Source organism: Salmo salar, chromosome ssa28, assembly GCF_905237065.1.
Source record: "Salmo salar chromosome ssa28, Ssal_v3.1, whole genome shotgun sequence".
Lineage (NCBI taxonomy): Eukaryota > Metazoa > Chordata > Actinopteri > Salmoniformes > Salmonidae > Salmo > Salmo salar.
Window position 1 is genome coordinate 13,679,288 of NC_059469.1, and position 130,878 is coordinate 13,810,165.

The 130,878-nt window shown below is 43.6% G+C and overlaps 2 protein-coding genes, 1 long non-coding RNA gene and 1 other non-coding gene across 9 annotated transcripts; 2 read left to right on the top strand and 2 right to left on the bottom strand.

Moving 5' to 3' along the window:
* The first annotated feature begins 6,214 nt into the window (after positions 1–6,214).
* Positions 6,215–8,326, top strand: LOC106589241 (uncharacterized). 2 transcript variants are annotated; one of them, XR_001324807.2, is made up of 3 exons: positions 6,215–6,682; positions 6,894–7,008; positions 7,150–8,326. It is a non-coding gene; the product is annotated as an uncharacterized lncRNA (long non-coding RNA). The 2 variants fall into 2 exon arrangements; XR_001324808.2 differs by having other exon boundaries at positions 6,215–6,675.
* An 8,761-nt stretch (positions 8,327–17,087) lies between these two features.
* trnal-uag (transfer RNA leucine (anticodon UAG)) lies at positions 17,088–17,169 on the bottom strand. The gene has a single exon. It is a non-coding gene; the product is annotated as a tRNA-Leu (tRNA).
* Positions 17,170–21,501: 4,332 nt separating this feature from the next.
* Positions 21,502–22,351, bottom strand: LOC106589242 (L-allo-threonine aldolase-like). The gene is made up of 3 exons (XM_045710015.1): positions 22,341–22,351; positions 21,891–22,042; positions 21,502–21,841 (listed from the first exon to the last, which is right to left on the bottom strand). The coding sequence occupies exons 2-3, from the start codon at positions 21,997–21,999 to the stop codon at positions 21,573–21,575; spliced, it is 378 nt and encodes a 125-aa protein (XP_045565971.1). The 5' UTR covers positions 22,000–22,042; positions 22,341–22,351; the 3' UTR covers positions 21,502–21,572.
* Positions 22,352–32,083: 9,732 nt separating this feature from the next.
* On the top strand, positions 32,084–84,011 carry mrtfab (myocardin related transcription factor Ab). Of its 5 annotated transcripts, none has more exons than XM_045710328.1 (18): positions 32,084–32,220; positions 33,906–33,973; positions 43,698–43,883; positions 71,428–71,493; positions 73,299–73,354; positions 73,539–73,614; positions 73,848–74,015; positions 74,353–74,510; positions 74,670–74,798; positions 75,040–75,296; positions 76,181–76,349; positions 76,967–78,217; positions 78,489–78,701; positions 80,928–81,044; positions 81,196–81,351; positions 81,520–81,609; positions 81,846–81,906; positions 82,604–84,011. In XM_045710328.1, the coding sequence occupies exons 3-18, from the start codon at positions 43,760–43,762 to the stop codon at positions 83,125–83,127; spliced, it is 3,615 nt and encodes a 1,204-aa protein (XP_045566284.1). In that variant the 5' UTR covers positions 32,084–32,220; positions 33,906–33,973; positions 43,698–43,759; the 3' UTR covers positions 83,128–84,011. The 5 variants fall into 5 exon arrangements, with proteins under 5 accessions (XP_045566284.1, XP_045566283.1, XP_014035093.1 ...); XM_045710327.1 differs by lacking the exon at positions 32,084–32,220 and adding an exon at positions 32,298–32,669; XM_014179618.2 differs by lacking the exons at positions 32,084–32,220; positions 33,906–33,973; positions 43,698–43,883 and adding an exon at positions 49,878–50,440.
* Positions 84,012–130,878: the final 46,867 nt, after the last annotated feature.

A 130,878-nucleotide genomic window follows, 5' to 3' on the forward strand; every position in this document is an offset into this window, starting at 1 on the left:
CTACAGGGAGAGCTAGAAAATTCAAGCCCCTTGGGTGCTACCATAGAGTTACATTAGAAGTGCCCATCCAAGAAGGCTCAAGGTCATTGGAAAACAGACAAAATGACGTCAATATCTACAGTAGCTTTGATTGGACTGATCATGTCAACATCAGACTTTCAAAATCTTAGCTAGCAAGCTAGCAGTCATCATGAATCAATCTACTGGCAAATCCTTTTTAATCCTTGTCATTTTAAGAGAAATTAAAAAGAGAAATTATAGATAAAATGTATCGGTGCTCGTCGGCCATTGGATATAAACATTACACAACAAGTTGGAAATTGCAAATTCAACAATGAGCAGTTTGGAAGGAATCAGTGGCTAACTGCAAGCATTGCAAAGCAATCACTAGCCTGCTATTCAGTGGAGTGGTTGTGTGGTCCAAGTCTGGGTTTAAGGGTCTCTTTTCCAAACTTAAAAGGACAAACATTCAACATTGGCCATGCTGTCAATCCAGCATGACCTCTGCCGCGTTCAAAACAACTGGAAACATGGAACTGGGAAATCTCAGACTTCAATGAGTTCAAGACAACTGGGAACTCTGAAAAAAACGAGCTCCAACTGGGAAAATATGGTTTGAATGGTCATCCAACTCAGAATTCCAAGTTGGGAACTCAGGTCTCTTTCTAGAGCTCCAACCTGAAGATCACTAACGTCATGAGTTTCCAGTTGTATTGAAAGCACCATAAATCCCAAGAATGTCAAAGTTTGATGACAAAAGTTGCCCACGAAGGACCGCCGTGGCACCTTCCTTGTCACGACTTCTGCCGAAGTCGAGGCCCCTCCTTGTTCGGGTGGTGCTCGGCGGTCGACGTCACCGGACTTCTAGCCATCACTGATCCATTTTTCATTTTCCATTGGTTTTGTCTTGTTTTCCTACACACCTGGTTCCAATCCCATTCATTACATGTTGTGTATTTAACCCTCTGTTTTCCTTCATGTCCTTGTCCGAGATTGTTTTGTTTGTTAATGGTTTCGTGTATTTTGTATTGGTGAGCTACGGGTATTTTTTTACCCATGTTATTTTTATGTACGTTGGTTTTGGAGTTCGTGTTTGTTTATTATTTATTAAACAACTCCAGTTATACCAAGTTGGTTTCTCCTGTGCCTGACTTCCTTGCAACCTACACACACGACGATGACAGAATCTCAGACCAAAAATATGAAGTCAGCAGGAGAAGGTACCCCGGACATGGAGGTGGAGGAGCGCGTCCTGGAGAATGCGGAGAAGCTTCACCATCTATGCGCCGCCATGGATCGCGTTGTCCAGAATATGGACTGCTGGGAGAGACAGTTTTTCCAGCGCCTCCACCAGCCCAACCGGGGTCTATCCTGAGCACCCCTTCTCAACCTGAACCCGGTTGCATCCGTCTATCCATGCCTCAGGGGTACGACGGAAGTGCTGCCACCTGCCGGGGTTTCCTACTCCAATTAGACCTTTTCCTGGCCACGGTCCACCCAGTTCTATCTGACCGTGAGAAGAGTTTCGCCCTCGTCTCGTGCCTCACCGGGAGAGCCCTGGAGTGGGTCAGCGCTGTGTGTGGAGAAGGAGTTGCGGCGTTGGACCATTATGAGGAGTTCACCCGCCGTTTTCGGGCAGTCTTTGACCATCCACCTGAGGCAGAGCGGTGGATAAGCGCCTCTACCATCTGAGGCAGGAGACAAGGAGCGTCCAGGATTTTGCCCTAGAGTTCAGGACCCTGGCAGCCGGTGCGGGATGGAATCACAGGGCCCTGATCGACCATTACCGCTGCAGTCTGCGTTAGGACGTCCGTCGGGAGCTGGCCTGCAGAGACACCACCCTCACCTTCGACCAGCTGTTGGATCTGTCCATCCGGCTGGACAACCTGCTAGCTGCTCGCGGACATCCAGATTGGGGTCTGGTGGTTCCATCCTCCTGCACCCCCTCTCCTATACCCAGGGAACTGGGTGAGGGGGTGCACAGGGAGACCGGAGGGGGTTCCCGCTCGCGCACCATCTGTGGCCGCAGAGGTCACACTGCTGGTCGGTGCCGGGTAGGTTCCTCTGGGAATCGAGGTAACAGGCAGGGCGCTCTGGCGCCACCCCAGGTGAGTAGGCACCATTCTCATCCAGAGCCCTCTGTTGCACTTATGTTTGTGTCAGTTACTTTTCCTGATTCCCCCCCCCCGCGTTCCCAGCATTATGGCGCTAGTAGATTCAGGCGCGGCTGGGAATTTCATTGATCAAGCTTTTGCTCATACTTTAAGGATCCCCATTGTACCCGTGGATGTGCCTTTCCCCATTCACACCTTAGATAGTCGACCATTAGGGTCAGGGTTAATCAGGGAAGCCACAGCTCCTTTGAGTATGGTGACGCAGGGGGGTCACAAGGAAAAAAATGTGTCTTTTCCTTATGGACACTCCTGCGTATCCGGTGGTGCTGGGCCTACCTTGGTTAACTAGTCATAACCCCACTTTTTCTTGGCCACAAGAGAGCTCTCACGGGGTGGTCGCAAGAGTGCTCAGGTAGGTGTGTAGGGGTTTCCGTTGGTGCTACTACAGTGGAAAGTCCAGACCAGGTCTCCACCGTGCGCATTCCCCCCGAATATACCGATTTGGCCCTCGCCTTCTGTAAAAAGAAGGTGACTCAATTACCACCCCATCGACAGGGGGATTGTGCGATAAATCTCATGGTAGACGCTGCACTTCCCAGGAGTCACGTGTATCCCCTATCGCAAGCGGAGACGGTGGCTATGGAGACATATGTCTCCGAATCCCTGCGTCAGGGGTACATTCGGCCCTCCATTTCACCCGTCTCCTCGAGTTTCTTTTTTGTGAAGAAGAAGGATGGAGGTCTGCACCCGTGCATTGATTATCGAGGTCTCAATAAAATCACGGTGGGGTACAGTTACCCGCTACCTCTGATCACCACAGCGATTGAGTTAATGCACGGGGCGCGCTTCTTCACTAAACTGGATCTCAGGAGTGCGTACAACCTGGTGCGTATCCGAGATGGAGACGAGTGGAAGACAGCATTTAGTACCACCTCAAGGCATTATGAGTACCTCGTCATGCCGTACGGGTTGAAGAATGCTTCGTCAGTCTTCCAATCTTTTGTAGACGAGATTTTTAGGGACCTACACGGGCAGGGTGTAGTGGTGTATATCGATGACATTTTGATTTACTCCGCTACACGCGCCGAGCATGTGTCCCTGGTGCGCAGAGTGCTTGGTCGCCTGTTGGAGCATGACCTGTATGTCAAGGCTGAGAAATGCCTGTTTTTTCAACAGTCCGTCTTCTTCTCAGGGTAACGCCTATTCACGTCAGGAGTGGAGATGGAAAGTGACCGCATTACAGCCGTGCGTAATTGGCCGACTCCCACCACGATGAAGGAGGTGCAGCGATTGTTAGGGTTTGCCAATTACTACCGGAGGTTTATCCGGGGTTTTGGTCAGGTAGCTGCTCCCATTACCTCACTGCTGAAGGGAGGCCCGGTGCGCTTGCAGTGGTCGACTGGGGCGGACAGGGCTTTTAGGAAACTGAAGGCTCTGTTTACTTCGGTTCCTGTGTTGGCTCATCCGGATCCGTCTTTGCAATTCATAGTGGAGGTGGACGCATCTGAGGCTGGGATAGGAGCTGTGCTCTCTCAGCGCTCGGGTACGCCACCTAAGCTCCGCCCTTGTGCTTTCTTCTCTAAGATGCTCAGCCCGGCGGAGCGAAACTATGATGTGGGGGACCGGGAGCTGTTGGCTATCATCAAGGCTTTGAAGGCATGGAGACATTGGCTTGAGGGGGCTAAACACCCTTTTCTCATCTGGACTGACCACAGCAATCTGGAGTACATCCGGGAGGCAAGGAGACTGAATCCTCGCCAGGCAAGGTGGGCCATGTTTTTCACCCGTTTTGTGTTTACCGTCTCTTACAGATCAGGTTCCCAGAACGTTAAGGCAGACGCACTGTCCCGGCTGTATGACACAGAGGAGCGGTCCATGGATCCCACTCCCATAATCCCAGCCTCTTGTTTGGTGGCACCGGTAGTGTGGGAGCTGGACGCGGACATTGAGCGGGCGTCACGTGCAGAGCCCGTTTCCCCTCAGTGTCCAGCTGGGCATCTGTATGTTCCGTCTGCTGTCCGCAACCGATTGATCTACTGGGCTCACACGTTACCCTCCTCTGGTCATCCTGGGATTGGTCGGACGATGCGCTGTCTTAGCGGGAGGTACTGGTGGCCCACCTTAGCTAAGGATGTGAGGGTTTATGTTTCCTCCTGCTCGGTGTGCGCCCAGTGCAAGGCTCCTAGACACCTACCCAGAGGTAAGTTACAACCCTTACCCGTTCCACAACGGCCGTGGTCGCACTTGTCGGTGGATTTCATAACTGATCTTCCATCTTCACAAGGTAACACCACGATCCTGGTCGTTGTGGATCGTTTTTCTAAGTCCTGTCGTCTCCTCCCTTTGCCCGGTCTCCCTACGGCCTTACAAACTGCAGAGGCTCTGTTTACACACGTCTTTCGGCACTACGGGGTGCCTGACGATATAGTGTTTGATCGGGGTCCCCAGTTCACGTCAAGGGTCTGGAAGGCATTCATGGAGCGTCTGGGGGTCTCGGGCAGCCTTACCTCATGTTTTCACCCTGAGAGTAACGGGCAGGTGGAAAGAGTTAACCAGGATGTGGGTAGGTTTCTGAGGTCTTATTGCCAGAACCGGCCGGTGGAGTGGGCGGCGTTCGTGCCCTGGGCAGAGATGGCTCAGAACTCGCTCCGCCACTCCTCCACTAACCTCTCTCCCTTTCAGTGTTGGGGTATCAGCCGGTTCTGGCCCCTTGGCATCAGAGTCAGACCGAGGCTCCTGCGGTGGACCACTGGTTCCGGCTTGCGGAGGAGACCTGGGACGCCGCTCACGTCCACCTTCAGCGTGCCATACTACGCCAGAAAGTTGGCGCAGACCGTCACCGCAGTGAGGCCCCAGTCAGGGTCTGGCTCTCGACCAGAAACCTGCCCCTCTGCCTGCCCTGCCGGAAGCTGAGTCCGTGGTTTGTGGGGCCGTTTTAAGTCCTGAGGAGAGTAAACGAGGTATGTTATAGGTTAAATCTTCCCCCCCATTACCGCATTAACCCCTCGTTCCATGTGTCTCTCCTCAGGCCGGTGGTGGCTGGCCCGCTCCAGGAGGCTGAGGTGTGGGAGGTTCCTCCACCCCCTCTGGACATTGAGGGAGCCCCTCGGGTGAGGGGCCTTCAGTACCTCGTGGACTAGGAGGGGTACGGTCCGGAGGAGAGATGCTGGGTTCCGGTGGAGGATGTTAGATCCTTCCCTGCTGCGAGAGTTCCATCGTCTCCATCCGGTACGCCCTGAACCTCGTCGTCCCCGAGGCCGGTGTCGACGCGCGGCTCGTCAGTGGGGGGGTACTGTTACGACTTCTGCCGAAGTCGAGGCCCCTCCTTGTTCGGATGGTGCTCGGCGGTCGACGTCACCGGTCTTCTAGCCATCACTTTTTCATTTTCCATTGGTTTTGTCTTGTTTTCCTACACACCTGGTTCCAATCCCATTCATTACATGTTGTGTATTTAACCCTCTGTTTTCCTCCATGTCCTTGTCCGAGATTGTTTTGTTTGTTATTGGTTTTGTGTATTTTGTATTGGTGAGCTACGGTTATTTTTTACCCATGTTATTTTTATGTACATTGGTTTTGGAGTTTGTGTTTGTTTATTATTTATTAAACAACTCCAGTTATACCAAGTTGGTTTCTCCTGCGCCTGACTTCCTTGCCACCTACACACACGACGATGACATTCCTGTCACAAGGTGAGTCCAAACAAGGTGAGTACAAAAATGGTATACTGCTGCATAAATTAGGTAATATGCCAGGGAGATATGTATACTGTAGCTAAGACATTAATACTACGTGTATGTTGTGTAGTAAGCTGTTAGTAGCCCATGTGCCTCACCCTATTAATTTGGTCCCTTTTCCCTTCATAATTTAGCCTACTGTTCTGACTTGCTGGTGCACCTGTAGCCTATAGCCTGTTTTAGAGAAATGTCATCATCGAATATTGTAAGAGCTTTCATTGTCTGCTTATATGCCCCCTTTATTTATCCTACGGTTCTGACTTGGTGTACAGGGAGAATACTGTAAGAACGGCCCATGTTCTGAATTCTGTCGCTGTACATTTCAAAAGTCCTGAACAAATAGTTATATTGACTACGTCCGTCCGAGCTCGCTCATTGTCTTAATCGAAATTACGGATTGCCTCTTATCCGCTCGTCGTCCCCCTATGCCATAGTTTGTACATCTCAATTTTCAGTAGAAACCAAAACATTTATAAGCAAGTCAGCCATATCAGCTATGTTTTTTTTAAAGGCAGTAAATGAGGCTGAGTTAACTGTTTTGCTGCCAGACAAGGCTCCGCTGACAGCCATGTGTAGTGGTTGTAAGGTTTTGGGACTCCTGTTAGGACAGCTTTATGTAGGCCACCACAGTTTGTGGGTACTGTTTGTCACCGTTATAGTCCAATTAATGCATTGTTTAGTGTTGTGTAATGGCTTTGCAGGCATGCATATAAAAAAAAGACCTACCACTGACCAAATGTCTCTTTGTTTTCCAGTCTAACATTGTCCATGCACCGGATGGTCTGAAGGATGCACTCTTGTTAGACTGGAAAACAAAGAGACATTTGGTCAGTGGTAGGTCTTTTTCAATGCTGTATCACCATCTTTATCTTGACAGAAAACGCATTGTTTATCATAACACAAACACAGCTTGGACAATGTGACAAGTGGTCCCTCAACACCCAATCTTAAATCATGGGAACCATACACAAACCTACTCTGCAGATAAATATACAAATGAAATGTTGTATCACATTTTATGAGTTACTGACCTGTCTGTCCACAGGCTCGATCTGCTGTAGTCTCTACAATTGGACGCTTGCACTCAGATCACACTGGCACAGGATGTCATCACACTGGCACAGGATATCCATGCACCGGATGGTCTGAGGGCTGCACTGGTAGGTATTTTTCAATGCTGTATCATCATCTTTATCTGGACAGAAAATGCATTGTTTATCATAACACAAACCCACCTTGGACAACGTGGCAAGTGGTCCCTCAACATGCCTCAAAGTTTGTTCTTGTTTCCCAATCAACAGTCTGGATCTTCCTCTTCTGCCATGGTGGATGAGCTGCCTTTTCTGGTAAAAATAGGGCCATTTCTCTTTCCCAATGGAAAATGGCAGCTGCAGACCCGACTGTTGTCATTGGGCTTCCGGTTCGCCCATCTGAAAGACCCCCCAACATTTTTTTACCGGCTAGCTAGGTTGATTACTAAAATGATAACATCTGTATTTAAATACTATAATCAACAGACTTGACTATAGTCATTTTAAAATAGACTGGGCTTTGGTCTTATATCAGTATCTGCAGATCTAAAATACTACTATGTGGATGGGACATTTCTGCTGGGATGGAGGAATTATCTGAAATGCTCAACTAGATGATCAGGACAGTCTAGAGTACCTTTTGCCGGAAGAGGTGAAGTATTGCAATGAGCTATACGGCTGTACTTATGATTCTAATTCTCAAGAGGAAAGTTAAACCCTCAGCCGTAAGGTCACTGAGGAGGACCAACAGTGGTAAGGGGATATTCTGAAAGGGACTGACATGCAGAGATAGAACATAAGGATTTTGGGCAATGCCCAGCAGACCACAATTTCTATTAGCCTGGGTAACATTCTGATCCTACATCTGTGGAATGTGATGTTTGTAAAGGCAAAATTTCCCTGCTGTGTCAGGCTAGTTTGGCACATTTTCTACTAGCCCAGTCTGAAAAGTATTAGCCTCGGGCTAGCTTAATTTACATCCCTGCTGATATTTCTAACTGACTTCACAGGTCATTTGATTAGAAATGTACAACAGATGCACTCGTGGAAGAAAACAGTTTTCTGTGTTTTGTATGGAGAAAACATTGAGCCCACAAATCCTTTGTGAGCTAGCTAGCCAACTTTAGCTAATGTAGCTAACTAGCCAATCAAAGTGCCTTACAAGCTAGCCCACCAGGTGATATTTAGCTAGCTAGTTAACATTAGCTCACTGTTTGTGTAGTCAGATTTTTCAAAGTGGTGACATGCTAGCTAACCAACTATCCTTGCCATTGAGCAGGTGTTGTGCCGTAAAGCTCCCACCTCCCAGAATTCTCCCCCCTTCGCGTGAATGCGCACGCACTCAATTATTCATTGCTGCGACTTGCTTGCTAGTTGAGATTTCTGACCACGTTAGCCTGCGTTTCATTTTATTTTTTATGTCGGTTTGATCGTGGGGAGTTTACAATCTAACCAGACACCTAGGTATTTGTAGTTGTCCACATATTCTAAGTCAGAGCCGTCCAGAGTAGTGATGCTGGACGGGCGGACAAGTGCGGGCAGCGATCGATTGAAGAGCATGCATTTAGTTTTACTTGTATTTAAGAGCAGTTGGAGGCCACGGAAGGAGAGTTGTATGGCATTGAAGCTCGTCTGGAGGTTAGTTAACACAGTGTCCAAAGAAGGGTCAGAAGTATACAGAATGGTGTCGTCTGTGTAGAGGTGGATCAGAGAATCACCGGACAACAGGCCCTCTGATTTGACACACTGAACTCTGTCTGAGAAGTAGTTGGTGAACCAGGCGAGGCAAACATTTGAGAAACCAAGGCTGTTGAGTCTGCTGATAAGAATGTGGTGATTGACAGAGTCGAAAGCCTTGGCCAGGTTGATGAATACAGCTGCACAGTATTGTCTCTTATCGATGGCGGTTATAATATCATTTAGGACCTTGAGTGTGGCTGAGGTGCACCCATGACCAGCTCGGAAACCAGATTGCATAGCGGAGAAGGTACGGTGGGATTCGAAATGGTCGGTAATCTGTTTTGTTAACTTGGCTTTCGAAGACCTTAGAAAGGCAGGATAAGATAGATATAGGTCTGCAACAGTTTGGGTCTAGAGTGTCTCCCCCTTTGAAGAGGGTCATGACCGCGGCAGCTTTCCAATCTTTGAGGATCTCAGACGATACGAAAGAGAGGTTGAACAGGCTAGTAATAGGGGTTGCAACAATTGCGGCAGATAATTTTAGAAAGAGAGGGTCCAGATTGTCTAGCCCGGCTGATTTGTAGGGGTCCAGATTTTGCAGCTCTTTTAGAACATCGGCTATCTGGATTTGGGTGAAGGAGAAACGGGAGAGGGTTGGGCAAGATGCTGTGGGTGGTGCAGGTCTGTTGACCGGGGTAGGGGTATCCAGGTGGAAAGTATGGCCAGCCGTAGAAAAATACTTATTGAAATTCTCAAGGCCATCAGACTGCTAAACAGCAATCACTAACTCAGAGGCTGCTGCCTACATAGAGACTCACTAGTCACTTTAAACAATGCCATTTTAATAATGTTTACATATCTTACATTACTAATCTCATATGTATATACTGCATCTTATACCATCTATTGCATCTTGCCTATGCCGCTCGGCCATCGCTCATCCATATATTTATATGTACATATTCTTATTCCATCCCTTTAGATTTGTGTGCATTAGGTAGTTGTTGGGGAATTGTTAGATTACTTGTTAGATATTACTGCACTGTCGGAACTAGAAGCACAAGCATTTCGCTACACTTGCATTAACATCTGCCAACCAAGTGTATGTGACCAATAAAATTTGATATGATTTGAGATATTGCATTCATTGTCTGTGTGTCAAGTTTACAAACTATCATTTCAAGTTCAAGAAGCTTCTGGTGGTTTCTGAAGCTAATGTGGCATGTTGAATTTATTTTCTTCCTATGAATTTGGCTCTAGCGTTCAAACCGTTTCAGCTATCAACTCCATTCCTGATAGCTAAGACTCTGGAATATGAATGTACCTTCTGTTCCCCTCTATGATGATCACAGTTCGCGTTAAACAGGACAAATTGGCCCCCATAAGAATACAGTTGAAAAGCCCTGTCATAGTCCTTCTAAGGATAGCCTGTCCACTCCCTATTTAATCTTGAGACGAACTGGGTTCGAACCAGGTCTCCTACATGTCACAAGACTGTGTTAGCCCACTTAGCTAAAGCCCATATGGATGAGTTCTGGAAGCTAACACAAGTCATCAAGTCTCCAGCAAGGTTACTCATCAAAAGTTACATTTCAACCCCCTTTCACCTCTTACTCAGAGATCACGGCACCAATATAACTGACTGGGATGGAAATCAGGCCTACTACACAACAACACTTTCTGTGACAAACAGAAGCAGAAGGATCTGTGCACCCCATTTAATGAGAGTGCACCAGAGGTGGTTTGGTGATCAATGTATGTGATGAACAACCTTGCCTGAGACCTGAAGACACGTGACAGTTTGACTGATGGGGTTCTAACCCAGGTCTCCTGTGCGCCAGACAATGTAACTTTTCAGGTCTCAGACAAGTTACTCATCACAAGAGCGAGGTCACCGAACCACCTGTTTTACACTTCACCCCCCTTTGACCTCCTCCTTGAAGAGACGGATCCAAGTCACAGGGCCAATTCCTAGGCTTTAGCTCAACAGGCTAACACAGTCTTAACCCAGTCAGTCACATGTTAACCTTATGACTACCCTTGCCAGAAACTTGAATCTAACACAAACTAACACATGTCAAACTAACAGGTCTTCAGGTCTCAGGCAAGGTTCTTATCACATAAGCATAGATCACCAAACCATGCTCTTTTGATGAGTAACCTTGCTGGATCTTAGTTATTGATGCAGCAGATGGGGATCTGTGAAATTCACTTATCAGCCTGAAGTGTCAAGTTTTTAATAGCACGGTGTGTTGGAATGCTTCAGGACAGCCACGTGTTTTCGCAGAAGTCCTGAGTTCAAATCTCCATATGAGCTGAATCAAGGGGAAGCAGTACTCGCTAAGCAGGCAGCGTGATGTCCTTTACAGTGGTTCCACTGGACTTGGATCTACAGTTGCGCTGGTTCAACCCCTGGGAGTGAGTTTAGGGGGAGAATGTAGCAGATGGGAATCTGTGGAACTCACTCATCAACCTGAAGTGCCCTTGCGTAATTGAAGAGGCCTTGCACAATTGAAGAAGGCCTTCTTCAATAGCATGGTAGGTTGGAGCACTTCACGAGGGTGGTCATGTGTGTGCGAGGCAGAGGTCTTGAGTTCAAGTCTCAGTATGAGCTGAATCAGGGGGAAGCGGTACTCGCTAAGCAAATCAATCACCGGCTTCATTAATAAGTGCATCAATGATGTCTTCCCCACATTGACCGTACGTAGATATACCAACCAGAAGCCATGGATTACCGGCAACATACACACTGAGCTAAAGGTTACAGCTGCCGCTTTCAAGCAGTGGAACAAAAATCTGGACACTTATAAGAAATCCCGACAACTGTGTGACTACGCACTCCACAGCCGATGTGAGTAAGACCTTTAACATTCACAAGGCCGGTCTATCAGATAATTGGCATACACATTATTCTTACAGAATATCCATGTGGGCAAGGATATTGGACATTTTATCAAAGTCTACTGGATGAGAACTTGTTTTTAACGAAGACAGAAGTACACTATACAGAGCATTCGGAAAGTATTCAGATCCCTTCCCTTTTTCCACATTTTGTTCTGTTACAGCCTTATTTTAAAATGGATTAAATAAAAAAATTATCTCATTAATCTACACACAATACCTCATATTGACAAAGTAAAAACAGAAATACCTTATTTGCATAAGTATTCAAACCCTTTGTTATGAGACTCAACATTGAGCTCAGGTGCATCCTGTTTCCATTGATCATCCTTTAGATGTTTCTACAACTTGATTGGAGTCCACCTGTGGCCAATTCAATTGATTGGACATGATTTGGAAAGGCACACACCTGTTATATAAGGTCCCACAGTTGACAGTGCATGTCAGAGCAAAAACCAAGCCATGAGGTCAAAGGAATTGTCTGTAGAGCTCCGAGACAGGATTGTGTCGAGGCACAGATCTGGGGAAGGGTACCAAAATATTTCTGCTTCATTGAAGGTCCCCAAGAACACAGTGGCCTCCATCATTCTTAAATGGAAGAAGTTTGGAACCACCAAGACTCTTCCTAGAACTGTCCTTCCGACCAAACTGAGCAATCGAGGGAGAAGGACCTTGGTCAGAGAAGTGACCAAGAACCCGATAATCTCTGCAGCAATACACCAATCAAGCCTTTATGGTAGAGTGGCCAGACGGAAGCTACTTCTCAGTAAAAGGCACATGACAGGCCACTTGGAGTTTGCCAAAAGGCACCTAAAGACTCTCAGACCATGAGAAAAAAGATTCTCTGGTCTGATGAAACCAAGATTGAACTCTTTGGCCTGAATGCCAAGCGTCACATCTGGAGGAAACCTGGCACCATCCCAACTGTGAAGAATGGTGGTGGCAACATCATGCTGTGGGGATGTTTTTCAGCGGCAGGGACTTGAAGACTAGTCAGGATAGAGGGAAAAGGTTCACCTTCCAACAGGACAATGACCCTAAGCACACAGCCAAGACAATACAGGAGTGGCTTTGGGACAAGTCTCTGAATGTCCTTAAGTGGCCAAGCCAGAGCCCGGACTTGAAACCGATTGAACATCTTTGTAGAGACCTGAAAATAGCTGTGCAGCGACGCTCCCCATCAAACCTGACAGAGCTTGAAAGGACCTGCAAAGAAGAATGGGAGAAACTCCCCAAATACAGGTTTGCCAGGCTTGTAGTGTCATACCCATGAAGACTCGAGGCTGTAATCGCTGCCAAAGGTGCTTCAACAAAGTACTGAGTAAAGGGTCTGAATACTTATGTAAATGTCATATTTCAGTTTTAAATGTTTTATCAATTTGCAAAAAATAAAAAATAAACTGTTTTTTTTGTCATTATGGGGTATTGTATGTAGATTGATAAGAAAGAAAAAAACATTTTATTCATTTTAGAATAAGGCTGCAATGTAACAAAATGTGGAAAAGTCACGGGGTCTGAATACTTGTCTTGTCCTTTTATTCTGTTTATTGTGGCAGCACCATTTTACTGAGTCAAATGTCTTTACATGCATATGTATTTAGTGAATAAAGGTGATTCTGATTTAACTGCCGAAAATTCTGTTATCAAAGTAATTTCCTTAATATGTGAAATGTCACAAAGTTTTAAAACTTTGTGTCCTGCTAAACACGCCTGTGGTCCACCCGTCCACCATGGCAACATACACTCCCTGCACGTATTGCTTACCGTCATTGACAAACACAAAGTATTTCTGGCCAATAGCCAGACCAAATAGAGTTTGGCCACACCCCTTCTTGTGCAGCTGGCAGCTAGCCAATAGAAACCGTAAGTACTGTACACAAGTATATTTATCACCACTCTGTTACCATCTGGCAAACGGTTTTGGAGTATCGGGTCTCGGACCAACAGTCCAGAGACAGCTTCTACCACAAGGCGATCCGACATCAGACTGTTGAACACCTAACCCTAGCTGTCTATCAGCTCAGACCTGCACCTTAGAGACTATTTGCACTGACTCTCCACACATCCATCTCTCTTAAACACACACACACACACACACACACACACACACACACACACACACACACACACACACACACACACACACACACACACACACACACACACACACACACACACACACACCACACACACACACAGACAGCCACATAAACACACACACACACACACACACACACACACACACACACACACACACACACACACACACACACACACACACACACACACACAGAGACAGACACATAAACACACACACACACACGCTTACATAAACACACAATCGACGCTGCTGTTCTATTTACATACTCATTCAACTGCACGAGGGTCATTCAGTGAAGAGTGCTTTTTGCCTCTTTGATATTTGAAGTAGAAATTGTCTACCAATATTGAATTTTAAAAGCCTGTTTTATGAAATGAAGTGTCCTTTAATATAGAACACATGGAGAATTCAATATGAATTATACTTGCTAAAGTGCCAAGATTCAGAATTTTGACATCCCTCAATGTACCCTCTGTGACTTCTAGGAAGATTTTAACTCACTTAATTCCAACATTTGTCCAAGTTTTCACCAGCATTGTAAAGCAATACTTCTTACAAAAACAAGTAGTGCTGAAGTCAATCTCTCGTCTACTTTGAGCCATGAGAGATTTCCATGCATATTATTAATGTTAGCGCTCTGTGTACATTTAAGGGCCAGCCGTGCTGCCCTGTTCTGAGCCAATTGCAATTTTCCTAAACCCTCTTTGTGGCACCTGACTACACGTCTGGACAGTAGTCCAGGTAGGACAAAACTAGGGCCTGTCGGACCTGACTACACGTCTGGACAGTAGTCCAGGTGGGACAAAACTAGGGCCTGTCGGACCTGACTACACGTCTGGACAGTAGTCCAGGTGGGACAAAACTAGGGCCTGTCGGACCTGACTACACGTCTGGACAGTAGTCCAGGTGGGACAAAACTAGGGCCTGTCGGACCTGACTACACGTCTGGACAGTAGTCCAGGTGGGACAAAACTAGGGCCTGTCGGACCTGACTACACGTCTGGACAGTAGTCCAGGTGGGACAAAACTAGGGCCTGTCGGACCTGACTACACGTCTGGACAGTAGTCACGGTGCGACAAAACTAGGGCCTGTCGGACCTGACTACACGTCTGGACAGTAGTCACGGTGCGACAAAACTAGGGCCTGTCGGACCTGACTTGTTGATAGTGTTTTTAATAAGGCAGAGCTGCGCTTTATTATGGACAGACTTCTCCCCATCTTAGCTACTGTTGTATCAACATGTTTTGACCATGACAGTTTACAATCCAGGGTTACTCCAAGCAGTTTAATCACCTCAACTTCCTCAATTTCCACATCATTAATTTCAAGAGTTAGTTGAGGTTTAGGGTTTAGTGAATGATTAGTCCCAAATACAATGCTTTTAGTTTATGAAATATTTAGGACTAACTTATTTCTTGCCACCCATTCTGAAACTAACTGCAGCTCTTTGTTAAGTGTTGCAGTAATTTAACTCGCTGTAGTAGCTGATCTGTAAAGTGTTGAGTCATCCGCATACTGTACATAGACACACTGGCTTTACTGAAAGCCAGTGGCATGTCATTAGTAAAGATTGAATAAAATAAGGGGTCTAGACAGCCGCCCTGGGAAATTCCTGATTTTACCTGGATTATGTTGGAGATGCACCCTCTGTGTTCTGTTAGACAGGTAACTCTTTATCCACAATATAGCAGGGTGTGTAAAACCCTAAAACATACATTTGTTCTAGTAGCAGACTATGATCGATAATGTCAAAAGCTGCACTGAAGTCTAACAAAACAGCTCCCACAATCTTTTTATCATACATTTCTCTCAGCCAATCATCAGTCTTTTGTGTAAGTGCCGTGCATGTTTAATGTCCATCCCTATAAGAGTGCTGAAAGTCTGATGTCAATTTGTTTACTGTAAAAAAGCATTGTATCTGGTCAAACACATTTTCTTTCAAAAGTTTACTAAGTTGGTAACAGGCTGATTAGTCGGCTATTTGAGCCAGTAAAGGGGGCTTTACCATTCTTGAGTAGGGGAATTACTTTTTCTTCCCTCCAGGCCTGAGGGCACACACTTTCTTGTAGGCTTAGATTGAAGATATGGAAAATAGGAGTGGCAACATCGTCCACTATTATCCTCAGTATTTTTCCATCCAAGTTGTCAGACCCTGGTGGCTTGTCATTGTTGATAGACAGCTAACAGCTAACACGTACTGGATCAATCATTTGGTCACCTCTTCCACACACACTTTTCGGAATCCAAAATTACAATGCTTGTCTTTCATAATTTGGTCAGTTATACTTTTTTTATTTTAATTTAACCTTTATTTAACTAGGCAAGTCTTGGATGGGTAATGTCAGCGTTTGTTGCTGGCATGTCATGCCTAAATTTGCTAATCTTGCCAATGAAAAAATCCTTAAAGTAGTTGTCAATATCAGTGGGTTTTGTGATGAATGAGCCATCTGATTCAATGAATGATGGAGCTGAGTTTGCCTTTTTGCCCAAAATTTTATTTAAGGTACTCAAAAGCTTTTTACTATCATTCTTTATATCAGGTCAGCTGGTTCTACTCTATTTGGCCATTTTCTGGTGTTTTGTGGTGGGAAACTGAGAGGGTCAAGCATAACAAGTCGACCCTCTTATCCATAGACAGGCTAGAAATGATATAACATGTATTTATTTTTTGTGAAGCTTGCATTCAATTGCCCCTCCCTGTTGGACACAACAAGCTTCCATTCCCACGTCACCAGCGGATTCATGGCCGATTTAAGATGATATCGTCAACCCTGTTACATTCAACCCTGTGACTTTATTTCTCACTTAACAGGCACTTACTATAGTATTTAAAAAAAAAAAAGTAATCTCTTGAGACGGGTAAACATGTTTTTTTATGAAGTGGAACGTGCTCTTTATGACAGAATGTTAAAATTAGGGGAAATCAAACGTTTTTTGGGACCAAGTTACACTTCTAAAAAGGCACCCATCTCTTACACACAAGGTCACACAAAGTCACACACACACGCGGATTATTGAAATTTCAAATCAAATCAAAGTTTATTTGTCACGTGCGCTGAATACAACAGGTGTAGTAGACCTTACAGTGAAATGCTTACTTACAGGCTCTAACCAATAGTGCCAAAAAGGTATTAGGTGAACAATTTGCACATCATCCTGTACATTTCTTTATTAGTACATCTATACATGCCCAATTCATATTGTAGTTTATAGTGTAGTCTGTAGTTTTTTGCTTGGTGTTCATTGTGTACATACTGTTTGTGGATTGTGTAAATTCTGCGTCTATATATCCTGTCTCTATATTCTGTATATTGTGTGCATGTTCTTTTTTATTGTGGCAGCACCATTTCACAGTCACATTTCTTTACATGCAAATGTATCTGGCGAATAAAGGTGATTCTGATTTAACTTCCGTAAATTATGTTATCCAGGTAAATTACCACCTTCCATCTTCAGCCCTACTCCTAATACATTGTTCTGTGTAGTGTAGAGATAATTAAGACCTAACGTTTAATCAAAATAATTTGGCAGCGGTGGGATTCGAACCCACGCCATCGAAATGACTGGAGCCTAAATCCAGCGCCTTAGACCACTCGGCCACGCTACCTTCCGAAGACTTCTAGAGTCAAGAAACGGATTTGAACACATACAAAATTTCGTATGGTGTTCCAAAAGTAATAACATTTTAATTGTGACCTTACCTTACCAACACAACAGACGGAGACGTCCATAACACCAGTGGTGGTAGGTTTGCTTCGCTGGAAGATTGCTAACTAGTTGCCGCCAGGGACTCACCCTTTCATGGGGCTAACTACTGTAGCTAGACTTGGGCTAGAAAGTTCTAGCTGCAGAATCATGCATTGCAGGCTTTTGAAATGTAGATAACCTTAGAGAAGAGAACTTCAGGTAAATATTGTGATAACAACCCCTTTCATCTGTGGCTACTTACTTGAGATCCATTTTTAACACTAACAGTTGTTTTTAATTTTGACTTTCACCACGTGGCTCACTAATGCTGCGTTCATAACCAAGCTGTCAAACAATAGACAAAAAATTAAGAGTTAGTTGCAGGGTTTGTTGTGATTAATCATTTTTTCATTTTCTCAAATTGAACTGTACATTTGTTTTAAATTTTTTATACAAAAAGCATTAGAAGAATATTGACGTCTAAATTGATAAAGCACACCTTGATAAAGCACACACATCCAAATATCAACTTGTTTTGACATCGCATTGTTGTTTTCATCACTTATGTATTTTGGATGCTTTCAGTGTATTTTGAACGCTTTCAGACAATACGATTAAAACAAATGAGTGCACTAAAATTGACTACAGATCAGCGTCCCACACCATAATGCCCTCAAAGCTCATCACTAAGCTAAGGACCCTGGAACTAAACACTTCCCTCTGCAACTGAATCCTGGACTTCCTGATGGGGCGCCCCAAGGTGGTAAGGGTAGGCAACAACCCATATGCCACGCTAATGCTCAACACTGTGGCCCTTCAGGGGTGTGTACTTAGTCCCCTCCTGTACTCCCTGTTCACCCATGACTGCGTAGCCAAGCACGACTCCAACATCATCATTAAGTTTCCTGACGACACAACAGCGGTAGGCCTTATCACCGACAACGACGAGACTGACCTCGTCCCTATAGGCTGAGACCGGGCAGTGTGGTGCCAGGAAAAACAACCTTTCCCTCAATGTGTGCAAGACAAAGGAGCCGATCGTGGACTACAGGAAAAGGAGGGCTGAACAGGCCCCATTACCATCGACGGGGCTGTAGTGGAGCAGGTTGAGAGTTTCAAGTTCCTTGGTGTCCACATCACCAACAAACTAACATGGTCCAAACACATCAAGACAGTTGTGAAGAGGGCACGACAACACCTTTTCCCCCTCAGGAGACTTTAAAGATTCGGCATGGGTCCCCAGATCCTCAAAAAGTTTGGTTGCATCACCACCTGGTATTGCAACTGCTCGGCATCCGACCATAAGGCGCTACAGATGGTAGTGCGTACGGTCCAGTACATCACTGGGGTCAAGCTTCCTGCCATCCAGGACCTATATACTAGGCGGGGTCGGAGTAAGACCCAAAAGATTGTCAAAGACTCCAGTCACCCAAGTCATAGCCTGCCCCTGTCCATTTGTTTTTACACTGCTGCTACTCTCTGTTTATTATCTAAGCATAGTCACTTTACCCCTACCGACATGTAGAAATGACCTCAAATAACCTGTACCCCTGCACATTTTTTTTAATTGAACCTTTATTTAACTAGGCAAGTCAGTTAAGAACAAATTCTTATTTACAATGACGGCCAACCAAAAGGCCTCCTGCGGGGACGGGGATTAAAAATCTATATTTTTTATAGGACAAAACGCATCACGACAAGAGAGACAACACTACATAAAGAGAGACCTAAGACAACACAGCATGGTAACAACACAACATGGTAGCAGCACAAAACATGGTACAAACATTTATTGGGCACAGACAGCAGAAAGAAGGTAGAGACAACAATACATCACGGAAAGCAGCCACAACTGTCAGTAAAGGTGTTCATGATTGAGTCTTTGAATGAAGAGATTGAGATAAAAACTGTCCAGTTTGAGTGTTTGTTGCAACTCGTTCCAGTCACTAGCTGCAGCGAACTGAAAAGACGAGCGACCCAGGGATGTGTGTGCTCTGGGGAGAATGTGACTGGCAGAACGGGTGTTGTATGTGGAGGATGAGGACTGCAGTAAATATCTCAGATAGTGAGGCCAAAGCGGGTTTTATAAATAAGCATCAACCAGTGGGTCTTGCGACGGGTATACAGAGATGACTCGGTACCGGTACCCCCTGTAAATAGCCTCGTTATTGTATACAGTCTCGTTACTTTTTGATACGTTTTTTTAAAACTTTAGTTTATTTAGTAAATATTGTCTTAATTATTTCTTGAATTGCATTGTTGGTTAAGGTCTTGTAAGTAAGCACTTCATGGTAAGGTCTACCACCTGTTGTATTCGGCCCATGTGACAAATACAATTTGATTTGAACTTTGACAGCCCTAATTACGAGTTAGAAAACCTTGGTAATTCAGGTGAACTATAAAACATGTCTGTTGCATAGACTGGTGACTAGTGGTAAACTACAATAGCCATGACAGACCTTTACTGCCATCTTGTGGTGTTGCATAGTCATTACAAAGAAGAGTCCACTTAAGGGCATTGTTGACAATTCCATCATTTATTAGTTAGAATGCTTAGAAATAAGTCTCTATCTGGAACATTATTTTGTGGTATTTAAATTTGTCTCAAAGGGCTTCCAGTGAATCCCTCTAAACAAGAGATCCATGATCATGGGTGCCCAACCTGCAGCTTGCCATGGCTGGGTCACATCTACAGTTGAAGTCAGAAGTTTACATACACCTTAGTCAAATACATTTAAACACAGTTTTTCACAATTCCTGAAATTTTAATCCTAGTAAAAATTCCCTGTCTTAGGTCAGTTAGGATCACCACTTTATTTTAAGAATGTGAAATGTCAGAATAATAGCAGAGAGAATGATTTATTTCAGATGTAATGTTTTTCATCACATTCCCAGTGGGTCAGAAGTTTACATACACTTAATTAGTATTTGGTAGCATTGCCTTTAAATTGTTTAACTTGGGTCAAACGTTTCAGGTAGCCTTCCACAAGCTTCCCACAATAAGTTGGGTGAATTTTGGCCCATTCCTCCTGACAGAGCTGATGGAACTGAATCAGGTTTGTAGGCATCCTTGCTCAAACACGCTTTTTCAGTTCTGCCCACACATTTTCTATAGGATTGAGGTCAGGGCTTTGTGATGGCCACTCCAATACCTTGACTTTGTTGTCCTTAAGCCATTTTGCCACAACTTTGGAAGTATGCTTGGGGTCATTGTCCATTTGGAAGACCCATTTGCAACCAAGCTTTAACTTCCTGACTGATGTCTTGAGATGTTGCTTCAATATATCCACATCATTTTCATGATGCCATCTATTTTGTGAAGTGCACCAGTCCCTCCTGCAGCAAAGCACCCCACAACATGCTGCTGCCACCCCCGTGCTTCACGGTTGGGATGGTGTTCTTCAGCTTGCAAGCCTCCCCCTTTTTCCTCCAAACATAACGATGGTCATTATGGCCAAACAGTTCTATTTTTGTTTCATCAGACCAGAGGACATTTCTCCAAAAAGTACGATCTTTGTCCCAATGTGCAGTTGCAAACCGTAGTCTGGCTTTTTTATGGCGGTTTTAGAGCAGTGGCTTCTTCCTTGCTGTGCGGCCTTTCAGGTTATGTCGATGTAGGACTCGTTTTACTGTTGATATAGATAGTTTTGTGCCTGTTTCCTCCAGCATCTTCACAAAGTCCTTTGCTGTTGTTCTGGGATGATTTGCACTTTTCGCACCAAAGTACATTCATCTCTAGGAGACAGAACGCGTCTCCTTCCTGAGCGGTATGACGGCTGCGTGGTCCCATGGTGTTTATACGTGTGTACTATTGTTTGTACAGATGAACGTTTGGAAATTGCTCCCAAGGATGAACCAGACTTGTGGAGGTCAACAATTTTGTTTTCTGAGGTCTTGGCTGATTTCTTTTGATTTTCCCATGATGTCAAGCAAAGAGACACTGAGTTTGAATGTATGCCTTAAAATACATCCACAATACATCCTCCAATTGACTCAAATTATGTCAAATAGCTTATCAGAAGCTTCCAAAGCCATGACATAATTTTCTGTAATTTTCCAAGCTGTTTAAAGGCAGTCACCTTAGTGTATGTAAACTTCTGACCCAATGGAATTGTGATATTGTGAATTATAAGTGAAATAATCTGTCTGTAAACAATTGTTGGAAAAATGACTTGTGTCATGCACAAAGATGTCCTAACCAACTTGCCAAAACTATAGTTTGTTAACCAGAAATTTGTGGAGCGGTTGAAAAACAAGTTTTAATGACTCCAACCAAAGTGTATGTAAACTTCCGACTTCAACTGTATATGTGAGCCCCAGGTTTTATTGGGCCCTGAGCCTCTTATGAGAGTGCTGCAGCTTTTGGAGTGTCAGCTGTGTGTCCTCCAGGGAGATGCCCAGGTGCCACACGGTCTCCAGCATGTTGACCATGTCCTCCAATGCCAGCTTGCCAGCAGCTGACAGTATGCCCACATGGCGCAGCCCTCTGCCTATGGATTTACAACAACGCACCGCCCTGGAGATATAGTCTTGAGGGGCAGCCAGCATGGTGCCCACTGGAGCACCCAGTCCCTGCAACACACACACAGTATCTATCACAAACACATGAGTCCAGCTGATGGTGTGTTTGTGTGTTCTCACCTTGGACAGACAGATGCTGACGGTGTGTGTGTTTTGTAGATGGGGCGACTTTCTGGGCAATGGCTGCATTTGTAACAGTACTCTTCTTGCGTTGTGTACAATCAATCATCGACACGAACTCCAACTTGTAACACCAGTCATGGAGCTTTATTCTGATAAAAACAGCACAAAATTGCACGTCCTGCACGGCTCACCATCCAACTCTGCACTCACGCACTGTGCAAAATATACACCCCCCCCCCCCACCAGACACAGTAAGTTGCTAGCTAGCATTAGCTGGAATTCTCTACAACAAAATGCACAACAAATATTCACCAAAAACCGCTGCATCTTATGTGTGATGTTCGAATAACATTTACAAATAAATTGATATAAATTGTACATTTAAATCATCACTTGGGAGTATAAAAATCACTTTTGACGTACAGTGCTTTGCAACCAACAACTTACCGCTGGTTTGGTGCTTGTTCACTGGGACGATTCTAACTGCAAAATCCTCCCTCGTAAGCAAGCCACGCAAACCAGCCAATAAGATGCCATGTTGAGTAGGTGAAGGCAAGACAAAAATAAAACCAAAACCCCATTGGCTTAACAATAAAGTGGCAAGGGGAATCACCAATGTTACACATTCATCATCATTCTTGCTCCGTCTGTGTACAGCCAGACCATACCTGTCTGCTAACACCTTTACCTGAGGGAGAAACACACAAAAACAAAAGTTACATATCCATACTGGTCTGCAAGACTCTCAAGCATTTACATGAGGGATACTCACACAAACACACTCACCTCCTGGAAGAAGGGTAGAGGCAGCACGCGGCCTCCTCCCTGTACAGTATGTTGTGTGTTAACACACACACACACCAGACTTGAGTGGGCGTAGGGGTAACCATGGCGAATCTTAGACCAGCTGATCCAGGTCAAAGGTCCCGTCAGGTAGGTTAGTCACTGTGGTGGAGTGGGCACCAGCCAGCTGACACACACATTACAACCATGTGTTTTCTGTGTGCACTTTAAAGACATGCGCCATAAAAAATCAAAAAAAGTTTAAAGCTCCCGCTTGGGGATGGATGTGTCACTAGACAGTTATCCATTGACCCAGGTTTATTTGACAAAAGCAATGTCGCAAAAAAATCTTTGGACGTGTGTAATAGAAACGGCAGAGATACATTTTTATCCATTCGACAGGTGGATTTCTATTTGGTCAAACTTTCTTTATTGCGACAAATTATGCTGGAGACTGTTTTTCAAATAAATGATGACTGCCGAATAAGGTGTGCGGGGAACGTGATGTCATCACGTAACTATGAAACTCAACATTTAATTCTAAATTCCTACTGCCTGATAAATTGTTTTTCAACTATAAAAATAATGTTTCTTGGCAGGATCCTTGTTCTGACTTTCAAGAATGGTTGAATTGCTTCGATCTGCTTTTATGGATTGCTAGATGCAAGTTACACAATCCAATTATCGCAGGCAATTGTTGCATGTGTATATATATATATATATGTATATATATATATATTTAAAATTGCCTTTCGTGAACTAACACTCGCACTAACCCCCCCTTCAGACTTTGCCGATTGCACTTTATTGAGGAAAAATGTACTAACTGTGACTGAGATATGTGGTTGGCCCACCTGTAAATCGCTCTGGATAAGAGCGTCTGCTAAATGACTAAAATGTAAATGTTACCTCAATTTGCCATGAAATCCCTAATAACTGAGACGTCTCATTCAACAGATCACAACCCAATCGAACAGTTATGGGAGATTCTCGAGCGGCGCATGAGACAGACTTTTCCATCACCATCAACAAAACACAAAATTATGGATTTTGTCGTGGAAGAATGGTGGTGAAGAATATCCACATCTCAGGAAATCGTTCACGAGCTATAGATTTTTGATGGCCCGAATGTCTAGCGAATATCGAAACTCAAGTCAACTTTACAGCTGTTTTTCAACAAGTTTTTCGCTTCGGACTATTTTATCTGTCTGGTAAGGTTGAACGCCTCCTCTCGTACTCAGCCTCGCGAAAAATGCTTCTCCCAAGTGGGTGTGACACCTACTCCCGTTCAGTGGCGACCCGTCATTCAGGGCAGGTGGGTCAGAATGTTTTTGCTAAATGGCTGTTTTTCATGTTATTTTGGCATTAATACGTGTCACATATCAGTTTGCAAACAATACATTTAAAAAAAATTATTGAGTTAATAAAGCCACATACAAACTTGGTCTCTTTTTTGCTTTCTTGAGTTAGGCAGCTGCAAAATGCAAGTGTTTCAGCCTAGCTCAGTGCTTTATGTTGTGGTGGGGCAGCCAGCGGAAAATACTGAGCGTAGGGGTTTGTAATGTTCTCTTGTTGCGCCGTGATTGGCTTAGTGTTTTGTCACTTGTGGGGACAATAGGTCACCACAAAATCTATGGGGAGATTAGATGTTCAGGAGTCTTATGACTTGGGGGTAGAAGCTGTTTAGAAGCCTCTTGGATCTAGACTTACCGCTAGCCGTGCGGTAGCCGAGGGAACAGTCTATGACTAGGGTGGCTGGAGTCTTTGATTATTTTTAGGGCCTTCCTCTGACATCGCCTGGTATAGAGGGGCTGGATGGCAGGAAGCTTGGCCCCGGTGATGTACTGGGCCGTGCGCACTACCCTCTGTAGTGCCTTGTGGTCGGAGGCCGAGCAGTTGCCATACCAGGCAGTGATGCAACCCATCAGGATGCTCTCGATGGTGCAGCTGTAGAACCTTTTGACGATCTGAGGACCCATGCCAAAGCTTTTCAGTCTGCTTTGGGGGAGTAGGTTTTGTCGTGCCCTCTTCTACTGTCTTGATGTGCTTGGGCCATGATAGTTTGTTGGTGATGTGGACGCCAAGGAACTTGAAGCTTTCAACCTGCTCAGTCCTCCTTCTCCTGTAGTCCACAATCATCTCCTTTGTCTTGATCACGTTGAGGGAGAGGTTGTTGTCCTTGCACCACACGTTCAGGTCTCTGACCTCCTCCCTATAGGCTGTCTTGTCGGTGATCAGGCCTACCACTGTTGTGTCATCGGCAAATTTAATGATGGTGTTGGAGTCGTGCCTGGCTGTGCAGTCACGAGTGAACAGGGAGCACAGGAGCACGCACACCTGAGGGGCCCCCGTGTTGAGGATCAGCATGGCGGATGTGTTGTTACCTACCCTTACGACCTGGGGGCAGCCCGTCAGGAAGTCCAGGATCCAGTTGCAGAGGGAGGTGTTTAGTCCCCGGGTCCTTAGCTTAGTGATGAGCTTTGAGGGCACTATGGTGTTGAACGCTGAGCTGTAGTCAATGAATAGCATTCTCACATAGGTGTTCCTTTTGTCCAGGTGTGAAAGGGCAGTGTGGAGTGCAAATGAGATTGCATCATCTGTGGATCTGTTTGGGCGGTATGCAAATTGGAGTGGATCTAGGGTTTCTGGGATAATGGTGTTGATGTCAGCCATGACCAACCTTTCAAAGCATTTCATGGCTACAGACGTGAGTACTACGGGTCGGTAGTCATTTAGGCAGGTTACCTTCTTGTTCTTGGGCACAGGGACTATGGTGGTCTGCTTGAAACATGTTGGTATTACAGACTCAGACAGGGAGAGGTTGAAAATGTCAGTGAAGACATGTACTGCTCGCAGTACACGTCCTGGTAATCCATCTGGCCCTGCAGCCTTGTGAATGTTGACCTGTTTAAAGATCTTACTCACATCAGCTGCGGAGAGCGTGATCGCACATTCGTCCGGAACAGCTGATGCTCTCATGCATGTTTCAGTGTTAGTTGCCTCGAAGCGAGCATATAAGTTATTTAGCTCGTCTGGTAGGCTTGTGTCACTGGGCCGCTCTCAGCTGTGCTTCTCTTTGTAGTCTGTAATAGTTTGCAAGCCCTGTCACATCCGACGAGCTTCGGAGCCGGTGTAGTACGATTCGATCTTAGTCCTGTATTGAAGCTTTGCCTGTTTGTTGGTTCGTTGGAGGGCATAGCAGGATTTGTTATAAGTTTCCGGGTTAGAGTCCCACTCCTTGAAAGCGGCAGCTCTACCCTTTAGCTCAGTGTGGATTTTGCCTGTAATCCATGGCTTCTGGTTGGGTTATGTACGTACAGTCACTGTGGGGATGACGTCATCGATGAACTTATTGATAAAGCCAGCGACTGATGTGGTGTACTCCTCAATGCCATCGGAAGAATCCCGGAACATATTCCAGTCTGTGCTAGCAAAACAGTCCTGTAGTTTAGCATCTCCTTCATCTGACCAATTTTATTGACCAAGTTTTTGCTTATAAGCAGGAATCAGGAGGATAGTATTATGGTCAGATTGCCAAATGGAGGGCGGGGGAGAGCTTTGTACGAGTCTGTGTGTGTGGAGTAGAGGTGGTCTAGAATTGTTTTTCCCCTCTGGTTGCACATTTAACATGCTGATAGAAATTAGGTTTCCCTGCATTAAAGTCCCTGGCCACTAGGAGCGCCGCCTCTGGATGAGCGTTTTCCTGTTTGCTTATGTTTACAGCTCATTGAGTGCGGTCTTAATGCCAGTATCGGTCTGTGGTGGTATGTAGACAGCTACGAAAAATACAGATAAACTCTCTAGGTAGAAAGAGTATCTCATGATAAGCTGTAGACCACACTACCTCAGGCGAGAAAAACCTTGAGACTTCCTTAGATATCGTGCACCAGCTGTTGTTTACAAATATACATAGACCGCCACCCCTTGTCTTATCAGAGGCTGCTGTTCTATTCTGCCGATACAGTGCATAACCTGCCAGCTGTATGTTATTAATGTCGTTGTTCAGCTATGACTCGGTGAAACATAAGATATTACAGTTTTTAATGTCCTGTTGGTAGGATATACGTGCTTTTAGTTCGGCCCATTTATTTTCCAATGATTGTACATTGTCTAACAGTACGGATGTCAAAGGCAGATTAGCCACTCGTCTCCTGATCCTCCCAAGGCACCCCAATCTCCTTCCGTGAAATCTCAAGTCTCTTTCTCCTGTGAATGACGGGGATGAGGGCCTGTTCGGGTGTCTGGAATTAATCCCTCCTGTCCGACTCATTAATGAAAAATTATTCAAGGTGAGTAATCGTTGTTCTGATGTCCAGAAGCTCTTTTCGGTTATAAGAGATGGTAGCAGCAACATTATGTACAAAATAAGTTACAAACAATGTGAGAAAACAAACAAAATAGCACGGTTGGTTAAAACTTCTTCGGATCGGTGTCCCGTCCACGGGACGGTTGAGCTAACGTAGGCTAATGCGATTAGCATTAGGTTGTAAGTAACAAGAACATTTCCCAGGACATAGACATGTCTGATATTGGCAGAAAGCTTAAACTCTTGTTAATCTAACTGCACTGTCCAATTTACAGTAGCTATTACAGTGTAAGAATACCATGCTATTGTTTTGAGGAGAGGGCACAATTTTGAACATGAAAAGTTATTAATAAACAAATTAGACACATTTGGGCAGTCTTGATACAACATTTTTAACAGAAATGCAATGGTTCATTGGATCAGCCTAAACCTTTGCACATACACTGCTGCCATCTGGTGGCCAAAATCTAAATTGCAGCTGGGCTGGAATAATACATTATGGCCTTTCTCTTGCATTTTAAAGATGATGGTACAAATAAAATAAAAAGAACGGGTGTTTTTTTTCTTTGTATTATCTTTTACCAGATCTATTGTGTTATATTCTCCTACATTCCTTTCACATTTCCACAAACTTCAAAGTGATTCCTTTCAAATGGTACCAAGAATATGCTTGCTTCAGGGACTGAACTACAGGCAGTTAGATTTGGGTAATGAATTTTAGGTGAAAATTGAAAAAAAGTGGCGGCTCCTTTTTAAGAGCCAATAAAATGTCAGCCATCCTCTCCGGCACCATTGCGATTGACTGGTCGATCTCCAAGGCATTCCTAGTCGATCACCAAACATTTATTTAAAAAAAAAACACCAATAAAGCTTTATTACCATTTTTCATTTCATTTGTTTCGTACTGTTGGTGGTATGTGCACTTGATTCAGCAGCCATAGCGCCGGGAAGGCAAAGTGTTCTCATTTTGAACAACTACATGTGTCTGAACGTAGAACTCCTACCTGGCAGGCCCAGAGGGTAAATCAAGTGCACCTATAGGCATACCGCTGGCCAAACAGATAGCTCAGATCATTGCAGTTTCCTCGAGCCATAGGCTGTAAAATAAGAGCACAGCAAAGTTTATACTGTTAGATTTCAAAACGTTTAAAACGATGACTAGAGAGACTCAACGAATACAGCAAAGAGCTGCTGTTTTTATGAGTAAGTTCATTTTTAAGTTGTTATTCAGCACTATCAACACTTTGTTCAACACTTTTATAAGCCATAAAATGTGTGTTCTCCCTACTTCCATTGACACTACAAGCAGCACTGCAGCTGCAATGAATGACTAGCAAAGTGTTTCGATAAGCTTGTGATGTTGTTAGCTTTTTTAATATTGAGGAATATTTTACTTTTTATGGTCATAGGAATAACATGAATTCATGCATGAGGCAGAAATAATATAGTGCGACTTAAGTTTCACCATCAGCTGGAAGACTGAGGGAGGGAGGGAGAGAGGAGGGACGGTGAGTCGGTTGAGAGGCAGCCTCACCGCTGCTCCCTCCCTCCCCCTCAGACTGACCATTAGATGCAGGCCATCAGTCCAGTAAAATGATCATGCTCACTCTGCTGTGCAAATGATCTATTACCAGTTTGATCATGTACATCAAATTTGGAAATATAATTTCAAAATGGTCTGAGAAGAACAACATTGGCAGGGCAATTCAAGCAATGCCAATATGCAGTGATAATGTATTGGGACTATAGCCTACTGCACAAACGTCATTGCTACAGCTGTTTTTAATAGGTTCATGTTGCATAGGCTGAAGTTTAAGTCAAGTGTTTTTTAAATTTATCCGAGTGGTAGATCTTGGCTTGCGTTTTGACTCAGGAAGTGAACTTGACCCAGGAAAGGTTGGTGACCATTGTGCTAGAGAGTCGGTCCCATCAGGACCAAGGCTCTGCATGCTGTGGGGACCCGGCCTGCATATGATACACCTCTGTCTCTTGGGCGATGCTGCGCTCCACCTCTTCGGTAGGGCTGAGTGTCTGTTCCTCCACTCCTGAGCAGGTACAGCGTGAGTCTGGGCCTGATTTCTTGGCTTCCCAGTTGGGGCCCTGGGACAGGAGTAATGGTTTGCTGGCTGATGCATTCTATGCTTTGCAATGAGGCGTTGAAGCTCCATCTGTGCTTCTCTGTCCTCATTAGACACTTGGAGGAGGTGGGCCGCTGCTGGGCCAAATGTCTGGCCAGGTGATATGACATGGGTACATCTAGGAGTAGAACTTTCTCTTTGTCAGGGAGTTTGGACTGCGCTAACCGTTGGTGGTGCCGTGATGTCCTTGTCCCATCGCTCTCTAGCGACTCCTTGCACACTGACTTCGGTTGCCAGCTGTATGGTGTTTCCTCTGACACATTGGTGCAGCTGGCTTCCGGGTTAAGCGAGCAGTGTGACAAGAAGCAGTGCGGCTTGGTGGGGTCATGTTTCGGAAGAGTCCGTACGGGAGTTGCAGCGATGGGACAAGACTGTAACTACCAATTGGATATCACGAAAAGGGGTAAAAAGTACAAAAAAAAAGAATAACCACTGTTGCACATGCTGCCACTGTTTTGAACAGATTACATTATACTATTTAGAACGAGCTGCCAGCTCAAGTCACAAACACACCAGAGAGAACGCAACAAGCATGCAGATGCAATAAGTGAAAACACATGATCTAGCTGGGGATAGCTAGCTAACCTAATGTCACAAAGCATGATGCACTAGCCAGTTAACTTTCATTCTGAAATATAATTACTTCATATTTCTGAGTTAGTCAGATATTAGTTTAGAAAGACCTGAAATTGGCATGGGAGCTAACTAGCTAATTTTGAGAAACATACCCCAAAAAATCTACCAAACTATTTCTTAATGTTTCTCAAAATGTAGCTGGCTAATTTAATTTGATCATGCTTTGTGATAGACCTGGTTTTATGCTTTTAGTCCACACAACATGTCGCCCTGTCACCTACAGTAGAACCTGATGAACAACATGGGGGAAACAATCAAATTGGCCATGCTTTTTTGTCCTACCAGATCCGCAATGAGCAGGTTCTAGCTAGTGTATCCCTCTGTCTTTCCACTCTTGTTGGATGTAGTTGTCTGGTTTATCAGGTCCCAGGCTCCCATGCCTGTTATGAAAATTTATTTACAAGTTCATTACAATTTGCTTTTTGCTTTAGCGCCATCTGTACCTGATAGAGCTAGTCTCACGTGCAGAAGTAAGTCGTCTGGTGCGAGAGTCTTGGGTGGGAGACTAGAGCAGACCCAGAAGTTCTGACTGAACGGATGCACATTTGAGCGCCCCAGGATGGTCCATTTACTTTGTGCCGTTATATTTTATGCTATGAAATCCTGTGATTTCATTGGGGCAGTTCCCCTTCATAGCAAAGAGCTAGAAATACAATCCAAGCAATGTTCGCACGGCCTATGCGCCCACGGTGGCATTCCGTGGACCATTCTTGATACACACAGGAAACTATTGAGCGTGAAAAACCCAGCACAGTTGCAGTTCTTGACACAAACCGGTGTGCCTGGCACCTACTACCATACCCCGTTCAAAGGCACTTACATTGTATGTCTTGCCCATTCACTCTCTGAATAGCACACGTACACAATCCATGTCTCAATTGTCTCAAGGCTTAAAAATCCGTCTTTAACCTGTCTCCTCCACTTCATATACACTGATTGAAGTGGATTTAACAAGAGCCTGGTTAAATAAAAAACAAGTGACATCAATAAGGGATCATAGCTTTCACCTGGATTCACCTGGTCAGTCTGTCATGGAAAGAGCCAGTGTTCTTAATGTTTTGTATGTATGTATGTATGTATATATATATATATATATATATATATTTGGGCGGGCTGTCGCTGGTTATGAGGTTTACCATGGTTCCAGAGGGGATGTTTATTTTTTTTATTTAACCTTTATTTAACTAGGCAGTTAAGAACAAATTCTTATTCACAATGACGGCCTACCCCGGCCAGACCCAGACGACGCTGGGCCAATTGTGCGCCACCCTATGGGACTCCCAATCACATCCAGAGGTGATGCAGCCTGGATTCAAACCAGGGATTGCAGTGATACCTCTTGCACTGAGATACAGTGCCTTAGACCACTGCACCACTCAGAAGCCCTGAGAGCTGCCTCCATCCCAAACACCTCTGCAGCCATCTTCTGGAGCTCTGTATATATACACACACACACAATTTACCAAATAAAATCAGGTTCATAAAAATGGAAAGGATGCATCTTAAAAGAATTCATCAGATCACAGTTTCACAATGTATTATGTAGTGTGTGCGTCTCATGCACTTCACTGCAGAATGTTTATTAGACAGTTTTACATACTTGTATTATTGTTCGGGCCCAAAAATTATTTCACCTTTATTTAACCAGGTAGGCAAGTTGAGAACAAGTTCTCATTTACAATTGCGACCTGGCCAAGATAAAGCAAAGCAGTTCGACACATACAACAACACAGAGTTACACATGGAGTAAAACAAACATACAGTCAATAATACAGTAGAAAAATAAGTCTATATACAATGTGAGCAAATGAGGTGAAATAAGGGAGGTAAAGGCAAAAAAAAGGCCATGGTGGCGAAGTAAATACAATATAGCAAGTAAAACACTGGAATGGTAGATTTGCAGTGGAAGAAAGTGCAAAGTAGAAATAGAAATAATGGGGTGCAAAGGAGCAAAATAAATAAATAAATACAGTAGGGGAAGAGGTAGTTGTTTGGGCTAAATTATAGATGGGCTATGTACAGGTGCAGTAATCTGTGAGCTGCTCTGTCAACTGGTGCTTAAAGCTAGTGAGGGAGATGTGTTTCCAGTTTCACTTTAATCAGTGAAAGATCATATAAGACATGTACAATAATCTGATCATAATGATGAGCACTTTCTTAAAAGTCAGATATTCTTAAGTGATGGTTATGCAACTCCATATGCTTGCTAAAACTCACCCATCATCTAATCTATTCGATGTCGAACTTCCGATGACTGTCAGGCCTGAGTTTTGGAAAGGGATCAGAAATAACCCGTAGGTGGCGCCACAGACCATGCATTTCACTCCACAAGCCCACAACACAGAAAGAGTTTATTGCCATGATTCAACTTCTCTTCAATTCAAGGCAAGACTGGAAAAACATCTATGCCATAGCTACATTATTCCCAAAGCAGTTGACATCTCATTCAGTCGTGTGGTTAGATGTGAGTATATATTTGATACTGGTCATCAAGTTGTTGCTATATGGCAGTAACGATTTGCCTTTCTGGCTGAGAGGAGGGTTTTCCGGTCAAAGTTTCCGTTGTGAGTCGGAAGTGGTGCACCACTAAAGCCGAAGGCTTTTAACCTCGTTAACAACAATAATAGCGACAGTGATAAGTAACTAATGAATTAATGCGTTTTCTCAATCTTTAACATCACGATATAGAGCAAGATACTTCGATATTACCACCGCGTGACTAGACTGACAGGTAGCTGCTAGCATCAGATGCTAAGCTAGCTATTTCTTGTAGCTAACGTTAGCTGTTTGTAGCCGGGGAGGTGGACTTGTCTAGTTTTACTGTTGATAGATTCGCTTAAACCCCTTTTCTCTTCGCTGTTGTGGAGGTATTGGATTTCGTTATTCAATAGTTCTGCGTTGGACAATTTTCAGGTGAGCTCCCACTGCGTAGTTAACTAGCCTAGATACCGAGCCAATTTGTCCACATTGGCACAATGACAATATGGGCCCAATGCGGGCAAAAATATTGGCCACATGTAGGCTTCCCACATTGGGCCGATGTGCCTTCTGATCATCGGCTCCACATTTGCCCCAAAGACATTGGCTCAGTGTGGGGGTGAGGGTAGCCCTCACTTTGCCTAGAAAATGTGCCCACATTGGCAGGATGTGGTCCCAATGCGGGTTAAACCCATGTAGGATGCGCCTTTGCTCAAAGGCTCCACATTGGCCCCAAGGGCAGCCCTCACTTTTCCTGAAATAAGCCCACCCTTTTGGATCGGCTGCCTGTTACATTGTATCAGAAAGACAACAATGTTGTCGTTATCATATATATATATATATATGACAACTAAGTTTCTCTGGTAATGATATATATATATATATCATTACCAGAGAAACTTAGTTGTCATGTCTCATGCACTTATAAATATATATTGTTTTACAGTATTCGTCATTGACAATGTACAAGGTATTTTTTTCTTTTTAAATTCACTAGTAAGATTGCACAAAAATAACCATAGAACTATAAGGTTCTATCTGAAAAAATATGATTCCTAGATAATTGTCTTTAAAGTTCCAAACACTCATTTTTTTCACTTTAACATATTTGCAAACCACGCCACTAACTATTCTAATGAGCCCCCACCTTTACATTTATGAAGAAGCTGGGCTTGGTGTGGGCTAACCTTTGTTGGACTAGTGTGGGAAAGCCATGTTGGGCTTGTTGTGGGCTAGCCCGTGTTGGGCTTGTTGTGGGTTAGCCCGTGCCCACCAAATACTCACATGGGGTCATGTTTGCTGGGTAGATACTGTATTGTTGTCAAAGGGTATTGTGTAACGTAAGCTATCAGCCATATGAGCCAATGACAGCTGTCGTGACATCTGTGGTTAGCTATTACGCTAACTGTGGATTTGGCTATCTAATCATACACATTGCCCTTGATATCGACATGTTAACAGCTATTGGGCCAAACGAGATTATCTCTTCATCATGTTGCACCATAGAGCTACATGCATAGCTACCTAAATAGTTCGCTAGTTTGTATTCATGTCATGAATGATCTGCATCATGCCATGGTGAGTTTGCATACAATGATTGATGAATAGTTGCTAGGCCAATTTGTAGCAATGTGCTTGGACTAATGACAATCTCTTTCCCTTCTCTTTCAGCACTCTTCCTAGCTGTGTGCTGAAATGGAAAAACCATCCCATTTGTTTTCAAGGATTTAGCGGAACGGGTAAATTCACATTTCCCGTTCAACATCCAGTCCATCACTCATCTCTTGTTGTTGTCACAATATAGCTTAGCTAGATCTCCATTACCTTCCATTGATGACTGTAACTTATAGATTTATCATGTCATACATCATCACTGAGCATTTGTCCTCTGTGACAAGCTGATGACAGATGAGTGGGGTTACTAACAATGAAGTGTAGCTGTTTTTCACTTCTAAGATGCAAAACCCACATTACAGCCAGGTGGGAGGTTGCCTGCTGTGTTGCTTTGCGAACGTGTTCAGAGCACATCTGCATAGACTAGTGTAGGCGTGCAGTGGGAGGAATGCCAGAGAACTCACTGTCCCTCCCCATGCTATTATGTCAGCACAATGCACTACATGTTTCAACACCCTCATACAGGAGAGGTGCTAGGAAGGAGTAAAAAACAACCATCAGGTAGATGTTGGCATGCCTGCAATCTGCAGATTATCCAGGTCACTATTATTTTTGTGGTAATGTATAATATGAAAACCTGATATTGTTGTTTGGGTGGTATCAAATATAAGATATTTTTGCTCCTGTGACAACTTGGTTGCTCAAGGATTGTATCAACTACATTGTGACATTGCCTTCACCTCCAAAATGTGACTTATGTTCTAATAATGCATTGTTATTATGACAACTCCATATTCATTGTTATAAATTAAATGATTTATCCTCTGTAGGAAACGTATTGAAATATATAGGTCATATTTACATTTGAGTCATTTAGCAGATGCTCTTATCCAGTGCATACATTTTCTTATTTTCTTGTACTGGTCCCCCGTGGGGATCGAACCCACAACCCTGCCGTTACAACTGCCGTGCTCTACCAACTGAGCCACACGGGAACAGAATATACATTCCCATTCAAGTTGACATTTGACAGTGGGTGGACAAGTGGCCATCTTTCTGGAAGTATTTGGAAGTTAAAGTTAATAAAAAGTATGTTTAATTGGTTTAGCAGCTTAATTGCAGTGTTCTGAAGGGATAGGTCCATTCTATAAATTCTATTTCTATGACTTGAAATGACGCCTACCCTGTATTCAAGAGTATGCGACATCTCAACCGATGACTGGCACAAATCAAATCAAGCTTTATTTATACAGCACATTTCAGACATGGAATGCAACACAGTGTGCTTCACAGGAAAAAAAATTATAAAAAAACCCCAATGCAAATAAAAACTGAAATATTTACTACACAACAAACATAAGAGGATAAATAACAAAAACTGAACGACTAGAAAGAACCCTAAGGAAAAGCAAAGCTAAAAAGGTGTTTTTCTTTTAAAGATTTATTTTAATATGTCCACAGTTTTGGCCCTCGGGTTCTCTGGAAGGCTATTCCAGAGGCTGGGGGCATAATAACTAAAGGCTGCCTCTCCATGCCTCTTTGTCCTAGGCTTTGGGATTGTTACAAGGCCAGTGCCAGAGGACCTGAGGGACCTACTGGGTACATAACTTTATGTCTGACATGTATTGAGGTGCACAATTGTGGATTGATTTAAAAACCAATAGAAGAATCTTAAAATGAATTCTAAAACTCATAGGCAGCCAGTGCAGAGACCTTAAAACCGGTGTCGTGTGCTCTCCGTCTGGTCTTGGTCAGTACCTGTGCTGCTGCATTCTGTATGTTTTGCAGTTGACCAATGGCGTTCCTGGGTAGACCAGACAGGAAAGCATTACAGTAGTCAAGCCTGCTTGTAATAAAAGCATGGATGAGTCTCTCTGTATCTGCCTGAGAGAAAAACGGCCGCACCTTGGCAATATTCCTCAGGTAGTAAAAAGCTATGTTGGTCACATTCCTAATGTGTGATTCGAGTTCAGAATCCAAACTAACACCTAGGTATTATTCTTGTTTTTAGTTGTAATTTTTTAAATTTATTATCATTGGTGCGGCTGGCGGGTGGGTGTTAAGGAGTGCGGTTTGGCGGGTCATGTTTCGGAGGACGCATGAATCGACCTTCGCCTCTACCCAATTTAAACCCAACATGTAAAGTGTTGGTCCTATGTTTCATGAGCTGAAATAAAGAATCCCAGAAATGTTCCATATGCACAAAAAGCTTATTTCTCTCAAATTTTGTGCTCACATTTGTTTACATCCCTGTTAGTGAGCATTTCTCCTTTGCCAAGATAATCCATCCACCTGACAGGTGTGGCATATCAAGAAGCTGATTAAACAGCATGATCATTACACAGGTGCACCTTGTGCTGGGGACAATAAAAGGCCACTAAAATGTGCAGTTTTGTCACAACACAATGCCACAGATGTTTTAAGGGAGCATGCAATTGGCATGCTGACTGCAGGAATATCCAACATAACTTAATGTTAATTTCTCTGCATATGCTGCCTTCGTCATTTTAGAGAATTTGACAGTACGTCCGGGGGGTTATAAGGAGTATTTCTGTCTAATAAAGCCCTTTTGTGGGGAAAAAAACTCATTCTGATTGGCTGGGCCTTGCTCCAGTCATGTGAAATCCATAGATTAGGGCCCAATGAATTTATTGATTTCCTTTTATGAACTGTAACTGAGTAAAGTCTTTATTGGTGCATGTTGCGTTTTATATTTTTGTTCAGTATAGTTCTCAAGGACAATAGTTCAGAGAAATCATTAAATGAAGTGCGGCAGTGCTTTGGTGGCCTATACAGGGTTATGATGCTCAAGACCTAAAGTCGCCAAACAAAATCTCCTTACAGCTGAGAGCGCTAGTAAAAACACAAACACCTCAGATGATTTAAAATAGGTTCTAAAGCTATAACATTTGTGAATATTTTTAAATAAATTAATAAATCAGAATACTTTCACAACCATGTTTGTAAGCTTTGAAATAATAACATTCAACAGTTTCTCTTTCAGTGATGAATATGGGTCAAATAGGAGCACGGCTATCTCGTTTCTGACCTTTCTGACTACTAGTACCTGAACGTTTAGTGCTTTTGGATGTCGTTTCGAATATTTAAAAAAATGCTAACGGTTTTCCATTTTCCATATTCTTTTACATTTAAATGCACAATCCATTATGTGGGTTGAATGCTGTAACAATACAGAATAAGAAAAGTCCCACGATGGTAGTGACTGCCCATTCACTGCTTATCACTTATTAACCATCATTTATTCTAGGGCTGTCCCCGACTAAAAAAAAAAATCTTGGTTGACCGAAAGTCGTCTGTTCATTGATTGGTCAAAATGTTTTATCTTATTTTTCCATATACAGTACCAGTCAAAAGTTTGTATGTACACAGGCGTGCACAATTATTAGGCAAGTGAGTATTCTGATCATATCATTATTTCTATTCACATTTTCGAACTCCAAACCATATAAACTTGAATGCTTATTGGATTTAATCATTTTCAGGTGATATGTATTAGTGTAACGAGGGAGGGTGTGGCGAAAGTGAATAACACCTTATATCAAGGTGTGCATAATTATTAGGCAGCCTCATTACCTCAGGTAAAATGGGCCAAAAAATGTATTTAACTGACTCTGAAAAGCCAAAAATGTAAAAGGCCTTTCAGACGGATGTGACACTCTTTAAATAGCTAAACTATTGAGGCGTGACCACCGGACAATCAAACGTTTTGTTGCGAATAGTCAACTGGGGCGCAAAAAACGCATGGGGAAGAAAAGGCGCAAATTAACTGCGAAAGACTTGAGAAGAATTAAACGTCAAACTACCAGCAACCCATTATCCTCCAGTGCCACCGTATTCCAGAACTGCAACCTACCTGGAGTGTTCAAAAGTACAAAGGTGTCAAGTGCTCAGAGACATGGCCAAGGTCAAGAAGACTGAAACAAGACCACCACTGAATAAGATTCACAAGTTGAAGCGTCAAGATTGGGCAAAGAAATACCTGAAGACAGATTTTTCAAAGGTTTTATGGACAGATGAAATGAAAGTGACTCTTGATGGACCAAATGGATGGGCCCGTGGCCGGCTCAGTAATGGACACAGGGCACCACTTTGAGTCAGGTGCCAGCAAGGTGAAGGAGGGGTACTGGTATGGGCTGCTATCATTGAGGATGAGGTAGTTGGACCTTTTCGGGTTGAAGATGGACTGAAACTCAACTCCCAAACCTACTGCCAGTTTCTGGAAGATTCTTTCGTCAAACAGTGGTACAGGAAGAAGTCCTCAGCATTCTAGAAGTCCATGATCTTTATGCAGGACAATGCTCCATCACATGCACCCAAGTATTCCACTGCTTGGCTAGCCAGCAAGGGCCTCAAAGATGCCTGAATAATGACCTGGCCCCCTTCCTCACCTGACTTAAATCCTATTGAGAACTTGTGGGCCCTTCTCAAACGTGAGATTTACAGTGAGGGAAGACAATACACCTCTTTGAACAGCATTTGGGAGGCTGTGGTTGCTGCTTCAGCGAAAATTGATCGTGAAGAGATCAAGAAACTGACAGACTCCATGGATGGAAGACTCATAGCACTTCTTGAAAATAAGGGTGGCTATATTGGTCACTGAATATTTTTGAAAGGCTAAAAATGTTATATAATTGTCATTTTGTGTTACTTATCTGTTACACTTCCTATAAAAATTGAGAATCAACAAGTGAGTTGAGAGAAATTATTTTTTAAATTTAGTTGCCTAATAATTCTGCACACTAATAGTTGCCTAATAATTGTGCACACATTTCCCTGAGAAAGACAAAACTCACTTTTCCTTTTGTTAAACGTTCAGGTTTGAGGTTCAATAACATTTTGGATTGACTGAGAGCGTTGTGTTTGTTCAACAATAAAATTAATCCCGAGGAATACAATTTGCCTAACAATTGTGCACGCTGTATGTGTGTGTGTGTGTATATATATATATATATATATATATTTATTTATTTATTTATTTATTTATTAGCCTGTTGGAAACTACAACTCCCTACTACATCGCACAGTTCGGGCGTGATTTGATTTATCTCTAGAGAAACTGCAGTGAGAAAATGCGCATTGAACTCACAGAAAATGTTTGGTTAATTGCTCAGCACTACAGAACACTTCTACCACAGGCAAACATGTATGCAAGGTTTCGTTCAAATCTAAAGGAATGCATTCAGGAAGTGATTGAATTCAAATAGAACGACCCTGAGTTCTACTGCTGCATTATGACATCATCCACACTCGAGTATTTAGTTCTTTACTTGCATTGAATTGTAGGGCAAGGATAATACCAGTATCGCAATATTTTTTTTCCTTTGCAAAACAGAAAACACGAAGCTTGATGTATGTAAAATATTGTGTGCTATGGCTTGGACATTTTTTAAATATGACTTTGGATGACAACATGAATAATATTTTATAACATTTCTATAGCTCTTTTTATAACAGTCTCAAAGCGCTTCAAAAGCAAAAAACAAACAAACAATACACCATCATGTGCAGCCTAGCTATAGTTAGGTCAACCAATAGAGGCCAAGTCTGAGTGCATGCATCCTCCAAAGATGGAGAGGGACAGTTCATGGCTTGATCAGAGGAAGGTTGATCAGGGAGATGGTTGATGAAGAGTCTGGTGACGATCATGAAGAGGGCTACTCTGGGAACCAGCGTGAGTCATGTAGCTACTGGACTTCTTCTTCACAATGTATGGCACCCACTTGGGTGATGCCTCAGCAGCTCTGGGCGCCAGAAAGCTCACCACTTCAAGGCCTCTGCCTCAACACTGCATTCCTTTACACCATTCCTCTCAAGCTTCAGGTGACTCTTCAATAGATGTTTTCAAAAGATCAGGCAGCAGCAGTCAGGTGAAACAAAAAAGCTAGTGTCTAACGATACTAACGATTAGTATCGACCCGGCCCTATTGCATTGTGATCTAACAAAGTGGATATTTGTCAAATCGGTCATGATTTCTGTATTGTAACAGGCCAACAATGTGGTTACTTAAGTCCGATTTGAATATATTTGTCTATTTTCGCTGCATAACATGTAGATGTTTTCCCTTTTCAGGTTTAGAAGAAGTGACTGCTAAATGCTAACTCCTGTTTGTATAAGCTGGTTAGCGTAGCTAGCATACAGAATTCGGTAGTGGTAGTCAGTCATTTTTTACTGTAATACATTTGATTGGTAACGATGACATGAACATGTTGGGGTTGACAACCTACCAATATTATACTCAGATTTTTTACATCAACAGTGTGAAATACACATATAAACAATAGCCTAAATGTAGGCAAATTTTGCTGGGGGCAAATAAGGAGACTCGGGATCTTTCCCCCATGTGTTTCCATGGCAATTCCATTGTTTTGGACGAGTTTGATTGACCTCTTTTTACCAAGTCTTTGTTTAGTTCTTAGTTTACATTGTGATGAATTGCTTTGTGACACACACGACTTCACTCACACACTACTACATTGTGGCATCACCCCCTGCACTAAAGCGTGGCCTACAATGAGTCTTTACAATGACCTGTCTTGATCTCCCACATATCACTTTAGGGTTTAACTTAATTCTCTCCTAAGTTGACCAGTTTCACTGACTTTCTGAAGCTGTTTCTGCCTGTCAGATGTCTCCTTCATGATAGCCTCAATTAGATCAGTGGGGAAACCACAGAGTGAGGCTGCCGCTGATGTCATGATAAGATGAGGGGAGGGGTCTACAGTTATGCAACAGGAGATTGGATGATTAGATCAGACTTAATGTGCCGTAATAAATCATAATGAAGGTCAATTACATTTTGTTGTGGTAAATAGGGTGGAAATGGCTTGTGGTGTGACAGATCTGGAGGATGAAACTGAGTGTGTGTCTGTAGAAACCCTGTTGAGATTGATCAGACTATGTTTTTCGGTCCAGGTTTTTCAGTTGGGGTGTGTCGTCCGAGAGGAGACTGGACTTCCTCTGGCTGCTGGAACACTCAGAACCATAGAAATCCTCTCTGCCCGCATGAGTATTATGGTTTTTCTAGAGCCAGTGCCAGGGAATTGCTCCTTACGGTCACATCAACACTTATCTGAGAACCAGAGAGTACTGTATGCTGCCACACCTAGACAGTCATGGAGAGAGTGGGATAGAGGGAGACGGATAGGTATGGGAGACAGACAGATAGTAGGTTGAGATGTAGGTTAGGTAGAGTGAGACAGACCAAAAAACATATCAGCAATAGCCTGAGCTCAACACAGAAATGGAGAGATTGAAAGTGAAAAGAATAGTGTGAGAGCAAGAATGAGAGAGGGCGAGATCCTTAGACAACACAGCCTTATTGTTGACAGGCCTGCTCTGTTGTAATGATGTTTCCTGCTGCACTCCATGGGTAGAAAACACACGCATGAAAACAAACAGAATTAAAGCTGCATTGCCGGGGTTCATGACTTTAGGTCATACGGGGTGCGGGGGCTGACCTTACAAAGTTAGCATTTTCAATCGCTTGTTATACCACCACCATGTGGCCAATTGGCATGGTATTGCTTGAACGGGTGTGGCCCTTGGGCCTTTACCATGCTAAATTGCACAGTCCTGGGTCTTATAATCTCAGGAGAATTAGCTTTTTTCCCCCACCAAAATGGCAAAAAAAGAAACATAATTATCTGGAACAAATACAGTAGGACTTCAGCTACTTCGCACCTCTGAACCCCTAATTAACTCTGCAGTGTTGACATTGGGGCAGGTAGCCTAGTGGTTAGAGCGTTGGGCAATTAACTGAAAATGTTTCTGGATCAAATCAAATCCTCGAGCTGACAAGGTAAAAATCTGTCGTTCTGCCCCTGAACAAGGCAGGTAACCCACTGTTCTCCGGTAGGCCGTCATTGTAAATTTAGAATTTGTTCTTAACTGACTTGCCTTATGTAATCTCTCAAGACATCTCGTGGGAGCTTTTGTCTAATGTTGTCTTTAATTATCTCTGTCCCTCTGTGTGGCCTTATCACATGCAAAATATATGAAATAGTTCAATAAGAGGATTTGAAAATAAAATGACATCTGTAAAACTGTATCCTAAATACAGACCATGAATTTAGTGAATTCCATTGGTGGTTTAATATAAGGGTTTCTGCAATATCATTTCAGACTTTTACCACTTCTTTATTTTACTATGTCAATATTTATTTGTTGTCAATGTTTTTGCCGTAAAACTGGTGGCAGTTGTGAAAAATGTCAATAGTTAGATAGGGTTGCGGAGTTAATTAGGCTATTTTCCTCTTCAACCATATGTTCCATATACTAGAAACTCATGGACACAAAAAAACTAACACTATATAACAATAAAAAAAAAAAATATTCAGGTATAAATGACTAAAGTTATTATCCATTGCCATAGATTTTCTGTTAATTACAAAAATTACTGAAGATTCCGGTGAAGGAAAACACAAAATGCCTATTCCTCCAGATAGTTGACTTTATAATCCTTAGCCTGCAGAAATGCATTCCTAAATTGTGTTCTTTCTGTGTCTGAATTCCATAGTTGCACAAGAGATGCTCAGTGTTCCATTAGCGTGTTCCAGCCTGTTCTAGGTTCTACCTCCCAGCCCTGAGCAACCGAGAGGGAGAGTAGACTACATCTATCTACCCTAACCCTCTGCCACTGTGTCTGCGTCAGTGGTTAGCAAAGAACAGGCCTCAGGGGAATTGAGTGTCTAGTTTATGCAGAGCTGTCAATTGAAGGACGACTTCAAATTTTGAGTCACGATTCTGGTTGCAAGTTTCTATAGATCGGGTCACGATAAAGGAGTGTGTGCAACATTTGTCTTGGATAGCCACTGAGTTTTGTTCTAGCCCAGCTGTAATACACACCTGATTTAAACTAAGTTGTTTATATTGAAATCCATTATTAGCTGATAAGCGGAATCCAGTAGGCTTGGGCGGCATCCAGATTGTCATACCTTCATACCGACCTCGTGCCATACCGGGATATTTGTGATACCGGCACTGATCACAAAACCCCACCCAGCCTTTGTAATACGAAAGTTAGCAATGTTAACAAGTACATCTCAAATCCCATAGAGAATGCTAACTAAATGCTAATGAGTGCATTGTGAACATTTTATACAATCTCTGACCTAAACTATCTGCAAGAAGGATATCCTAGTTCATAAAGTTATCAAAGTTACCCAAAAATGCTACTCCGTTTGGCACAAAACAGATATTAGACAGCAAGGCATTTGATCCAGGCGGGGATTCACTGCTTTTACCAAGCAAAGCTTGGTAAAAAATTTGCAAAACAAATGCACATTTAACTTAAGTTATAAGATACCTAGCTGGCAAATATTTAGTTGTGAATTCCATACTATAACTAGATCACCTGGCGGGTGCTGCACAACAGTGAGTGACTCACAAGGCTACGGTCTCGTAGTTGTGTGCTTGTAATTAAACACAATGTGACTGGGAACTATCGTTAAGCATCATAATGAAAATTGTGACAGGTAAAATGAAGAACGCGTTCTTCTTTACCTACTAACTTATTGCGCAAGTTGACTGCAGGTGTTTTCTTTAAAAGTAGCTGCAAATATAAACATTTATTTTAAAACTTAAAAGAAATAGTTTCAATGGTATTGACTGTATTGAAAAACCATTCCGTGGCAATTTCCAAATACCCCGGTATACCGCCCAAGCCTAGAATGAAGTGTGTTATTGCAGGGGTGGAACAAAATCCTTTGCACCATTTCTCTTGGACCGGAGTTCCCCACCCCTGTTGAAACCATATTTTCTGCATGCGAACATTTGCAAACCAGACTGACCTTTACTTTTTATTTTTTTTATAATTGTATACCTCACAGGTATCTCTGTCACCCTGGCGACGCTGGAGCCACAGGGTGGGGCGGAGCTAAGTCCTGGCATCATGGTGGTTGCCGTGGCACCCGGCTCCGCCTCCAGCCCACAGAGCGAAGCAGTGACCAATGAGCTTCAGGAGTTAACTCTGCAGCCCGCCTCCAACGACATGCCTGTGCGAGACAGGAAGAACGGTGAGTTGGTGTCGGACGCGAAGCGTTCCCTATTTCCCCCGTATGATCCTCCTCTTTCATCAACTATCAGACATACCATACCGTATCAAGGTAAAATAAATAAAATCTTGAATATTGTATTTTCTCTGTTACGCTGTGTGCACTGAACTGACATGCATGATTGTTGCTAATACTCCGATTTTCAGATGAGAGGAATTAAACGGTCTATAATGCACACCACTGTGTCGCTCAACTCAGCGGTGTGTAGCTTCTAGCAAAGTAATTCAAAGCCTATATTTTATCACTCAGGATGTGATAATTTTCCAGTGCTACTATTTTTGCCATGTAATATTGTTATTAAAGCAATATCAGGGTAGAATAGTTCCCCTACAGTGTATTTTTAAAGTATTCAGACCCCTTGACTTTTTCCACGTTGGTACGTTACACCCCTATTCTAAAATGGATTTAAAAAATGTTTTACCTCATCAATCTACAAGCAATACCCCATAATGACAAAGCAAAAACAGGTTTTTAGAAATGTTAGCAAATTTAGAAAAAAAGAAAAAAGCTGAAATTAGGGATGCACGATATATCGGTGAACATATCGGAATCGGACGATATTAGCTAAAAATGCCAACATCGGTATCGGCCGATGTCTAGTTTTACGCCGATGTTTAAAACCGATGTCAAAGCTACCGTGCATACCTATATAACATAGGTACATGATGTAATGATGCCATGTAAAATTTGCGCTACACGTGCAACACAGCATTCCTAACCTAGCCCACACAATGTCTGCTGTGTGGATCGAGTAGTCAACAAGTCGAGCAGTCATTTGAAAGAGTAAGAAAATTTCAGCGAGACAACTCAAAGGCGAAATCCATTAAGCCAAGATAATGGAATTCATTGCCCTTGACAATCAACCGTTCTCTGTCGTGGGTGATGTTGGCTTTCACCAACTGTTCGAGCACTGGTACACACTACCAAGCTCACTATTTTTCAAATGTTGCCCTACCGGAGTTGCACAGTAATAGCGTCACTGCTATTAGCTTCACGACATACATACTATGGAACTCCATTTGGGTCTTTGCGTGTCAAAAAAGACACAGTTGCACTGTCAAAGCTGTAGAAAAAAGTCTGCAAACAAGCAAACCCCAGACACGAACGATGTGTTTACAATACCGCGTTGGTAATAAAGCATTATTTCTTTGACTGCAACTTCTGGGGTAGCTAGCTTTAGCTTGGTACCTAGTTAGCACCAATACAACCAGCCTGACAACAATGACCAGTAGAAACTGCAGTCATTTTCATTATTCTTAGCAATGATTTAGAAGTTCTTGTGAGTAAGTATTAGCTAGGTAGCCACTTGTTGTTCACCTATTGAAATTGAACTTCAGTTCATGAAAATAAATAGCTAGCCAGCTACTTAACCCTGTTGCCCAAAGCTAACGTTATAAGCAGCCAGCTAGCTTCATCTGGCTAGTGAGGCTCGACCGGACCAGGTTATGTGTTGTGAAACTAGCCACAATCAGGATTACCATAATAGTCGAATTTGCAGTTTGTGTTCAGAATAAAAGTATATCATTGACAGTGATGCAAATGAATACAAATAGTGGAATTATGCCATACTTTTATTTTGAAGGCTAACCGCAAATTCTACTATTGTGGCTAATCCTTATTGTGGCTAGCTTCACATAGATGGGTTCGACCACCATTAATCAAATAAGAACTGTCATATAAATTAGGGTTATTTTAGATGACACCTAGTTGTGTAGTTAGTTAGTTAGTTAGCTAGCTAGCTATAGCTACTGAAACAGTTTTTTGCTGTGTTTTTGGGGAAGAACATTGTTTGCATCCATGAGCTAGCTAGCTTTTTTTTCTGACCAGCACTGTAGGTGCGCGGGACAACTTTACCAGCATCATAGCATACGTATCGATGAATTGTGACATAGGAAATATGAGTGATAGTGTAATCAATGTGTAATAACTATGTAAAAAAGTTATGAACGCGTTAAATTCTTCTGTGACGTGCAGTCATATTCAGGTCCTGATTGGTCAACAAGCTTATTTAACTCGTCAAATAGTGTTGTTTTTTTTACACGCAAAGACACAAATGGCGTTCCATAGAAATCCTGGTTGAGAATGAAACGACTGAACAAATGAACAATGAAACAGCACAGCAAATAAGTGAAAGACATAGGTTTTGATTGTTTACTGGTAATGGGGACATGCGTAAATGCCAACCAAATAACTTTTTAGTCAGTGTGGTGTGTGTAAACTTTTATTTAACTAGGCAAGTCAGTTAAGAACAAATTCTTATTTACAATGACGGCCTGGACGACCCTGGGCCAATTATGCGCCGCCCTATGGGACTCCCAATCACGGCTGGATGTGATACAGCCTGGATTCGAACCAGGGACTGTTGTTATGCCTCTTGCACTGAGATGCAGTGCCTTAGACCGCTGCGTCCGTGTGTGTGTGTGTTAACTATTTAACTGTACCAGAATGCTTAAAAGGCCGCTCAAATTTTAAATATCTGTACTGTTTTTTTGGGGGGGCAAGGAAAATATTGGTATCGGCCAAAAAATGTCATATCGGTGCATCACTAGCTGAAATCACATTTACATAAGTATTCAGACCCTTTACTCAGTACTTTGTTGAAGCACCTTTGGCAGCGATTACAGCCTCGAGTCTTGTTGGGCATCACGCTACAAGCTTGGCACACCTGTATTTGGGGAGTTTCTCCCATTCTTCTCTGCATATCCTCCTCTGTCAGGTTGGATGGTGAGCGTCGCTGCACAGCTATTTTCAGGTCTCCAGAGATGTTCGATCGAGTTCAAGTCCGGGCTCTGGCTGGGCCACTCAAGGACATTCAGAGACTTGTCCCGAAGCCACTCCTGCGTTGTCTTGCCTGTGTGCTTAGGGTCGTTGTCCTGTTGGAAGGTGAACCTTCGCGCTGGTCTGAGGTCCTGAGGATCTCTCTGTGCTTTCCTCCCTTCATCTTTACCTTGATCCTGACTGGTCTCCCGGTCCCTGCCGCTGAAAAACATCCCCACAGCATGATCTGCCACAATGCTTCACCGTAGGAATGGTATTAGCCAGGTGAAGGGTGGGAAAAGTGAAGGGGTCTGAATACTTTCCGAATGCACTGTAACAAGTAATTTTGGGTGTCAGGGAAAAATGTGTGAAGTAAAAAAAATACATAAGTTGTCAAAAATATATAAATCAAAGTACAGATACCCCCAAAAACGACTTAAGTAGTGCTTTTAAAGTATTTTTACTTAAGTACTTTACACCACTGAAATATCTCGATCTACCGTTCGCAGTGGTCCCAGATAGGGAAATAGAGCCTGCGAGAAGAGCCCTGTGGCTTAAGGCTATTCGGAATGGGAAATGTGGGGACCTAGTGTACAAGTATACATGTGCAAAACATTTAATCACAGGTAAGACATTTAACTTGTTTAGTACAGTCCGTTTGTAACTCCACTCACTACTTGTTAATGTTCCGGTTGCTACCTAGCTAGCACTCAGTCACGTGGCTGCTAGCACCGTCATGAAAAGTGGCATGAGGGAAGCCCTACAATATATATATTTTTTAATTAAGTGAAATTGTCCACAAAGCGGCACTGCGGGCTGTCTAGCTCCCACATATCCTTTCTTTGGACAGGTGGATACATTTCATTATTGTAATTATTTTGGGAATATTCTATGAGGGTTGTTGATGTCAACCGCCTGTAATCAGTGGAGAGAGATGCTATGTTACTAGCCTCGTGCCTTGAATATGCGTAGTCATCTCGAGACAATTATGATAGTGTTTTTTTCTCAAAGTTTCCGGGGTGTCACGTGTCCTACTTACATCAGTACACTCCTAACAACTTAAGCATTACAAAAAATAAACCTCACGTAGCAAATAAGCCATTCATTTTTTTGTTGACCAAAGTGGTGGTGAGAATTTTTCTGCCTGTGCTGCTAACTACCATTTTTGTCCGCTCATACAGGAGTAATTAAGGCCCAGTGCACAAACGTTGTAAAAAGTATTATTTTACTTTATCAGGGGGTGCTGCAGCACCCTCAACATCCCTACTTTCCACTGTTATGCTCATTACGGTCAGAAAAATTATGGAATATAGTTAGGTAAATGAGAAGCAGTAGGCAACAATGAGCAACCGACAGGTAGGCTGTTTAATCTGAGTGTAGACAAGAACGGGGAGCGCAGCAAAATAGCCTCAACTAGCCAAGCTAGCTGGCTATTTTAGCTAGCTTCTTTACATCGATTTGATGATAGATAACCTATGAAATTTACAAGTTTGTCTAAATGTCGTGAGTCAGTGGCTACTTTTTGTCTCTGTCTCCCATGTCAAACACCGGCCCCTGCCCATCCCCCGCCTTGCTAAAGCGCTCTCCCGAGTTGCTCGAGCTGCGTAGCAAGCAAGTGTCCAAGTTTAAACAAAGTTACAAAAAAACATGTATTTCGACTATCTTAATTTCCGAAGAAATGTCATATTATTGGAATAATTTTTTTTCAAATGCCCATCTCCTGCATGAAAAGCAGGAGTTCAGTATGAGGTCTGTACAGCTCTCCCAGCCATATACAGTGGCCAGGTTGCGTCTCCACAGGAGAGGGTTCAGCGAGATGGCGATTTAGTGGGCAGATGAGGGTGAAGGAGATGTAGAATGCCATAGAGGGGGAGTGAAGGATCATTGCTGATACTGAGACAGTAATACTGTTCATGATGATGGAGTTGATGTATTTATGTGGAACTGCTGTTATCTTGAACAGGTCCTTCTTGTAAAATATGCCTAGATTGTATCTCAATGAGACATGATCAGCTTAACGTAAGGAGAGTGAAACTGAAGGTACAATGAGTTTGCTTAACAAGATTTGCTTAAGAGCCAGATGGGAGTCTCAGTCAAGGCCAGGATGAATAGACCCTCCCTGCAAAGGGAATTACAAGGATAAAAGGTTGAGTTTTAGTGTTTAACCCCCACTCCCCACTCACTCCCCCAGCCCAAGGGCACCACTCCTCGTTTTAAACACTGCCTACCTGGGCTACTAATGCTTCGTACAGGCTGGCTGACAGTAGCAGACGTGTTGTAGCAGGACCTTCCCAGTCTCTTATCTGACAGAACATGGTGGAAGCGAGACACAGGAATGTTAGCAAGGCTATAAGTCCATTACATCTATCTCGTCTACAACCATCTTAGTGGCCTCTGCATGGTAGCTATGGGTTGTGTCCCAAATGGCACTATATTCATAGTGCACTATTTTATTTTACTAGGACCGATGGGTAGCCCAAGCAGTGCACTAAATGGGAAATAGTTTGGGACTCTCTCTCTGTCTTCAAGTAGAGTTATGCAATCTCTCATTCCACAGTACCTTGCTTTAGAGAGGAGGGCTGCTGAAGGTTTCTCAAGTGAATATTTGCAGGCTTTCATGTCAGGGTTGAGTCGGGGGTCAGCGTTCAGCGAGTGTGTGTGTGTGTGTGTGTGTGTGTGTGTGTGTAGGCAGGCCTATTTGTCAGAGAAAGGAGGAAAGATGGAAAGAAAAGGGCAAATGTTGATTAACGTTAGCACTTTTCTTTATGATAACGTGGCCCTGAGTGAGAAGGGCGATAGCTGTGTTTTCTAATCCACTAGAACTTTGTGGCGAGAGTATGATAACATGGTGGAATAATGCCTTTTGAGGTCATTTACAACTTGGAGGTGTAAGGGGGTTTTCAATTACATTTACATTTTAGTCATTTAGCAGACGCTCTTATCCAGAGCGACTTACAGTAGTGAATGCATACATTTCATACATTTTCTTCCCCGTACGTTCAATAGAGGGGGATGTAGAAATATTGGAGGAGGAGGAGAGTGGGGGATGAAAAGAGGGGAGTCACCCGAAAGACGGAATTGCATAATTCTGTAGGATATAGAGAAGGAAGGAACGATGCAGACAGAGGAAAACAGGAAGAGCGAGAGAATGGAGGGCAGTAGTGATAATATTTGAGGCCAAAAGGTGATCTGGAATGCAGATCGGCAGGCACCAGTGTTTTCCCCCATGTTTTCTCCTGGACTTTTAAGTATTCTGCCTGAGCAACAACAGCAGTGACATTCTGCCTGCAGCCTGCCTGCCTTTCTAAAGAGAAAGAAAATGGCACCGAGCGGGAAAAAGTAGGTGTTGCCCCAGAGAGGTTAGGAACTTGGGCCTGGACTTGGATGGAATCCAAGGAGCAATGAGGAAGAAGAAGAAAAACTCACTGCCTCAAACACACAGACCTACACACACCCTTTCTGTCAGGGCGTGCACACACTCGCAGACAGGTACAACAGGCAGGGATTGGCTGCAGCCAGTGTTAGAAGAAGTGGGCTACACGCACACTCACAAACACGCCGTGTTGTTTGTAGTTCTCGTGGAGAATTTATTCTACAGGAAGGGGTGCCGGGACTGCCGTGGAAAACTTTTTTGGTCTTGGAAACGCAACTCTGCCTGTAGCCTCTCTTTCCTGCTGTTCTCTTAGGAGTATGGATCGCTAAACTTGGAGGAAGGTTGTACTTTATCCTTCTAGGGAAGAGGGATATGGCCATACACTCAGGTAAAGTGTCTTTTTGTGGAGTATTTGTTTATATCAGCTGTGGATGTTGTCACTCAGGTGTCAGTATATCTGTACCAGTAGGTCAAGTGTGTATGTGTGCGTAATGTCATAGCGGCAGTGTAACTTTAAAAGAGTGTTGTTGTTCAATGGCCAGGCTATGTAAAGTACATATTGCTCTGTGTTAAAGTTTCACAGCCGCTCTTTAATCTCAAGGCCAATTGAACAAATAAAAATAACTGTAATCATTCTGTCATTCCCAGCCCGCCAACATTAGCATGGTTTTAAAACATATTCTGAAGCTATTATACAGTTATTATGATGTATTTCCATTACATTTATTTCTGATATGGGAAGGCTGGGGTGCCCTGGAGGGTGTTCCTGCTAACAGGGGAGGCTGGGGTGAGCTGGGCTGGAAGGTGGCAGGTTGGTGGGGGCGATGAATTTGACTGTTCTCTCTGAGACGACAGCGCCTCATTGAAAGCAGCTGGCTTGGCTGTTATGACTCCCACTCCATCAGGAGAGATTTGGGACACTGTCCTGTTTTCTCAGCTTTTTTGGCTCTTATAAAGTTTGGTTTGGGATTGGAAGAGTTGCTCTCAGATCAGCTGTTAGTAGCAAAGCACAGAGCTAGACCTGCAACCCCCAGTGAGGTTGATTGACTGATTGACTCGCTGTGATTGTCCTGGGTGTTGTGTTGTGGAGCCCAGCCCAGCTGAGGGCTTGTCATGTTAAACAGGCTGGCTCCAGGGTTGCCAGGGGCTTGGTCATCAGTCATGTCTATCTGTCTGTCAGTAATGAATAGGAGAGACTAGAAACGGTTCACCTCTGCTACTTCCCAGACCACCACCAACCCCCACACCTGGCAACAAAGCAAGGTGGGGTATGTTAATGCATGGCTAAAGGTGTGTGGCTCTGATTCGTCTAAACTAGACTACTAGAGCAATGACGGAGAGCCTGGAGCCAATGGGGGAAACAGTCATCTGTTCTTTCGGAATACATTCAACACCTCTTCTCCCCGTGCAGTACAGGCCTAGTGATTTTTCATGGTTAGAGGTACAACATTTATTTGAAGAATATAGATTCTTAGCCTGCCTGCCGATTTAGAATATTCCATTACATGGGAAAAAGTTACGTTTTCATTAGTAGGATTCTGGCTACATAAATAATTACGTAAATGTACACAAAACAACACATTGTATGGAAACTTAGAAAGTACCCTAGATGTCCCACTCCCACATTCTGTCCCCCTCTCCCGCTGCCCTTAGTGTGGGTACAGTGTGAGTGGAGGCAGCCTGTAAGCTGTGGCGCTTTCTAGCAGCAGTGGTAGGCTGTAGAGGAGCTGTGTGGTTGAGTTTATGTAATAGGGAGGGAAGAGTGCCAAGCAGCCAGCCAGCCCAGCATACTGTAGAGGCTCCAGCACGCTCTCACTGGCCCTGAGCAGAGAGGGGAAAGGAGGAGACGGTGGAGAGGGAGAGATGGACGGACGGGGAGCGAAAAGGGACGAGGAGAGAGAGGATCAAAACGGGGACAGGAGCGCAGGAAAAGGTTGAGGGAGAGGAAAAAGGAGCTAGAGGGGCCTCCCTGTCCCTGCTTAGCTAATGTGGGCGAGACACACAGCTGTTTGTGACATCCACTCATTTACAGCAGCACACAGACTTCTATTTGCCCCCCTCTTTTCCCACTTCCATCCCCCTTTTCCCTCCGTTTGTCTCGATCTCTCCGTCCTTGTAGCGATTGTATTTTTGGCTATCTCTGTTTCTGGCTCATTTACATAAATACAATGCAGTCAAAACACATATACAGTGCATTCGGAATGTATTCAGACCCCTTCCCTTTTTCCACATTCTGTTACGTTACAGCCTTGTTCTAAAATGTATTAAATCGTTTTTCCCCCTCATCAATCTACACACAATACCCCATAATGACAAAGCTAAAACAGGTTTTTAGGGGAGAAAAAAATAAGAAAAAAAAGGAAGTATTCAGACCCATTACTCAGTACTTTGTTGAAGCACCTTTGGCAGCGATTACATCCTCAAGTCTTCTTGGGTATGACGCTACAAGCTTGGCACACCTGTTTTTGAGAAGTTTCTCCCATTCTTTGCAGATCCTTTCAAGCTCTGTCAGGTTGGATGGTGAGTGTCGCTGCACATCTATTTTCAGGTCTCTCCAGAGATGTTCGATCGGGTTCAAGTCCGGGCTCTGGCTTGGCCAATCAAGGACATTCAGAGACTTGTCCCGAAGCCACTCCTGCGTTGTCTTGGCTGTTTGAACCTTCGCCAATGTCTGAAAACTTGCTCCAGTGTGCTTAGGACTTCATCAATGATCTCTCTGTACTTTGCTCCGTTCCTCTTTCCCTCGATCCTGACTAGTCTCCCAGTCCCTGCCGCTGAAAAATCCTCACAGCATGATGCTACCGCCATCATGCTTCACCGTAGGGATGGTGCCAGGTTCCCTCCAGATGGGACGCTTGCCATTCAGGCCAAAGAGTTCAATCTTGGTTTCATCAGACTAGAGAATCTTGTTTCTCATGGTCTGAGAGTCTTTAGATGCCTTTTGGTATATTCCAAGCGGGCTGTCATGTGCCTTTTTCTGAGGAGTGGCTTCTGTCTGGTCACTCTACCATAAAGGCCTGATTGGTGGAGTGCTGCAGAGAGATGGTTGTCCTTATGGAAGATTCTCCCATATCCACAGAGGACCTCTAGAGCTCTGTCAGAGTGACCATCGGGTTCTTAGTCACCTCCCTGACCAAGGCCCTTCTGCCCCGATTGCTCAGTTTGGCCGGGCGGCCAGCTCTAGGTAGAGTCTTAGTGGTTCCAAACTTCCATTTAAGAATGGAGGCCACTGTGTACTTGGACCTTCAATGCTGCAGACATTTTTTGGTACCCTTCCCCAGATCTGTGCCTCAACACAATCCTGTCTCGGAGCTCTATGGACAATTCGTTCAACCTCAAAGCTTGGTCTTTGCACTGACATGCACTGTCAACTGTGGGACCTTATATAGACAGATGTGTGCCTTTCCAAATCATGTCCAATCAATTGAATTTACCACAGGTGGACTCCAATCAAGTTTTTGAAACATCTCAAAGATGATGAATGGGAACAGGATGCACCTCAGCTCAATTTCCAGTCTCCTAGCAAAGGGTCTGAATACTTATGAAAATTAGGTATTTCTGTTTTTTTCCTTAAAAAAAAAAAATTAAGGAAACTACACATTTTTGCTTTGTCATTATGGGGTATTGTGTGTAGATTGAGGGGACAAAAATGTTTCATGCATTTTAGAATAAGGCTGTAATGTAAAAAAGTGAAAAAAGGGAAGGGGTCTGAATACCTTCCGAATGCACTGTGTATATACTCTTGCAAAATACGCACGCACACACACCAAGCCAACACAAGACTTGTTACTGTTGAGAAATAGACATGCACTGACAGAGCACAGCACATATCACAGTGCCATCACCAACACACAGTGCAGTTACGTAATTACAGATTCTAGTTGTTATCAAATAGTCATTCAGTAATAAAAACTCTGATCACAACTGAACAATCTCCTGGGATAGGTTCTCCCCTTAAGCTACGGAAACTGCTTAATCAGCCAACCGCAGCCTGTTGCTCTTTGTAACAGCTGCTATGAATACAGTGGAAAGATGTTCATCCGCACGTACACATGCACAAACACACACATCACAATGTACACATACATACAGTACTCATTCCAGGGTTTTTCTTTATTTTTACTGTTTTCTACATTGTAAAATAATAGTGAAGACATCAACTATGAAATAACACATATGTAGTAACCACAAGTGGTAAACAAATCAAAATATTTTATACTTGAGATTCTTCAAAGTAGCCACCTTTTGCCTTGATGACAGCTTTGCACACTGTTGGCATTCTCTCAACCAGCTTCACCTGGAATGATTTTCCAACAGTCCTGAAGGAGTTCCCACATTGACTGGTACTGTAGATCAACACATTCATAAATATTCACACATTTCTAAACATATAACACATACAATGCAGTGTCTATTTTCACTTGGAAACTCTTTGATTTCTCACGCTCCTATTATCCGTACACAAATGATGTGTCTGTCTGTATAGAATAGACTTTACCTAGTGATTCATAGTAAACACTGTCCTAAACGTTCCAGTTTATTAATCTCTGACTGAGAGGTCATTGTGGACATTGGTTTGTTATTATGAGTCATCCTGAAGGAAGTGAATTGTCCTGATAACCGAGAGGTGTAAACCGTACAATGCTAGGGCCTCTCCTCTGTAGACTTTCATTCTACTAAAAAGACGTTGTATCTTATCAGTTAGTGTGTCACTGCTTTCACATGATCAATGTGCACAATCTCTTAACATTAAAAACTCACTGACACGCCTGTTTGCACTTCAGGTTGGTTCTGATGATGTATCTGGATATAGACCTTTATGATAACTTGGCCTTTGCCACAAGTGTAATTTACTGGTGTATGATTGTAGGCTCCTACAGTGAGGGGGAAAAAGGATTTGATCCCCTGCTGATTTTGTACGTTTGCCAGCTGACAAAGAAATGATCAGTCTATAATTTTAATGGTAGGTTTATTTGAACAGTGAGAGACAGAATAACAACAAAAAAACGCATGTCAAAAATGTTATAAATTGATTTGCATTTTAATGAGGGAAATAAGTATTTGACCCCCTCTCAATCAGAAAGATTTCTGGCTCCCAGGTGTCTTTTTATACAGGTAACGAGCTGAGATTAGGAGCACACTCTAAAAGGGAGTGCTCCTAATCTCAGTTTGTTACCTGTATAAAAGACACCTGTCCACAGAAGCAACCAATCAATCAGATTCCAAACTCTCCACCATGGCCAAGACCAAAGAGCTCTCCAAGGATGTCAGGGACAAGATTGTTGACCTACACAAGGTTGGAATGGGCTACAAGACCATCGCCAAGTAGCTTGGTGAGAAGGTGACAACAGTTGGTGCGATTATTCGCAAATGGAAGAAACACAAAAGAACTGTCAATCTCCCTCGGCCTGGGGCTCCATGCAAGATCTCACCTCGTGGAGTTGTAATGATCATGAGAACGGTGAGGAATCAGCCCAGAACTACACAGGAGGATCTTGTCAATGATCTCAAGGCAGCTGGGACCATAGTCACCAAGAAAACAATTGGTAACACACTACGCCGTGAAGGACTGAAATCCTGCAGCGTCCGCAAGGTCCCCCTGCTCAAGAATACATATACATGCCCGTCTGAAGTTTGCCAATGAACATCTGAATGATTCAGAGGACAACTGGGTGAAAGTGTTGTGGTCAGATGAGACCAAAATGGAGCTCTTTGGTATCAACTCAACTCGCCGTGTTTGGAGGAGGAGGAATGCTGCCTATGACCCCAAGAATACCATCCCCACCGTCAAACATGGAGGTGGAAACATTATGCTTTGAGGGTGTTTTTCTGCTAAGGGGACAGGACAACTTCACCGCATCAAAGGGACGATGGACGGGGCCATGTACCGTCAAATCTTCGGTGAGAACCTCTTTCCCTCAGCCAGGGCATTGAAAAATGGGTCGTGGATGGGTATTCCATCATGACAATGACCCAAAACTCACGGCCAAGGCAACAAAGGAGTGGCTCAAGAAGAAGCACATTAAGGTCCTGGAGTGGCCTAGCCCATAGAAAATCTGTGGAGGGAGCTGAAGGTTCGAGTTGCCAAACGTCAGCCTCGAAACCTTAATGACTTGGAGAAGATCCGCAAAGAGGAGTGGGACAAAATCCCTCCTGAGATGTGTGTAAACCTGGTGGCCAACTACAAGAAACGTCTGACCTCTGTGATTGCCAACAAGGGTTTTGCCACCAAGTACTAAGTCATGTTTTGCAGAGGGGTCAAATACTTATTTCCCTCATTAAAATGCAAATCAATTTATAACATTTTTGACATGTGTTTTTCAGGATTTTTTTGTTGTTATTCTGTCTCTCACTGTTCAAATAAACCTACCATTAAAATTATAGACTGATCATTTCTTTGTCAGTGGGCAAACGTACAAAATCAGCAGGGGATCAAATACTTTTTTCCCTCACTGTTTGTTTTGTGTTTTCTAGTTAGCTTGATATACAGTTAGTGGGATGTATTGTTAGTGAGCCTCTAATGTTAGTACTTTGCCTTGTCTGGTTGTAGCGCTGAACACATTGGATGAATGAGGTTAGGTCTCCTGTATATCAGTTAGGTTATGTTTCCCCTACACACTGATAGGTTAAGGTCAATGTAGCTTTATATGTTGGGGAGAACGGGCTTGTGTTGGATGCCATTCCGTTCGCTCTGTTTCAGCCATTATTATGAGCCGTCCTCCCCTCAGCAGCCTCCACTGATATTAATCACAGTGTGTAAAGTCTTCCCATTGTTGCTGGACCAACACAGAGGGGCCTCTGCTACAAGGAAAGGAGGAGAGGAAGAATCCATCCGTTTAACCTATATTTTGAGGAACACATGACTTAAAAGACTCTTGCGGTCGAGTAATTTGATCCATATTTTAGAAGTAACCATCACAAAATGAATCTGTCTTTGCTGTTCTCTGTTTGACACAGCGGTTTTCTTTTCACATGAATCCTCCTTTTCTTTCTGAATGAATCAAACTGTTCTTGCCTCTTCTATGCCACATGTAACAAGTTCCATGTTCCAGACTGCACGCCTGCTGGTGCTTTAGGGGGTGGACTGTTACCGTGATGGGAAGGATATGGAATGTGTTTTCTGTGAAGTGAACTAGGGAGGGATGGGGTGCAGAATAGGGTCATCTCAGATGTTCATCCAGAAATGTAGTGCCTAGAAAAGGAACCCCCTTGCTCCCTCTTTCTTTCTTTCGCTCCCTCCCTCTCGCTCTACTCTCCTTTTCCCTCCCTCCCTCCCTCCCTCCCTCCCTCCCTCCCTCCCTCCCTCCCTCCCTCCCTCCCTCCCTCCCTCGTGCTCTGCTGCACCATATTAACAAATGCTAACAGCAGCCCTGAATTTGGCAACCTTACCTCCTGTAGCTGTTTAGGGGGCTCCCGAGTGGCGCAGCGGTCTAATGCCCTGCATCTCAGTGCTACAGGCGTCACTACAGACCCTGGTTCGATTCCAGGCTGTATCACATCTGGCCGGTATTGGGAGTCCCATAGGGCGGCGCACAATTGGCCCAACGTCGTTAGGGTTTGGCCGGGATAGGCCGTCATTGTAAATAAGAATTTGTTGTTAACTGACTTGCCTGGTTCAATAAACATGAAATAAAATGTCCTTCCCTCTCCTTTCCCCTCTTTTTTTCTGCTGACTCTTTCTTTGTCTTCCCCTCAGTGTTTCTCTGTCTGTCTACCCCACTGCCTGAGTGTCTTTGTGTCTGTCTACCGCTGTCTGTGTCCTTTCCTCTCTTACCCACTCTGCTGAATAGTGAGGCGTGTTGTGTTGAGGAGTAAACAGTTGTGACACTTTTTTAATGTCTCCGTACTATCACACAATCAAACCCTTCTATTTACATACTTTGCCTACCTTGTGAAACAGCCCACTGTTCTGTTACCACTCGGGTGAACAGACTTCCTCAGATATAATACCACCTTACCCCCCTAACAGGGAATGAACCCACAGCTAGGGTCTTTGTTGGAGTCTGTCAGGCCTGCCGAACCACATACAATCCCCCTCATCTGTTAGGACTGAAATCAGTGGGACTGGGCGTACCTCTGTGCTTTGGCCGTTCTGTGGTTGGTCTACTACCCTATTTAAGATGTGTGTTGTTTTTGCTCACATTATGGGACTGGATTTTTACTATACACCTGGTAGATATCGTCTCCAGTGCTGCAGCCACAGGGGCTTTTGAGATCCAGTCCGTTTAGCGAAGGATAAAGAGACTGACTGACTGAGGGAGTGAACATAGAGGTACAAGACCTATAGTTTGTTTTAAGCTAACTTGCCTGTACTGCCTGACATGGTTCTAGCAGTCCCACCCATACTAGAGCTGACACACACACACACACAGAGACGCACAGAAGGAGGGAAAGGAGGCTGGGTTGTGGGAGGTTATCAGTCTGGCTATCCAGGCGTTACAGCCTTCTCTCCAGGACTGGGGCAGGGCGACCCAGCAAGGTGACCTTCGTGTGGGGGAGTCAGTGCCCGACCGCCTTACCCTGGATGTCTCTGAGCATTGAATTAGTGAGAACTCCATAAGAATACTGTATCCTGTTGTAACAACATGGAAAAGGGTTTCACTTGCGATGATGGTGTTACGTGTTTTTTGTTGTTTTTCTTGCCTGCCTTAGCTGAATGCACTGGATAAGATCGCATTCTTATTGGCTAAAATGTTTCTAAAAATACATTGGCTTAGCGGGGGCCCCGGTCTGCCTAATATTATGGTAGGGGAAGCTGGGAAACACTAGGCCTTAGGGAATCTCTTCAATCGGCCCTAGTGTGAGGCATCAAACTACGACTCGCAAGACTATGCCTCAGTTGTCCTCTAATGATAGTTGATGGCAGAATGACAGAACGCCTAAAAATCTAACCCTAAAAATCTAACCTAACCCTCAAACCCAGGTGCCATAAAACCATGGGCAACAGCCCTGCTGTAACCACCCACACATTAGGCTGGGCTGCTCCTAAAACCATAAACCTTTACTACAACACTACCTTTCTCCTCTGAGGAGATAGCTGTGATAATCACAGTACAGTGATAATGGTGATAAGGATAGTCAGGACAGATCATGTATTACTCAGTGTCTTTGGAGTGGTCGGACAGTCCTGTCTCTCGAGGTAGGCCATCATTGTAAATACGAATTTGTTCTTAAATGACTTACCTGGTTAAATAAATAAATATATATATATTATATTTATATATATTTTTTTATTTTTTCCATACTGGGAAGTTGTAGGCTAAAGCTCGGTGGACTTTGGTCCTGTTTTTCACACTGCTTCCTGTGAAGTGTGTTTGGTCAAGGTGGTGCTCTGTTCTCTATGGACAGTCTGTCCACCATGGCCTGATCATAAGACCTACACGCAGAGACGTCAGCGGCCTAAAAACGAATCCAAGTCTGTCCGTGTATTTCAGTGAGAACTGTTAGTCAGCGAGGGGCGAACCTATGGGTACACGCTGGATAAACGCACCGGCCGTGAAAGTTGAAATGATTGTGTGTGCGTGTGTGGGTGGGTGTCTGTAAGTAACTCTACCCAGCAGCCACACAGGTGATACTGAGCTGAATATAGCCCCCTATGGCCAGCTGTCCCTACTATTTAAAACACAGAGAGCTGGGGAGGGGGGGGGGGGTTGGAGTGTTGGGGGACCTCGGCAGCATTCTGGAGCAGCCACAGACAGGACAGAAAAGCTTTGCATGTGTTCAGGTTGTGAACAGAACGTGTCGCCCCAAATGCAGTAGCTTTGACTGTAACCTGCATTGTCAAGATTGAAAGGTAGATTCTGAGATAATCTCTGTCACTGTGTTACAGCATGTGATGTAGGAGTTGCCTGCCGCAGCTCACTAGAGGAGTTGCATGATGTATTCCATTGCACTTGTTCTACTAGATAAAGGTTGCAAATCTCCCGAAGAGCCATAGATACTCAGTGTATCAATATGTTCCATCAAAGAATAACGAGTACAGTACTGAGAGAAATCTAAAACCGGTTGTACTTCGAGGTCATTGTTATTGCCGTCACTGATTTGATAAAGTTTCTTGCATTTAACCATGAATGATGACTTATCAAAACCGTTAACACAATTACCAAGTTTTTCTTTAAATGTGTCTCAGGTATGTCTTCAGTATAACATCTGTGGAGTTCAATGTTTTTTTGTTGTTTATCAACAAATCCCTTTTCTCTGGGGGGGAGGCTGGGTCTGTAGGTTGAGCTGTGAAGGGGGAAGGTATGTGGGCAGAGACATGAATGAATGGCAACAGCTGAGCAGGAGAACTCTATCACCAACACCGTGTGTGTGTGTGTGTGTGTGTGTGTGTGTGTGTGTGTGTGTGTGTGTGTGTGTGTGTGTGTGTGTGTGAGTGAGGAGCTCCAACCAGAGCAGTCTCTCACTCTCTCTGGGCTCTCGTCCCTGCTGCTGCCCTCCTTTTTCTCTCCTCCCTCTCTCTTTTTCATCTTTGGTTTTACCCTGTGGATTTCCACCGTCTCATTGGACACCTTAGTGGAGCAGCTCTATCGTTCCTAGCTGACTGTCACGACGAGAGGAAACGAGGGAAGGACAGAGAGAAAGAGAAGAAAATAGAATTTCTGACCAGGAAGACGGAAGATGGCAAGTTTTCTTGAGTCAAATCACATCCCCTCTTTTGATTAGAAATTTCAAGCTACTTAATCAACCTTTGACAAGCACAGTCAGAAGTCATCTGGACACGCAATGAATCAGACGAACGTCTTCTCCCTGCCTCGACCTTAGTGAGAGGAAAACCAATACGCTCTTGGATGTCGTGTATTGCAGACGAGACCTCTTTTTAGAGACCCATCGACTGCCTCCCGCTCCATATCTTTGGCCACCGCTGTATCAGCATCTATTCAAGACTTGAACGACGACACCTCTATATGAAAATATTTTTTTTTACAAAGATAATTAATAGCAAGTCTAAATGATCATGCTGGACACCAACCACTTCCTGTCCTTTGAGCTCGCCCCCTTGGACTCTCCTCCAATGGGGGAAGAGCTGGACAAGCAGGACTTGATGGATTATGAGAGACATGCCTATCACAGCCTCAAAGAAGGTGGGTGGGGTTAGAAGACACCCAGCGTAGAGGGGAAATCTGATCTGATTTGTGTTTTAGTTGGAGCCTAGCCCTCAATTTTATAATTCACTAGTTTATGGTCTAGCCAGCTTTGGGTTTGATTCTATATGGTGACAGGACTTCTGTCAACCTTTTGATACGTCCTCTTCCTGCTCCTTTCTTATTGATGCATTTGATGAACCATAAGCTGTTCATTGGTCATTCCTCATGTCTGTTTGTCTGTAACTCCCTGGTTGTATTATGTAATGGTTAAGCTAACGTCCAAATGATGAGCTCACTGGATCATTACCGCGTGTTTTGCAAATAGACATGTTCCAAGGCTCATGCCAAGTGTTAGGCTGCTGTGTGCGCCTGCGTGTTTATAAGGGAGACTTCTAGGTTGACGTGTGTGTGTGTGTGTACAGCAGGTGTGGGCGGTGCTGTGCCAGGTCTGGGGCCCTTTGGGGACAGTGGCAGTCAGCAGACATATTTATTAGACCTAATGACACATGAGCACTGGGATTAGCCCAAGTTGGCCAGCAGTTGGCCCACCTCCCGCTTCTTTTCTCTCTCTGCGTTCTATCTTCTCTCTCCACTGTTTTTCTCGCTCGCTCTCTCTCTCGCTCTCTGTCGCTCTCCAGAGTTGGGCTTTGTCCCAATATTCTAATAAATAGCCCTACTTCCTATATGACCGCTGCAGATCCAGAGGGATCTCATTGGGGAAGGGTATATGGTGGAAGTTGTCTGTTGCTTTCAGTGGTCATGAAGACATGTGGGCTAGTATTTGGATTGATGTAGGTCTGAACTGAAGGGAACTGTTATGTCTTTGCCAGTTTGTCACTAAAATCTAAGTTTAGACTTTTCTAACATATACAGTCCAGATTTTTGTAAGAAAAGTGGAGATAAAATTAAAGATTAATCTTGTGAAGTATTATTACTTTATTTACAGCATTTATTAATAAGGCATAACAATATTTGATCAAATGTGTCCGGACTGGGCTTAATGGGTTCCAAATGTACCTTTTTAAGTCCATGGGTGTTCCAAATACTAATAAATTAAATAATACATTTGAATGAATTTCCAAACGTTCAAAACGTACAAACGGACATTTCCTATGTAAAATTATATTCATATCCCCAAAAGTTATTAATATAAACTGATAATTACTATTCATCGTGAAAGTAGCACTCATAACGATCGGGGTGGGGGGGTCCAATCATATCTACAGAGATCACTGTGGACTTAGGCTTTTGTTCTTGCCAACCAGTACACACCTGATTTGAACTAATCATACTTCAATCAAGACATGATTAGTTGAATCAGGTGTGTTGTTGCTGGGTTAGAACAAAAAAAACTGCTGCCACTCTGTTGATATGAAGCCTTGCACAAATAACATAACACAACTTTGAACCAATTATCTGAAAGCTGATTCACATTTGCTGTACTGCTATTCTTAATTTGTTAGTTAGTTCATCATGTTCATTGACTATTAGAGATATCAACACACTATCCTATGTGTTTCAAAGCATACTGGGCTGAATTGGAACAACAGTGATTTATGGTGAAATAGACCAACTAGCAAAATCTACTCATAAAATATTTGGAAACCAATGGTTTTGGGGTATAAATATTCACTACAGACTCCAATATTATGCAAAGTTAGTATTGATCATATTGACCACTTTATTTATTTCCATTTCCATTCTATATAGAGGGAGTGATTTTTGTGCTACTTCACCCTATAAGCCCACCTGAGATAAATCAAATCAAATTTTATTGGTCACATACACATGGTTAGCAGATGTTAATGCGAGTGAAATGCTTGTGCTTCTAGTTCCGACCCTGCAGTAATATCTAACAAGTAATCTAACAATTTCACAACAACTACCTAATACACACAAGTGTAAAGGAATGAATAAGAATATGTACATATAAATATATGGATGAGCGGTGGCCGAACGGCATAGGCAAGATGCAGTAGATGGTATAGAGTACAGTATATACATATGAGATGAGTAATGTAGGGTATGTAAACATTATATAAAGTGGCGTTGTTTAAAGTGACTAGTGATACATTTACTACATCCAATTTTTTATTATTAAAGTGGCTAGAGATGAGTCATTATGTTGGCAGCAGCCACTCAATGTTAGTGATGGCTGTTTTAACAGTCTGATGGCCTTGAGACCGAAGCTGTTTCAGTCTCTCGGTCCCCGCTTTGATGCACCTGTGCTGACCTCGCCTACTGGATGATAGCGGGGGGAACAGGCAGTGCCTCAGGTGGTTGTTGTCCTTAATGATCTTTTTGGCCTTCCTGTAACATCGGGTGGTGTAGGTGTCCTGGAGGGCAGGTAGTTTGCCCCCGGTGATGCGTTGTGCAGACCTCACTACCCTCTGGAGAGCCTTACGGTTGTGGGCGGAGCAGTTGCCGTACCAGGCGGTGATATAGCCCGGCAGGATGCTCTCGATTGTGCATCTGTAAAAGTTTCAGTGGTTTTGGTGACAAGCCAAAGTTCTTGAACTTCCTGAGGTTGAAGAGGCGCTGTTGCGCCTTCACCATGCTGTCTGTGTGGGTGGACCATTTCAGTTTGTCTGTGATGTGTACGCCGAGGAACTTAAATCTCTCCACCTGCTCCAAGACTGTCCCATCAATGTGGATAGGGAGGTGCTCCCTCTGCTGTTTCCTGAAGTCCACGATCATCTCCTTTGTGTTGTTGATGTTGAGTGTGAGGTTATTTTCCTGACACCACACTCCGACACCACACAGCCTACCACTGTAGTGTCGTCTGCAAACTTGATGATTACGTTGACTGCGTGGCCATGCACGCCTCCATGGGTGAACAGGAAGTACAGGAGAGGGCTGAGAACGCACCCTTGTGGGGCCCCAGTGTTGAGGATCAGCGGGGTGGAGATGTTGTTTCCTACCCTCACCACCTGGGGGCGTCCCGTCAAAGTCCAGGACCCAGTTGCACAGGGCGGGGTCGAGACCCAGGGTCTTGGAGGGTACTATGGTGTTAATTGCTGAGCTGTAGTCGATGAACAGCATTCTTACAGAGGTATTCCTCTTGTCCAGATGGGTTAGGGCAGTGTGAATGCGATTACATCCTCTGTGGACCTATTGGGTCGGTAAGCAAATTGGAGTGGGTCTAGGGTGTCAGGTAGGGTGGAGGTGATATGATCCTTGACTAGTCTCTCAAAGCACTTCATGATGACGGAAGTGACTGCTACGGGGTGATAGTCGTTTAGCTCAGTTACCTTAGCTTTCTTGGGAACAGGAACAAAAATGCAATTTTTGTCAATTTGACTTATCTAAAACAATGCAAGGTTCATTTAATAGTAAAATAAGAACTAATTCATAAAAAAATGTAAGCTGTGAATGCCTGTAATCTATCTATCTTGTAGTTCACCAAGTTATGTTGCTACTGTTTGACTGTGACAAGCAGGCATGACTGCTAGCATGAAAAATCCATCTTTTAAAATGGCAAGAAATAGTAATATGCTATCGTGTGCATATATCAGCACATTAGTCTCTTAATTTTACATAAAGTATGATCACTTATCTGAGAAGGTACTAAAAATATTGAAAATGTGTTTATCTGAGGGTCGCCTCAACACCAATGTTTTTTTTGCAGCCTTGAACTTACACAACTGTCAACTGAATAATAAAAGCATTTGATTGGCTTAGAATAAAAACGGTTAAGGATATAACAACCAGATTCACTGGTTGCAACATTACATTTATTTATTTTGTATTTGAATCAAGACGGAAGTGGACTTAATAGGCACCTGGGCTTTATAGGTACATTTACCCTAAACAAGGGTGGTTTTACAGTGTCATCTTAATAACATGAATACTGTCAGTGAGTATCAGATGTGTGAGGTATCAGTCAGATAGTGTTTCTGATCTCTTGTTCTGTGGATAGAATAGTGCAGGGGGAGGCTTGGAGTGGGTGGCAAGGCAATGATGACAGAGAGTGAGAAAGAGAGAGAATGAGGTAAGGTTATAGTGAAATACTAAATTTGAAGTTCCCCAGGGAAAGAGGAAGAGAAAAATAATTGAGAATGACCTGCCTCAGGGAGCCTGTGAAAGAAAGAAAGAAAGAAGCAAGGTTAGGAGAGAGGGTAAAGGGGGAGAGTTGTGAGGAAGTGATAGTGATTCTCTCTCCCAGAATAGATCCTTCCCTTCTCTTTACTTCCCGTGGGTGCCAAGTGGTGTGGCATGCCCTGGGATGGCACGTTCCACATGTTTGTGTTATTGTGCGTGTGTGTGCTTGTCTTCCTGCATAGTCACGTGAGTCAAGTCTATGTGTGTAACAGTGTGTTTATGTTACATACACGTGAGTCTCGAGTGCGTTTGTGTGTGTGTGTGTGTGTGTGTGTGTGTGTGTGTGTGTGTGTGTGTGTGTGTGTTAGCGAGAGCAGAGAGAGAAATGAATACCGTTGCTTACAGCAGAATCCCTGATATGCTGTGAGATTGAAGACCAGACTCAGAACAGGTCTGTGCCCAAACAATTCGAGCTTCCACTTTTAAAAATTCAACTTTCCAGAAACAAATCTCTCACTGTTGCCACTTGTTACAGACCCCCTTCAGCCCCCAGCTGTGCCCTGGACACCATATGTGAATTGATTGCCCCCCATCTATCTTCAGAGTTCGTACTGTTTGGTGACCTAAACTGGGACATGCTTAACACCCCGGCCATCCTACAATCTAAACTAGATGCCCTCAATCTCACACAAATTATCAAGGAACCTACCTGGTACAACCCTAAATCTGTAACCATGGGCACCATCTTAGATATCATCCTGACCAACTTGCCCTCTAAATACACCTCTGCTGTCTTCAACCAGGATCTCAGCGATCTCTGCCTCATTGCCTGCATGTGTAATGGGTCCGCGGTCAAATGACCACCCCTCATCACTGTCAAACGCTCCCTAAAACACTTCAGCAAGCAGGCCTTTCTAAACGACCTGGCCCGGGTATCCTGGAAAGTTATTGACCTTATCCCGTCAGTAGAGGATGCCTGGTTGCTCTTTGAAAGTGCTTTCCTCACCATCTTAAATAAGCATGCCCCGTTAAAAAAATGTAGAACTAAGAACAGATATAGCCCTTGGTTCATCCCAGACTTAACTGCCCTTGACCAGCACAAAAACATCCTATGGTGTTCTGCATTAGCATCGAATAGCCCCCGCAATATGCAACTTTTCAGGGAAGTCAGGAACCAATATACTCAGTCAGTTAGGAAAGCTAAGGCCAGCTTTTTTGAACACTAATTACAAAAAGTTTTGGGACACTGTAAAGTCCATGGAGAGTAAGAGCACCTCCTCCCAGCTGCCCACTGCACTGAGGCTCGGAAAGACTGTCACCATCGATAAATCTACGATAATCGATCATTTCACCTGGCTACCCCTACACCGGGCCAACAGCTCAGCACCCCCTGAAGCAACTTGCCCAAGCCCCCCCCCCCCCCTTGCTTCTCCTTCACCAAAATCCAGACAGCTGATGTTCTGAAAGAGCTGCAAAATCTGGATCCCTACAAATCAGTTGGGCTAGACAATCTGGACCCAGTCGAAATTGTTGCAACCCCTATTACTGGCCTGTTCAACCTTTCTTTCGTATCATCTGAGATCCCCAAAGATTGGAAAGCTGCCGCGGTCATCCCCCTCTTCAAAGGGGGAGCGACTCTAGACCCAAACTGTTAGACCTATATCCATCCTGCCCTGCCTTTCTAAAATCTTCGAAAGCCAAGTTAACAAACAGATCACCGACCATTTCGAATCCCACCGTACCTTCTTCGCTATGCAATCTGGTTTCCGAGCTGGTTATGGGTGCACCTCAGCCAGAACTGTGCGGCAGTCTTCATCGACCTGGCCAAGGCTTTCGACTCTGTCAATCACCACATTCTTATTGGCAGACTCAACAGCCTTGGTTTCTCAAATGACTGCCTCGCCTGGTTCACCAACTACTTCTCAGATAGAGTTCAGTGTGTCAAATCGGAGGGCCTGTTGTCCGGACCTCTGGTAGTCTCTATGGGGGTTCCACAGGGTTCAATTCTCGGGCCGACTCTCTTCTCTGTATACATCAATGATGTCGCTCTTGCTGCTGGTGATTCTCTGATCCACCTCTTTGCAGACGACACCATTCTGTATACATCTGGCCCTTCTTTGGCCACTGTGTTAACAAACCTCCAAATGAGCTTCAATGCCATACAACACTCCTTCCGTGGCCTCCAACTGCTTTTAAATGCTAGTAAAACTAAGTGCATGCTCTTCAACCGATTGCTGCCTGCACCCGCCTGCGCGACTGGCATCACTACTCTGGACGGTTCTGATTTAGAATACGTGGACAAATACAAATACCTAGGTGTCTGGTTAGACTGTAAACTCTCTCCTTCCAGACACACATTAAGCATCTCCAATCTAAAGTTAAATCTAGAATCGACTTCCTATTTCGCAAACAAAGCCTCCTTCACTTATGCTGCCAAACATACCCTCGTAAAACTGACTATCCTACCGATCCTTGACTTCGGTCATGTCATTTACAAAATAGCCTCCAACACTCTACTCAGCAAACTGGATGTAGTCTATCACAGTGCCATCCATTTTGTCACCAAAGCCCCATATACTACCCACCACTGCAACCTGTATGCTCTCTTTGGCTGGCTCTCGCTACATATTCGTCCCCAAACCACTGGCTCCAGGTCATCTAAGTCTTTGCTAGGTAAAGCACCGCCTTATCTCAGCTCACTGGTCACCATAGCAACACGCACCCGTAGCACGTGTTCCAGCAGGTATATTTCACTGGTCAACCCCAAAGCCAACATTTCCTTTGGCCGCCTTTCCTTTCAGTTCTCTACTGCCAGTGACTGGAACGAATTACAAAAATCACTGAAGCTGGAGTCCTATATTTCCCTCTCTAACTTTAAGCATCAGCTGTCAGAGCAGCTTACTGATCATTGTACCTGTACACAGCCAATCTGTAAATAGCACACCCAACTACTTCATCCCCATATTGTTATTTATCCTCTTGCTCTTTTGCACTCCAGTATCTCTACTTGCACATCATCATCTGCACATCTATCACTCCAGTGTTAATGCTAAATTGTAATTATTTTGCCTCTATAGCCTATTTATTGCCTACCTCCCTACTCTTCTACATTTGCACACACTGTAAATATATTTTTTATATTGTGTTATTGACTATATGTTTGTTTATGTGTAACTCTGTGTTGTTTTTGTCGCACTGCTTTGCTTTATCTTGGCCAGGTCGCAGTTGTAAATGAGAACTTGTTCTCAACTGGCCTATCTGGTAAAATAAAAAGAATAAAATAAAAAGAACAGCTGACTAGACTCAGACTCCCTGAGATGCTGTGAGATTGAAGACCAGCCTCAGAACAGCTGACTAGACTCAAACTCCCTGGCACTTCTGATGATGTCATGGTCCTGCCCTTAAAAGACCAGGCGAGAGAGAAAGACACATACACACACACACACATATACACTCTGCATGTGGCCGCTCCACAGAGACTAGCCTACAACATAAAAACGGGAACTGATGACAAACAAATAGTCCACTCCTAGAAATGCAGCAGTGGCTTAGGAGTGCATACAATAATTAAACCAGGGGTGAGTTTCCCAGAAAGCCTGGTTAACAAAAAGGTCACAACAAGTTACTGACACAGTAGCAGGACAGAGAGATGTGTATCTATAATAATAATAATTAGGTGGGTGCTTATATTTGGCCTATTTCACACATGTACACGTGTGCATTATACGCATGTGTGAATTGGAAATGTGCTTTTTGCTAATCCCAATTCCACCGAGACACCCTCAGAGAGTGGGGTCACGGCCAGCGTCAGCCATTATCAACGGCGACCCTGGAGAAAAGGGTTAAGTGGCTTGCTCAAGGGCACGTTGACAGATTTTTCACTTTGTCGGCTTGGGGATTTGGACCTTTAGGTTCCTGGCTCAAAGCTCTAACTGTTAAGCTACCTGCCACCAGTGTGACTCATAAACACAGTCATTTAGGTGGTCAGTTGTTCTGATTGGAAGACTGATAAGGGTCTACTTACTTCCTTTAATTGTTGCAAGATTTGCAGTACATAATATAGTGAGGGAAAAAAAGTTTTTGATCCCCTGCTGATTTTGTACGTTTGCCCACTGACAAAGAAATGATCAGTCTATAATTTTAATGGTAGGTTTATTTGAACAGTGAGAGACAGAATAACAACAAAAAAATCCAGAAAAACGCATGTCAAAAATGTTATAAATTGATTTGCATTTTAATGAGGGAAATAAGTATTTGATCCCCTCTCAATCAGAAAGATTTCTGGCTCCCAGGTGTCTTTTATACAGGTAACGAGCTGAGATTAGGAGCACACTCTTAAAGGGACTGCTCCTAATCTCAGCTTGTTACCTGTATAAAAGACACCTGTCCACAGAAGCAACCAATCAATCAGATTCCAAACTCTCCACCATGGCCAAGACCAAAGAGCTCTCCAAGGATGTCAGGGACAAGATTGTAGACCTACACAAGGCTGGAATGGGCTACAAGACCGTCGCCAAGCAGCTTGGTGAGAAGGTGACAACAGTTGGTGCGATTATTCGCAAATGGAAGAAACACAAAAGAACTGTCAATCTCCCTCGGCCTGGGGCTCCATGCAAGATCTCACCTCGTGGAGTTGCAATGATCATGAGAACGGTGAGGAATCAGCCCAGAACTACACAGGAGGATCTTGTAAATGATCTCAAGGCAGCTGGGACCATAGTCACCAAGAAAACAATTGGTAACACACTACGCCGTGAAGGACTGAAATCCTGCAGCGTCCGCAAGGTCCCCCTGCTCAAGAATACATATACATGCCCGTCTGAAGTTTGCCAATGAACATCTGAATGATTCAGAGGACAACTGGGTGAAAGTGTTGTGGTCAGATGAGACCAAAATGGAGCTCTTTGGCATCAACTCAACTCGCCGTGTTTGGAGGAGGAGGAATGCTGCCTATGACCCCAAGAACACCATCCCCACCGTCAAACATGGAGGTGGAAACATTATGCTTTGGGGGTGTTTTTCTGCAAGGGGACAGGACAACTTCACCGCATCAAAGGGACGATGGACGGGGCCATGTACCGTCAAATCTTGGGTGAGAACCTCCTTCTCTCAGCCAGGGCATTGAAAATGGGTCGTGGATGGGTATTCCAGCATGACAAGGACCCAAAACACATGGCCAAGGCAACAAAGGAGTGGCTCAAGAAGAAGCACATTAAGGTCCTGGAGTTGCCTAGCCAGTCTCCAGACCTTAATCCCATAGAAAATCTGTGGAGGGAGCTGAAGGTTTGAGTTGCCAAACGTCAGCCTCGAAACATTAATGACTTGGAGAAGATCCGCAAAGAGGAGTGGGACAAAATCCCTCTTGAGATGTGTGTAAACCTGGTGGCCAATTGCAAGAAACGTCTGACCTCTGTGATTGCCAACAAGGGTTTTGCCACCAAGTACTAAGTCATGTTTTGCAGAGGGGTCAAATACTTATTTCCCTCATTAAAATGCAAATCATTTTATAACATTTTTGACATGCATTTTTCTGGATTTTTTTGTTGTTATTCTGTCTCTCACTGTTCAAATAAACCCACCATTAAAATTATAGACTGATCATTTCTTTGTCAGTGGGCAAACGTACAAAATCAGCAGGGGATCAAATACTTTTTTCCCTCACTGTAGTTTGTACTGCAACTCTTTCAACAATGAAAGGAAGTATACCATAGCTGGCTTGATAATACAGGCTACTGTGAGGAATTAATTAATAGGTCAACCTAAGTGGTTAAACAGTGAGAAAACAGTCTGCTGACAGACAAGACTGATTGTGCGATTGTATTACTGACTGTATCTCTGAGTCGTTATGTAAGAGATGTTTCCTGTTTTGAAATAACGATGTGTCAGGCGTACATGCAACAAGGAGTCTCTCTCAAACACACATTCTTCTGTGTTTTTATAAGTGCACTTTGAGTATAGAAACAGGAAGTGTGTAATAATGTACTCCGCCCTCCTTTGCAACAGCAAAAAAAAAAAAAAAAGAGGGAGGAAGTAAAAAAAGGCGAGGGTTCTGTCCATTGAGTCCTGCTCTATCCGTCTGCTTCTGTGTTTGTTGACATAAGGATACCCTCTCTGCCCTGCAGACGGATTCTTCAGTGTAGGATGGGAGTCTGGACCTGAAACTCTTGTTTTGAAGAGGTTGTTGTTGTTGTTTCCATGCTGGCAGTTGCTGACTCTCCTCTACCTCTCTCTCACTGTCCTCATGCAGTCCTCCAGCTCAAACTACAGCAGAGACGCACCCGGGAGGAGCTGGTCAGCCAAGGGATCATGCCACGTAAGTAGTGCCCAAACTCTTCATCCTTATCTCAATTGTCTAGAGCAGCAAATATAATAGAATATCACCCTCTGCATGCTTGACCAGCACAGTTTCTCTTCCGGTTCCATTGGACAGACAGGTTTGTTGTGTTGTAATTTGCGTTGTGTTGTCTTGTGTTTTGCGTTGTTGTGTTATCAAGTGGGCCAGCCAGCTTCCCCTTCTGTGTCCACTTCCTGTTCTGTGCTCTGTTCAGTAGCTGAAGAGACTCAGTGTTCAGCTGTAGGAAGGAGGAAGTACATGGGCTATCTCTCGGTTCTTACTGGAGAGAGAAGCTGACTAACTCCCTAACCTGCACCCTTCAGAAGGACCCTAACAAGGCCACAATTGTCAGTCAGTGACAGCGTTGTCACTGACTCTCCTTGACGAGTGCACTCAATCTGCACCCGGGTTGGGGTCTGTTTGATTTTCAATTCAGGATTTGCTTCTGTTATGACCTAGCCTGATCCAAGACCATCCTGACCGCGTCACTCTTGTTTCGCTTCACTTCAACAGAATGTAAGCTTGCAAGAGCTCCGGATGGTTGTGCTAGGCTTGTTACGATGGGTCACAACTCGGGTGCAAAGTGGCTAACCTGGCCCTAAGATGGGCCTCTCCTCTGTGCTCCCACTCTTATTACACAACAACAACAGGCCAGGGGAACTGTGTATCTACACAGTTATCCTGCACAGACAAACATACATACAGGACCTTATTCCAGATTAGTCCAGATTACTGAGGATCAGGTTGTGTTCCTGTGGGGGAGGCATTACAACCAACCTTTATAAGTCACTTGTTATGACTTTGGCCCAAGGCTATAGCAGAATACAGGGCCTTGACGGTAAAACCGTTGTCAGTTGACGGTAGTGCTCATGTCATGGCTTTCCAGTCACAGTGCAGTTGGATATATAAATAAGAGTGAATTACAGAGTAGACAGGATCCTCCATGATCCATTTGCATGTATTTGGAGACATGTTGACTTGATATGAGTGGTTAGGCCAATATTTAGGCCTGCTAGTCTGTGACCCCATCCCCCCGGTTGACCTCCTAACCTCTGGCTTGACCCCTTCCTGTAAGCCAGCATTACGTCCCACAATGGACACACACACACACACACACACACACACACACACACACACACACACACAGGTGATGAAATCTCCAGTGTCCCTCCATCATCCTCTTCAACTTTCCAGTGTGTGTCTTGTACTTGTTTTGTTGTGTATGTTTGTGTGCTTACGTGTATGTCCACATTTGTGTTTTGATGGGGGCTTCTGGGGTGAGATGCTTAGTGACACACACACACACACACACACACAGCCTACAGACACTCACACACACAAAGTACACACACAGGGACATGCTGAGGACCAATACAGTTGAAGAGTGATGGATCTAGAAAGTCCCCCTCTCAGAAAGTTGTTCCATCACTCCTCTCTCCCATCTGTCCTCCCCTCCTTAAAGATCCTGTCTGGTCTGTAATTCAGATCTTTATTGATTGTTCTCAGACATACACCTCTCTCATACTATAGCAGGCTGTTCCTCCTTCACTGTTCTGCTGAAAACGGGTCACGCACCAGTCAATACAAAAACATACTGTTCTATTTTCTCTTACTGTTTGGTGGATATAATGCCTTTTGACCTTTTCATATAGAGTTCTGCTTTGAGCATGTGTTCTCACACTGTCAGTCTCCAGTGGTGGTGAAGAGCTCACAGCGTAGTCTGTACGCCTTTGTTCATTCTCTCTTCCTTTGTCGTTTCTCCCGCTTTCCCTCACTGTCCACAGCACTGAAGAGTCCGGCAGCCTTCCACGAGCAGCGGAGGAGTCTGGAGAGAGCCAGGGTGAGTCTCTCCACGTCGGTCGTTCTCTCTGTAGTTCAATATGTGCAGTCTTTGTAGAACTGCGTCCTCTCTCTTGAGACAACACTCATCTCTCTCTCCTTTTCCACCCTTCTCTCCCATACTTCTTTCATCTCTCCCTTTCTTCGCACTCTCTCTTCTCCCACCCTCCTCTCCTCCCTTCCAGACTGAGGACTATCTGAAGAGGAAGATCAGGAGTCGTCCTGAGCGCTCAGAGCTGGTCAGGATGCACATACTGGAGGGTGAGTCACCGCGCCCCCTCTCTGATCACCACAGAACTACACCACAGAACTACACCACAGGACTACACCCTCACACGCCACTTCTCGACGTGGTTACATTGAGCCAACTATACCACGTCTGTTTGTGCTGCTCTATATACATAAGTATGTTTAGTTATGCACTTCTTTGAGGACCTAATTGAGTGGTGTCTGTACGTCCTTGTGAAACTGTGTGTGTTTTTCTCTTCACACAGAGACGTCAGCAGAGCCGTCTCTGCAGGCCAAGCAGCTGCAGCTGAAGAGGGCCAGGCTGGCTGATGACCTCAATGATAAGATCTCCCACAGACCTGGTCCTATAGAGCTCATCCACAAGAACATCCTGCCTGTAGACCTGGACTGTCCTCTGCAACACTCACTACTGGGTATGGACACACACTGTCTAATGCAATACACACACAGTTCAAGTGTTCCTCAAAATGTTATCATTGCAATGTCACAGTACTGAACTGGTGTCAGGACATTGTTATTGCTAAATCCTCATGGTGGAGACTGTGTGAGACCAATTCCATCATTAGTCATTCTGGTTTGGCAATCGCCTCTTGGTGTATTGCCAATTACTAATCTCATAGTTTGAAATACAGATGTTTGTTGTAGTGATACTGAACCTCACAACTTACCAACTCGTTTTTGTAGAAGATCATTTGTTTGGTGAGAAGAACGGTGAAATAGAGGTTTAATAAATCTCTCTACCACACACAGATTCTCCAAAGGGTGCAGGAGAGTCCTCATTGGACGAGGACAGCAGTGATGCGTTTTCTCCGGACACTCTAGCCAATCACGACTCTCCACTGGGTCCTGTCTCCCAGCTGTCCCCCTCTGACATGCTCACTCAGAACGGGGACATGTCCCCCTCACAGGTACAGATCATTCTAAAAATGTTTTTTATTTTTGTACAGTACTTATAGCCACAGAATGGAGATGAAGCCAATGGTATTCGCGCGTGCTTACATAGACGAGTAATCACATGAGTTGTCCCATTATTGGCGCTTCAACTGACCAATCAGATGTTTTCTTAGTTCCTTACCCAGGTCCCTCCTCCCCCTCCTCCTCTGTTGCTGAATGACCATGACTCCTTGCAACGACAGAAGCTGACCAATGGGACAGTGACGCCGGTTGCTTCCCGCCCTGCCAGTGGTCAAACCAAGGTGAGGGACATCCCCTGTTGTTAGTCTGAATATCTTGCTATGTCAAATCAAATGTATTTATATAGCCCTTCTTACATCAGCTGATATCTCAAAGTGCTGTACAGAAAGGTTGGAATGTAATACTTTCTGTATACAAGCAATCATATCTTACTTACTCTTTCTCTCTCTCCCTCCCTCCCTTGATTTCGCTCGCTCACTCTATCGATCCCTCCCTCTCTCCCATCTACTGTAACTCTCTCAGTTCCAGTCCAAGCCCAGCTTGGAGCGCCTCTCCCAGAGGTCTAAGAAGTCCAAAGACGTGAAGCCCAAGGTGAAGAAGCTGAAGTACCACCAGTACATCCCTCCGGACCAGAAGGCTGACCGGGAGCCTCCCCCTCAGCTGGACTCCACCTACGCCAAGATCCTCCAACAGCAGCAACTCTTCCTCCAGCTGCAGATCCTCAACCAACAGCAGCAGCAGCACTACAACTACCACACCATCCTCCCAGCACCACCCAAGTGAGTGTGTGAGGGAAAGGTGTGTGTGTTGGGGTTGCAATTAACGATGTGTGTTTGAAAATAAGAGGCATCACATAATTTACTCCATGCTGTCTAATGGCATGTGGTTTTGTGTGTAAAGGCGACTGTGCCACCCTGTGTGTGTGGTTGTGTGCCTGGTTGGTTGCGTGCCTGGTTGGTTGCGTGCCTGGTTGGTTGCGTGCCTGGTTGGTTGCGTGCCTGGTTGGTTGCGTGCCTGGTTGGTTGCGTGCCTGGTTGGTTGCGTGCCTGGTTGGTTGCGTGCGTGGTTGGTTGCGTGCGTGGTTGGTTGCGTGCCTGGTTGGTTGCGTGCCTGGTTGGTTGCGTGTGTGGTTGGTTGTGTGCCTGGTTGGTTGTGTACCTGGTTGGTTTTGTACCTGGTTGGTTGTGTGGTTGGTTGTGTACCTGGTTGGTTGTGTGGTTGGTTGTGTACCTGGTTGGTTGTGTACCTGGTTGGTTGTGTGCCTGGTTGGTTGTGTGCGTGGTTGGTTGTGTGCGTGGTTGGTTGGTTGTGTGGTTGGTTGGTTGGTTGTGTGGTTGGTTGTGTGGTTGGTTGGTTGTGTGGTTGGTTGGTTGTGTGGTTGGTTGGTTGTGTGGTTGGTTGGTTGTGTGGTTGGTTGGTTGTGTGGTTGGTTGGTTGGTTGGTTGGTTGGTTGGTTGGTTGGTTGATTGTGTGGTTGGTTGGTTGGTTGTGTGGTTGGTTGGTTGGTTGTGTGGTTGGTTGGTTGTGTGGTTGGTTGGTTGTGTGGTTGGTTGGTTGTGTGGTTGGTTGGTTGTGTGGTTGGTTGGTTGTGTGGTTGGTTGGTTGTGTGCCTGGTTGGTTGTGTGCGTGTGGACTCACTTCTCTGTTTCTTGTTTCTCCTCAGACCACCTGCAGAGCAGCCAACTTCAACAAACCCCGGCCCCTCCCCTTCACGCAGTGTTCCCCCGACGACCCCGGCCCCTTCCAATCAGCATGGGCCAAGTCGTCAGAGCCAAACCCCTGTGGGAGGGGCCAAACCTTTGACACTACCAGCCAACCTGGATGACTTCAAAGTGAGTAGGTGCCAGATGGTGAAGCGTGATTCATCACTCGAGAGAGCGCATTTCCACTGCTCCAGAGTCCAATGGCAGCAAGCTTTACACCACTCAAACGGACGCTTGGCATTGCGCATTGTGATCTTAGGCTTGCGTGCGGCTGCCGACGAGCAGCTCTAGTGCTGACCTTGCTTCCAGAGGCAGTTTGGAACTTGGTAGTGAGTGTTGCAACCGAGGTCAGCACTCAGCGGTGCCGTTCTGTGAGCTTGTGTGACCTACCACTTCGCGGCTGAGCCGTTGTTGCTCCTAGACGTTTCCACTTCACAATAACAGCACTTACAGTTGACCAGGGCAGCTCTAGCAGGGCAGAAATTTGACCAACTGACTTGTTGGGAAGGTGGCATCTTATGACGGTGCCAGGTTGAAAGTCACTGAGCTCTTCAGTAAGGCCATTCTACTGTCAATGTTTGTCTAGGGAGATTGCATGGCTGTGTGCTCTATTTCATACACCTGTCAGTAACGGGTGTTGCTGAAATAGCCGAATCCACTAATTTGAATGGAGTGTGCACATACTTTTGTATATATATACATAAGGGAGTAAGGATCAGAATCATAACTCTTCTTCTCCCCTCCAGGTTGCTGAGCTGAAACAGGAACTGAAACTGCGGGGTCTGACCGTGTCTGGCACTAAGATGGACCTGATCGAGAGGCTGAGGAACTACCAGGAGCAGAATGGTGGAGCTGGTGTTACTGCGACTGTAACCCCTAAACCCAGCCTACCAACCCAACCTGCTGGCTTCACCATCTCTGCCCCCCCCCATGCCGGGACCAATACCCTCACCCACCAATCAGGAGAGGCAGGCGGGAAGATACCTGCTTTCTCATTGGCTCACAGTGCCGCTCCAGCCCGTATTATGAGGTTTGGCAGTACGAACTCCTCCCCTCCTGTGTCTCCCACCCCGTCAGAACGGTCGCTGGCGGTAATGAGCCCCGACGAGACCAGCTGTAATGGAGACTTATTCGGGGAGATGGTGAGCTCTCCCCTGACCCAGCTCAGCCTGCACCCTTCCCCAGCCTCCATCAAAGAGGAGAACCAGGGTTACTTACCCACCTGCAGCCTCTCCCAGTCTCGGCTTTCACCCACCGCGCCTCAGCCTGCCACCCCACCTCAGGAGCCCTCAGGAGCCCCTGGGGCAGCCATGGAGGCCTCCCCCTTGGACAAGGACCAGTTGCTCCAGGAGAAGGACAAGCAGATCGAGGAGCTGACACGCATGCTGAGGCAGAAACAGAGGCTGGTGGAGACCCTGCGCTCGCAACTGGAGAACGGGAAACAGACAGGATTGAAAGAGGTGCAGGGTGCGGTGGTAAACGGTTATGCCCAGGAGGCCCAAACCAAAACCACCTCCATCAAAGCCATCCTCCATCCTGCTCTCACCAACGGAGAGATGGTGAGGGTCAAGAAGGAGGTAGAGACGCAAGAAGAGATGGAGGGAGTGGACGAAGCTCAGCCTAAGGGACAGCCTCAGCCGACACAGTGCTCCCAGCAGACTCTGCTCAAACTGCAGCAGATCCACCGGATACAGGTTCAACAACAGACACAACTACTACAGACACAACAACAACAGCAGACACAACAACAGCAGTCCCAACAGCTCCAGCAACAAAAACAGCAACAACAGACACAGCAGATGCAGCAGCAGAAGACATCAGCCCAGTTGTTACTCCAGCAACAGCAGCAGCTGCAGCAGCTGATCATCCAGCAGACCCAGCAGAAACAGCTCCAGCTGCAGCACAAACAGCTGCAGGCCCAGCAGAGGAAGCAGCAGAGACAGGCCCAGAGACAGCAGCAGAACAAACAACTGAGTCAGACCGTCACCACACAGCAGGTACATTCAGTCATTACAGATCTATATCGTACAGTCTATAGATCTACGGTATAGGTATACACACCGCAGACGGTCACCGCACATCAGGTACATATTTCATGTTTAACAGAATAACCTTGTCTGAAACCATACATGCATATTTAACGGAATACATTTGTCTGAAACCTGAAGACTATTCTTTACCTCAGGTTTGGAACCAAGTCTGTCTCTTCCCCATCTCTATTGGGCCGTTGGTTTGAATATGTCTGTTCTCTACTCCTATTCTCTCCAGGTCACTCCAGTCTTCATCGGCCAACAGAATGGCACCCAGGTCCCCGCCCAGACCTTCTCATTGGACCTCCTCAAGTCGGGCACCACGCCCACCCTTGTCACCGACGGCAACGGCAACCACTACCTGATAGCACTGACCAATCACAATGCAGAGGGCCAGAACGGGGTGACCTCATTGGGCAAAACTAGTGGATCGCAACGCATCACACTGCAGGTACAGTTACACTGGAAATCTGCTAATGAGTGTTACAGGTCTCTATGTTAAGAGGTAAAATGATTGTGGAAGATGGTAGCACAGTGCAGTAAAATTGCTCTGAGCTGTTTTGTCCTTTTAACCCCCTCGGGTGGATGTCCATGGCCTCGTGGAAATCGAATTAGCATAATACAAAAATCCACATAAAACTCTTGCATCGGATGTGTCTCAATCCACCGCATCCGCCAATTGCACATCTGCATCGATTTTAAACACCTTTCAGGAACCACGTGTAGCTGAAATAGCCAAATCCACTAATTTGAAGGGGTGTCCACATACTTTTGTATGTATAGTGTATCTCTCGGATATAGGACCGACACTTCAGAACAAACTTCCTTTAGATTTGTTTTGGGGACTATCTTTCGTTCCATGTAGTGAATCCGTTATTCAATGCGTTTGTATGGGCTAATAGCAGTAAATCAAATAGCTAAATTATCTTTGGTATGACCTTCTTAAAACAATTCAATATAGCTTAGTACAGTGGTCACCAACCGATCGACTGGTTGATCTCCAAGCCATTCGTAGTCGATCACCAAACATTTCTGTAAAAAAAACTACGGTAAAGCCTTGCGTTCCTATTTGTTGTTATTCGTTTCACGCTGTTGAAAGCAGGTGCACTTGATTCAACAGCCCTAGCGCCCCGGGAAGGCAAAGTCTTCCAATTTTGAACCATTTCATGTCTGAAGGTAGAACTCTTGCCTACCCAGCAGTCCCAGAGAGCAAATCAAGTGCATCTATAGGCCTACTGCTGGCCAATCGGATAGCTCAGATCAGTGTCTGCAGCACAGCAAAGTTGATCATGTGAGATTTGAAAACTTTGAGAACCATGGCTAGAGAGAGACTCAACAAATACAGAGCCTTTGTTTTTGATTTCAGAACTCAATATATCCATTTAAATCAGAAAATAAACAAATGGCATTGACAAAATTATTGACACCCTAGACTTTGGTTAAAATAACTGCAATTAAGCTCTTCCTATAGCCATCGATGAGCTTCCTGCACCAATCTTCCATCAAGTTCTCTCTTGCAGCCACATCCAGGGAGGTTGGCTACAGTGGCATGGGCCTTTAAACATCTTGATAACATTATGTACGGTGGAAACAGGAACATCAAGGTCTCTGGAGATGGGACTTGTAACCTTGAGATTGTCCATGCTTGGCTACAATCTTCTGTCTGACCTCCTCAGATAATTCTCTGGTTTTCTTTTCTTCATGCTCATTGCGGTACACACAGTGATATAAAACAGGAGAGTTAGTACTTTTCTCTATTCAAACTGGTTGAATGAGTGACTTTTATATTGCAGGCACCTGCAAATCACCAGAGGTGAGTTCAATTCCAAAGTAAAGGAGAGTCACCTGCTTGAAATCTAATTATTTCTAACTACTTCTAGAAGGTGCCATTAATATTGTCTGTGACATTTTAGTATTTCTTAGTAAATATATATGTTTTTTTAACTGTAAACCAAAGACATGCATATGTGGATACCTACATTTTTTTTTACATTTCAACAGTTTTCTGGAAGAAATGGTGCAAGGGTGCAAATATTTTTGGCCACAACTGTATTACCAGTGTGATCATATATTTTATTTTTTTTGGGGGGGGGGGTGATATAATTTCAAAATGGTCTGAGAAGAACAACATTGGCAAGGAAATTCAAGCGTAATCAATATGCAGTGATAATGTATTAGGACTATAGCACAAACCTCATTACTACAGAACTATTTTCAATTGGTTAATGCGTTGCATAGGCTTATGTTTTTTAAGTCATGTATTCTTTTTTTATCTGAGCGGTAGATCTCTGCTTGCATTTTGACTCAGTGATTTTTGATTCTCCCAGTCATATTGTCAACAAGGCAGCCTTATGTATCGTTCAAAAACGTACCATTTCCCTTTTCCATAAAATATGTTAGTTTTCATGGGAAGGCACATAAAGCGTTTTTATCAAAAGTCATCACTTTTGCATGTGAAATCCTACTCATTACTCCACATGCTTATTAACCTACGTCACTTGAGTTTTTTCTGCCTATTTCACTGTCGGCCAGAGCGGGGCTCACACCAGGGATGCAGCCCGGTCAAAAACAAATGCAATCATTTTTCACCCAGCGCAAACTCCGTGCACCCAGGCCAGCTTCATCAAAATCCATCAATGTTTAATGGTGAATTCAATCTCCCTATTTTGTCCTCTAGCGATTGCAGTCAACTCCAGGCAAACTCCCCAGCCAATCCCCAGCTGAGATACTCAGCTCTGACACTCAATCAAAACAACAGTTACAACCAGGCCCTGTCAACCAGCCTATCAAAAAGGTATGAGAGTTACAACAAATCAAGGCAAATACAAGGTCTGCTCTCTCTCTCTTTCTCACACACACACACACATGCACACAAACACACAATTTTAGCTGTCACTGTCTGGCAATACTCTTAAAATCATCACTGTCCTTTTTCTCTCCTTCAGGAACAGAAGGCGGGTCTACATCTGGAGACCAATGGCATGACCAATGGAGTGCCAGAGCCGAGTCAGTCTGTCTCCGCTCCGCCCAATCTCCATCCTTTCTTTGACGAGGTGTCCAACTCGTCTGAAAGCGAAAGCACCGCTTCCCCCTTCCTCAAGGTAAGACCAATTCTGCAATGATCATTCATGGCATGTCCAATATCATCTCATATTTGGCTTTTCATTCATCTGCATCTATATTTTTTACTTGCATTTATTCTTTCTTTGTAGCCTATTTTCTTTCCCCTTCCCTCATCCTTTCTTTATTCTCTCCTTCCACCCTTTCAGAGAGAAGTGTGTCCGACTTTTGACCGGCACACTTTGTTCACCCCTCCCTCTCCTAAACAGACTTCTTTCTCCTCCACTCAACGCCTCAAAGTATGCCCTTCACTCCTGCCATGTCCCTCTGTACATGTCTATCCATGTCTTTCCTGTCCATTATTTTTCTCTTCCATCTTTTATTTTCTCTCATTTTCTCTGTCCATCTGTTAGCATTGGTCTCATCTTAAATTTGCTCAGTATGTTGTTGATTCTATAGTACTGTACATGTTTGCCGGTTTTGTTAAACAGCCATGAGTACTGTAAACTGTACTAAATGTCTTCTCTGCCCCCAGGAGAACGGCCTGAGCAGTCAACAGATGGACGACCTGTTTGACATCCTCTTGAAGAGTGGAGGTAATCGAACAGAGCCGTGTACACACACTCACACACAACACTCACACACGACACTCACACAAATATCTTCATAATGTCTTACATGCTGACCACACCGCTCGCGTCGCATGCGCCAATGAGAGTCTGCGTTGCCAAGCGCTAAAATAGAAGTCAGTTCTATTTGTGACGCTGAACGCGGTGCAAGTCCTGCTTCTCCTATCTACTCATTTGGTTTATAGAAGCAGATACCCGCGTGGGTGATTGAAAGATTAACTGAGTTTGGTCGGTTGTCATGGTAACTATGAAAGTTAGATGCCAATCGCCATATAAAGTCCAAACAAGAAAAGCCTGGAAGGAGGAGAGATGACTAGAAACGATTCTGTTGACCGTTTTATGTGTGGATTCATTGTCAGAGTAGAGGACCTTGTGCATTTCAGGTAAAATAACAACTCAACGTTTATATCCCAGGACAAATTAGCTAGCAACATCAAGCTAGCTAGCTACATTTCCATAAATGTTTAATTATTTTCGACCTGTACCCAAATAAATATAATTGGTTCAGAGTTTGTTTTGATATTTCAACCTGCATGTCATGATTGTGTTTGTTGTGGGGGGACAAAATCAGTTTGCGCACGATGTTACTGCCAATACATGAGCGCCAACCCATTTGTTTGATAATTGTTCATATTTATGCTTTTTCTTTCTCTTCCCCACCCAGAAATCTCTGGAATCCGAGCAAACCCAGACCCTTCCCTGGCCCTCCTCCACTCCAACCCCCCCACCCCTCCCTCGTCCCCTCTCCACCTGTCGCCCCCCACACCCCCTCCGGAGCCCTCCCTACCCGCCCTGCCCTCCCAGCAGCCATTGCCCTGCCCAGGAAGTAGTCGTCTGGAGGATTTCCTGGAGAGCACCACCGGCACACCCCTCCTGGGAGTGGAGCCTGACGGTGGCCTGACTTTGATTGACGACCTCCACAGCCAAATGCTGAGCACCTCCAGCATCCTGGACCATCCCCCCTCCCCGATGGACATGGACACCAGCGACCTGGGCTTCTCCCCCCACCCAGCAGGGCTTGACTTCGGGGACCCAGCCCTGGACAGCATGGACTGGCTAGACATCTCCATGGGAGGTGGAGGGGGAACGAGTCTTGCCCCTCTGGGCCCCCACACGCTCCCCAGTGTATTCTCAGTAGACTTTCTGGACAGCTCGGACCTCACTCTGCACTGGGACTCCTGCTTGTAGCTTCTACGGAGTGAGGAGTGGTAAAGACTCACACACAAAGACACACGCTCAAGCATACTGCGTACAGGCTCTTATCTCTCTCACGCAAACACTCTTACTCGATAAGCAGGTCCACCACTCTGGAGGTTCACTGGCCCAGCATCATTCACTGAGACCGGGGGCCTTGCCCTGCATTCACTCAAGTTGGACAGGCTAGAGAGCAAAACTGACTTTAGATCAGAGGCAGTGGGGTGAGAGGTGATACTGCATTAATGGAGCTTGGTCTATGACACACCCTTATGGTGACAAAGGGTAATACATGTGGAGGGCAGACCCAAAGTGTCAGTGGTGTGGAAAGCTGTAATGAACAAACCTCATTGGTGGAAACCTAATGAGATCGAACCTCATTGGTGTAAACCAGAGGAGCGTTTACAATGGTATTTAATGTTTAGCTCAACGGAAACTGCACTGTACTGAACGACCAGTGGAAGAGCAGGTTGATTATGGTGGCCCAGAGGGAGATTGTGAATGGTGTGCGCTGCACGAGTTTTAAATGGTCACACCCATATTGATTAACCACACCTCGCTGCACTATCCAAACAGAAGCAAACGTACATCAAAGGCTGTTGAACGGTACACGCCGTTTTGGGGAAGCGCGTCGTTCACTACAAACCGCCACGCAACGTAGCAAACGTTGTATTGAATTGAACGCACCCCAACTGGTGAAATGAACCTCATTGGAGGAGGCAGTTACTGGTGGTGTTTGCTAGACCACTATGCATTTCTGTATGTGGGGGGTGTATTATTGATTGTCCACATTTTTCTTCCCAGTTGCTTGGTTTCCAAACCACTTGGACCTTGTCATTTTATATGAAAAAAAAGATATAAAAAAAAATCTATGAAAATGTGTGTGTTGTTTTTATTATACCATAACCTTTTGTAAATGCACACTGATTTGTTGACTGTCTATACCTTGGTACAGTTTTTGTGGTATTGGATATAGCCACTAGAGGGCGACATTATCATTGACAAAATACTGCTTGAGAGCACCCATCACAGATCAACTGTGCTGGTTCGTATTTTTTTTAGGCCTAGTTAACTGGTCTTTAACCTAAATGAATGTGTACATTTATGTGAGAAATCAGTGTTTGAGGACTGTTTTGGATGCATAGGTGCCCAGAGAGATGGCAACCTTACGTAGGTCCAGCATTGTCTTGATTGCATTGGGTTGGCAAGCCCAAGCGGATTATTATGTTCAGATGGTGACAGAAACAAATTGATACAAAAAGGAACACTACAAACAGGCATGCCTAAACTAAAGATTGCAAATCATGGCCACCGAACTAACCCAGTAGCCTCACGGCTTACCAGCTGGGACACTGACTGACCATCACCTTAATTGGCAGCTCTTGCTTATCAATCAGGCTCAGCACTTGGACAAGTTTGCTGCTGCCCCCTGAGGGAATTGAGTGGAAATGCTAGTGTGCTGTCTAACCTATTCCATAACACTATACAGTGCACTACATTTGACCAGAATCGAATAGGCCCAGGTCAGAAGTAGTGCACTATATAGGGAATAGGGTGCCTTTTAGGGTTGAATGTGGGAACCTGGTTACTGAGATGTACGAGGATTTACCACCCAAAACCATTCCCTTTTCCCTGGATAAAAAATTGTAAATTATAATAAATTATTTCTAAGAACAGCAAGGCGTGAAATAGAACTTAAATTATATGCAATGCCTAAATCTGGCTTCTCTGCATGATGAATCAATGCTCAGGGTGGGGACAGACAGCCCATCTCAGGGTAGGGACAGACAGCCCATCTCAGTATGGAGCGCAGTTCACAATGCATGTAGACTAATCTAATCATTTGTTTTCTTGTGACAGGTAGGCCTGCATTTGCTGCAGCATAGTCTATGCTACAGTAATATAAATACCGAATGCGCGTATAATTTACCCATCTGCATCAGGTATCTTTTAGGTGTAAAGATGTAACTTTTTTTTTTATTGCAGCTACAGAGTTTTAAAAGCAGCCTGTAACTCTATCATTGCTTTACAGCAGTGCACGCGCAAGCACTCTTGCAGCCTTTCTCTCTGTATCAACTTCATTCAAATTGCATCCAAAACAGATAACTGTTCTAGTTTGATATATAGCCGTATACAGTGCATTCGGAAAGTATTCAGACCCCTTCCCTTTTTCTACATTTTGTTACGTGGCACCATCCCTGTGCCTTATTCGAAAATGGATTACGTAAAGGTCCTCATCAATCTAAACACAATACCCCATAATGACAAACGAACAGGTTTTTAGAAATGTTAGCAAATTTAAAAAACAAATACCTTATTTACATAAGTATTCAGACCCTTTTCTACGAGACTTGAAATTGAGCTCAGGTGCATCCTATTTTGATTGATCATCCTTGAGATGTTTCTACAACTTGATTGGGGTCCAACTGTGGTAAATTTAAATTGATTGGACATGATTTGGAAAGGCACACACCTGTCTATATAAAGGTCTCACAGTTGACAGTGCATGTCAGAGCAAAAACCAAGCCATGAGATCGAAGGAATACCCATAGAGCTCCGAGACAGTTTTGTATCGAGGCACAGATCTGGGGAAGGGTACCAAAACATTTCTGCAGCATTGAAGGTCCCCAAGAACAACATGGCCTCCATCATTCTTAAATGGAAGAAGTTTGGAACTACCAAGACTCTTCCTAGAGCTGGTTGCCCGGCCAAACTGAGCAATCGGTGGAGAAGGGCCTTGGTTTGATTGAACTCTTTGGCCGGAATGCCAAGCGTCACATCTGGAGGAAACCTGGCACCATCCCTACGGTGAAGCATGGTGGTGGCAGCATCATGCTATGGGGATGTTTTTCAGCAGCAGGGACTGGGAGACTAGTCAGGATCAAGGGAAAGATTAACAGAGCAAAGAACAGAGAGATCCTTGAAGAATACCTGCTCAGGACCTCAGACTGGGGCGAAGGTTCACCTTCCAACAGTACAATGGTCCAAAGCACACAGCCAAGACAACGCAGGAGTGGCTTCGGGACAAGTCTCTGAATGTCCTTGAGTGGCCCAGCCAGAGCCCGGACTTGATCCCGATCGAACATCTTTAGAGAAACCTAAAATAGCTGTGCAGCGACGCTCCCCATCCAACCTGACAGAGCTTGAGAAGAATTGGAGAAACTCCCCTAATAAATGTGTGCCAAGCTTCTAACGTCAGTTTGGATGAAAACTCAAGGCTGTAATCGCTATCAAAGGTGCTTCAACAAAGTACTGAGTAAAGGGTCTGAATACTTTTGTAAATGTGATATTTCAGTTTTTTGTTTTAAGTAAATGTTCATCCATTTTAGAATAAAGCTATAGTGGAAAAAGGGAAGGGGTCTGAATACTTTGCTAATGCACTGTATATGTATATATCAAAGCTTTAATCAAATTCATACATAGGCCTATTTATATACTGTATAATGCTTTTGAATGACACTAACGGCTTTGGCGGGGAATACCGGGTTACCCGGGAGAAAAATGATTTATTCTCGGGATTTGTAAAATACCTGGAAGATATTCAACCCTAGTACCATTTGAGACGCAGCCCAGGTCTCACCCAGTGCCCTTACCTTCACTCGCTTCTAATTAAATACATCTCCCTCTAATCTCTTCAGACAGTTAGTTTGGGGGCACCTCATACCATTTTGTCATTTAACCTTTTTCTTCTCCTTACAGGGCTTATCATGGGGTTTCAGTGTGCATTCTAGACCCCCTCTCTCTACACACACACAGGCATGGTGCAGACATTGCTAATAAATTCCATCACCCCCGTTTCAGTATGTGCATTTTTTTCATGACAAATTACCAGAAATATTAAAGCACGTGAGAGAGAGTTATTTTACTCTGCAACAGAATCAGCAGGTCTAGATGTAATTGGTCCTGTAGCTAAAACATGAAGGGTGGGTTCCACAGCTAAGGCGAGGTGACACAACAACCAATGGTTGTGTTGTGTCATCGACTGACAAATGTGGTTAGCTGATACTTAAAATGCCTATCCAGGCGTTGTAAGGCCTGTCAGGCATCAGCAACGTCTAAGCATACGACATTTTCGAACCTCTCCAACACACGAACACACATATTTTCCCCCACCCTCCTATTACTTCATGCAGATACTGTATTATTCACAGCGCTGAATTTCAACTAATTCTCCCAATTTCTCCCTCTGCACATACTTACGCTGTCCGCTCTCTTTGGAGAGCTGTTTCAGGGGACAGCTTTGAGTCCTGAAAACACACACCACCCCTCCCTCTGAGCTCACACTTGCTGTGTTTTGATCCTGGGGCTTTTTAGCTCATAAAGCCTCAGGGAGTCCGGTCTGAATCACCTGAGTCCTGGGATGTGCTGGAAATTCACAATAAGGGGAGGGAGATAGACAGGGGCTGCCCAATCCTGATATTTTGCTCATGATCTTATTCAGTAGGATAGTTGCATAGTCACAGCAGTTAATATAATGCTATGAATTTTGGACATACTGCATTGGTGTACTTTTAGTGTCATACCGAATGGATTAGTAATGACAAAAAACGATATCCATTTCCTCAAAGGAAAAATCAATCAAACACCTCCACTGTGTTTACTGAGGTTTTGGATGGTGTAGCTTAAAGTTTGTAAAGGTTCAAAAAGTACTCCAACCCGGTCATCAATTTAGTGAGTTGGCTCTGCCAAGAATTGACCAGTTAAGCAAGTATGTCTTTATTAACATAACCTCTGGACAGCTAAACTGTATGAGTTATGCAATGCTCTGATTATAGCCAGTTTTAGATTTTTTCATTTAGTTCTCTCTGTGTGTGTGTGAGAGAGAGAGAGAGAGAGAGAAGAGAAGAGAATGTGGGGAGGGAGTGAGGGGGGTGGGGAGGGAGTGAGGGGGGTGGGGAGGGAGTGAGGGGGGTGGGGAGACACTTGCGCATACATACGCACAGAGGAAAATTGTAATTCTGGACTGCTGTGATGGAATGAGGGGGGAGTGGTGTGTTGCGTACTGCTGACAATGACTGCAGAGTAACACTACTGTAGCGTCACCATTGTACATTATGAATATCCATGAGCATATAGGAGACCGATAGTAAACTGACCGGCAGGTAGACTGACAGCTAGGTATAGTCTACGATACTGTATAGACATGTAGAGTGTAGACAGGCACCCTTGCACAGTTAATTGTCTGTTTTTGTCTGTTTGCACATTGTTGGTGTATGCTGCTCTGTCACCTGGGTTAGGGTTATGGTTGATCCGGGTGTGGACATGAAGCTAGGGTTAGGGTTAAAGTTAGGGTTATGACTAGGGTTAAAGTTAGGGTTATGACTAGGGTTAAAGTTAGGGTTATGACTAGGGTTAAAGTTAGGGTTATGACTAGGGTTAAAGTTAGGGTTATGACTAGGGTTAAAGTTAGGGTTATGACTAGGGTTAAAGTTAGGGTTATGACTAGGGTTAGGGTTAAACCGGGGTGTGGACATGAAGTTAGCGTTAGGGTTCCGAACAAACGAGAACGTCTGGAAGCCGAGGCTAGGGTTAAAAAGCAGTTACCGAATTACATAATCACAATTCAAAACACATCCCTACAATACAGACAATCGAAAATTATTGCATCACCCTTACGGTGAATTATCATTATTGTAATTCACTCATGGTAATTCATCTACAATCAATGCATCATTTGGAACCTTCATTTAGAAAGGCCATGGTGAGAGTTAGGTTAAGAGGGAAGGTGTCATGATTTTAATATCAGTTAATTGACTCTTGTGTCATTGGCATAACGCTCCTGGGCTCCGACCCTAACACAATGGGACAAGGTGGAGATGTAATTGGGAAAGTTTTCTGAGTCAATTATGGGAATTACTAACCATTAATTGATTGGGATCCTACAGGATCACAATGATGTCCATGGGCTTGAACCAGGAGAGAAATAATCTGTGGTTAAACAATATGTAGGGTTGAACTGTTGCCAATAAACCACACATGGTGGTATAGACTGCAGGAGGCAGAGTTTTTACATTTTGCTGGTCATATTCATTGATCTCCAACACCTGAATGTGTGAATGTATTTTCCCCTATAGTTACAGTAATTCCCATCCCCAACACCCCACTACCAACTACTAACTCCATCACCACCACTTCAGCACAGACAACCAGAACCCTGAGTCTCTTCTTTGCTCTGCCTCTGCTCCAAGATTTTGACAGGTTTTTTTTCAAAGCTGCGATCATTCGTTATTGTCCTCATTATCAAAGCATGTTAAGCTCTGGTGGGGCTGAGGGGGTTGGTGATTGGATGGGAGAAGCTTGAGATGATGCTCTTGGTCATTTTTTGGGATGTTTCTTTGCTCCTCTCTCCACTCCCAATGCACACTTACGGTGTTGTACTTACAGGGCTATTCGCTCTTCTCCTCCTATTCCACTTATCCTCCTACTCCTCTTCCCCTCCTACTCCTCTTCCCCTCCTACTCTTCCCCTCCTACTCCTCTTGCCCTCCTACTCCTCTTCCCCTCCTACTCCTCTTGCCCTCCTACTCCTTTCCCCCTCCTACTCCTCTTGCCCTCCCCCTCCTACTCCTCTTGCCCTCCCCCTCCTACTCCTCTTGCCCTCCTACTCCCCTTCTCCTCCTACTCCTCTTCCCCTCCTACTCCTCTTCTCCTCCTACTACCCTTCTCCTCCTACTCCTCTTCTCCCCCTGCTCCTCTTCCCGTCCTCTTTAGATGAGTTTAGATCTGTTCTTCTCCAGGTCCTCCTGCTGGTTTCATCTGTTCTTACTCTCCTCTTCTCTATTTCTGTCTGTCTCTCTATCTCTCTCTCACTCTGCCCCTTCATCCCCATCTCAGTGGAGTTTGCCTTCCCTCTCACTGTGACTGTCTGTTATTAAACTAACTTTCCCTCTGAGAGAGAGAGAGAGAGAGAGTCAAAAGGGTTCTAATGCTCAGGGCTCATTCTGGCACACGTACCCCAGCGCAATGTTAAACTGGGAGGGAGGAGAGAGGAGTGTGTGTGTGTGTGTGTGTGTGTGCTGACAGGGCATCCTGCTGGCACAGACTACCATCCCTCGCCTCTCGGTCACCCCGGTGTGTGTGTGTGTGTGTGTGTGTGTGTGTGTGTGTGTGTGTGTGTGTGTGTGTGTGTGTGTGTGTAGGTCTCCATGCCTGCATGTGTGTTTTATAGACTTCTGCACATTAACCATCACTCGTCAAAAGCCTGAGAGAGACAAAGAGATGGTTACCGTGTAAGCAGATTAGAGAGAGCGGTTTGGGATATGGATATTGGGCATTACCATAACATAGCAGCTAATGACATTCAAACAGCGTTCCTCAGAGATGGAAGATCATTAACAGGAGAAAGAGAAAGAAAGAGAGTGGGAAGATGAGCGAAAATGAAGAGGGGGTCCTAGAGAAGCCTCAGTAGAGAACAGTGGGAATCTACTCTTTACAGTGATTATATCTGGGGAAACAGGATTGCTTCAGGACTGACAGAAAGAGAGGCTCCCTAGTAATAATAACCAGTCCAAGTCTACTAGTCTACTACTTCTGATTACCATCGCAGATTCAGGAGACAATGTATCTTCATTCAAAAGTAGTGCCCTAAACTAATATTTAACAATTCTTAAACAACTTTAAACCCTTTATAAACTAAACTATAGTGTACACTTTACAGAGCAGCAGAGTCACAGTGTTAATCATTTGCTCTGGGACTTTTGCCACAAACTAAGATGAGCAGCAGCCCAAACATATCACATTAAGCCTGCCCACTGCCAGAGACCAACTGACCTTTACACACACACACGCACGCACGCACGCACTAAACTTATTTGTTTGTGCGTTTTAAAGACATAGAGAGCTAGAGACAGAGCTTCCTAATTCACTATGACATCCAGTCTTCTACAATGCCTCCTACCAAACCCCATCACCACTCTCAGTGCCCCTGCTCTTGCCTCTCTCTACCTCTAGAGTAAAACCTCCTGAATACACAAAGCCTCTCTGATGATGACACAGCTCTTAAACAGTACAGCTTAGGCAGGAGGAGTCAATACACCACACAAATCATTGGTGGTCAATGACTTCATACTGTATCTGAATAATCTTCATCTCCTCCTTTCCATATCTCACTTGTTTTTCTGCCTCCCCGCCTTCCTCACCATCACTTTTTTTACCTCTTTGCTGTGTTATCACATCCACCTCCCACTTCCCTCCCCCTCCCCCCCACTCCCCATCCCTCTTCTCTCTACCCCCTTTTTTCTCTTGTTCACTAGTTCTCGTTCAACTTCCTGTTCACAAGAGTTGATGTTGCTGGGAGGCACTCCAAATCTCTTCTTGTGATTGTCACAGCAGGCGGAGAGTGTGTGTCTGTGTGTGTGTACGCGCGCACATGCGTACGTGCGTGTATATGCATGTGTATGCGTGCGTATTAGTGTTAAGCTTAACATCAATGACGTAACTGTATAAATCCTCTACACTGATTTTGTGAGTTAGAGGTACAGTTCGAGAAGTTCATAGAAATTGTACCTTATGCATGTCATGTGGTAGATGTGTAATTTTATACCTAAGCGTATTAAGGCAACAGATGCAGAAAAGAGGAATGAAGAGAGAGAGAGACAGACAGACAGAGAAAGAGAGAGACAGAGAAAGAGAGAGAGAGAGACAGAGACAGAGAAGAGAGAGAGAGAGACAGAGAAAGAGAGAGAGACAGAGAGAGAGACAGACAGACAGAGAGACAGACAGACATACAGTATGTTCGCCAGTGGAGTTGTAACCATTGATTTTCTGTGTGTTCTCGGTGCAGTATGATACTCCCATTTCCTATCTACTCCCAGCCCACATTTGAAGTGGTATTGCATGCTGAGTTATCTATCTCATGCTTGTTATTCTGATTATTCTTAGGACATCAAACCAACTGAGACAAAAGCCTGGCTTTATTATTTTTAGATGGGGAAGGAGGGATTTCATTTTGGGGGAAGGGATGGTAATGGGGAGGAAGAGGGACGGAAGATTGGGTTATTTAGAGATGGGTTAAGCAGCGGTGAGGAGACTGAGAAGAGGGTGGAAGAACCTGACAAGTAAACAGACACATAAGTAGGCTACACAGAGACACACACACCCAGGATAAACAAACTGTGGTAGTGTGAAGTTGTTTGAACCAGAGAGACTGTGACAGACACACACACACACACACATTAGGCAAATGTCAAAAAGACTACCAACAAGTTCTCATCGTTACAAAGTTAGACGCAAACAACAAAATAATGTCACACTTCATTCCAAACACTGGTGTGAAAGAGAAAAGGGCGGAGGGGGAAAGGAAAGTAGAAAAGACGTGAAGGAGAGTAAAACAAAGAGCAGCGGAAAGAAAAAAAGAAGAAATATATCAAGAAAATACTCTTCATTTAGAAACAGACAAATACATTGTTTTAAATTCAGGGAAAATAAGCCTCATTGTCCACCTCACCATTCTCCCAACAGTCTGGTTTCACACGGCTAGATTTCCCTTGGTGCAGAGAGGTGATACACACAGATATACTGTATGATGTGTTGGTACCAGAGCCAGGAAGAGATATGATTGGTTGGTTTAAAGAAGTCCTGGACACTGACATATTGAACTTTAAAATTTATTTTATGCCTTGTAATGTTTTTTATTTTATTATTATTTTCCATTTTAAGTCTTTCTCAATTCAAATAAGTAATGCAAATAAAAAATGGTTTAATTCGCATTATTCAAAGTGCTATTTGAACCCATAAAACTCCACTGCAGTGGATAGCAGCCGTCTTCTGGGCTCCTGACCAATTCTGCTATTTTGAGGTTGTTAAGCTTATCTTAACTTTTTTTGTACATAATGTCTCCTCCATCATTTCCTATCACCGAAAACAGCTTCTGGACATCAGAACAGCGATCACTAACCTCGAATTTGGACAAAAATGTCTACTTCAACGAGTTGGCAGCACTTGACATTCTGCTTACTCCGGACCAGGCCCTAATCCCTGGGATTTGAAAGAGGAAGCCACTGTGAACAATAGGCATGCGAGCCAGCAGCCTCACGAGACTACGTCGGCGAGCAAATAGACCTCCATTGCCCTCTGTTCTATTGGCGAACGTGTAATCACTGGAGAACAAACTGGAAGAGCTCAGTTCAAGACTATCCTATCAACGGGACCTGAAAAACTGTAATATCCTCTGAGTCATGGTTGAACGAGGACATGGAGTGCATTCAGAAAGTATTCAGACCCCTTAACTTTATCCACATTTTCTTACATTACAGCCTTTTTCTAAAAACGATTACATTGTTTTTTTCTCTCATCAATCTACACACGATACCCCATAATGACAAAGCAAAAACATTTTAGCAAATGTGTAATTTTTGTGGGGGGGAAATATCACATTTATATAAGTATTCAGACCCTTTACTCACTACTTTGTTGAAGCACCTTCGGCAGCGATTACAGCCTTGAGTTTCATTGGGTATGGCAGTGGAGGCTCCTAAAAGGAGTAAGGGGAGGACCATCCTCCTTAGTGAATTTCATAAAAATGTAAATTGTAAAACATTTAAAAAGTTATACTTTTTAGATAAAACTATACTAAATATAACCACATGCCGTCCCTGGGAGGGGTGCGTCACTTGAGTGGGTTGAGTCACTGACGTGGTCTTCCTGTCTGGGTTGGCGCCCCCCCTTGGGCTGTGCCGTGGCAGAGATCTTTGTGGGCTATACTCGGCCTTGTCCCGGGATGGTATGTTGGTGGTTGGAGATATCCCTCCAGTGGTGTGGAGGCTGTGCTTTGGCAAAGTGGGTGGGGTTATATCCTACCTGTTTGGCCCTGTCCGGGGGTTTCATCGGATGGGGCCACAGTGTCTCCTGACCCCTCCTGTCTCAGCCTCCAGTATTTATGCTGCAGTAGTTTGTGTCGGGGGGCTAGGGTCAGTCTGTCACATCTGGAGTATTTCTCTTGTCTTTTCCGGTGTCCTGTGTGAATTTAAATATGCTCTCTCTAATTCTCTCTTTCTCTTTCTTTCTTTCTTTCTTTCTCTCTCTCGGAGGACCTGAGCCCTATCATGCCTCAGGACTACCTGGCTTGATGACTCCTTGCTGTCCCCAGTTCACCTGGCCGTGCTGCTGCTCCAGTTCCAACTGTTCTGCCTGCAGCTATGGAACCCTGACCTGTTCACCGGACGTGCTACCTGTCCCAGACCTGCTGTTTTCAACAGCAGGAGAGGTAGAGATACTCTCAAAGATCGGCTATGAAAAAGCCAACTGACACTTACTCTTGTGTTACTGACTTGTTGCACCCTCGACAACTACTATGATTATTATTATTTGACAATGCTGGTCATTTATGAACATTTGAACATCTAGGCCATGTGCTGTTATAATCTCCACCCGGCACAGCCAGAAGAGGACTGGCCACCCCTCATAGCCTGGTTCCTCTCTAGGTTTCTTCCTAGGTTTTGGCCTTTCTAGGGAGTTTTTCCTAGCCACCGTGCTTCTACACCTGCATTGCTTGCTGTTTGGGGTTTTAGGCTGGGTTTCTGTACAGCACTTTGTGATATCAGCTGATGTAAGAAGGGCTATATAAATAAATTTGATTTGATTTGATGTCACCAAATAACTGATTAAAACACTGTAGCCTCAACAGCACAATGTAGTAGCACCATGGTGTAGTCGGAGGACAGCTAGCGTCCGTCCTCCTCTGGGTACATTGACTTCAATACAAAACCAAGGAGGCTCATGGTTCTCAACCCCTTCCATAGACTTACACAGTAATTATGACAACTTCCAGAGGACATCCACCAAATCAAAGGATCAGATAATTAATCTAGTACTGAAAGCACAAGCTACTGCTAGCTAGCACTGCAGTGTATACAATGTGGTGAGTAGTTGACTCAAAGAGAGAGAAAGACAATAGTTGAACAGTTTTGAACAAATTAATTTCTTACAAAATGAAGATGCAAGTGAGAAATAGAGAGATTGTTTTTCACTTACAGTACTTACCTACCAAATGCAGCTATCTAGTTTAGCCTGCTCAAACAGAGGGATGCTATGTTAGCAAGCTGGCTATGACTTTCCAACCCAACACTGGAACAAGGTAAGCTTTTGGTATTACTAATTTATTGCCACTGGGGCCCGCCGGTGCAACTGCTTACTGACTGTACACTAACGTTACTGCATGATTGTAGCGGGTTTACTAACGCATTAGTTATATTAGTTATGCTGACTATGACGTTAATTTAGCTAATATGGTGACAATGATGTGGGCTGTATGTAGCGGTTTGGCTTGGCAAGGTCACATACAGCTAATGTGTTGTGCATTGAAGTTCACAAGCGAAGGGAAGAGAAGGAATACAACGTAGCCGTTATGAGAGTGAACTCTGTTTACGCGTGATCAGGGGTATTTTCATTCAGCCGATTCTGTTGAAAAACGTTCTTAAACGGAAGCAAATGGAACAAAACGGGGATAAACATACCTGAATTTGGCCAATGAAACTCTCGTTTGCAACTATTGGACTAATGATTACACCCTATATCAGCTAGATGCAGGCAAGCGGTATTAAATGTTACTGTCTGCCACCTCAAATTTGACTCTCGACCTGTCTGAACCTACTTTGTAAACTTTAATTCATAGGCTAGGTTGTAGCAACCACATAATGGTTATAGGGAAAATTTGAGTATCATGTAGTAGCCTAAACCTATCGATGTTACATTGAACTGGGTGAATGGAATATGAATGAGAGTCATCCAATATGCTGTAATAGAAGTAAGGCCATGCTAATGACAAAAGAAATCGTCCTCCCTCGTCAAGATTGCTGGATCGAATACCGAGCTGACAAGGTAAAAATCGGTCGTTCTGCCCCTGAGCAAGGCAGTTAACCCACTGTTCCCTGGGCGCTGAAGATGTGGATGTCGATTAAGGCAGCCCCCGCACCTTAATCAAAGTAAATTTCTTTGCCACATTTTTCCAGTTTTACTTTAGCGTCTTATTGCAAACATTTGGAAAAAATGTATTCTGTACAAGGTTTCCTTCACTTCACTCTGTCATTTAGGTTAGCATTGTGGAGTAACTACAATGTTGTTGATCCATCCTCAGTTTTGTCTTATCACAGCCATTGTAACTGTTTTAAAATCACCATTGGCCTCATGGTGAAATCCCTGAGCAGTTTCCTTCCTCTCCAGCAACTGAGTTAGGAAGGACGCATGTATCTTTATAGTGACTGGGTGTATTGATACACCATCCAAAGCGTAATCACTAACTGCAACATGCTCAAAGGATATCTACCAATAGGTACCCTTCTTTGCAAGGCACTGGAAAATCTCCCTGGTCTTTGTTGTTGAATATGTGCTTGAAATTCACTTCTCTACTGAGACAGTAGCTGTGCATGGGTAAAATCACTGGGGAAGCCCCCCCACTGGGGAAGCCCCCCCCCAAAAGCCACATTACAACCTTTGTGTTGTGATAATCTCGTTGTTTGCTTTATAACATGTTAATTCATATTCAAACATCCACCATTTCAACTTCAAATGTTTAACATCATCACATCCCCTCTGCTTAGTCTAATACAGTGACAACTAAAAGATACCAAAAACATTTTAGTCCAATCAACGTAAGCTAAATATGATCTGGCTCTCCATGGTTCTGATTTCTGTGTGCGTGTGTGTGCGTTCGTGCAAGTAGAAAAATATGTTGGCCTACTTGTAGAGAAACGCCAATGGCATCCTCCTCTCTTTCATGTTGACAAAACAATATATCACTCTGTCATGCAGTACACGCTGACATTTTTTGTTGTCCCAGGCTACCTGGCAAAAATCCTTGCTCGCTAGACTAACTTCTATTTATGGGCAACGTTAGCTAGTTAACATTAGCCTTTACATCTAGCTACATATTGAACTTCCATCCTCTCTGGCCAGGGGCATAACAAGGTATGAATTAATGGTTGGATCAGAATCGCCGTTATAATCAATGGCCAGTACGAAGAATTAAGTAAAAACATCTCCATCCATGGCTAATTTGGGAAAGGGACAATTTTAGCTGGCTAGCTAGCCACTGGAGGAAAACAACACAACAAGATGCATTATTTAAATTTTTTCTGTCAATGATGTATATGTATTTGATAGGAGTGATGCCAAATCCAAGCTGGCTTCCCTTGACACTTTTTGTTGGTGCGCCAGGTCCATTCACAGTTGAGCTTGCTCAGTTTAGCTCAGTGCTGATTGGCAGATTTTATACTATTTTGTGAAGGGATGCCAGATACTCTCTGGCTTCCCTTAACTTCAATGCAACGAGCGGCAACATAGTCATACTCGTTTGGACCAGACAGCATCAGATAGATGGCCTACACATAGAGAGACAGAGGGGCGCTGTTTCACTATCTCGGATTAGAGCTTTGGGCCAGTAACCGAAAGATTGCTGGATCGAATCCCCGAGCTGACAAGGTAAAAATAGGTTGTTCTGCCCCTGAGCAAGGCAGTTAACCCACTGTTCCCCGGGTGCCGAAGATGTGGATGTCGATTATGGCAGCCCCCCCCTCGGCACCTCTCTGATTCAGAAGTGGGTTAAATGCGGAAGACACGTTTCAGTTGAATGCATTCAGTTGAACAACTGACTGGGTATCCCCCTTTCCCTTTCTCCTGTAAAATACAGTCAGCCTGAAAATTATAAAAACATTTTTGGGGAATCCTGACTTGGCATCCATGAATACACACCACTGCTTACAGATAATTGTATGTGATTGGTACAGAGATGGGGTAGTCAAAAATCATTTCATAATCACTATTATTGCACACAGTGAGTCCATGCAACTCATTACTCCTGAACTTATTTAGGCTTGACATAACAAAGGTGTTGAATACTTATTGACTCAAGATATTTCAGCTTTTCATTTTTAAATCATTTGTCGTCCCCTTACCACTTTGACATTATTGGGTATTGTGACACAAAATCTAAATTCAATCAATTTTATATTCAGGCTGTAACACAACAAAATGTGGAAAAGGCAAGGGGTGTGAATACTTTCATAAGGCACTGTAGCTACCTCGAATACCTCGTAACCCTGCACCTCGGTACTGGTACTCCCTGTATATACACATTTTTTACTCGTTATTGTTATTTGTTATTCACTGTGTATTTATTCATTGTGTCATCACTTCTACTTTTAATTTAAATGTTGTATCTTTAACTTTGCATTGCTGGAAAAGGACCCTTTATCACGCATTTCACTGTTAGTCTACACCTGTTTACAAAGCATGTAACAATGTGATTTGATTTGTCCTATGCAACTATTTAACATATGATTTAGTCCCGATGAAGTAAGTCTGTCTCTGACTGTCCTGATATCATAACATCATAATAACCACATAAAGGTCAGCATTAACAGCTCCAACATTTATCTGATGTTTGTTTATGTTGGGTCCTGCCCAGCCTAGCTCAGGTCAGGCATCATTCCGTGACCCTGCATGCATTTCCCTCTCTCATTGGTCTGAACCATCCCATGTTGACTGTGGCTGCTGTAGGTTCTACAGTGTAGGTCAGTCCCTTTATACCACCATGTAATCACCAGGCTACAGATCAATTCCTAAAACAACATTACCCAGCTGGAGGCCAGCCAACCGTCATCGGTTTTCACAATTCTAATGGAAGGGATAGAGGGGGAGAGGGAGGAGAGAGAGAGGGAGAGAGAAAGAGGGAGAGAGAGAGATAGGTGGAAGGGAGATTGAGGAGGGAGAATCATCATATCTATCATCAGGATCTCTTCCAAATTTGAATAGTAAAAAAAAAGAACAGTGTCATGGTTGATTTGTATCTGTTCCGTTGATTCAGGCATTGCGGAAGGCGGCTGTATAAATTGCTAATCAAACCCGGCTAAGGAGAGTGACAGGTATTCTCAATGGAGCCTGGTGAAGCTTATTCACTTCTATAAATCATTCTGTCCAGTTAAATGGAGGAATATGAGCTGGTTATTTGCATCTTCTTTCATTTACAATAGGTCAGGTCTGACAGGAGGTCCACAGAGTAACCAGACATGCAGTGTAACGTGTGTGTATGTGTGTGTGTACATGTAATTCAACTGTAAAAATGTATTATTACTAGGGCTGTTACGGTGACCATATTACCGCCACACTGGCGGGAATTAACAGGAATATATGGGAATTAACAGAAATATATGCAAATTAATATTACTACCATTTAAATTTAGATTTCTTTTTGCATTGGATATATTTACCGTATCATATGGAGACAGAAACATAAACCTTTTACCTTACCATAAGTAGACATAATTGCAAATGATTCAATCTTTCCAATAGAAATTAAAAAAACGATTTAGTTACGAATTTAACTTTAATTAAATGAGTTGACTTCACATGGGAGGATTTCACTGAACAACAAAAGAAAGGGAATATTGAATGATCCCCAATGATCCATCACATCTCCCAAAAACGTTTTCAACATACATCTGTAAAATGATAGTCTAGAAACTAAAGCTTTGGTTGTCTTCCTCTCAGGCTTCCATGTCTTCTCCCTGGACCTCCTCAATGTCCACCTCTTGAACATCAGACTATGAGGCCTCATCTTCACTGTCACTTTCCAACCTTGTTGAGGATGGCTCGTTGTCAGGCTCAAAAAGCCAAACATTTGCCTGGATGGCCACACATTTTTCAAACCTTGTATTGGTCAGCCTGTTGCGTGCTTTGGTGTGTCTGTTCCCAAACAAGGACCAGTTGCGCTTTGAGGCGGCTGATGTTGTTGGGATTTGGAGGATGATGGAGGCAACAGGGGAAAGAGCCTCAGATCCACAAAGTCCCTTCCACCAGGTGGCTGATGAGATATGTTGGCACGACTGCCATATTGCATCTCCATCCCAAAGCCCTTGCTGGATGTGTGCTTCGCCAGACTGCCAAGAACCTTTCCCTCATACAGGCCAAGGTGACGAGACACGGTAGTGATGACACCATAGGCCTTGTTGATCTCTGCACCAGACAGGATGCTCTTGCCAGCATACTTGGGGTCCAACATGTACGCTGTGGTGTGTATGGGCTTCAGGCAGAAGTCTTTATGCTTTTTTATGTATTTCAGAACTGCAGTTTCCTCTGCTTGGAGCAACAGTGAAGTGGGCAGGGCAGTACGGATTTCTTCTCTTACATCTGCAAGCAGTCTGAACATCAGACAGGGTGGCATTGTCTCCCTCAATCCGTGCAATGGCTACTGCTATAGGTTTCAGGAGTTTCAGGCTGCTTACCACTCTCTCCCAAAATACATTATCCAGGAGGATCCTCTTGATGGGGCTGTCCATATCAGCAGACTGTGATATGGCCATTTCTTGAAGAGACTCCTTCCCCTCCAGGAGACTGTCAAACTTGATGACAACACCACCCCAACAGGTGTTGCTGGGCAGCTTCAATGTGGTGATCTTATTCTTCTCGCTTTGCTTAGTGAGGTAGATTGCTGCTATAACTTGATGACCCTTCAGCTACCTAACCATTTCCTTGGCTCTCTTGTAGAGTGTATCCATTGTTTTCAGTGCCATAATGTCCTTGAGGATCAGATTCAATGGATGAGCAGCACAGCCAACGGGTGTGATGTGAGGGTTGGAGTCCTCCACTTTAGACCAAGCAGCCTTCATGTTCGCAGCATTGTCTGGTCACCAGTGCAAATACCTTCTGTGGTCCAAGGCCATTGATGACTGCCTTCAGCTTATCTGCAATGTAGAGACCGGTGTGTCTGTTGTCCCTTGTGTCGGTGCTCTTGTAGAATACTGGTTGAAGGGTGGAGATGATATAGTTAATTATTCCTTGCCCACGGACATTCAACCACCCATCAGAGATGATTGCAATACAGTCTGCTTTCTCTATGCTTTGCTTGACCTTAACTTGAACTCTGTTGAACTCTGCATCCAGCAAATGAGTAGATAAAGCATGTCTGGTTGGAGGGGTGTATGCTGGGCGAAGCACATTCAGAAATCTCTTCCAATACACATTGCCTGTTAGCATCAGAGGTGAACCAGTTGCATACACAGCTCGAGCAAAACATTCATCAGCATTTCTCTGACTACGTTTCTCCATTGAGTCAAAAAAACGTCTGATTCCAGGAGGACAATGAGCTGTTACTATCAATAAGGTGTCTGATTCATAATTTTCACCTTGAATAGAAGTAGAGGGACTTTTGTCAGAGGTTGCTTGTTGTGAGCGCTGAAGGAACTTTATGCACTTGGCCAGATGATTTTGCATCTTTGTTGCATTCTTCACATATGATTTGGCACAGTATTTGCAAATGTACACAGCTTTTCCTCCTACATTATCTGCAGTGAAATGTCTCCACACATCAGATAGTGCCCGTGGCATTTTCCTGTAAAGATTAGAAAAAAATTGTACAAAAACAACAAATACAATTCCATGTTCAGATAAATAGTTAAGCAGTTAGATTAAACAACTCCTTTGTAAGATAAATGTTTTAAAATGAAATATGTATGGAAACAGGGGAATTAACACTCCTCAGTTGGCAGGCTCAAGCAAGCTAAAACCCACGTGGTAGCAAAAACTAACTAAATTTAACAAGTTAGCAATTACTTAAACACACTTTGCTGTAGGCTACTATTTACTAGTTAACAAAAAATCATGTATGTCATATAAAATATATTTCCCCCACCCAGTATTGTAATCAAAACTTACCAGAAAGCATGTAGTCCTTGGCTCAGACAGTGTAGTAGTGTGGGCTCAATAGCATCTCATTAGTGTGCAAAATCTTGAGAATTAGCTGAACATGTGATGGAAGAGTGCACTGTGCATGCAGAGGGTTGCAATTCCATTGAATTGGGGATAGTTTAAACAAAATATGTCACAAGACCTAGAATTGCCTTACGTGTATCATACAAGCTAACTATTTTGATGAATTTAAGCAAAATTCCCCAAATTCCAGGACTTAACTTCCCATGGAGAATTTCCAGAAAAATTCTGGAAATTTATCGGAAAGTTTCAGACCCTTTGCAACATTAGATGGGTGACAATATTGGCCTATCACTTGTGAAAGATATATTATCACTTGTGAATGATACACAGCTGTTGCACATGCTTTTTTTTGCCCCTTTTTCCAAATCATAGTCGCAAACCTCATGTAGCCTAGCCCATAGGCCTATATGTTTTGATGAGGTTTGTATCACTAAAATGGCCAAATAACTTCTTAAAATGAAGCACATTAATCCGCTTTACAATGGTGTAGACCCTTACTGGCATACATATGCAGCACGTGAGTTTCAAGTTTGGTTAGATAATTGTCCCCCGTAAAAATGAACCTTTATAATAAAAGCATTACATGCATAATTGCATTTGTGGTCACTTTTGAGAATGGTGTTTTCCTGCTAATGGAACATTCATGCGTATACTGTAGCCTACTGCCATGTGCGCATTGCACTTATAAGGTGAAGAAATAGCGTAATCGTTTATCAATATGTTAAGCTAAACATTCTCATCTGTTGTGTCAGGCTCATTGCTTAAAACAGGTTTTATGATGCTAGTGGTTGTATTAATTTAGGATCTATCGCATCCCACAACTGTCCCAGACAATGGTTGGAATATTTAATTCTCGCACAGACTAGAATAAGTCAACTTTTGCACTACGGGGGATAGTAGATTGACATAGGCTAGTGCTTTTGCTGTTTGTTAAGCCTACTCATCTTGTTGGCTGATAAAAAGTAAATGTGGACAGTTATTCCAATATCTTCAATATGTGCCTCGGAATTGGATAAGGAGGTGCGGAGTTGCGTCCCCGATATGTCTGTCTTCACTTGTAGCCTGTGAGAAAGACCCGATCACATGAGAGAAAGCCATGTGTGAGAGGTGCTTCGGCATGCAGCCGGGAGAAGGGAATTATAATTATCATATTCAGCCCAAGGGCACAATGGCCACTGGCTGCAAAAGGCATGGATTACGGCTTCAGAAAGGGATGCAGCAGGGAAATTTGAGGCATTATCAAGTGCTTGTCAAATTGTGAATGAGAGACTGATGAAGTGTGTACAGCCTGCGCAAAAAAACTAAGCACAGCTCATGCCTTTCATGCAACGTTTTTCAAATCATCATTAGAGTAACATAATTCCACCTTAGAATGTAAACTCAGCAAAAAAAGAAACAGACCTTTTTCAGGACCCTGTCTTTCAAAGATAATTCGTAAAAATCCAAATAACTTTGAAGGGTTTAAACACTGTCTCCCATGCTTGTTCAATGAACCATGAACAATTAATGAACATGCACCTGTGGAATGGTTGTTAAGACACTAACAGCTTACAGACGGTAGGCAATTAAGGTCACAGTTATGAAAATTTAGGACACTAAAGAGGCCTTTCTACTGACTCTGAAAAACACCAAAAGACAGATGCCTAGAGTCTCTGCTCATCTGTGTGAACGTGCCTTAGGCATGCTGCAAGGAGGCGTGAGGACTGCAGATGTGGCCAGGGCAATAAATTGCAATGTCTGTACTGTGAGACGCCTAAGACAATGCTACAGGGAGACAGGATGGACAGCTGATCGTCCTCGCAGTGGCAGACCACATGTAACAACACCTGCACAGGATCGGTACATCCGAACATCACACCTGCAGGACAGGTACAGGATGGCAACAACAACTGCCCGAGTTACACCAGGAAGGCACAATCCCTCCAGCAGTGCTCAGACTGTCCGCAATAGGCTGAGAGAGGCTGGACTGAGGGCTTGTAGGCCTGTTGTAAGGCAGGTCCTCACCAGACATCACTTGCAACAAAGACTAGAACGCCCCCTAGAAAAGAAAAGACTAGAACACCCCCTAGTCACGCCCTGACCTACAACACCATAGAGAACCAAGGGCTCTCGATGGTCAAGGCGTGACAACATGTTAGAATCACCTTTGGAAGCAATTACAGCTGTGTGTGTTTTTGGATAAGTCTCTAAGAGCTTTGCATACTCGGATTGTACAATATTTGCCCATCATTCTTTTTTTTAAATTCTTCAAGCTTTGTCAAGTTGGTTGTTGATCACAGCAAGACAGCCATTGTCAAGTCTTGCCATAGATTTTCAAGCCGATTTAAGTTAAAACTGTAACTAGGCTACTCAGGAACATTCAATGTCGTCTTGGTAAGCACCTCTAGTGTGTATTTGGCCTTGTGTTTTAGGTTATTGTCCTGCTGAAAGGTGAATTTGTTTCCCAGTGTCTGGTGGAATGCAGACTGAACCAGCTTTTCATTTAGGATTTTGCCTGTGCTTCTCTATTATGTTTCTTTTTATCATAAATAACTCCCTAGTTCTTGCCGATGACAAGCATACCCATAACATGATGTAGCCACCACTATGTTTGAAAATATGAAGAGTGGTACTCAGTGATGTGTTGTGTTGGATTTTCCCCGAACATAATGCTTTGTATTCAGAACACAAAGTACATTTCTTCGCCACATTTTTTAGTTTTACTTTAGTGCCTTATTGCAAACAGGATGCATGTTTTGGAATATTTTAATTCTGTACAAGGCTTCCTTCATTTCACTCTCTCTTTTTTTTCATTTAACCTATATTTAACTAGGCAAGTCAGTTAAGAACAAATTCTTATTTACAATGACGGCCTACACTGGCCAAACCCGGACGACGCTGGGTCGTCCTATGTGCGCCGTCCTATGGGACTCCCAATCACGGCCGGTTGTGATACAGCCTGGAATCTAACCAGGGTGTCTGTAGTGACGCCTCAAGCACTGAGATGCAGCGCCTTAGACCGCTGCACCACTCGGGAGCCAAATCATAGCCAATAAACATTTAAATGTTTACAAGCCCTCATTTTTGGACCACTAAACACCTGAGAGTTACAGAGTTACCGCAAGTCGCAAAGAAAAAAGGAGCTGCCGCTACTATTCCACCACCATTTCAACTTCAAATGTTTAACATCATCACATCCCCTCTGCTTAGTCTAATACAGTGACAACTAAAAGATACCAAAAACATTTTAGTCCAATCAACGTAAGCTAAATATGATATGGCTCTCCATGGTTCTGATTTCTGTGTGTGTGTGTGCGTGCGTGCGCGTTCGTGCACGTAGAAAAATATGTTAGCCTACTTGTAGAGAAACGCCAATGCCATCCTCCTTTCTGTCATGTTGAGGAAACGGTCTATCACTCTGTCATGCAGTACACGCTTACATTTTTTGTTGTGCTAGGCTACCTGGCTAAAATGCTTCCTCGCTAGCCTAACTTCTATTCATGGGCAATGTTAGCTAGTTAACATTAGCCTTTACATCTAGCTACATATTGAACTTCCATCCTCTCTGGCCAGAGGCACAACAATGTATGAATTAATGTTTGAATCAAAATCGGCATTATAATCATTGGCCAGTATGGAGAATTAAGTAAAACCACAAGTCCAAATCCCTATCTCCATCCATGGCTAATTTGGAAAGGGACAATTTTAGCTAGCTGGCTAGCTAGCCACTGGAGGAAAACAACGCAACAAGATGCAACAATTCAATTTGTTCTGTCAATGACGTATGCTCTCAATGGGATTTGATAGGAGTGACTCCAAATCCAGCTGGCTTCCCTTGACACTTATTTTGGGTGTGCAAGGACCATTTACAGTTGAGCTCGCTCAGTTTAGCTCAATGCTGATTGGCAACATATTTACACTTTTTTTGTCAAGGGAGGCCAGATGCTTGCTGGCTCCCCTTAACTTCAATGCTATAGGTGGAAACAATGTCATACTACGGGCAATAACGATGTCATACAGACAGCATCAGATAGATGGCCTACGCGTAGAGAGACAGAGGGGCACTGTTTCACTATCTCGGATGCATTCTCCTGTAAGATACATTCAGCCTCATGCGAAATGAAGGGAAATGATGAGAACAAGTTTTTGGAGAAGCCTGGCTTGGCGTCCATAAATACACGCCACTGCTTACAGATACTTGTATGTGTGTGGTACAGAGATTGGGTAGTCAAAAATCATTTTAATCACTATTATTGCAAACAGAGTGAGTCAATGCAACTTATCATGTGACTCGTTAAGCACATTTTAACTCATGTACATATACAGGCTTGACATAACAAAGGTGTTGGATACTTATTGACTCAAGATATTTCAGCTTTCCATTTTTAAATAATTTGTCCCTAAAAAAAAAAAAACGACCACTGCCATTATGGGGAAATATGTGTAGATCATAGGCTGTAACACAACAAAATGTGGAAAAGGTCAAGGGGTGTGAATACTTTCATAAGGCACTGTAGCTACCTCAATTACCTTGTAACCCTGCACCTTGGTACTGGTACTCCCTGTATATACATATTTTTTTACTCGTTATTGTTATTTGTTATTCACTGTGTATTTATTTCTCGTGTCACCATTTCTGCTTTTAATTTTGATTTTGTATCTTTAACTTTGCATTGTTGGAAAAGGAGACCCGTAAGTACACATTTCACTGTTAGTCTACACCTGTTAACAAAGCATTTAACAATGTGATTTGATTTGTCCTATGCAACTATTTAACATATGATTTAGTCCCGATGAAGTAAGTCTGTCTGTGACTGTCCATGATATCATAACATCATAATCACCACATAAAGGTCAGCATTAACAGCTCCAACATGTATCTGATGTTTGTTTATGTTGGGTCCTGCCCAGCCTAGCTCAGGTCAGGCATCATTCCGTGACCCTGCATGCATTTCCCTCTCTCATTGGTCTGAACCATCCCATGGTGACTGTGGCTGCTGTAGGTTCTACAGTGTAGGTCAGTCCCTTTATACCACCATGTAATCACCAGGCTACAGATCAATTCCTAAAACAACATTACCCAGCTGGAGGCCAGCCAACCATCATCGGTTTTCACAATTCTAATGGAAGGGATAGAGGGGGAGAGGGAGGAGAGAGAGAGAGAGAGAGAGAGAGAGAGGGGGAGAGGGAGAGAGAGAGGGAGAGAGAGAGATAGGTGGAAGGGAGATTGAGGAGGGAGAATCATCATATCTATCATCAGGATCTCTTCCAAATTTGAATAGTAAAAAAAAAGAACAGTGTCATGGTTGATTTTTATCTGTTCCGTTGATTCAGGCATTGCGGAAGGCGGCTGTATAAATTGCTAATCAAACCCGGCTAAGGAGAGTGACAGGTATTCTCAATGGAGCCTGGTGAAGCTTATTCACTTCTATAAATCATTCTGTCCAGTTAAATGGAGGAATATGAGCTGGTTATTTGCATCTTCTTTCATTTACAAAAGGTCAGGTCTGACAAGAGGCCCACAGAGTAACCAGACACGCAGTGTAACGTGTGTGTATGTGTGTGTGTGTGTACATGTAATTCAACTGTAAAAATGTATTCTTACTAGGGCTGTCACGGTGACCATATTATCGCCACACTGGCGGTCACGAGTCATGATGGCAGTCAAATTCCACGTGACTGTTTAGTCACGGTAATTAGGCTTCTCCAAGCTCTGATGCTGCTGATGGTCATTAGTAGCCAGCCAAACTTGCTAACTGCCTGGTACTCAGCACTCTATTGTCCTTCTAATAACCCTGACATCAATGGAAATGTAATCGAAAATCTAATCAAACACTTCATCTGAGCTCATGTTGAGCAACATTTCTATCGGCTATGCAATTGTGTGAGAAAACAGAATGATGGCCTCTATTAAAAAGAGGAGGATCCCATCAGCTTTCTATAGACTAGACCTACTATTTTTATTTATTAACTTTCCTAATATTAAGCACAGTGCTTCTCTTTACAACAGGAGTATAACCTACCTGGCTGGCATGAAAATAAACAATCGTAAAAGCGTCCTCCATTCGTTATTTAAGTGCATAGATGACATGTATTTTTTTCCGCTGCCCCTTTTTCGTGACAGGTGCATGATAATGTTCCATTCTAAATCAAAACAAATTTCACACATATATTACTTAGTATACAGTGAGGGAAAAAAGTATTTGATCCCCTGCTGATTTTGTACGTTTGCCCACTGACAAAGAAATTATCAGTCTATCATTTTAATGGTAGGTTTATATTATTTTGGTCTTCTAGCCCATTCCAGCCTTGTGTAGGTCTACAATCTTGTCCCTGACATCCTTGGAGAGCTCTTTGGTATTGGCCATGGTGGAGAGTTTGGAATCTGATTGATTGATTGCTTCTGTGGACAGGTGTCTTTTATATAGGTAACAAACTGAGATTAGGAGCACTCCCTTTAAGAGTGTGCTCCTAATCTCAGCTCGTTACCTGTATAAAAGACACCTGGGAGCCAGAAATCTTTCTGATTGAGAGGGGGTCAAATACTTATTTCCCTCACTAAAATGCAAATAATTTTATAACATTTTTGACATGCGTTTTTCTGGATTTTTGTGTTGTTATTCTGTCTCTCACTGTTCAAATAAACCTACCATTAAAATGATAGACTGATCATTTCTTTGTCAGTGGGCAAATGTACAAAATCAGCAGGGGATCAAATACTTTTTTCCCTCACTGTATGTAAAGACAAGATTAAATCAAGAATAGTGTGATGGTTGACAATATTAGCCTGTCACTTGTGATTGATATATTATCACATGTGAATGATGCCCAGCTGTTGCACATGCTTTTTTTTGCCACTTTTTCCAAATCATAGTCGCAGACCTCATGTAGCCTAGCCCAAAGGCCTATATGTTTTGATAAGGTTTGTATCACAACTAAAGTGGCCAAATAACTTCTTAAAATGAAGCACATTAATCTATCCGGTTTACACAGTGTCGAGCCTAACTGGTATAAATATGCAGCACGTGAGATTGGGGAAGATAATTTTCACTGTAAAAATGATATTTTGTAAATAAAAGCATTACATGCATAATCGCATTTGTGGTCACTTTTGAGAATGGCGTTTTCCTGCTAATGGAACATTTGCGCATACTGCCGGGTGCGCATTGCTGTGCTCATAATGTGAAGAAATAGCCTTATCATTTATCAATATTTTAAGGTAAATGTTCTCATCTGTTGCGTCAGGCTCATTGCTTAAAACAGGTTTTTTGATGCTAGTGGTTGTGCTAATTTAGGATCTATCGCATCCCACAACTGTCCCAGACTGTTTGGAATATTCATTTCCCGCACAGAATAGAATAGGTCAACTTTTGTATGGGGGATAGTAGGTTGACATAGGTTAATGCTTTGCTTTTGCTGTTCGTTAGGCCTACTTACCTTGTTGGCTGACGAAAAGTAAATTCTTCCAATATCTTCAATATGCACCTCGGAATTGGATAAGGAGGTGCGCAGTTGTGTCCCTGATGTGTCTGTCTTTATTTGTAGCCTGTGAGAAAGACCTGATCACGTGACTGAGAGCCATGTGAGTGAGAGGCTCTTCGGCACGCAGCCAGGAGAAGGGAATTATAATTATTATATTCAGCCCAAGGGCACAATGTCCACTGGCTGCAAAATACATGGATTTTTTCAGGGGACATTATGGCCACACAAAGGGGATGCAGCTGGGAAATTTGAGGCATTATGAAGTGCTAGTCAAATTGTGAATGAGAGACTGATGAAGTGTGTACAGCCTGCGCAAAAAAACAAAGCAGAGCTCATGCCTATCGTGCAACTTTTTTCAAATAATCATTAGAGTCGCATCATGCAGCCTTAGAATGTATTAAAAATCAAAACATATAGCCCAACATTTGTACTACAACTAAAGTTACATAAATAAGTCTAAATTAAGAATATAGGAGTACCTGTTTCTTTGTTAACCGCATAACAAGGAAAATATCCTTTCTATTTTATTCAGCTATGTTCAATTGTATTCTCCATACTATAAAATAATGCCAAGGAATTCTAAGCAAATCTTATCTGCTAAACTAGCTGAACTAGTGTAGCCCACAGCCATATGGCATAGCCAGATCAGGGTCTAACATAAGGACAACTCAGAGTATGCTATTCTGTTCTTCTGAAATACACTACATTTTCTTCATATCATGTTTCTTTAGACCGGTCTAAAATAAATCATGGATTTATTGTGATGGTGTAGACTATATTACATTGATTTATTATCCTTTTTAAAATGTAGATGTTCCAAAGATCTGCATCAGTGGCTTGTAGGCTATGCGTAGAAGCCAGGAGATACTAAATGTGTTTATGGTAATTAACGGTCGATTACCGTGAGACCGGCAGTTATTTGCTTGACAATCACGGGCTAACAAAAAATGTCATGATCGCCACAGTCCTACGTGCGACATATACATAGTTTCTTGAAATGGGTCACAAATTAGTAGAATTGCAGGAAATAAGATTTAAACTTGCAAAATGCTCTCCACCAACAAGAGGGGTGTGAACAGTTTGTCATGAACAGTACTTGTGCCCATATAAATAGCAACTGTCCCAGACATTGTTTGGAATAGGTCAACTTTTGTACTATGGGGCAAGTGCTTTTGCTGTTTGTTAAGCCTACTCATCTTGTTGGCTGATAAAAAGTAAATGTGGACAGTTATTCCAATATCTTCAATATGCGCCTTGGAATTCGATAAAGAGGCACGCAGTTGTGTCCCCAATGTGTCTGTCTTCACTTGTAGCCTGTGAGAAAGACCCGATCACATGACAGAAAGCCATGTGTGAGAGGTGTTTCGGCATGCAGCCGGGAGAAGGGAATTATAATTATTATATTCAGCCCAAGGGCACAATGGCCACTGGCTGCAAAAGGCATGGATTATGACTTCACAAAGGGATGCAGCTGGGAAATTTGAGGTATAATCAAGTGCTTGTAAAATTGTGAATGAGAGACTGATGAAGTGTGTACAGCCTGCGCAAAAAACTAAGCAGTGCTCATGCCTTTCATGAGACTTTTTTCAAATCATCATTAAAAATGAAAACATATGGCCCAACATTTGTATCACAACTAAAGTTACATCAATAACATCAATAATTAAGCATACAGGAATACCTGTTTCTTTGTTAACCGCTCAACACTGAATTGTGCGCACTCCCTCAAATCCATTGGAGAAAACATATTTTCTATTTTATTCAGCTATGTTCAATTGTATTCTTCATACTATAAAATAATATAAAATAATGCCACAGAATTATAAGCAAATCTTGTCTGCTTAATGAACAAGTGTATCCCACAGCCATATGGCATAGCCAGATCAGGGCCTAACATAAGAACAACTCAGAGTATGCTATTCTGTTCTTCTTCCAGGCTACATTTTCTTCATATCATTCTTCATATTTAGACCTGTCTAAAATAAATAATGGATTTATTGTGATAGTGTGGGCTATATTACATGGATTTATTATACTTTCTACATTGTAGATGTTTCAAAGGTCTGCATCAGTGGCTTGTAAGCTATGCTTGGAAGCCAGGAGTCACTAAATGTGTTTATGTTAAGTTATGGTCAATTACCGTGAGCCCGGCAGTTACTTGATTGACAATCACCAGCTGACAAAATTTCATGACAGCCACAGCCCTAATTATTACATTTTAATGTGCCATGAACACAACCAGTCATGATGTTTTCATCTGATTGTCAAACAAATCACTTCTGAAAGTAGGTTACCTCCGCACGTTCATCCAAAATAATTCCAGCATCCAAACAGGGCACTGTGCACCCGCTAACTTTCCTTCAATTCGCAAGAGGCTGAAACTATCTCACCGGAGAAAACATTTGATCGAGCGAAACAGCGCCCTTCAATCTTACTATATATAGACCATGCCTGGCCACTGTCGTGCCTGGCCACTGTTGTGTCATCTGCAAACTTAATGACGGTGTTGGAGTCGTGCCTGGCCATGCAGTCGTGGGTGAGCAGGGAGTACAGGAGGGGAGTGAGCACACACCCCTTGGGGGCTCCAGTGTTGAGGATCAGCGTGGCAGATGTGTTGCTACCTACCCTCACCACCTGGGGGCGGCCCATCAGGAAGTCCAGGATCCAGTTGCAGAGGGAGGTGTTTAGTCCCAGGATCCTTAGCTCAGTGATGAGCTTTGAGGTTACTGTGGTGTTGAACGCTGAGCTGTAGTCAATGAATAGCACTCTCACATAAGTGTTCCTTTTGTCCAGGTGGGAAAGGGCAGTGTGGAGTGCAATAGAGATTGCATCATCTGTGGATCTGTTTGGGCGATATGCAAATTGGAGTGGGTCTAGGGTTTCTGGGATAATGGTGTTGATGTGAGCCATTACCAACCTTTCAAAGCTCTTCATGGCTATGGACGTGAGTGCTACTGGCCTGTAGTCATTTAGGCAGGTTGCCTTTTTTGTTCTTGGGCACAGGGACTATGGTGGTCTGCTTGAAACATGTTGGTATTACAGTCTCAATCAGGGACATGTTGAAAATGTCAGTGAAGACACCTGCCAGTTGGTCAGCACATGCCCGGAGCACACGTCCTGGTAATCCGTCTGGCCCTGCAGCCTTGTGTATGTTGACCTGTTTAAAGGTCTTACTCACGTCGGCTACGGAGAGCGTGATCACACAGTCGTCCGGAACAGCTGATGCTCTCATGCATGCCTCAGTGTTGCTTGCCTCGAAGCGAGCATAGAAGTGATTTAGCTCGTCTGGTAGGCTCGTGTCACTGGGCAGCTCGCGGCTGTGCTTCCCTTTGTACTCTGTAATAGTTTGCAAGCCCTGCCACATAAGACGAGCGTCGGAGCCGGTGTAGTATGATTCAATCTTAGCCCTGTATTGACGCTTTGTCTGTTTGATGGTTCGTCGCAGGACATAGCAGGATTTCTTGTAAGCTTCCGGGTTAGAGTCCCGCACCTTGAAAGCGGCAGCTCTACCCTTTAGCTCAGTGTGAATGTTGCCTGTAATCCATGGCTTCTGGTTGGGGTATGTATGTACAGTCACTGTGGGGACGACGTCCTCGATGCACTTATTGATAAAGCCAGTGACTGATGTGGTGTACTCTTCAATACCATCGGAACAATCCCTCATTTGGTTCCAAAAAAATATCAACTTGGAAATGACTTATACGTGAACAAATAATGAAACATGATTATCATTCACGGTTGATTTGTATATTTACACTTCCGATACTGATCTATAAACACACTATGCACACTCATACAACTGATAATGACATTTCAGCTGGAGCTTTTTACTTTTTCCATTTCCTTTGGGTTCCTAAGAGGGTGCTAGCACAAGACTTGAAAAGCAAAAAGAAACACAAAATATAACAAGTATTAATAATGCGTGAAGTTATGCAATGTTATATATGCAATGTCAATGTCCCCATCATGGTTAGCCCAAGCTACCATCTGGTGGGGTCTTTAATATCTTCCCTCCCGGAGGACACAAAAAGATAAGGTTTCCTGGAAGGAAACTCTCCCTAGACTCGATAGATTCAAGCAGTGCACCATCCCCTCTCTTTGTGCTCGCTCTCTCCTCTTTACAAATCATCATTAGAACTATTGATAACATATACAACCCACATTTAGAAAAACAGTCCTTAGTGCTTCACATTGAGTCGATCACTCAAATTCAAGACCCTCAACTTAGCACACACCGACACTGTTTGAATGTATATTTACAGACAGGTAAAATATATAGACAGTATGTAATACTTCTATTACCAGTATTAACTGTTCTCTTCACGGCCTTCATTTATCCCTGTCTTACGCTGTTGCGAGTGGTATATTAATGATAGATCGCTATCTCAATGCATTTTAATCTAAATTACAATAAACTTCCCAGTGTGCAGACCTCCAAAATCAACCTGATACCCCAAATAAACAGTTTAGGGCAACCCTAAATCAATTTACGGGCACAGATGACCACCCACCTCCTTCCCAGCGCTCTTCCTCTGCCCTCTCTGCATTTTCTTCTTCAGATAGCGTTACAGTTCATCCTCATAATGGCACATATGTAACTCATGCCTGAGTGGATGGCATGGATGGCCCTTGATAATGTCCCGATTTCAATATCTGGAAAATAATCAGATTTTCCCAAGCAAACAAATCTCTCACCTGAGCCTCCTCCACCATTCTGTATGATCCATTCTGTCTTGTCTATTTTCCCACCAGTGCACCAGCAGCATGAGAGGAGTCTGAATGTAATCCCTCTCCATGCTCACTCCACATGCACAGTCTCAGGACCCATGCCACACTCCTGCCGCTCGGTCACAGGTTGCTGGCTTGGACTCAGGTCTCAGTAGAAGTGGTGAAAGACAAGGTTCTAGTGAACGCCTTTTGTCACCATTACTTCAGTCGGTTAGAGGGGCTGAAGCTCACACTTTTCTTCCGTGCATCTAGATACCATCTGTTGCCACTATCACCATAACTTCAAGAGAGGACAGACCAAAACAACAGTTTAACCTCTATGGGCTAGGTGGGACGCTAGCGTCCCCCCCCGTGGTGCACTCCATCAACAGCAGGTGCATTTCAAGAGTGGCAAATTTGAAACCAAATAAATGTCAAAATTCAAATTTTTCAAACATACAACTATCTTACACCCTTTGAAAGATAAACATCTCCTTAATCTAACCACGTTGTCCGATTTCAAAAAGGTTTTACGGCGAAAGCATAAAGTTAGATTATGTTAGGAAGTACATTGACAATAGCTGTGTGTAATGTTTTGTCAATTCAAAGACAGGGTCACCAAAACCATAAAACCAGCTAAAATGATGCACTAACCTTTTACAATCTCCATCAGATGACACTCCTAGGACATTATGTTAGACAATGCATGCATTTTTAGTTCTATCAAGTTCATATCTATATCCAAAAACAGCGTTTTACTATGGCATTGATGTTGAGGAAATCGTTTCCCTCCAATAACCGGCAGTCAAGTCAGCACCACAAATTAAATAATTAAAATTAGAAAACATTGGTAAAATATTATATTGTCATTTAAAGAATTATAGATTTACATCTCTTGAACGCAATCAACTTGCCAGATTTAAAAATAACCTTACTGGGAAATCACACTTTGCAATAATCTGAGCACTGCGCCCAGAAAAATACGCGTTGCGATACAGACTAGCCGCCATGTTGGGGAGATCTAAAATCGAAAATACTATGTAAATAATCCATTACCTTTGATTCTCTTCATCAGATGTCACTTCCAGGTATCACAGGTCCATAACGAATGTAGTTTTGTTCAAAAAAGCTCATCATTTATGTCCAAAAATCTCCGTCTTGTTAGCACATGATCTAAGCCCGCCGGACTTAACTTCATGAACGAGGGGAAAAAATATATTTACGTTCGTTCAAACATGTCAAACGTTGTATAGCATAAATCATTAGGGCCTTTTTTAACCAGAACATGAATAATATTCAAGGTGGACGAATGCATTCTCTTTTATAACGTATTGGAACGAGGGTACCCAACATGAACTCGCGCGCCAGAGTCTAATCGGCCATCACCGTTCCATGGCTCTTGTTCGGTCAGATCTCACAGTAAAAGACTCAAAACACTTTGTAAAGGCTGGTGACATCTAGTGGAAGCAATAGGAAGTGCCAAAACATTAATCAACCCCTGTGTGTTTCAATGGCATAGGCTTAAAGGTAATTCAACACATCAGGTATCCACTTCCTGTCAGAAAATGTCTCAGGGTTTTGCCTGCCAAATGAGTTCTGTTATACTCACAGACACCATTCAAACAGTTTTAGAAACTTTAGGGTGTTTTCTATCCATATATAATAAGTATATGCATATTCTAGTTACTGGGTAGGATTAGTAACCAGATTAAATCGGGTACGTTTTTTTATCCAGCCGTGAAAATACTGCCCCCTAGCCCCAACAGGTTAAGACATTTCGGATTATGGAAATCCAGACAAACTATTCACCATATGACAAATTATTACATTCCCAAATTTTCTTAACCCTAACATTTCTAAGACAAATGTCGCAGAGCATAACAACACGCTGTTGAAACCATTTTGCAAATTGGCTTATACTCCCTTATCATACTAGCGACCTCATCGCAGAGTTATAGGGTCAGGGAGTTAGAGAGTTAACCCTTAGGGAGAAATCCCGACCATAGAGCAGACCCAATCTGATGAGATTTGTATCAAAACAAAAACAAGAAGCAAAACAATAACAGCTATACACTTCTTCATATTATATTTAAATCTCACCCAATGTCTCTATCCTTTCTAGTAAGGTTGATCAGGCCTCACCAGAAAGTCAGGACAAAGGTCATTCAACACCATTAAGTATTTTCTTTCCCTGTACTTCAGACTACTTATTTAAGAACATTTCAAACATTTCCATTATTCTGTGTACCGGTTTACGTTGGGTTTTTCAGAACCTTTCTTATCAGGAGAATTTACATGGGTGCAACCAACATTCGGACAATAGATACTTCAGAAAATGTAATTTGTGTGTCCATTAAGGTGCATCCTTTCTCACCCATGAAGAATCTACTACAACCAAAATAAAAAGACCCCACACAATAAATAAAACCCGATATTAACACCACTAACAAATATTCATAACCGGTGGGTTGTGTGTGCTGGTGTGTGTGGTAAAACATAGGGCAAAAACAAACAAATGCCCAGGCATTTAGGTGCCTTAATGTTGATGATGTGGTTGTTACTGACAAGAAGCACATGGCTGAGCTCTTTAATCACCACTTCATTAAGTCAGGATTCTTATTTGACTCAGCCATGCCTCCTTGCCCGTCCAACATTTCCGCATCTCCCAGCCCTTCTAATGTGACTATCCCCGATGCTTCTCACTCTTTTTCCCCTGCCCCACTACAAAGTTTCTCCCTGCAGGCAGTCACTGAGTCAGAGGTGCTAAAGGAGCTCCTTAAACTTGACCCCAAAAAGGCAGAGTTGCAAAGAAATGGCCATATCTCAGACTGGCCAATAAAAAGAGAAGATTAAGATGGGCAAAATAACACAGACACTGTACAGGGGAACTCTGCCTAGAAGGCCAGCATCCCGGAGTCGCCTCTTCACTGTTGACGTTGAGACTGGTGTTTTGCAGGTACTATTTAATGAAGTTGCCAGTTGAGGACTTGTGAGGCGTCTGTTTCTCAAACTAGACACTCTCATGTACTTGTCCTCTTGCTCAGTTGTGCACCGGGGCCTCCCACTATTTCTATTCTGGTTAGAGCCAGTTTGCGTTGTTCTGTGAAGGTAGTAGTACACAGCATTTATAAACAATTTGATGTTATTTGGACAAAAATGTCGTTTTTTTTTCAAAAACAAGGAAATTTCTAAGTAACCCCAAACTTTTGAACGCTAGTGTACGTTTTCAGACCCTTTGCTTTGAGACTCGACATTGTAATCAGGTGCATTCTGTTTCCATTGATCATCCTTGAGATGTTTCTACAACTTGATTGGAGCCTACATGTGGTAAATTCAATTGATTGGACATGATTTGGAAAGGCACACATATATCTATATAAGGTCCCACAGTTTACAGTATATGTCAGAGCAAAAACCAAGCCATGAGGTCGAAGGAATTGTCTGTAGTGCTCCGAGACAGGATTGTGTCGAGGCACAGATCTGATTGACGGTACCAAAGGTGACCAAGAACCCGATGGTCACTCTGTCAGGAAAACCATCTAGGCAGCACTCCACCAATCAGGCCTAAAGGAGCTTCGACAAAGTACTGAGTAAAGGGTCTGAATACTTATGTAAATGTGATATTTCAGTTTTGTATTTTTAATACATTTGCAAAAACTTCTAAAAACCTGTTTTTGCTTTGTCATTATGGGTTATTGTGTGTAGACTGAAGAGGCTCAAGCGTAATATTTTTTTTTACAATAATTTTTTTATGCCCAGCTCATGAAACCCTTTGATGTGAGGCCTGATCTAATTGCCTGTTCTGCCTAATGGTAAGTCTGTCAGTGTGTTAGCCACACTGAAGGCCTATCTTGGGTCTTTTTTCTAATCAGGGGAGAAACTGACTGCTTTGATAATCAGCTCCTTATTTTGTCAGACTCATTCTCTTCTTTCTTTGTAGTTTTTATTCCTATAGTTGCATTCTGTTTTCTCTCGCTCTTTCTTTTATTCCCACAAGTCTGTACATATTTCAGTCACACTGTTTTCTAAATGAGTCCTCCTTTCCTCCGTCTGTATCTCGTCTTGTTCCTCTCCTCCTCTCTCGTATCGCTTCACAATTTTGTATGTTTGTCTCCCCTAATCTCTCTCTCCCTCCATAATGGGGCTCGGTGCGTCCACCAGCCAGGTTCTGTGTGTGTGTGCATCTCTCACGCTTTCTTTTTCTCTCTCTTTCTCGCTCTCTCTCTCTCTCCTCCCTCTCTCTCTTTCTCTCTCTCTGCCACCAGTCAGCAGGTGTGTGTTGTTCTGTCCTGAGAAACAGGATTATCCTCCAGGAAGTGAGTAAACCCATTGTGTGAATGAGAAGAGACATCAAGCTCAACAAAATGGACTGAAACACACTGCAAGAATCAAACCAAGGTCTGGTCCATACAGGAGCTGGGATGATATTTATCCCTGTGTGACGCTCGTCGTAAGGAGTAGACCAAGGTGCAGCATGTTGAGTGCTCATGATAAATATTTATTTTAACTCAGAACACTAAAGCAAAATAACAAACAAACGGAAAACGAACGTCACGTTCTGCAGGCTTTACAGAGCTGTGCAAAAACAAGATCCCACAAACCCAGGTGGAAAAAACCCTACTTAAGTATGATCTCCAATTAGAGACAACGAGGACCAGCTGCCTCTAATTGGAGATCATCCCAAACAAACCCAACATAGAAATAGAAAACTAGAACCTAAACATAGAAATACAAAACATAGAAGAAGAAAAACCTGTCACGCCCTGACCAGTCTACCATAGAAAATAACAGCTTACCATGGTCAGGACGTGACACCCTGTTCTTTACGTACGGGCTGGGGTCAGAAGTGCACTATATGGAATAGAGTGTCATTTGGAAGTCAATGTTTCATCTCCGTTTCACTTTTATAATTTTATCTTCTGATCCTCGAATGAGGCTCTGAAAGGTTTTAATTGTTTCCCCCAACACAAACCAATTACCATGTCATGAATAGGAATGACCCTCATTAAAAAGACTTAAAAGACAAAGTAATATCCACATTAACAACAACACCTTTATGCCTAATGTACTGTGTACTACCCTCCACCTTTAAAACAAATCTGCTGCCCTCTATCACATTATCTTTATTTGCATTAGAAAAAGAGATTAAATAATTATTTTAGCGACGTTATTTAATCTCTTTAAGATTACTATTCACAGTGAATTAATGGCGGGCAGGAGTTTTGGTGGTGTGTTCATTCGGTGTATCATCCTACTTTTGTCTTTTTATCACATTGGGCAGAGGCAACGGGCATAGCTGGGTAATAATCCTTCACATAATCATCCCACTCTACCTCTTTACTGCGCACCATCAGGATTGCTCACTCTCCTTCTTTCTCCCTATTCTTCTCTTTGTCTCTTTGACTCTCTCTCTCTCATCCTCTTTCTCTCTCTCCCTTTCTGTGTCCTTACCTCCCCTCGTTCCTCTTACTTCTGTCTCCCCTCCATACATGTACCGAATATGACCTCTGAGTCCATACATCTATGACGCTACGGCACTCAACTACTTTGTGACAACCATAGAGATTCACTGAAATATAGGATCTCTATGGTGACAATAATCGATGACAGAGTGACAGGCTGGATCAACGCAGAGTCAGTATATTGGGACATCCTGACTGTACTATATAGGTTGACATTAACACACATTAACACACAGGGCTATAGACATAAAGAGAAGCTTCACCGGTTTAAACATTACGAATGACTGCCTGTATCAATACCGCAATGCGTGCATTAGCACTTGTTTCCTGTTCGGAAAGCAAGGACAGAGGACAGAGATGGTGGAGAGTTAGAATGAGAGAGAAGGATTCAAGTGTTAAATTAAATAAACAGTTCAAGTTTCTAAGTTTGTGTAAAACAGTACAATGAAATTCTTACCTTGAGAGCTCTTTAGAAGATAAATTCACAGAAGAAGAAAATTAGAGACAGAATAGAGTAATATATCTGCTATCAATTCTGCGTAATTATACTTCAACTGTGCTATGAAATCTCTGTTGATGTCTCAGTCAAAACAGCTGCATTATTTACTACAGTTAGTCAAACAGATGTGTCAGTAGTGTTTGTCTGTCACTGTGTTTGTCTGTCAGTGTTTGTCTGTCAGAGATTATCCTCACAGGTTTAAAGACTCAAAGTACACTAATTTACAGTGCCTTCAGAAAGTATTCATACCCCTTGAGTTATTCCACGTTTTGTTGTGTTACAGCCTGAATTCAAAATGGATTAAACATACATTTTTTTTCACCCATCCATACACAATACCCCATAAGGAAAAGTGAAAACATGTTTTTAGACATTTTTGCTAATTTATAGAAAATGAAATATAGAAATATCTCATTTGACTGTGGGTACTAACTTAAAAAGTAGCTACAAATATTCACATTTATTGAAAAAAAAAAGAAATAGTTTTGACGCTATTGACGGTATTGAAAAACCATCCCCTGGCTTTTTCCAAATACCCGGTATACAGTATATACAGTATACTACCCAAGCCTAATTATAATCCACATAATAATTCACATTTCCTGTTGGTGCAGGATAATTTTTCTGCTGTATAAAACTGGCTCAAATTAAGATCCTACATCTGTAAGGTTTGGAACAATTTTTATTTGTGAACTGAAATGACTGACACATTTTTGGAGGGATGTAATGTGAGTGCTGGTGAGTCATTTTGATCTAAGTGCAATGAAGTGAATCCATTTCTCATTCTTGGACCTTCACATTTCAGGTATCTCTCCTAATTGGTCCATTATCTCCTATTTGGTCTAAATTTGTGTTGACATCACACCCTCTTAGATGTGATCACTTAGATTTGGTTTGATCTCTTGATTCTCCTGGGAGAGAGTAGATCCCAAAACACTTGACCTCATAACCGTGTGACCTGAAGCTTCAAACAGTGGTGTGTGATCACTACGAGACGGCATGGCACCTTATTGACCAACACTCAGGATAACCTTTTAGCTGTGTACATTCTGGGAACCATACCTATATTATTACACATACAGTCGTGGCCAAAAGTTTTGAGAATGACACAAATATTAATTTTCACAAAGTCTGCTACCTCAGTTTGTATGATCAATTTGCATATACTCCAGAATGTTATGAAGAGTGATCAGATGAATTGGAATTAATTGCAAAGTCCCTCTTTGCCATGCAAAGAACTGAATCCCCAAAAAACATTTCCACTGCATTTCAGCCCTGCCACAAAAGGACCAGCTGACATCATGTCAGTGATTCTCTTGTTAACACAGGTGTGAGTGTTGAGGCTGGAGATCAGGCTGGACATCACTCTGTCATGCTGATTGAGTTCGAATAACAGACTGGAAGCTTCAAAAGAAGGGTGGTGCTTGGAATCATTGTTCTTCCTCTGTCAACCACAGTTACCTGCAAGGAAACACGTGCCGTCATCATTGCTTTGCACAAAAAGGGCTTCACAGGCAAGGATATTGCTGTCAGTAAGATTGCACCTGAATCAACCATTTATTGGATCATCAAGAACTTCAAGGAGAGCGGTTCAATTGTTGTAAAGAAGGCTACAGGGCGCCCGAGAAAGTCCAGCAAGCGCCAGGACCATCTCCTAAAGTTGATTCAACTGCGGGATCGGGGCACCACCAGTACAGAGCTTTCTCAGGAATGGCAGCAGGCAGGTGTGATTGCATCTGCATGCGCAGTGAGGCGAAGACTTTTGGAGGATGGCCTGGTGCCAAGAAGGGCAGCAAAGAAGCCACTTCTCTCCAGGAAAAACATCAGGGACAGACTGATATTCTGCAAAAGGTACAGGGATTGGACTGCTGAGGACTGGGGTAAAGTCATTTTCTCTGATGAATCCCCTTTCCGATTGTTTGGGGCATCCGGAAAAAAGATTGTCTGGAGAAGAAAAGGTGAGCGCTACCATCAGTCCTGTGTCATGCCAAAAGTAAAGCATCCTGAGACCATTCATGTGTGGGGTTGCTTCTCAGCCAAGGGAGTGGGCTCACTCACAATTTTGCCTAAGAACACAGCCATGAATAAAGAATGGTACCAAACCATCCTCCGAGAGCAACTTCTCCCAACCATCCAGGAACAGTTTGGTGACGAATAATGCCTTTTCCAGCATGATGGAGCACCTTGCCATAAGGCAAAAGTGATAACTAAGTGGCTCGGGGAACAAAACATCGATATTTTGGGTCCATGGCCAGGAAACTCCCCAGACCGTAATCCCATTGAGAACTTGTGGTCAATCCTCAAGAGGAGGGTGGACAAACAAAAACCCACAAATTCTGACAAACTCCAAGTATTGACTATGCAAGAATGGGCTTCCATCAGTCAGGATGTGGCCCAGAAGTTAATTGACAGCATGCCAGGGTGGATTGCAGAGGTCTTGAAAAAGAAGGGTCAACACTGCAAATATTGACTCTTTGCATCAACTTCATATAATTGTCAATAAAAGCCTTTGACACTTATGTGTCACGCCCTGACCAGTGAAAAGGGTCATTTTGCCATAGTAGTATGGTCAGGGCGTGGCAGGGGGTTGTTTTGTGTGTTTTGGGGTTGGTTTGTTTCTAGGTGAATTTGTTCTAGTTTTCTGTTCCTATGTTTCATTTTCCATGTGTGGCCGAGTATGGTTTCCAATCAGAGGCAGGTGTCTTTCGTTGTCTCTGATTGGAAGCCATACTTAGGCAGCCTGTTTTCCTTTGGGTTTTGTGGGTGGTTGTTTTCTGTTTAGTGTGTTAGGATACCTGACAGAACTGTTTGGCTGTCGTTTGTTTTTCTTGGTGAAGTGCTTTTTTCATTAAAAATAAAAGATGAGCACTCAACACGCTGCGCCTTGGTCTGTTCGCTACGACGCCTGTGACATTATGAAGTGCTTGTAATTATACTTCAGTATTCCATAGTAACATCTGACAAAAATATTTAAAGACACTGAAGCAGCAAACTTTGTGAAAATTAATATTTGTGTCATTCTCAAAACTTTTGGCTACGACTGTACATGAAATTACCATCCCTTCAGATTTACAGGAAAAGAAACACATTCCCAGGACTTTGTTGTGTTCACTCACAGCATTAAGGACATGCCAGCAGCAGTGCTGTCTATGGCCATCTAGTCACATACGTCTGAGAATGGCCTATGGCTGCTTGTTGAAATAAGGAATTATGATGCCGCCTCTGAGGAAAGTCTGTGTGGTTATTCTAGAAAAGAATAAAGAAATGACTGTAATAAAGTCGATCTATGCTTCTTACATCCACATACAGATACACACAAACCCATGACTGGAAACTACTGAGTTTGCTCTTATCTGTCCTCCACTTTCAGTGAACATCTGGACCAGTTTACTGCCAGCAGTACCAGGGAGCAATAGTCGCACGTGAGAACTGGGCTTTACCTCCATATCAGAGGGGTCAAAGGTCATGTATTGTCTACCAGAACCCCCCGCAGCATCAGAGCATCAAAGCAGAGCCTGAATCTACGCATTGAGTGATCCTATGATCACAGCCCACCACACTGAACCACCCTGAACCACCCTGCCCCAGCCTGCCCAGAGTATTACTATACTGTACTAGAGAGGAATGAGAGAGGAACGGTTAAGCTCTTTGCACAAGTTGTAAGTTGCAGTGTGATTAGTACAATAACACAATCTAGTGGTGGAGGTACTGTAATTTAGGAGATCTGAAAAGTACTGTTTGAATATTATGGTGTAATTTATGTTTAATCAAATATTGATTCATATAGCTCCTATTCATAATGATATGACTGTATCCCCCCAACTCTCATCAGAATGTCTATTATAATAGAGAGAATTACTGTGTTCTTCTCCACCTCTTCCACCTCATTCCGATAGCCCTGTCTTCTTTCATCAAACTGTGACCTCGCTCCCTTTCTCATATTAAACCTAATCTGGGTTTGTGGAGTATATTATACCTCTCCAACCCTACTGAACGCACAATATTTCACGCTACGCCAACTTCGTATGAGACCTAGCAACTGATGACACATTTTCCTACTATTGTATCTAGGTTCTCTTTTAAGCATGAATGAGAAGACGGATGAGGGGGACCTGAAGAAGGATAATGACAGAAAGGAATGAGGGATATAAGGGGAAATATAACAAATAAAAGGATAGACCGAAGACAGACACGGAGGTAGACACAAAGGGAAAAAATTGATGCAATCTTTGTTTCAAAATGCTTAAGAAGAAAACACACAGCAAAAAATGAATATTCAAAGATAGCCTAATGTCAATGAATAAGAAACAGGAGCATCACATCACAGCCTTGCCATGTATTCTGATGAGAGGGCGCATTCAGCTTGTGAGTGGAGACCCATTGGCATTTCTGTTACTGAATCTAGTTCAAGCATAACATTAATTTTAGGGGACTATTCAGAATTCACTACAACTATAAGAGCCCCCTCCCCTCCTTACACACACACACACACCTTGTCGCTCTGCTCTTCCCTAAGTGTTTCACCCTCCAGATGTTTGCTTCTTTCTTGCTTCCTCCTGTCACTTTGTTGTTTCTTCAATCCTATTCCTGTAATCCAGTGGTTCCCAAACTCTAGGGGGCGCGAGGGGTCGGCAGGGGGAGGGGGGGGGGGGTCCCCCCTCAATTAACCACTCCACAAATGTCTTGTTTAACAAACTATAGTTTTGGCAAGTCGGTGCATGACACAAGTAATTTTTCTAACAATTGTTTACAGATAGACAATTGTTAACAGACAGACAAACATCGTACTTTTTGGAGAAAGGTCCTCTGGTCTGACGAAACAAAAATAGAACTGTTTGGCCATAATGACCATCATTATGATTGGAGGAAAAAGAGGGAGGCTTGCAAGACAAAGAACATCATCCCAAGCGTGAAGCACGGGGTGGCAGCATCATCTTGTGGGGGGTGCTTTGCTGCAGGAGGGACTGGTGCACTTCACAAAATAGATGGCATCATGAGGAAAGAAAATTATGTGGATATATTGAGCAACATCTCAAGACATCAGTCAGGAAGTTAAAGCTTGGTCGCAAATGGGTCTTCCAAATGGACAATGACCACAAGCATACTTCCAAAGTTGTGGCAAAATGGCTTAAGGACAACAAAATTAAGGTATTGGAGTGGCCATCACAAAGCCCTGACCTCAATCCTATAGAAAATTTGTGGGAAGACTTGAAAAAGTGTGTGCGAGCAAGGAGGCCTACAAACCTGACTATGGATATGGAAGATGTGCTGCACCATAAACTGGGCCGTCTCCTTGGCTAAAGGTAATTTAGGAAGAGGGATGAAATGGGCGGCCTTGGAGATGGTGGTGTTGCCATCTGACGAAGCCCAGTGATGAAATCCAGAGAAATATGGGACCAGGGGCGATAAGGGACAGGAAGTGGTTGTAGGAGGCCAGAAGGAGCTTTCCGCGGAGTCTTGCTTTGCGCGCATACCATGCATGCGGCGACGAAGGCCGAGACATCAGGAACCATGGTGGGCCACCAGAAGCGTTGACGGAGGAAAGCCAGGGTCCGACGAGTACCAGGATGACAGGTAATCCCCAGGGGGGTACGAACCAGAGCCTCAATTCCCCAAACAACAGAAGCCGCCAAACAAGAGGCAGGGAGGATGGTCTCAGATTCAGAGGGAGTGGCAGTGGAAATGTATAGATGGGAGAGAGCATCCGGCTTCACGTTTTTGGACCCTGGGCTGCCTGGAATTAAGGAGCGAGTCTATGAGGAGATATTCCAGATTCTTGAGGTTGGTCCAAACCAAAAAGAATACCTAATTCAGAAACTAGAGTAGCATTCATAAAAATCTCATCTGCCCCAGAGTCAATGAGCACCCGTAGAGATTTAGACTGGTCTTCCCACAGCAGTAGAACAAAGGAGGGAGTGCAGTTAATGGGATTAAGAAGAGTACTTGTGCCTACTACAGGGATAGGTCTCTTAACTGGGCAGGTGGCTATATAATGTCCTGCAACCCAACAGTACAGACAGCTGTTGGAACTCAGCCTATGTGAACGTTCCTTAGGTGATAATTTAGCTCTGCCCAGTTGCATAGGTTCCGGAGTATCTGACTCAACCGTCGCTGATGATTCTCGAGGGAGCTCGGGTGGCTTCGGATCCTCTTGGAAAAATAGCCTTCAGGGACATCCGGATTCCTTCGAAGATGAGTGAGCCACTCCGGATAAATGAGTGTGATCCAGGCCAGACCTCCTCTCACTCCTGTGTTCCCTTAGCCGCCCATCAATTTTAATGGTGAGGGCGATGAGGGAATCGAGGTCCACCAGCAATTCCCGAGCGGCTAGCTCATCCTTTATCACCTCAGATAGTGCGTGAATGTCATGACTTCCACCGAAGTCGGTCCCTCTCCTTGTTCGTTCGGCGGTCGACGTCGCCGGCCTTCTAGCCATCGCCGATCCACTTTACATTTTCCATTTGTTTTACACACCTGGTTTCAATCCCCCATTTACTTGTTCATTATTTAACCCTCTGTTCCCCCATGTTTGTTTGTGTGGGATTGTTTGTATGTAATACGGTCCGTTATTGGGGGCTAGATTATTGCGTTGTATTAGTGATTATTTGAGTAAATTACGTTGATTATTCATATCTGCTGTCCTGCGCCTGACTCCTCTACACCAGCTACACACAGGCTTATTACAGTGAAGGAAGGTATCGAAAAGGGACTCCGGATTCCAGGCACTCTTGGCGGCCAACGTGCGAAAGTCAACAGAGTAGTCTGCCACACTACGAGAACTTTTACGTAAATCCAGCAGTTTATGGGCCGCCTCTCTCCCGGATACCGGAAAATCAAACACCCTCCTCACCTCTGCCATAAAATCCTCCAGATGACGACAAATGGTGGATTGTTTCTCCCAAACAGCCGTCGCCCAGGAGAGCGCCCTTCCCGACATTAGCGTAATAATATTTGCTATCTTAGATCGGTCCGAAGGAAACGAAGATGGTTGTAGCTCAAAAATAAGGAGGCATTGAGAAAGAAAACCCCGGCAGGTACCAGGATCCCCAGAGTATCGCTCTGGAGGAGGTAAGCGGGGTTCTCGAGGAGCCGGGGTAGGCTGTACAAACTCACCACTCACAGGGACAAAGTTTCTGAGTGGTTGGGGGTTCTCAGATGTGGTAGGCTGCCTATGAGCCAACTCCCTGATTTGCTCCATAATAGCCTTCAGCCCCTGATCGTGGCGTTCTGTCAGGGAACGAAGCCCTTCCAGAAGGTCCTGAAGTAGCTCCTCATGAATCCCAATGGTGGCTCCCTGCAGGGAGACAGCGTGGCGGAGCTGGTCCAGGTCTGCTGGGTCTGTCATGGCCAGTTCGTACTATAAGGGCACAAGGACCCAGATGCAGACACAGGAGGCAGATGGTTAGAGTCCAAGATGTTTATTAACAATCCAAAAGGGGTAGGCAAGAGAATGGTCGTAGACAGGCAAAAGGTCAAAATCAGATCAGAGTTCCAGAGGTACAGAATGGCAGGCATGCTCGAGGTCAGGGCAGGCAGAATGGTCAGGCAGGCGGGAATGGAGTCCAGAAAACAGGCAAGGTCAAAACCAAGAGGACTAGTAAAAGAGAATAGAAAAGCAGGAGCATGGGATAAAACACGCTGGTTGACTTGAACACACAAGACGAACTGGCACAGAGAGACAGGAAACACAGGGATAAATACACCAGGGAAAATAAGCGACACCTGGAGGGGGTGGAGACAATCACAAGGACAGGTGAAACAGATCAGGGCATGACAGTTATGGTGACCATATTACCGCCACACCGGTGGTCACGAGTCATGACGGCAGTCAAATTCCACGTGACTGTTAGGCTTAGCTCTTATGCTGCTGATAGCCATTAGTAGCCTACCAAACTTGATAACTGCCTGTACTTCGCACTCTATTGTCCCTCTAATGACTCTGACATCAATGCAAATGTATTCGAAAATCTAATCAAATAGTTCATGAGAGCCCTTGGGCTCATGTTGCGCCACATTTCTATAGGCTATGCAATTGCGTGAGAAAAGAGTGATGGCCTCTATTAAAAAGAGGAGTATCCCATCAGATTTCAGTAGGCTAGGCCTACTATGTTTTTTTCTCAACTTTTCCTAATATTAAGCACATTTCTTCTCTTTACAACAGGAGTATTGCCTACCTGGCTGGCATGAAAATGAACCACGGGAAAAGCGTTTTCCATTCGCTATTTAAGCAGCTCCTGTTTCGAGACAGGTGCATGATAATGGTACATTCTAAATCAAAACAAATTTCACACATATATTATTTAGTATATGTAAAGACAAGATTAAATCAACAATAGTGTGATGGGTGACAATATTAGCCCATCACTTGTGAATTATTTACTATCACTTGTGAATGACGCCCAGTTTAAGGCACTTTTTCAAATAATAGTTGCACACCTCATGTAGCCTAGCCCATAGCCCTATATGTTTTCATAAGGTTTGTATCACAACTAAAGTGGCCAAATAACTTTGTAAAATGAAGCACATTAGTCCGCTTTACATCAGGGTGTAGAGCCTGACTGGCATGCATACACAGTGTGTGAGTGTCAAGTTTGGGGAAGATACATTTCACCATAAAAATGCACCTTTATAACAAAAGCATTACATGCATAATCACATTTGTGGTATCTTTTGAGAATTGTCTTTTCCTGCTAATGGAACATTTGCGCATATAGCCTACTGCCCAGTGCGCATTGCTGTGCTTATAATGTGAAATAAACGAATAGTTTATCAACATTTTAAGCTAAATGTTCTGATCTGTTGCGTCAGCCTCATTGCTTAAACACGTTTTTTTGATTGCTAGTGGTTGTATTAATTAGGGATCTATCGCATCCCACAACTGTCCCAGACTGTTTGGAATATTTATTTCCCGCACAGAATAGAATAGGTCAACTTTTGTATGGGGGATAGTAGATTGACATAGGTTAATGCTTTGCTTTTGCTGTTCGTTAGGCCTACTTACCTTGTTGGCTGACGAAAAGTAAATTCTTCCAATATCTTCAATATGCACCTCGGAATTGGATAAGGAGGTGCGCAGTTGTGTCCCTGATGTGTCTGTCTTTATTTGTAGCCTGTGAGAAAGACCTGATCACGTAACTGAGAGCCATGTGAGTGAGAGGCTCTTCGGCACGCAGCCAGGAGAAGGGAATTATAATTATTATATTCAGCCCAAGGGCACAATGGCCACTGGCCGCAAAATACATGGATTTTTTCAGGGGACATTATGGCCACACAAAGGGGATGCAGCTGGGAAATTTGAGGCATTATGAAGTGCTAGTCAAATTGTGAATGAGAGACTGATGAAGTGTGTACAGCCTGCGCAAAAAACAAAGCAGAGCTCATGCCTATCATGCAACTTTTTTCAAATAATCATTAGAGTCGCATCATGCAGCCTTAGAATGTATTAAAAATCAAAACATATAGCCCAACATTTGTACTACAACTAAAGTTACATAAATAAGTCTAAATTAACAATATAGGAGTACCTGTTTCTTTGTTAACCGCTTAACAAGGAAAATATCCTTTCTATTTTATTCAGCTATGTTCAATTGTATTCTCCATACTATAAAATAATGCCAAGGAATTCTTGTCTGCTAAATGAACTGGTGTAGCCCACAGCCATATGGCATAGCCAGATCAGGGTCTAACATAAGGACAACTCAGAGTATGCTATTCTGTTCTTCTGAAATACACTACATTTTCTTCATATCATGTTTCTTTAGACCGGTCTAAAATAAATCATGGATTTATTGTGATGGTGTAGACTATATTACATTGATTTATTATCCTTTTTAAAATGTAGATGTTCCAAAGGTCTGCATCAGTGGCTTGTAGGCTATGCGTAGAAGCCAGGAGATACTAAATGTGTTTATGTTAATTAACGGTCAATTACCGTGAGACCGGCAGTTATTTGCTTGACAATCACGGGCTGACAAAAAATGTCATGATCGCCACGGTCCTACGTGCGACATATGCATAGTTTCTTGAAATGGGTCACAAATGAGTAGAATTGCAGGAAATAAGATTTAAACCTGCAAAATGCTCTCCACCAACAAGAGGGGTGTGATTAGTTTGTCATGAACAGTGCTTGTGCCCATATAAATAGACGTGGCGCGGGGGGGCGGGACGTTCCCAATGCTGGAAATGGGGCCCTGAGTGAAAAAGTTTGGGAACCCCTGCTGTAATCTATCTGTCTATCTGTCCATCCTTACCCTGTCGTCTACCTCTCTCTCTCTCCCTCCAAACCTGTCTGTGACTCCATCCCCCTTGTCACCTATCTGTCTTTCCCACAACTTTATTCCTCCATTCTCCCTTGTTCATAATCCCTTGCTTCCATAACCCTGTCATTCCGCTGCCTCGCTCTCTCGCTTTCTCCCTTGGCCCAGTATCTGTCTCTTTTTCACTTTCAAGTCTCCAGTCCTATTTTCTCCTGCTTTTCCTCCCCAACTCTCATGTTGTACTTACTATACAACCCCTGTTGTCCCCTATTCCCTCCTCTCTTTCTATTTCTCTCTCTCTCTGATCCAGAAAGACCATATAAATGAAGAGGTGAACAGACACACAGTCACTGAACTGCTTTGGTGGAAGTGAAAGTGTTGAGAAAGGAGAGGAAAGGGAGGATGGTGAAAGGGAAAGTAAAGGAGCGTAAAGAAGAGTAGAGCAATGGTTGAGGGAGAGCAAAAACCCTTGTCAATCTGTAGCTGTTTATAATTTCAAACAATTTAGTTTTTCTATAATCCACACCGGGAGAAAAAGTTCTAATCTGAGCTGGCGTCAGTGTGTGTGCAGATATGCAGAGAGGAACAGCTGCCGTCCAGGCTCTTGTCGATGGATTCCAGCTGCTGTGGTTTTGACTGACAGGCGGAGGGTATCGCTG

What these genes read in the sequence shown, in the direction of transcription:
- LOC106589242 (XM_045710015.1), bottom strand. Translation starts at nt 21,999, where the DNA reads ATGATTGATTGTACACAACGCAAGAAGAGTACTGTTACAAATGCAGCC. An exon ending in TCAGCATCTGTCTGTCCAAG is followed by an intron (nt 21,842 to 21,890) that starts GTGAGAACACAC and finishes TGTTTGTGATAG; the next exon opens with ATACTGTGTGTGTGTTGCAG.
- mrtfab (XM_014179615.2), top strand. Translation starts at nt 61,004, where the DNA reads ATGATCATGCTGGACACCAACCACTTCCTGTCCTTTGAGCTCGCCCCC. An exon ending in CCAACCTGGATGACTTCAAA is followed by an intron (nt 76,350 to 76,966) that starts GTGAGTAGGTGC and finishes TCTCCCCTCCAG; the next exon opens with GTTGCTGAGCTGAAACAGGA. An exon ending in TCAACCAGCCTATCAAAAAG is followed by an intron (nt 81,045 to 81,195) that starts GTATGAGAGTTA and finishes TCTCTCCTTCAG; the next exon opens with GAACAGAAGGCGGGTCTACA.